This window comes from Metopolophium dirhodum, chromosome 1 (genome assembly GCF_019925205.1).
Source record: "Metopolophium dirhodum isolate CAU chromosome 1, ASM1992520v1, whole genome shotgun sequence".
Classification (NCBI taxonomy): Eukaryota; Metazoa; Arthropoda; class Insecta; order Hemiptera; family Aphididae; genus Metopolophium; species Metopolophium dirhodum.
In genome coordinates, this window is record NC_083560.1 from 34,219,977 (window position 1) to 34,364,155 (window position 144,179).

Below are 144,179 nucleotides of genomic sequence, written 5' to 3' on the forward strand. Positions count from 1 at the left end.
TTATGTACAATAAGGGTTACTATTTATTAGGTAGTATTTAATAAGTAAAAATTTTTAAATTAACATTTTAAGGAAAATCATAATTTTGTTTATTAAGGTATATATTATTATTTTGTATGAAACAGTCTTAAAAATATTTATGGATTATAGAGAACAAAATAATTATTTATAAATTGATTTAATTCCTACAGTTAATATTGTAGTTTTTCTTTAGTGAATTTCAAAAAAAAAAAAAAAACGTCCAAATAAAATGTATGTATATACATTTATAAATTAGACAAATACTAAAATGCAATGTACCTACTGAATTTCTTAATTTTATAATAATATATACTTATGTTAAATCCACGAGTGTTTGATAAAAACAATTATAACTCTGAAATTGAATTTGCATAAACATAAAATAATAAACGGCTTCAATTATTGGGCCTACCTATTCATAGCTTGAAATTTCATTATTTTTTATTAAATTTAATTTAGGTTTTCAGGTTAGATATTAACATAATATTTCATATACAATTGTTATTTTATATACATCTGCTATAAATGTATTGTTTACAATGCATAAAATTGGTATAATTTTTGTTTTTCGATGAATTAAAATGTCCTGATGTGTTGATATAGGTAGTTTCATAATACTTTTTTTTTATATTTTTAAAGTTGTTACTCGAAAATATTTGTTTGCATACTTAAAGTTATAAAATACTTGAAATGTAGACAAAACATTTTTTTGTCCATTGTTATTTTTAATTATATCTAAGCTTTTGTATTATGTAATAATATGTATCATTAAAATATGATAGGTGTTTTGAGCTATTAATATTACTATTTTTGTTCTAAAATTGTATCACATTTTCAATTACATAAATCCCTATCAACTTTTGTACAAACCGTAAACCATTGATTTAATTTTTAATTTGTATGTTTTGATTAGCATAATAGCATGAAATATATTTGAACATTTATTGTTATAAAATATAAAATAAACATTGTAATATTATATTATATAAATTGGCATAGTTATTTCATAAAATCATAGGTAGTATAAATTCATAAACCTTAATAATTAAAACAAATGTAGGTAATCACGTGTTAAAATCATTTAATATGGAAGATACGTTTTGTACTCTTTTTTTGTTTCCTATTTTAAATGTTTGACTAAATCTGATAATCCAGTTATTATTAATATTAATTTTTGTAGATTATAGCAGTTATACCAATACACAGTATTGTATCTTAACATAGATTAAACTTATAGCCTATAAGTTTGTTCACTTTTATAAAGTATTAGAGTGATAAGCAGGGCTTGCAAACGTTATAATAACGTTTTGATTATAACGTTATATTTGACAAATAACGATTGAAATTTGTAAACGTAATTATAACGGAAAACGATAATCAAAAATAATTAAATACCGCAAAACAAAACATAACGATTAACAATATATATAATATATCATTAAACAAAAAATATCGCAAAACGTAATTTATAGAATATCATTACGAAAAATAACGCAAAACAAAATTATTTGAAAATTTAAAATCCATTTATTTAAAGGTATTTAAGGTATATTGGTTTCGTAGAAATATATTTTATTTCATGATATTTATTTTTGTCTTAGAAAAAAATCTAAGAATTGATTATATTATATTCCGTATCTGGGACATTACCTACCCGCATTTTTTGGAGTTATTGATAACTTTTAAACTGAATTGTCAATAGCTAATACCTAGTATAATAATAATAATAATAATAATTATTATTATTATTATTAATAATGATTAATAATGCCCCGATAATTGCGCTGTAGAAGTGTAGAGTATAGACTTATTTTGTATTCACTATTCACTCTGTACTTTGTCTACTCTGTAGTCTGTACTACTGCGATCCTCTTAGTATACTGTTATTAAAACATCCGTTTTATTTATATTACCTAGCTAAATATTAAAACAAAAACGCTATCATGGGTAGTATCATATATATACTTAAATACATTACTATTTACTTACATATTGGTGTTAGTATTTATTCCATTATTTGTGTATATAGTAATAGGAATACTATAATATTATAGTCTATACTCAATATTTCTATAAGTTATTAGGCAATTGTAGCAAGGTATAAATACATTTCAGGTAATGTATTTCATGTACATTTCAGGTATATGTCAATCTAATCAGTGCAAATGTGTAAAACATAAATTACTGTCTAATTTTAAATGATATTTACATAATATGAAATGTTGTAAAAATGACTATATAATTCTAACACTTATAAAACTATAAATAAATAATAATGATTGATGATCAATTAGGTATAAATGTATAATACATTTAAAACAATAATTATTAATGGTTTTATTTTTGCTATTATAGGTAATATAATGTGTAGTGATTTTATATAATTCCTAGGTAATTTATTAAATTAAAATATTAAATAATAATTGGTATAGTATAGGTACCAACGTAATTATATAAAATACCTAGGTGTTTGGTATATAGAATACCATTTATACCAATATTGAATATTAATAAAATAATAAATTATAATTTTCTGGTAACGATGTTGAAAAAAATTAAGTAGTAAATTATTTACTGGATTGTTGGAAAATGTTGGGTAAAATAACGTTTTTATTCTTTTATTTAAATTCAAAACTTGGATAACGTTTTAATTCTGAATAACAATAAACGCAAAAATTGTGTAACGTTTTAATTCTGAAAAACGATAAACGCAAAAATTGTGTAACGTTTTAATTCTGAATAACGATAAACGAAAAAATTGTGTAACGTTTTAATTGTAAATAACGTAAAACGGAATTTTTTTTTCAAATGCAAGCCCTGGTGATAAGGTATTCAAATATTTTTTTTTTAAGTATTGTATATTTTAACTCTCAGTCAAGTGTCACTTATGCGTGAAAAGCATGAAAAGTATGAAAAATTAATACAATGAGTTCCTCATAAGTTATTATTTTAGTTACTAGTATTTAAAAAAATGTAATATACAATATAATATGTATGCAATATTCATACTTGTAAGCATTAAATGTTCAAATGTTTACATAATTTGTCTTTACCACAGAACAGCGCAAATTTAAATATCTAAGACTTGAACACGTAACAAAAGGTAATTTGTAAGTACATTATTAATACTGACACAAAAAAACTTTTACGAAAATGTGCAAATTATTTTGAGTTAGTGGGTAAAACCAATGAACAATAGTAAAACAGATGGGTACATGAAAGTATGAAACACTAATCTGATCGCGGAGTTTTAGGGTTCCATGCATTCTATTCGTTGAAAAGTAATAGGTATACTAATAATAATGTTAACTAATAAAATATATATATAAATATATTTATTCTTTTAATAGAAAGAAAAATATTACGTTTTAATTTTTATATTGTTATAATTTCCAATGTTAGTACCTAATAAACTTGAATTTGAAAATCATATCTAATGATAAATTATCCAAAAAATAGATTTAAAAGGGGAGCGAGTAAACGAAAACGTAAAGCAAAGCAAAAGAGAAAAACTAAATTGTTACCGTCTGTTGCAAAGTTTTTTACCAAAAAGCTGAAAATTTAAAATTAAAATTGTTATTACCTATATAATATATAAACAGCACAATGTTTAGAAAGTTGGATTACAGATATCGCAGGGTATCTCAATGATCGTAGCTCCACCACGATTGACGATGGTGGCCGAGACGAAAACTATTACAATATTCAAAGTGGATTAATTAACAATATTAATCCATTACAATAATAGCAATTTATGCAGTGCTCGAATTTTTTATGCCACCGCGGTGTTTTTATTAAACCGAAAAATTATAAAATTAAAATATCAATAAACGGTAGTGATAAGTGATAATAGACGTCATTTATACGTAATTAACGCATTTATCTCCGAAACTTTCTTGGAAATCGACTGCAATTGATGCATTACTGCCTAAATTGTCTGTCACTCGCGATATCCGAAAAAGTCTCGTTCTTTTGTTTTAAGCACTGAAGGACGGGCCGTCCTCGAGGAGCCGTCGAGAGCTAGCGTGTAGCCTAGAACGGTGGACTCGAGTACTCGACCACCAATGCTCTGAGTGAGGTATGTAATTAAAACGAAATATTGTAATATTATTAACTATATAAGTACTAGTAACAAAATCACTATCAGTTTGTAACGAACACTTTTGTTTGCTGTAGCCCCCGTTCTATATGAATGCTTCGCTGACATGGTCCAACATTAAACACGACAAGCCTGCTGATGAAATGCTGTCAGATTGGATCCAGTGCATTTGCGTCGTTGCCTTTGAATTTGAGTTTGGCCAGGCGGGACGTTTTATTGTGGCTTCCTGTGCACATTTGATGGCTGGCTATCTTATAATACCTATCCGCGTTTCTATATTTTTACAAAGTAAATCTGTATTCTTTTTCTTTCATAGTTGATCTGCCCTATTGATATCAAATCATCCAAGGAAGACAAATCAAACCTCTGTTACCGGGCGTTTCCCGACACCAATTCCGAATGCATGTGTTATGATAATATTATCATAATTTAGTACAACTTACTATAGTACATTTGCAGGCATCATTTGTGATTCTAGTGCTGATTCAATAAGCAACTGCCAAGTGTTAGTGGAGTTAGGAATAACAAAACCAAATCCAAAATACCATTCTTTGAGACAACGACCCTGTAATGCACGATAGATATATGTTAAATAGACTAAAATAATAATGTGTAATTAAACAAAAGATAATAATATAGTGTTGGGTTTTAAAATAATACTGTCTAATTTGTTACAAAAACATACCTAGTTTATGTTTTGTTTACCACTGCCTTACTAAGAAAATTAGCCAACATAATATCAGTAGATAAATTATGTTTTATAGAAATCCAAAATAGAGAATTATTTATTACAAATCGTTCTACCTAGATAATTTATAGTTAAATAGTTTTTTCATAGGTTCTACAGATGAAAAATTTATCTCCTTGGATACAGCTCTATACTTCAATATCTTTTTTGGTACTTAGGCTTTGTGTTCTTTGTCGGGTAATGATCTAATAAAAACATATTTTAGAAAATTCACCATAACTATATTGTGTGGATAGTACAAGATTATTTCATAATGTCCTTACAGATCCTCGGTGCCTTGCCATAATACACTCCCATATCAGCGTTTCTTAAATTCATCAAATTGCTATGAGACAAAAAAAATGTAATTTACATAAGTACAATGATATAATGAAAGTTCGACTTACACTTGGAATGCATTTAAAATGTCCTCAGGTTTTGGTCCCGTTATGATAGTATTATATTTTATTCACAAGAAAGCCGATATGATATAGTTTCCCTATTATTGGCGTTACTTATAAACAACGATCCAATCTATCGTTCAGACCGAGTGACAGGACATATTTTCACAAAACTCAATACTTTGTGGTTGTTGTTTCATTAGTAATGCTAGTCGCTAGACTCTTTTTCAATGCAAAAACTATGTGCTATATGTTCTCGTTTCCAAATCTAGTGTCACTAAACACTTTAGTAGGTGTACTATGTGGAATTACCACACATTACACTTGTACTAAAAAATAAAATAAATATAAATTTAAAATACAAACACTTAAAACTTATAATTATAGGTAATATTTACTTTGTTGTGGTCGAAGATTATGTAGGTTCTAATGGCAACAATGATGATGAAGAAATTGTGTTTTCATAATTTTCATTCGTATTTTATTACTTGTATATATTGTTAGTAATTAAATTTCTATCAGTTATAGTATTATAGTTATAAGATAATTTTTACGAGTTTTATAAATATTGTAACTTTAAACACTTATAAAAAAATTTAACTTATAATAATATGGGTTTTAAATATTTTAACATATCTATAAGATAAACTTTAGTGGGATCTTGTATTTAATTTTCAAGTATTTTGACTCGGCAAACAATTGTATAGTCAACATTCATAAAAAAACAAAAAAAACTCGAATATATAAAATGCCTATAAATAGCTGAAAAATAATAGAATATTTTTAAAATTAAATTATGCAAAACAAAATACAAATTTTGACATTTGGTAAAAGTTTCAAGTTTTTAAAACTAGTACCTACTTTTTTTAATTATAACAAAATTCAAAATTTCTTTGATAATAAATTGCTATTTTACGCATACGATTTTGATTACGGAAAATAAAACTTGAGCCACTCGTAAAATTTTTAAATGGAATTACCTTAGAATTTTTAATAATTATTGTAACCAGAATTTATGGTCAAACATGTACTACATTTTCCAGTTATAAAAATATCAAATTTTTCAAATGCAAATTAAACTATGTGAAAAAAATGCCAATTTAAATAGGTGATGATAATTCAAGTTTCCACGACTTATACTTTTTGAATAAATTATAACAAAAATCTAACATTGTTTGACGTAAATCGTAAATTTATGCAATTTCGTATAAATTTAAATTTCAGACACTCATAAAATTAGAGGTTTTTATCACGTTTGAAGTGTTTTTATTTAAATTATTTGTAAAAAGTTAAATTATTAATCTATTGCGATTGAGTATCATAAAAAGGTGGGTAAGTGGATGTCGCTCTGCTGTACAGTAGTTTACAAGTGAGTTACTGTAATGGACGGTGTTAAATTTGAATTCAATGATATAATATCATTGTATAAGAAAAATAATGTCAGTCAGCCTATGATATTACTAAGTAAATTTTATTTTATTATTGTGAGTAAAGTATTTTATAGATATACAACCTATTTACGTGGAACCTTGTTTAAAAATGTCAATCCTTGGCTATACAATTTGAACATTATATCAATTTTTAAATACAAAATAATTATTAAATTTGATAAATGTTGTCAAAATTCGAACTTTAAATGCTTATAAAAAAAATTGTCCCTATGTATTTTTAATATTTTTCAACTGCTATTGTAACAATATATCAGGAGCCTTGCATTAAATTTTCACGCTTTTTTACCCGACAAATAAAATTGTATTGAGATTTATAGAAAAAAAACTAAAAAATTGAAAACTGACAATGTCCGTAAACAGCTCAATAAGAATCAACATATTTTCAAAATTTGAAAACTGAATTTAATTGATGTGATTACGTCGAATCATCCAAAAGGAATGGTTATTTTTCAGAGTTTACTTTATGATAATTCGATTATTACAATAGTTATAGTAATAATTACCTATACTTGATTATTTATTTTTAATTTTTGTACACATTTCTGGAAATACAGCTATTAGTAGTCTGATATTATTACTTCCACTATCCTAATCTGTAATCACTAATAAGAAGTATGGTGTGTATACTTATAATTTATTCATTTGGTGTAGTCATAAGCCACAATAGTCATACTAATATTATAATAATAATTGTTTTAATTAATTTAAATATCGATTCAAGATTTTTTTTTATATTTACAGCAATTATACCATTATAATTTAAGTAAGTAAGTAATTAATTAAGTAATAATAATAATAATAATAATGCAGCTACATACATGAGAAATAGAAGAGCGCAAAGAACAGACAATTAAAGCCATTCCGATGTCGTAGTTGACACGCAGAGCAAATGACCGACAACGCCAACAAGTACATTGAGCTTTTACATTTAAGTGCATTCGAGTATGTGCCCAATATTGAACATTCCACTCTTTCGAAAGTAGTGATTGGTGCTATGGACAAGGAATGTCCGCATTGTTATGTGCCTAAATTCAAAAATGCGCCAGCCGGAATGTGTTGTGCGTCAGAAAAAGTGCAACTGAACGGTTTACTTATCGGTACGGATCCAGTTTTAACCTGTTCCTGAAGTCAATTCGAACATTCAATTCATGTTTCCAAATATGTCATTTGGAGCAACAGAAATAGTTAAAAAATAATGCTGCAAATGGTTAACAATTTAATTCAACATTAAAAATCAAAGGCCAAGTTGATCACAAAGTAGGCTCATTGCTACCAATGCCGAACGAATCACATACATATTTAGAAATTTACTTTATGTGTGGTGAGGATGGATGCACAATAACCTTAATTCACAATTTGCAGACGCATCGTCGTTGATCTGGACGCTTTATTCAATGATCACTTATTCAATGACAATCAATAAGTCTCAAGGCCAAACAATGTTTATTTGTGGCTAAGATTTGGGCACAGCTGGTTTTTCCACGGACGATTATACGTGGCATGTTCTTTTGTGGGTAAACCATCCAGTTTGTTAGTGTTAGATAAAGATGGGAATCACTAAAAATATCATACATTCCATTGCACAAAGAGACTGATACTGTTTTTTTTAATTTTCAAAATGTGTGATAGAGATGTAATTTGAAATGTATTAGTTAAGATAATAAAAGTACAGTTAATTCAAAAAAAAAAATGAATATTTTGTGTTTTGTTATTGTTGACAGTGCTCCATTCCTCTTTCAGTCATATATCAGTATAACACATCAACACACAATTACAATAATTTAGTTATTTTGTATTTGACTACCAAAATATTCATTAGAAATTATTTACATGGCAAAACAATATTTACCGGGTCAGCTAGGCTATAATATAAAATTAAAGTAAAGATTAAAACAGTTCAGTTGCTATGGTACGGTTTTGAACATACGGTTTATGAAAATTAATAAAATAATATCTTGAATTAACCATCATTTTAAGAATATAAGTAAAAAAAGTTACTATTCAACCTACATAATTATATTTAAAACTGGGTATTTCTATTACAATTTATTTATTTTCAAAATATTCATTTTTTAGAAGATGTATATATATTAGATATTACACCCCATGTAACATTTTTCATTGTACTTTTTAGAATCCCAGGATAACATATACAAACACAAGGGCGTCCCTAAGGGGTAGAGGGGAAAAGGGGCGACTGCCCCCTCCATAAGTTGTGAGATGTTCTGTTGCAAATAGATAAATACATTTTATAAATTTAGTTAATTGTTTGTACACTAAATATACAGACCGTTGACACAAACATCAAACATATAGATTACATAATCTTATAGATGTTAAGTTTTTATTTAGCAATGCGGTATTCAAGACTAAAATGTTATCGCCCTTCCCATGGAATCGGCCTGAAGACGTCCCTGTACAAACAATGTATAAGGCAATTCGTTTGTAGAAACACACATTGTTTATAAACATATGGATTACTCTAAATATTTTTATTTAAGTCTTATATACAACGGTAAGCCCTTATTATTTATTATGGATTATATTATTTGTTTTGTACTTTATGTATTATATTTACCTTTTTATTTAAAAATTATACATTGATAACTAAAATTAATCATTTCGGTTTCTCCAAATAAGATCCAATTTTACCCACTCAAATCTTACGAATTTTCAAACTAGTTCAAATGCAAATCGACGCTATACCGCAAAATTCTCTTATTTTATAGTATAGTTTATTAATTTAATCATACCAATCAAATAAAATACTATGAACGATGTAATCATGTAATTATCTTAAGTATATTTTCGTCAGTGCATCAATCATTGAAAGTATCAAGTTACTTACCTTATCTACTTGTTCGTTAGTTGTTGATAGAATCGCTATTTCTTTAAACCACAACTGGTAGGATTTTACGAAAGTCTCCTGACAACAGAATTGTACACCCATAGGTGAATTTTTGCTGTGCATTGTCCTATCCAGTGCTTCCACAGACGTCTTGTTTGACATGGTGGCTTCGTCCCAGACTATTAATAAGTAGTCACGCATCGATTTTCCTGTACTGCTCTGTTTAGAAACACTACAGACACTGTTATTATCATCGGTGGCGATTTTCAGCGAGAGCTTGAATGTAGAGTGTGTGGTTCAGTCTCCTTTTAAAAGTGAAGCGGCAATGCAGGATGATGCGACACCTAATGCAATTTTTCCAGTAGATCTCACTTTTATTAAAAATAAATTGATTAAAAATGTTTTTCCTGTACCTCCTGGGGCATCAAGGAAAAATATTTTCCCTTCATTGTTATTAATTGATGATAGTAATATAGTGAATACTTTTTTCTGATTTATGTTCAACCGTGGCTAATCAAAAGCAATATTTTGTAAATGTCTCGATTGGTCGTTTGATGTTTCTCTTGTGTATTTGGCACTATTCGTTAAATTTGAATTAGTAGTATTAGCAAAATCCTTGATCGATTGACCCGAAAGTAATTGCACTACTTTGTTCAATTCAAATAATGCTTCGTAAAATATGTTTTTTGACACTTTTTGCAATTTTTTTTGAGCCAATAATTAGTTCTCAGTTCCTACCAATTCCTGACCACGTTTTCATAATTCCTGCTCTAACAGTTCTCCCGGAAAATATAATTTTGTGATTATGTAATAATGGTATTATGCGCATGAACACAATTGTTCTATAGATCACAGCTTTTTATGCTATTGTCAAATATTATTATATGTAGATACATCGGACATGAATACATCTTATGGCTCGGTACCAACCGATTTACCATGACAGAAAGTTATTAGTATAAATATGAGTAGTTGTGATCTAAAATTACAAAATATACCAATAATTTCAGCCTGCCGACATCATCAGACTACTATTAACCAATATTGGTTTTATTTATATAATGTATAAGGTAGGTAGGTTAGGTTATACTATACTCTGTCCCACGAGAGAAAATGCTGGTTCTGCGCATCCTCCTACGTCACGCTGCTATCGAAACTGCTTCCCCTATGACAGGGTATCGGTGCGCGGCACGATCTCTCGTGGGACAGAGTATAGGTGTTTTTTTACCACGTACCTATAAAAAATAAAAATAATTTTGATTGCGATGTTGAACATGTTATAGTATCAGCCTAATAATATAATTTATAATATCGTTCTGATTTAATAGTTTAATAAATAAATCTTTTTCTTTTCTCAACGTTAATCCTTCATACCGGAATCATGTTCAAAACACAAGAACGCGTTATGCATTGGAGACGCAATCAAAGTAAAAGTAACAAAATGCACCCGATCAGGGTAACCTAAGTGCCAGGGTAAAATTGTTATATAAATATTATAATATTATTAAAAAGTTGTTCAAACCCTTAAATTTATGAGAATTTTAATATTATTTTCCATCACTGTTAATAATACATTTCTATCTAAATACTTGTTTTGAAAATTATGTAAAATACACGTATTCAAGAAATTAAAAAGTAATTGAATACTTATGCTTAAGTACTTTATAAGATTGTATAGGAAGTAGCTGATCTGAGTCCCAAAAATTAAATTTTGTATTTCGATTTATAGTTTTTGAAATACGACTAGAAACTAGTAACTTCTTCAATATTGGTCTTATGACTAATGTTATTGTTTCATTAATTTGAACTATTGTACTTTCATTGATATTAATATGATTATAATAACTTTTAATACTGTTAATGGCGTTTTTTTAGGTGGTGTGTTTCGTAATATGTTTTTAGATGATTGAAAAATTCATTACAAGTTTGATTAAGTAAATAAGTTTTGTTTTGTTTTAAATCAGTAGAACAAAAGTCAGCTGAAATTTTCATAGCAAATAAATCCAATCTGGTCCTTTAGTTTGTTTGAATAAATCCATGAATCCAATATCTTTATTCAATATTAGAAATGCAATATCAGAAATGTGTTTAGCATATAATTCCACAAGACGTCTAAAACCAACAATATACTTAGTTTTCTCTTGTTCCACCATATTATGGACTTTGATTTATTTATTTATCGCGTAACTCAGAAAACTCTAAGAGTGTTATAGGTAGCCGATATTGGTTGCTATTTTAATCAAAAGGTTAGTAGTGAATTAAAACATAAGTACTTTCTAATGTTTGAATACCTGATGAAAAGTTTACATTTCCTATATCAGGAAATAGAAATTTAAAATTAAAATTATATTGGAATAAACGATTTCCTTAGTTATGTTACACTAATATTCAATAATCATTTCATTCAATTTCTATTTCGTCACAAAAATCAGTTTTTTCATCCGTCATCAAGGTCATATCTACATTTTCAACTGAGATTAGAACATTTGGACTTGGTGAACTGTTCAACTTTTTAAAAAACAAAATAAAAGTATATTACAGTTTTAAAGTTTTTAATAACATTTAATTATTTTAGCAGCCTTTTTACCAGATTTTATTATTTTAACATCACTTAAAAATTTAATATTGTATTTTCGTGAAAGGAAAATGTATTTTTTATTGTAATTTTTTTATACCTCATCGTACATAATTGTATTTATTTATATTCTATTACATTCATAAGTTTCTAAGTGTAGGTAATAGATCAAATAATAAATCAGTTAATGATAAATCAAATAATAAATATTTTTTTATTGTTTTCAAATTGCAAGCTAATACTAGTTATAAATTATATAATTAATAATTGTGATTACATTGTTTCCGAAACAGATTAAATTGTAGATAAAAAAATGTAATTTCTAAAGACATAATAATTTTTTTTATGAAGAGGCATTAATGTTTTTAAATTTCTTCTACTTTAAATATAAATTAATATAACTGGTTTTATTTTCATCTTATTATTAAAATAGTAAATATGTCAAAATGAATGTTATAAAAAAAAATATTTATGCATCATAGAAATGAAACAATATCATTATTTAGTAGCGACGTCTATCTCTATCTCTTCTGTCATGTTTGTGGGTTCGACTGCGACTACGACTACGTGAACGATGTCTACTGTGGCGGCTACGTGACCTGTTGATACGTAAACACAATACATACATTATACATAATTTCATAATATAAACAAAAATTACCTAGACCGTTGGTGACGTTCATTTTGATCTCCACTTCTAGACCGGTGACTTCTTTTATCATATCGTTTATAACGCTCTTGTTCATGAAATTTACGCCGAGCTTTATGTCTTTCTTCATAATTTTTCTATATTAAAGAATTAAATAATTTTTTTTTGTTTGAATTTTTGAATTATTAATAACTAGTCTTACTTCAAGTTCTAATAGTTTTTCTCTTATTTTAATAAATCCTAAATGTAATTTTCCTCCAAAATGGTCAGCTAATCTTTGATCATTATCATGAATACCTAAATAAGCTGAACATACATCACACACCCTTAACTTTTGCTTATAATAACTGCTTTTAGGCATAGAATTTTTATAAGTATCTTCTGCTTCTGATTTTTTTCCATGCAGATCTTCAATCTTTTATCAAAGAAATATATTTACGTAAACATGTATAAATATTTTATAAAAAAAAAATATGTAAAATTCAACATACTTCTCCCATCAACTTGAGACTATCATCCACTAAACCTTGGGCACCCAATTCTTCAGCTTTGGCCAATGTTTTACCTATCTTCTCAGCTAACTCATGAACAGCATTGGCTTTTTCAGCTACTTCAGCAGTAAGTTCTTCCTGAGTTTCTAATAGTTGTTTTCGAGCTGCTTCAGTCCTCCGGTCACAATCGTTAATAAATGCTTGTAAATGTTCAGTAGCCTAGAGAAAAATAATTGATGATTAGTTATTCCTAATTAATTTAAATTTATTTAAAAAGGATAAATTATTTTATCAACTTACATCCACATCATAATAGTGATCATACTTCTGTTGAGCTTTTTCAAAATCTGCTCTTAATGCAATATCGTGTATTTTTGGACACTCGCCAATGTCCATGCGCTGAAATAATATAAAAGTTTAATAATATAATACATCAAACTAACTAAAACAGAAATTAAGGATTTACATGAAATAATATCAGGTTGACCTGGAAACATGAAAATATACACAATATAGGGAAAAAAGCATTATATCAATTAATGACTTACGTATCGAGTACTTAACAACCTCAAAACAAACACTTGCTCATTCTTAGAAGATACATGGCCTGAATGAATTATGTTAAATAAATGTAAATAATATAACATTAAGCAACAAAATATAATTAATGTATTGTAACAGAAAGCTTTGTCGTTGTCTCAAAATTGTTTGACTTACAGACAGACGACCATTTACAATTTGCTCACCAACATTGAAGCATTGATGGAGAGCATCTTCCCCATATTTGTATCATTTTCTTGAAACGAATCAAAACACAATTTGTTTTTGACTATTCCTAGAGAGAGAGGGTGACAATAATCAGGATTAAAAGTAAAACATTCGCATTCAAATAGACGTAATTAACTGAATTGATGTACATACTGTCTTCAATGAAACTTCATTTTCAGAATAGTTTTGGTAGATAATACCAATTTGTAACTTAGAGATAATTATTAACTACTCACAAAAGATTTGTTGATATCATGGTAGGCTTTGGAGATAAAAAAAAGTTCTTTTTAAGAATAGTAAACAATAAAGAAGTCAAAGAAAATTTACCCTACAACTAATTGTAAAAAAAATTACACTAAGGTTATGAATGGATTCCATAAGTTTAATTTTTTATTTTTTACAAATGAAAAATTACTGTTGAAATAAATCTATATTATATAATATTATAGAATGTCTAATTGAAATTTAAATATTTTACTGGTAAATATTTTATATTTATGAAGAAAAAATAGTTTGGTATTTTTATTTATTATTTATTTGGTACTAAGAAGCATATTTGTTGAACTATAAAATATACAATTAAAAGTATTTAAGTATGTAGGTACTTCTGTAATATATATAATAAAATATAATAAAATCTCCTGTTACCAAAATGTTTAATCTGATAAAGGATAATGAATAATAGTATTAATAATTACCTATCAAATTAAATCTGAGAAGCAAATAATGAAAATTGTTATAATTGTACCAAAACCAATTTATTAACAACAAGCCGATTAACATAAGCATTATATTTATTTTAATAATGTTTTATATTTAATTTAAGACATAAAATTATTATTTATTACTTCATTAGGAACTTAATAATTTTTTTTTTTAATTAATCCTGACAAGTATAAATTAAAACATAATGTATTAATCAATATGTTTAGTTAAAAAAGGATTGTTTGGATTGCATAATTAGTAATTTTATACTATAAATGTATTTTGTCATTCAACATTATTACTATATGCAAAAATATATAAATATGATATTTGTAACAAACTAAATATATAGATTGACACATTATGAATATTACTAAAAATTTAAACAAAGTTAATAAGGTTAAACTATAGAGGATGATTTAGATAAGATTTACTTAGTTCAAACTCATGCTTAGATATTTCAGCATAAATAAGTTTCAATGGTAATTAAAATAAAATATTATGTTTTATCCTAGAATCAAAGTATTTGAAGAAAAAAATATGTTACATAGAACATATGATGGCAAGAATTTATTTTTTTTTAGTCCTTAAAATGTTTAATAAATAAACTAAAAAAAAAAAAAAAATAAAAATGTTCAGTATTCAGACTAATTAATACTACTAGTTCCAATATTAGTAAAAATATTTATATAGACATACATATTTATGTATGTCCCTAAAAAAAATATGCATATTCAATAAAATTATCAGAGCTTATTATACAATTTTTTAAAAATTAAATAGTATTTAATTGTATTATTTATTATTATTAAGTTAATACTAGAAAAAGTAATAACTAGAATGATTAATTTAATAAAAATATATTGAAATTGGTTATAGTTTTGTGGATATAAGCAAATTTACCATCCCTAATTATTAACAACAATACATCATAATAATAATAATAATAAAATAACTGGATAGACATGCAATAATTAGTTTGTATTTTACTAACGTGTATTTATTATACTTTATTGTGTTTATTTATTTATAAGTTTTAACTAGAGTACTGTAGGTACATAAGATGATTTTAGGATATTTTATCTATGGATATAATGTTATTCATGAAACATTTAAATTTAAATACAATAACTTATTTAAAAAAATATTAATATGAAGTCATTGACGAAAAGTAATTATAATTTAAAGTTACAATACTACACATAGTATACACTATATAAAAAAGAAAAAAATGTCCTTTTACCAGAAATAACAATATAGTAATCATGTAATTGTAATAAAATATTGTTTGTGGATCAACAAATACTGTACTACAAAGGCTTAACTATCGTAAGTTACTATTAATAACAATTTTACTTGAGAGAAAACAAATATTGCTATGAAAACAAATTATTGTTTTCTGTGCAATTTTTAAACATATATGTAGGTACCTAAGATTATGTTTTTTAATTTAAACTGTTTTAGACTAATCTTTGAATAGGTATCCTTACAAATATCATATTAATATTATAATTTATTTTTGACCAAAATGGACATTTGTTACACTTCTTCTGTAATACAAAATGCATTTCATAATATAGCCTCTGATAAATCCTGATAGGTAATATTTATATTTTTATTTAAAATTGGAGGAAATTATATTAATAGCTCAAAATATCAATTGTATTATTCAAATTGGTAGAATGATAGCCGGTCTATACTTACGGTAGTTGCCAATATGGCATGAGGACAGCAATACAATAAGAAACTTTTACAGACTTTTGGATCATTGAACTGCACTTGGTATCTACTTGCTTCCCCTGTAATCATTAATATTAAGAATAGAAAGATTCAAATAATATAATAACAATGAATTTGAATGATTTAACGTTTAGAAGTTACCGTTTCTGCCAGTGCCCATGAGCTGGTCCAACATGGCTCTCATTTGGTCGCGCGCGGACATAGTTGACGGGACGCCGTACCAGAGCTCTAGATTAGTATTTCAAATAGACAAAAAATAATTAACAGATATGTACCAGATACAGACTTAGAAGTTGAATTAAATTAGTGGTGTTAATTAAGTGAGGATTTTGAATTTGTAGTTTGTACTGGCGAGTATAACAAGGTAAAAACAAGTAACAACGATACTATTGGGAATTTAACGTGTTTACAGGGGCTGGGAGAGATTTCCCGATTTTGATAACAGCGAGATATCATCAAAATCAAATTTCGGGAGATCGGTTATGCCAACCTTAGAAACATAAATTTCCCGCATAAAAATATTTTTAGTTTTACCTAACCAGCGTTTCCAACATAAAAATACAAAAACTTAATTTAAAATAACTAAAAACCTAACTACCACTTATCAATTATAACTACAGGTTATCAATATCCGAATTTTAATTAAACAAATATTGGAGCTACCTATTACCCACCAAAGTTACAAACATTTAAACCTTGAATGCTCAAAAACTTAAAATAGTTTGTTCATGACACATCTAGTGAATCTTTGTAACACAGAATTCATAATAATTTTGATTATTCTTGATTAACTTTTGATAAAATAATACACGATTGAATGATTTACATTTCCAATAACAATATGATGTGACCTATGATGAATAATATGGGGTGTATTGCTATTAATTTTATGTTCCACAACAGTTATTTGTTTTAAATGCAGTTTCAAAAACTTATATACGTACATACATACATTTCCTAAATTTTGTTTTAAGCTTATTCAATATTATCAAAGTAAGGCGTTAGCCACCCCAAATGCTATTTGCGTCTATGCATACATATTAGTATCAATTGTAAATTCATCATAATATATAAACAGTATAAGACTTAAAAATTGCATTTACTTGTCTAAATTCTATATATATTTTATGTATAAGGTACATAGTTACATAAGATACAAACATAAGTAATGTATAAATTATAAAACTAAGATTTTATATAATATGTATTAAAAAAAATTATATAGCTGAAATTTAAAATATAAATATAATATATATATTTTTCGTCTAAGTTTATTAATAAATAGAAACAAAAAAAAAAATACATTCAAATATACATTAAATAGACAAATATAACTTAAGAAGTATGAAATGAAGAATACACTGTTGAGTACTGTAGAGATGTGACAAGCTGTCTTTAATTAACTGATTCGTTTTTTCAAATAAATGAACTGGTTCAGACAGTACAGTGAATCATATTTTGATCATAAGAATCATAATTTATTTGTTCGAGACCACCACTGACGAGTTAATTTAATTGAATCATTAGTCTAATGCGAGTTGCTTCTTATCATAGTTATACAAAATTAATTAAATGAATACAAAATAATTTATTATAAGAATCTAAATAATAAATATCCAGTATACAAGAAGTCACTATTTCTATTTTTTGGTTTTTATACATCAAATTTGACTTTAAATAATATAAAATTAGTTTGTTGACACATTAAAAACACAGTAAATAAAAATCATCTACATCTTATATGGAGTTAAGTAAAAAGCAATAATAATTAATATTAGTCCCAATTATCTACACACCAAGTATCTATTTAGTTTAATTTTTTATTTATTTTAAACTAACAAACCATGTTTAGTAATCAAAGGTGAGGTATTTATCAATGTAATATGGTTGGAAACTGGCTGGACAGTGATGTACAGATGTGATATGATATTTAATCTTTTAGTCGGGTAAATATTTAAACATAAATTCAATCAACCAACCAGGGAAATTTTATTTTAGCACATAGAAAATGAAAATTTGTTTCTTAAATTACATTTTAACAGTTTCTTATTTTATTTTATTGTATCTATTAATAAGAACAATTTCAATCCCCTAAAGTAGAATACAATTACAGTAAAATTATTAACTTTAAAAAATACAAAATTGTTTGTTTGTTTTTTCAATATATTATTTGTAATATCTATTTATTAGTAATTTAGTTTTATAATATAGGATTTTTTTGTATATCAAGTGTCAGAAATAGCGTGGATTTTTGTAAACGAGGCATCTAGAATCTACATATATTCTATTATAATCTATTTTTCATTTTTTATATATATAATATATAATATTAGGGCCTTGTCCTTGAGTATAGGTAGGTGCAACGTTTTAATGTCATTAATTATTATTAAGGTGTTAATATTAATAAGGCAGAATTTAAATCCCTACTCATGGCACCTAATTATTTAGTTGTGCCTTAACCACAGTGGCACAGTATGGCACTTGACACGGATTACAGAATAACATCATATTACTATGTATAAATAAATATACCGGCATATATCCGGAAAGGGTATTTACAACTCTATGTGGTATAGCTTAATGACGTTCTTTCAAGGGTGAACATAGAAGTTGAAGCTAGATGCCTATTTTGGTAATTACTCGTAAACCGCCATGTGGAACTGTTAGTGGAAACAGTTTTTTAAGAAGAAGTTTTTCCAAACAGAATAATCTCCTAAATGGCTTGGATACATGCATAGACCAGTTACTGTATCTTGCTTCCTAAAATTAGAGAAAAAAAAACAACCATATTAATTAAATTATTTTGAAAATTGTATTCATTTAATGGCTCAATATCTTATAAAAAATCAATGAAAGTAAAATAGTAACCAATCAACATTATTCATAGTCCCAACACATAGTTTATCCCAATATATAATATAGCAAACATCCTTGTGTTATAGTTGTGAACCTATAGCATATACTTGTATTATTTATTATTATCTGGGCATTATGGAGAAAAATAAAAAATAACAATATAGGTAAACAAGTAAACTTTTTTATATTATGAATAATTAGTAACTCCATCATCATTAACCATTACTATACAATTTAACACTAAGGACCATAGTCGATTCTTAAGAATAAGTATTGCTTAAGTAAATTTCGGTAATTTAAAAACTAAAAAAATTGTGATAGTAACTAAAAGCAATACTTGATGTAGGTCTCGACGATCCTTAGATTAAGTAACACTATTTCTTTTCTTAGGCTAAAGTCTAGTGTATGAATCTCGTTTGAGTCATAAGTAGGTATAGCTTAAGCAATACTTATTCTTAAGCATCAGATATGATAATGGCCCTAAACATTTACAAAATCTCAGATATTAAATCCACATCTGACTGCAACTTTGTAAGATAAATAATTATCGTTGTAATGTATCTGTTAAGTTGTTTCAGATGTACCACAACCAATAAGTAATACATTATAGGAATTTTAATACTATACAGAACATACATGATTTGAGTTATGAAGGTTTGAATGTGATTGTTGTAACTTGTAAATGGCATATTAAGTTTAACTTGGATTTGCAATGATTTTAATTCTTTGTAGATACATTTGACCTAGGAATAATACACTGTTGTATAACATACAATTTAAAGAATAGGGAAGCAGATTAGTAGCCAAAATGTATTTACGACTTACGAAAATTTAAGGTGAACCGTTTAAATTTGTAATTTGTATACTGCACAGTGCACACGATAGTGAATAATAAACATATTGTACAAAAGGTAAAAAAATTAAATAAAAATTAACAAAATATTAACGAATAATTATTATTTACATTTGAATTGAACATAACCTCAATTATTGTTTGCTGACATTTGAAGTGGTAACCATCTACAACCTGAACAATGGTTACACATGTTAATAATTCATTATCACAATTTAAAATCTATGATTATTTGATAAAGCAAATTTTGTATGGTTTTTTGGTTTTTTTTTATGGTTTTTGTAAGCATCTATTTAACAACTGGAAAATTCGTTACACCGACCATTTACATGGAATCTCCATAAAATTCTCTATCGACAAACTTTAGATTTCACCATTTCTCGTTCTCCTATGTGGGATTAATCTCATCCACAAACAGACGACCACAATAGTTCTGAATAGAGTACATACCTAATGGCTAATATTATATTATATATCTGTCATTTACTAATTCACTATACGTTTATACCTATTGTCTAGCGTTAGTAAATTTCATGACATGTCATATTACAGTATTATAAAATATACAAAATACATTTAGTTATAATCATTTTCAAGACGTATAATACGTCATAAACTTTGATGATTGAGTTCATAAATTATATAAACAATTGTTCATGTTTAACACTATTAAATCGATTTATTATCGATGTGATTATATGAATAGGTAACTTCTAGGAAAACTACTACTGACATAGAAAGTTGTATGTTACTGGCGTAATTACCAAATGCGAACTAACGTATAAATGTGTAATAGTTTTTAAAGTTCAATAAATCTATAAGTTGTAGCTGATGACGTTTTCATTAGATAATATTATACTTTTAAGTTCCCAAACGTTTCGGTTTAGGCCCTTCTAAAACGTAATCCCGGAGTCGCCCCCCCCCCCCCCACAGTTGTATTTTGGAAAAGATTTAGTTTTTGTACGACGTTTCTGAAACTCGAGATTTGTATAGTTTGGAGGTCGGTGATCTAATTCAGCGTCAGGTGTCGAGACCATAGGAGCAGTTTTTCTCCGTCTTTTGGGGCTTCGGAAATTGAAAATTTGCGTTTTTCGGGGTTTCCGGTACGGACACTTAGATTTTGGGAGCGGCGAGCCGCTTTTTGTAGTCGGTCTAAGTAGAAGACTTTGCGCTGTATCGATGGATACCAAGATCGAGGTTATCCTACTTTTGGTTTCGGGAGTTATGATTTTTCAAGTGGTTTTTGTACTTAAAAAATTACGTAGTTACGTGTATTTTTGATTTTGGGTTTTCGTTTGATCAGTACGAGATTCCTGTCTTTTGGTTTACGATGATTTAAAAAGGCTCTATGGTTGAAGTACGTGCGACCATTATTTCGCCCGTAATCGGAGTAGCAAAAAGTTGAAAAACGCAATATGTGATTATTCGTATAACCAGACGTTTCCTTATGGTATACGTATGTAAGACGTTTTAAGTAATAATTGTTTTGAACTTTTTTTTCACACTTATTTTAGTAGGCGTGTTGCTTGCTCATTATTTATTAATGTAAATCGATAGGCATATCAAAATAAACTATTAAAACCTACAAAATAATAGGTCAATTAACTCTAATATAATATTTGAGCTAACAAGTAACAACACAAAATTGGATGTAAATTTTCAAAAATTAGCTCCTTTAATATGTGTTGTATCGTTTTGAAATCTTTGAGGTTCAATGCAGTGACACCTCTAGATCAAATTTCTGTTCTTGAAAAAGCCGTGTCTCGTATTTAAGTTTAAGAAATTGGTAAAACTAAATTTCCCGCTATTTTTTTTTTTTTTTTAAAATTCAAATTTTGATCACAACATTTACCCCTTTATAGTAGAGTTAATAAACTTTTAAAAACTTGTAACTTGTCTGGATGTTTCTGCTTCGATCCTCGAAAGTTTTAAAAAAAATAGTACTTTTTTTGAAGGACTTGGTTTTTTCAAAATCGTAATAATATATTGAGACAACCTAAAACCTACAATATTGATCGTATCGTCTTGAAATCTTTGAGGTTCAATGCAATGACCCCTCAAGATCCAATATCTGTTCCTAAAAATGTCACATATTGACCTTAAGGTTGGAAAATTAACAAAAGAAAATTTCCCGCCAATTTTTTTTTTGAATAATTCAAAATTTTGAACCTTAATTTACCCCCTTAATATTTGAGTTAAAAAAACTTTTACTAGATGACAAATGATCTACGTACGCTTCTGCTTCGATCCTCAAAGGTTTAATTAAGATAGGACTTTTATTGAAGGATTTAGGTTTTTAGATAGGTTTTTCAAATTTGTATTTTATTGAAAACCTAAATCATTCAATATATGTGCTATCGTTATGAAACCTTCAAGGATCGAAGCAGTCAATCTTTGAGATCAAATCTCTATTCTCAAAAAAGTCGAGTATCCACCTTAAGTATGAAAAATTAACAAAAGAAAATTTCCCGCCAATTTCATTTTTGAATAATTCAAATTTTGAACACGTAATTTACCCCCTTAATAATTGAGTTAATAACCTTTTAAAAACTGGAAACTGGTCCAAGGTCGTTTCTGCTTCGAACGTTGAAGGTTTCAGAAAGATAGGACTTTTATTGAAGGATTTGGTTTTTTCAAATTCGTAATATATCAAGAAAACCTAAAAACTTCAATATTCATCGTATCGTCTTGAAATCTTCGAGGTTCAATGCAGTGACACCTCTGGATCAAATTTCTGTTCTAAAAAAAGCTGCTTCTCGTATCTAAGTTTGAGAAATTGGCAAAACAAAATTTCCCGCCATTTTTTTTTTTGAAAATTCAAATTTCGATCACAACATTTACCCCATTAACAATTGAGTTAATACACTTTTAAAAACTGGGAACTGGTCTAGTGACGCTTCTGCTTCGAACCTTGAAGGTTTCATAAAAATAGGACTTTTATTGAAGGATTTAAATTTTTTAATATTTTTTTCAAATTCTTATTATATATATATTCAATATAAGTCTTTTCTTTAATAATAGCAGTATTTCCTATTTAACAAGTTTTTGAGACCAAAAGATTTACAACATCTAGGTATATTTTAAATGATACTTATATTTACATTTTTCTAAATCTAGTATTAACAATATTTTTATGTTTAGATACAAGTAATAATAAATATTATTTAAATAGCTTTTCAAAATTATACACATAATATCAGAATACTTGCACAGTTTAGTAACTTTAATAGAAATTAAATAAATTAATTTATAGTTACTTTTAGTTATGTTAAGTGGACATCATAAGCAAACCCCCAACTCTCAATACCATAAGTAATAATTCATTGAACCAGTGAAATATAAATTATTCTCAATTGTATTTTAACAAGTATAGTACTAAGATTACGAAAAATGTAGCAAATGTTTTTAGTTACCACCTAGGTAACAGTTAAAGTGTTTTTAAAAAATATTTATAAACAAAATATGATGTAATATAAAATAATAAAAAAAAACATAATAGGTACTTAATTTTTAAAACTACCCTGGATAACAGTACAAGAAAAATAAAATACACGTCACTAGATAACAATTAGAAAAGTAATTTCAATTTTCAAGTTTCAAAGTACCTACTAAGGCGCAGTGCATTTATAAATACTGAATCTTCGATTGAATAATTTGAGCTTATTTGAGGTTTCTAAAATTTGGGATAAACTGCCAAAAAATAGTAAATAGTTTGTTTAACTTGTTTTAATTATTTACTATTTAGTTGCAATTCCAAAAATAATTGTGCTACCTAGAGACTTAACTTACATTTTAACAATTATTAATTCATCATTGCTTTCAAATTTAAATTCATCTATACTTTAAACCATACATAAACTAACTTAGTTTATAGGTCTATGCATAGAACTGGTACATCAAGGATGATGCAAAAGGAGAATGCAGACATGCATTTAGCTACAGGTATAACATTGAAGGGTAACAAAAGTCAATAATATTTTTAATATAAAAAAGTAATATATTAAGTTCGATAAATAATATGTTACAGTACTATTGTAATTTGTCAAAATATCATAATTATATAAATATATATTTACTCATCATGGTGTTGAAATTAAGTTAACAGTAAAAAATGAATTAACAGGGGTCAGCCATTGTCCATATTTCTTACATACACAAATATTACTGAAAAAGTGGCAGTAAATTTATGTTTGCTCACATAATATAGGTACTTATATACATTGTCCCTTAATATGGACTATATTGTATATGTATTATACAGTATTATCTTTAAAAGGAGAAAAGAATACCCATTTTATTATGTACTAGAAAATCCCTATGTAGTACTTTCTATTAATTGTGTATTTATTTGAGTGAATAAAGTAGTCTGTTTGGTCTGTTGATAGTCACCAAACGTGGAAGTGTGTTTAAATAGTATAGTCTGGAGTACATGTTTAAATCCAATAAAGGTATCGAAATTATAGGGTTAAATATTTTATACACTTATCTTTCTTTATGTTATAACACCTAATTATTGCAAATTGCATCAGATTGATACAGTCGTCGCCCGTGAACTGGGTCGCATAATACAACAGGCCCGCCAAATCCGCAACCGTAGGCTCTTCTCGGGAGTTATCAAATATGCTAAGTTCTGTTTCCATTATCTCATACTCGATGTGGTTGATGATATTCTTAATGGCGTCATTTACGGTTTTCTCAATTTCTTGGGTTGTTGTTTCGGTATTTTGCGATTCAGCCATTTTCAAAGGTAAATTTTTCGAGTGTAGAAAGTCAGAATAAATTGCAAATGAGCCGATTCCGAATTTCGTCCTAGGCCGTCGCCGATAATTTTATCGACATCGTTTATTAGTAGCTAGCAAGTAAACCATCATAATATTATTAATCGACCTGCAGCATCGGCTGGATTTTGTGCCAGTTTATTTTTCTAAAACACCATTATTTTTATTATTATTGATATAACAATACTGTACTTACGTTATAACACAGTGGTATACTATTGTATTACAATATTTTAACGATGATATTATATTTATCGATCTGCATTATATAATTTTGAACTCGTTTTATACTTTTATAAGTGAAGTATTAATGCGTATTGAAATTTTAAAATTATGTGTGTTTTTATATACGTGAAAAACACGGCGTTTTATGGTAGAAGAAATGCTTTGTTCTTCAATATTGGGGATGATTTCTTATTGCAAATTGGATCTAGTTGTGGTACCTACCTTTGAAGAGTGACATTAAAAGTTATTTTCTTAATAGTTGGGAAAAACTTTTTATCAATATCTTTTATATATTATTATACCATATATATTTCAATTAATTTCGTATTATAAACATTTTAAATTTTCTATTTATTTTTCCTTAAAATTATGATAAATACATTTTCACTTGGTGAAAAATTAAAAAAAGAATTATTATTAGCATCAATAGTACCATCAGCACCGTTAGCATCAACAGCACCATTAGGACCGTCAGTATTAATAGCACCGTTCGAATCAACAAGTCAACAATTAAAATTAAAAATTATTTGATTTGAAAAATAAAAACTAAAAATATTATTTATAGCGAAATAGATATTTTTATTTTCCTCTCTCTATTGAAAATATTAAATTGTATGGGTTGAGGTTGAGATTTCAATGTAACTTTATGTTCCTTAATTATTGGTTTTTATTTATTCAAGAAAATGAAAGTGCTTAGTATTAGTACGAAGAGTTGGTGAGCAAAATTAATTTAGAAGTAATAAGTTATACAATTGAATAACTAATATAATTCTGTGGCGTAATTTTGCCATGTTTTTTGGGGGTGAGGGGTGAGGGTATAATGTAAGTAGAAACATGTATATATATGAATGTATACATTAAAATAAATATTTACATACTATTTAATAAAGTTTTAAAATTTACTTTTTCGAGTAGATTCATGAAATAATCTGCGAAGACGTAAAATACTCAAAATTACAAACTTCAAAAGGTCAAACCTTGGGACTAAGCCCGACCGACAAATTCTGATTGCACCATTGTACTTAACTCGTTCAAATATTTAGATTTCCGAAAAATTCTAAAAATCACTTTAGAGCTGAACTGTATTTTCTACGTAGATTCGTGGAATAATTTTGGGGGGGGGGGGGGGCAAGGTGGGACCCTGTCTGATTTTAAAAGCAGCCCGATGGGCCGGTGTCCAGTTGTTGCCGTTTTACCTTTATTATATTTTATTAGCGCAAAAAAATGCCTATTTTATAATATTTTCAGAAAATACTATGGTATGTACTAAGAAATTATTGTCACAATAATACAATTTTACTAATTGATAGTTGGAATATATTTATATATAGACGTATGCGGAGACGTACATATTGTATGTAGGGGTATGTATTTATGTATGTTTGTTTGTGTGAGTGTGTTTTGTGAAGGAAAATGAACAGTATCATAATTTTGTAAAGTTTAATTTCTAAAATCTAAAATTAATACAAATTCTAAAAACAACAACCGATTGACACTCTTATTATCATTGATCACGGACTTCAGTTAATAACTTGCGAAAGTTGTGTATGTTTCAAATATTCTGCGTATTGTGTTAATTTAGTTGAGTACCTTGTCCTACCTAAATTAAAATTAAAAACGTGTGCTTACATTAATCTTTTAATTTGGGCAAAATATGACTTTAAAAAAATAAATGGGTGATGCGGCTAAAAATATAAAATTACCGCAAACTGCTCGAAAAGAATCGAAAAGAATTTATGGTATGTTTAATAAACAAACAAAACTTGAGCCGGTAAGCAAGCAATAAAAAAAATATATTATAATTTAAGATAATATTGATTTGTAAATATATCGTATACCTATATTATAAGAGTAATAGAGTATAGGCTATAAGTAATGAATCAGGTAAAATTGATTTATAGATAATTCTGTTGATATATTTTCAAAAATAAAAAAAAGAAGATATACATGGTGAAATATACAAGGTTATTGCATATATATTATACCCCTTCTCAATCAAATATTTGATGGTAAAAATAAAAATGGCAGCGTAAAGAGCCAATAATAATCAAGTATATATGCGCGGGATTTTTAGATATTGTCAGCGTATTTTTGATGATCAGAAAAATTTATATCTGTGATATCCCTTTACGCAGCCATTTTGTTTCTGATCCAAGTCGATCTGCAATAACCTGTATATTTCAACCATGAAGATATCCTAATAAACTACTAATATTTTTGTTTATCGATATAAATATTGCCATTTAATAATTTGTAGACTTAACTGGTACCTGGTATACAATTGATTTTATAAAATATCTTCTACCTTATATTTAAAAATGATGTTACCTAGTTAATACAAAGGGTAGGTACCATAAAAAAATGTAAGTCGATAATATGTGGTTGCGAGCGAAACGAGCGGTTTTATTTTACCCATTCGGGCCGGTCAAAACCTTTGCCCCTCTCTATTGAAAACTGAAATGACGCCACTGTCTGCGTATGCATTATATACCCAAAATACCTAACTTCAAAATGTTATAACCTTGAAACTAAGGTAAATACATGGTATAAGTAAGTCTAAAAAATGTATTTTGTTTTATTATTTTTGCAGGTAAATTACTAATAATGTTGTAAGGTATACTGGTTTGCGGGTTAGAATTATACTTGTTTAACTAGTTTTTTGGGGAAATAGCAATTCCTTATTATATTTTATACTTATTTTATTTATAGATCAGATATTGTTCTTAGAAAATTAGTAATTCGTTGAATTTAGACAATTGAAAGTAAATATGAAGGCGAGTACCAAGTTTTCTGAAACTATGAATGGTTGCAATTAATACTTTTTAAATATTTAACAGATTCGAAATTGAGTGTCAACACGGACGAGTACAGCTAATACAAAAGTAGTTGAAGATTACCTAACAGATTTGACTAAAGATTTACATGCAGATCGACTGTTAACATTTTTGAGATGATCAGGACACAGAGTTGATAGATTTATTACACAAGAGTTTGGTCCTTTCCATGTGTGTTATAATTTATAATACAATTTCAGATGAAGAAGAGCTACTATTAGCTGAATGCATTCAAAAATAATTTTACACAGTTTTTTATAAACCTGACAATATTGACTTACAAATTAATTTTTAACTGTGTGTACCTATTTATTAAGACTTTTATGATTTTATCCACAATAGTTAACTGTTTATACTAGTATAAGGTCTATGGTGATTTATGAATGTTTCATATTACTATAATAATATAATATGTATTACAGTGTAGTTGTACTATTCACACAAAGTACATAACTTTTAACCTTAAGCTTAACTATGTACTTAATTATATCTATATTAACTTAACTTAACGAGTTAAAAATAAATTTTACTTACCAGCCTTGTGCCCTTGTTTTATAAACAGTAACATATGTATTCATATTCATTGTAGTATAATATTAAATATTAATAACCACACCTCAAGTATTCGAGTCTTTATTAGAAATTTAGAAATGTATTTTTATTTATAATTTACAAATAAATATTAGATATTATATTATGTCGTCATATTTTTGTATGAATAATGAGTAATGATTATTACAATGAAAAATAAATTAGTTATTTCACCAAGGAAGAAGTAAAGAAAGTAGTAAAGAAAAGTAAAATTATTTAAATATATATTAGGTATATACTGTATTTAATCAATAATAAAATATAAAATTATAAAATCAGTTAATGTCTTAATAACTCAGTAACACTAACAGACTGCACGACTATTGAGCACTTTCATTATGATTTATGATTATGAATTTTTCATATTATTACATATAATATTATAATAATATAATCTGTGTTTACAGCTTACATACATTATATATGATCTAAGGTTTACAGTGTAGTTGTTCTATTAACAGTTCAGATAAATTTACTATTAACAAATACTATTAGCTTATTGTACTAATGTATTATAGTATTTGCTATAAATAAGTGAACAACAATCTGATAAATATAACATAAATATTAAATATAGGTATTTTATCATTTATTTATAAATTTCAAACAAATAGATAAGGTAGTGTTTTTGCGGTAACTTAGGAAACGTAATTTCCTCATAATTAGGAAATATAGGTGGGAGGGTAGGAAGTTGTCCGACCTTATCTTCTAAGACCGTCGTAATAATATACTATAACTATATTTTAGTCTCGGAATATGCCTACTGTGTACAGTGAACACGTCATATAATTAATTTGTCTGAGTATATAGACGTATAATATTACCAAAAATCCAAAGTTAGCATGGAATAGCACCAAATTTAACGAGTTTATTAAATATTTCCAAACTCAAAAAGTTATCATCAATGATCTGCATGATAAGACTCAAATTTTTATCAAGACATTTTATTATCCCTTTTAAAAAGAAACTATGTAGTACAAAATGAACTCAGTAATGTGAGACCTGACCTGGGTGAATTTTTTACAAACGCTGGTTTAGAGCTTTAGAAACAGTATAACATGGACGAGCCTATATTGAGTAAGCTGCCATCATTAAGTGCAAAAAGTGCACAATCATTCGAGCACCCAACTCTTGTTCTAATAATATCATTAATGACAAGATTAGTGCCAGAAAACAATGTTGAATTAATTCAAAAGATAGATGATGAGTGGCATAGTCTTTCAATAAACATGATGCACGTGCCTGACTCAATTACTGATTATAATATGTCAATGGATCACCTGATATTTTTTGGTAACAAATGAATTATTTAAGTTTGAAAAGTAAAGTAGGAATATTTACTAATATTTTAAAATGTTTATTTCAGTTATGGAATCAAGGATTATGATTAAAAAATTGATGCAATAGGACAAGAACTTCCAGATTTTGCATTATCAGCTTATGTTTAATACATTCTAATGTCAACTGAGAATGAATTTTGAATGAAAGTGTTAGTGCTATAAAAACAAAGTATCAAAATAAGTTAATTACCAAAACTATAAATGGTACTATAAAGGGCGGAAAATCTCAAACAAAAAATTGTATAGTACTCAGAAGTAATGTTTTATTATTTCTTTACACTCTTTAAATTAAAATAACAAAAATGCATTACATTTCATAATAAAAATAAGTACCAGCATCTTCTGTATCTGAATTTTCACTGCCATCATAACTTGGATCATTACTTGAATCAAATAATGGAGTAGATGAACGAGAATTTTCACCAACACTCAAGTAGCTGCTATTGCTACTGCTAACACTTGAATTATTATCATTCATCTCTCCTGTTGCCATTCCTTCAGATCTCATTTCATCCATGTACAAAAGAAACCCTAATTAAACATACAAAAGCAACTTTAATTTTTACTTCTGTACACTTAAACACTAGTTATTCATTATATAAGATAAAATAATAAATTATTGTAATACTTACTGGACCTGTCTTCGTCTTCTGAACCTGAACTTTCAGAATCAATTTTTTCATCATGTTCTTTTTCAACCTAAAATTACAAATATGATTAATTCTAGTTTAACAAAATAATCACAAGGAAAAAACTTACAGCTTCATCTTCGCATCTAAATCTACCAACATCATATATTTGAACAATTGACTTATCAACATTTCCATTCATGCGTTCATTTTCAACAATAGCTATTTGAGTATCATAACTATTGCAAGCCAAATCATATATGAATTTTTTAACATCAACAGTGGCTATGAACATAAACAAATTGCAAAAACAATTAATTTTAGATTCTGAGTGGAGCGAGGAAGCTAGTGGTTTTACAATGTTATTTATTTTTTATTTTTATATTTATTTTTTTTATCCTGTATATAAAATTCCGACCAGAAGGAGTGCTTCAATTTCAACATTTAGTACCTTATCTTTTAACAAATTGGATCAAGATGGTACTTTAAAGAGGTAATTTTCAATTTTCTCAATAGTTATTTAATGCCAAGTAAAAACCCACCGACAAATTAGGTAAAACCTCTAAAAAAGGGATTTTAATTTCTAAATCTTTGTTTATCACCATAAAAACGGAAAAAAAATTATAATATTATATTATTAATTCAACTTATAGGATATAATAAATAATAACAATTTAAAATATCAAGACTGACAAACCGTCTCCGCTCAGAATCGTTTTTCTTATACAACTATATTATATCATTGAATTCAAGTTTAATACAATCCATTATACATTGACCCACTTGTAACCTACTGTACAGTAGAGCGACATCCACTTACCCGCTTTTTTTATATTTTAAAATGTTTTATAAAAACAAAATATTTAACACTATTTTCATTATATCTACCTATATTTGTGTAGTCATTAGGGTCTAAAGTTATAAATGAATTTTGGTGTATAGAACCATTTTCACGTTTCACATCCATGACATGCAAATACATTCCTTCTCCTGATTTGGAGAATTTCACCTCACATTTATCAAGACTTGGAACTGTATGCAACAACTTGAATGTGCGCATATCCCAGATTTCTTTATTTGATATAATCTATAAAGTTATAGGTAAAAAAAAAATTTCTGATTACAATCTACCTAATTTTATAAAAAATGTTTTACCTCGAGACCATTTGGATGGAAAATACCATTCACACATGGATTTAATTTATCAAACTTATGGATTTCTTTTCCAGTGATGGTATCCCATAATACACCATCTGAAAAAACTAATTTATTTGTGGCATCAAATGCTGCTTGATTTTTCATGTACCGATTTGAAAGTTTTGGAACTAATGTTAATATCCTTTCACTAGTTTCTAAATCATATATCTAGGGAAAAAATGTTACCATTAAAAGTTAATTAAAATAGTCATAATGGGCTAAAATGCAATAACTACTGTTGCTATTGAAGCTCTAGTTCCAAGAATTTTATTTTGATCATAATTGCTAAAAGTGCAGTATTCCTCATCATCCAATGAATATCTAGAAAAAAATAATATTTTAAACATAAGATATAAAAAAAAAACCAATTAAGTAAATTTACTTATGTTTAATCTCATCTTCAGATATAGACCAAATAGACGTTAAAGGTGGTATCCCAAAAGAAGATGATAACAACAACCTTTCATTATTACTGCATTGTAAGTTTGCAATATATATTTGGTGGGCTGAAAATGATAGTTCTTCTTGAGAAGTAAATAAATTGAATACTTTTATCGCACCAGTCTTTGTCCCAACAGCAACACGATTTTGACTCTAAAATTAATAACTTTATAAATATGTATGTATTATATTATTTTAATACTTACTAAAAACTCGCAACGAGTGTAATAATCTCCTTCGTAATCCATGTGGAAATGCCTGGTTGGACAAAAACGACTATGTATGAGTCTTTGGTTTAGTTTTCTAGAATGTATGTTTTTGGAAAATCTCATAGCAAAGTTTACCGCTGAGTTCCTTGGTTTAGGATCAGGACATTTGTGTGGACTAAATGAAAATATGATTAATTATATAATATCATTTGTTTGAAAATGAAATAATTAAATACTTACACAAAAAAGTTGAATTGAGGACACGTAACCATAGGATGTAAACATGAAGCATGTTGATTTGTGAAGTATTCTGTAATAATAGATTCTAAACTAACCTCTGAGTTAGTATTATTATCATTGATTGATGTTAAATCTTGGCAAATTTTTTTATGAACTGATTTAGACATGGGCGACTCAAGTTCTTGTTCCGGCTCCAGTTTCGGTAGATTTTCTGATCGTCTAGATAAATAAAATACAATTGATACATTTGCTTAAGATATTTAAACACAATTAATAAACCAATTATTAAATAAATACAAAATACCTAATGATATTCAAACGTTTTGGAGTTGATTTTATTCCTCTTTCACTAAATACAGCACCTAAAGGAGCATTTGATGAATTGGCTAATTCAGATTTTTTGTTCTGTATCATGTGTCTAGAACTTATAGGATACATTCCTCCTCTAATTGACTGATTCTTAAGTACAAATATATTTATTAATATTTATGTAATCAACCAACAAAACTAAGTATCATAATAACTATGATACTTAGTTTTGACAATACATTATTTATTTTAATTATTAAAATAATGTATTGTCTCTATCTTACAAACGTATAACATGAAAAATTTTTATTCAATAAACTCCTCTGTATTGTTGATTTTAATATTAGTCTAAATAAACCAATTACCATATTTAAAGGTAGAAAAATCAATTTTTTCTTGTCATTTTTAATTTAAATCAATTTAAGAGCTTTTTAAAATTTTTAATATTTTATACACTAATTACTCGCTTTACAATATTAATAAATAAGCCATAGATAACATTCTAACCTTTGAATAATTAGATAATAAGTCTATTTATTGTTATATTAAAGATATTAACACAAAATAGTTTCAACTGAATGGAAATTTTACATGGAAACAACACTTGCACATATATAAAAACCTCTTAAACATAATACTTACGCGGCAATGGGAAATATATGTAAATGGTGTAGGTTTGTAGGATATATTAAGATTTGCCTCTTGTACTAATGATTCTGCAGTTGTGGACAAACCTTTTGCCATTAAATGTTGATACATTAAAAGGAGAAATTGCTGTTCATTGTAATTAATTTCAGTTTGTGCAACAACATTTGCCTACAGATAAAACAATTTATACATAAAATCATTGAAGTTGGTAACTATATATTTAAATTCACTCCGTAGTAAACGAAGATAACCATACATCTCATTTAAAACGAGATTGTCCCTGTTTGAAAAACATGTCCCCTTGTCCTAACAAACTTCAAACAGGAGCTTTTTATCTTATTTTTCCATATTTGTATACTTATAGGTTAACATATACAGAGTTGATTCTATGATAATTATATGTAAGATAAATAATATTGAAATAAAGAACGAAGATAAAAAAAAGTTATAATTAGTTGAATAAATTATATAAAAATTCTTCTTAAATTGTACTAATCATTATTCAATATTATTTTTTTACAGTAGAATTAAGCTTGTGTTATTATTCATAATAATTGAAAATAAAACAAATTCTAGTCAAATGATTATCTTTTCTATAAGTTATAATATAGAAATTATAGAAATTTTTTCACTCACACAGGTGTTAAAAAAATGCACCAGGATGGACTATATCATTAACATGGTTAATTATCTAGGTGTGGAATAATTTTAATCCGCTTTAGCCTAGCGAATTTCTGTATAATTGTATAAAGTATATACTATTTATCTAATAAATTCAATGTAACTACTGTATACAAGTATTTTATATAAATGTGTTTTTAACCTGTTTGAACTTTAAACAGGAAAAGTTCAAATAGTTTGAGTTAGAATTTTTATAAATTAAAAACTTACTCGATTTATATTTGCCACTGATGCTTCTATTATAGCTCCATTACTTTTTTTTTCTCTCGAAACTAATTCCATTAACTCTAAAGCATATTTTTGAAATGTTGCATGTTCTTGACGTTTTTCTTGCAATACAGGATTTTCCATTAAACCTATATTATGTATAAAATGTATTGCATTTTCTTATTGATAAAATTTCAAAGATGCATTCACATCAACATTTTTAAAAATAATTATTTACATACGTTGTAATTGGCCACTGTTAAATAAAGGTAATTTCCTGATAATTTGTCGAACTGATTCACTGCGAGCCAATCCAGCCAATGCATGACTTGCTAATCCTCGTATATCGTCAACATCAGTAATTGGTGTTTTTATAGTCATTAAAGTAACTAAAACCTAAGGTTAAAATATTATAAGTTGTCTCTATGTTACACATTTGTAACCACTTTTTCAAAAACTATTTTCTAAACACAATATCAATAAAATTAAGATATTGAAATATATTTAAAAGCTATTACTGAAGCACAGTATTTGTGTTTACACAGAACTTTGGAAGATTTTTCTAGTATTTAGATTTTCAAGAAAATTTTTAATTATTTCATGGATAATGCTGTACCTACTAATTAATTTCTAAAATAGGTTAAAATAATTTAATTGTAATTATATAAAAGTATAATAATATATAACTGTCCATATAAGTATAAAGTTTGCAGAGAAGTTAAAAAATATAAGTGTTTCAGTGTTTGATACTACACCAAATAATTCAAGTCACATACTCGTAACATATTGAAACTACTAAACCAATCATAAATACTGAAAATAAACATACCATAATTCCATTATTATTTCTAAAACAATCCCATACTTTTTCAATCATATTATCATCATAAGGTGCCTTAGGTGTTCGTTTATTATTTAATCCATGTGATGAAAAATATGCTATACTTCCACCTTCCTACAGTTAAAATGTATTGGTTAGTTTATAATACCAAATAAATGGTAAATATATACTCTATTCTAAACAAGATCATGAGTCGGTGGCCAAATAGTACGCATGGTAGTGGGGATGGCATCTGGCTATATGTCTGACCACCGCTCAACGAAAACTGGTCGCCGCCGACTCATGATCTTATTTGGAATAGAGTCTACAACTATATGAAACATATACCCTATACATTGGTGCACCACAAACACAAGTTATAATAACAGAAAGAGCAGCTTTTTGAATATCAGCATCTAAAAGATCTCCTGCTGCTTTTATAATAATATTTAATCCGACATTGTTATTTTCAGCTTGTGGGTCATCTTCTTCCACTGTAAAGGTATCATTTTGATTAGCTGCTGGAACATTAGGGGATGCTATTTCACATAATGCCAATTGAGTTTTTGGTAATACAGCGCATATATTTAATACTTCAAGTGCATTTTTAATCACTTCACATCTGTAACAAAAATGTAATAGTTTAACATGCATAATTAAATAAATCAAATATTTCATCTACACTTGCCTTCCGAAAAAATTCCATTCATATGCAAAACTAATTATTTTCAATAATAAACTTAAGCCACCCAATTTGAGTAATTGATCTATTGGTGTCCAATTCAGGGACACTGCATTTGATAATAACTCTATTTCTTCTTGGACTTCAGCACGAGATTTTTTTGTAGACTAAAAATATATTCAATATAGATATTGTTTACTTAATTAAGTTTTGAAAATGTCATACTTTATAACCAGGTACTGAGAAAAAATTATGAACCATTGTTGATGAAATTAACAGACCAGAATCTGTTATTTTTGCTCGACGTATTTGCTGAGCTTTTATATGTAAATGTGCTTCAAAGTAATGCTTCAAACCAGCACAGGCATGACGAATAATTTGTTTAGAAGAACATTCAGCATCTTCAATTAATGAACTATATGATGGATCTTCAGATGAAAGAATAGGCAATGTACTCACCTGTAGAAATTATTATTTAGAGCACTAAGGTACTTAATTTAACTTTGAAAAGTAAATGAATCATACCATATTAAACAGTTTACGTAATCCGTCATGGTTATCAAATATTTCTTGAATAACTCTAAAATGAAAACTATGACTGAAGAACATAGTTGCGTGATATTTACTTGAATCATTAGAACACTCCAACATACAAAGTGCATACCTTATGAGTGATGATTAAAAACAAGTTAAATATAATACAAAAAAAAAATATTATTAAACAAAAAAAAACTTTGACGTACTTTACAAGATCAATAAGGACATGTTCAGGTAAAAGACAAATCCTTTCCATTGCTTCTTCGCAATATGACAAATAATAAAAGCAAATGGAAACACCGGTAGATGGAATACTAGGTTTTGGAATTAAAAGTAATTTCTAAACATAAATTAATTAATACATTTTTTAAATAACATACAATCAACTTTTAAAACCTTAACTATTTAATATCCTAAAGCATACATTGTCTTTAGTGTATGTCATACACAAATTAGCAAATAGGTATTAAGTATTCTGTATTTGCCTGTAAATGTGTGTAGGAAGGACCAATAAGTGGTTAGTCGATACTCAAATTAAAACAAGAGATTGTATACTGGCCCACTGGTTTAAAATATATTACAGCAAATTACAGATATAATCTTAGAACACAATAAATGAAAATAACACAATGCAATGTATAGAAAGCTGGTGCAGTACGTGGTGCACACCAACCACACACCCATGCTGCAAGAATACTGGTTAACCAAAGACTGACTGAGTACCAGCCAACACATTAATAGCCTAGCTACATATCCCACGATAGCAATAAAGATAAGATAACATACTATAACATATAAATATGTCCAAGCATTTGTGTTTACACATCAAATATAATTATATGCAATTAGTTTGGTAGGTATCAATAACAAACTATAATTCAGTTTGACCATACTAACCTAACATATCAGTAGGGCTTGGTAGATTAAATCATAATAATATATTTAATTTAAAATCAAGACTCAACATTTTTGGTTTTGAGAACGGTTTTTTTTCTAAATTTCTGGTTTTAATTAAGGTTTCAGGTACAGTTGTTGTATACAAAAAATTAAAAACTGGTTTCGAGCCCAATATTGTTTTTTTTTATATAATGTTTCCAGCTAATAACTATCCCAGAGTTTCTAGGAATCTATTGAAAAGGGTTAACTGGTATTTTAGTCTAGCGGACAATGAAAAAAGAAACATTAATTTATATATAACTAAATGATAAAATTTTTATTTAAAACTGTTCTAATAATAAATAGATTTCAATTTTATATTTTATTCTTATTTTGGTGCAAAATCAAAAAGTTTTATAGCTTAATTTTATTTATTTTTAGATTCTGATCAGAGAAATAAATATTTTGGTTTTATAATGCATTTTTTTTAAAAATTTGTTTCATCTTCAATATTAAGAGAATTTTTTTAAAGGAAATAGAATATTCAAAATTCAAAATTGATATGGAGTATTTAAACAATACCAGCCTATAACAAAATTGATTTTGTGTTATTTCTATTGAAATTCAAAAACAAATAACCATTAAGTACTTGAAATTTTCATTAAATCGTAAAATAAAAATTTCTAGTTATAGTAAAGTTATTAAAAAAATGTTAATACGTGTAATTTATAACACAATTACCTATTAACACCGTTCTACGGTACCTACGTCAGTACAACTTAATTAATAATAATATATGATACATTATATAATATATTAATATAATAATAATATGCTCTGTTTCAATTTATTGAGAGGGTAGGTTCTTTTTGGAACCATCGCAACTCTAATAAAATAGAGCTCGGCACCAAAGAATTTACATAAAATATAATAACCATACTTGTAATCCACGTGAATCAATGAATTCAGTGACAAAGTGTTTATGGCATAAAAGAGCAGCCAAGTATTTTAATGCTTCAAAAGTTATATAATCATTTTGTTTTTCTGAAGAATTAATTATTTTCATTACTAATTTTAGTGAATTTTTCTCGTAGGCATGGCTTAAGAACTAGAAACAAATTGTTTTTAATTTTATAATACATAATATATACATTATAGTATAAAATACATACCTCTTGATATTCTCCAGTTGGTACTAAATATTTGAGACAGTAAACTAATTTTGTAGTCAACGTAGGTGGATAGATTTGTATCCAGTTGCTTGCAATAGACTCAGGATAGAAAAAATTACCATCACCACAAATACCATTTTCTTCTCTTTCTAAAATATATTTTCAGATTTAATAATTCAATTACAACAGTATAAAAATGAACTGCCCTGTTTGGAAGGAACAAATTCATAGAATGAATTTCTTTAAAAATAATGTGTTAAACGTATTCATTTTAATAAAAAAATAATTAGATATAAAGCAAAATCTTTTTATCTACAAAAAATAAACATAATTTTCTGTTCTTTCAGAATATTGTGATAATTGTGATGGTTAAGTTCTATACAGTTCTAGTGTCAAACCTTAAGTTTATAAACATAATAGTTAAGAGCAGACTGGAGGTATAAAAAAGCTATGTTTTTAAATTAGATAGTAAGAATCACGAAAATAAAATAAATATATTTAAATAAGTTTCAAATAGTAAAGCCTGTTATTTTATCAGATAACTTACCCAAAATGATAAATTAAGAATATTAGGTTTTTCTACTTTTTATTTCACAATTTTTGAACTAACTTAATTAATTTCTCAAAAAATGGAAAAAGAACAAATTTCTATTATTTTTAAAAGAATAGGGAACAGAAAATTCCTTTTAAATGGAATGTGCAAACACTGGTAATAAATTTACTTGGTTTACTCGGCAAGTCCTCAAGACAAATATAAAGGTTCTGGTTAAAATCTTCAACAGTATTATCAACTTTATTTGAATTAATAGTACTCGTTGGTTTATGCCTTACTACAGTTATAAAGAAGTATGTTTTTTTATGTATTAAAAATGGTAAATCGATGAGATTTAAATTTATTTCAAGTTGAAATTATGTAAATAATTTTAGTATATCTATATATAATAAATTAATACCTACTAAACTATTAATAATTTTTTATAGTTTAAAATTCATCATATATTATAAATTAAAATATGTTTTATAAAAAATTTATTGAAAAATTACTTTTCGTTTTTGAAGACAGAGCACCTGTATCATAATTAGGCACCTCATAATTTGTATTTTTATATGACTGCATGCTTTGATTGATTTCTTTTTCTTCAAAAGATTGGGTATAATATGAATGTAGACGATCCAATATAATCGGGACAAGTTTATTATTATTGTCTCTACATAATTTAAAATTATATTTTAGTAATATATAAATCTATGTGTCTATATAATAAACACTATAAATGTAATTATACATACATGAAATTAGTAGCAGTGTCTGTCAACTCCATACAATATGCCAATAATCCTGTTGCATAAGTTTGCAATGGTTCATTAGTATTTTCTGCCCAAGTGAATAGCCTTTGAATAACTTGATCAATTGCAAACTAGAAAAAAAAATTGTTTTATGTTTCCAAACACTAATACAGTATAAATTAAAGATTTAATTACACTTTCAAATACAAAAGATGTTTCTAAACCTGGTATGAGATTCATTATAAGCCTACACGCAGCAACATTTAAATTGTGGTTATCTTTAGTTTGTCTTGGCCAATGATGTTCTTTTAAATAGTCCGTTAGTAACTGAAAGTATTTGATTAATGCAAATGTGAATTATATAATATGTTATAGTAATTTGATAAAATCAAAATATGTATTAATTTTAATATCTACCTTATTTATTAAAGAATCTTTGCGAAACAGAATCTCATACATCTTGCCCAATACACAATTAGGGTCTATTCGAGATGGATGGCGATCATAAAAATAATGTGGGTCTTTTATAAGATATTTTTTTGTTTCCGTTTCAAATAATTCACACAATCTAGAAAAAGTTAAAATCACAGTAATAATGACATTAAGAAATTTTATATCAGACAATTTTAATCAAAAATCATGTTTTATAAATCTGTTGAATAATGAAAAAATTCAGGTGTTTGAACGTAATTTAAATTTATTAATAAGAAACTGATACTCGGTATTGCAGTATACCAGAAATTTTCAAGGCTGGAAATTAACGAGTTAAAAATTAAAATTAAATTCAAACGTCAAGTTAAAATTAACTAAGTTAAGTAACTTGTTACTCTCTTTTGTAACAAACTTTTAACTTAATAAGTTCATTACAAGTTTTTGTATACAGATTTATGGAAATTAAATTAAATTAAAAACTGTAAACGACCCATTAATTTATAACTTTGTTGGCTTGAGAAATATGACATTTCATAGAAAATAAATGTCCTTAATGGGAAAATGTAAAGTTAATAAAAAATAATTATTACCGGTTGAGTTTGATTTATACACAATATACATATAGGTATTTTGTAGATAGCTGATAGGTATCCATTTAATATTTATTATGCATTATAAATATAATAGTGATTAGTTAGTACCCGCATGTAATAATAATTAATAGTTATAGGTTTATGATTATTGATGTATATAATAGACATAGATACTGTATATCATTATATATACTATAAACTAATAAGTAATAACTATATAGAATTATATATATTACAAAAAAGAGTTATATGATAATGGGTATAACCGTTATTTAGGTATACAATTAAAAGTATATTTATATCATACTCATACTATATTATGAAAAAGAATATTGAACATAATATTAATTAATAATTTATATTTAGTCATAACATTTCTAATTTTGAGTAGGTACAACGAGTTTGTAACGTTTGTATACTTAATTAGCTTTCGTATAAACCAATTTAATTGATAACTCATTGTAATTGATAATTGGAACTATAGTATGGTTATTTTTTTAAACTCATTGATTCATTGATGTGCACAGTGCATTGTGCAATACTTCAGTTTAAATTCAAGTTTGTTGTGATCTCACTGTGGAGTTTTTTTTTTAATATTTAATGATGACAGAGTCGAGAAACCTTGTGTCAAAATAGCCACATTTAAATAGATTTTTTGAACAGTTACCTGAGGATACTTTAGATCTCAATGGACATTTTGTATACAAATGTATCCTTTGCCTTACAAAAACTAAATTGTTGTGAACTTCAAAAACACCCAATTCAAATCTTAAAACTCAAATTAAAGTAAGTTTCTAGTTGTATCGTAATATTAATTAATAATTAGGAATATTTTTGTAATTATCCTAGTTTGAATAATTAATTTGAATTAATTAATAATATTTAAATTCATACTTACGTGTAAACAAAAACATGACATTGTAGATTCAATTAGTTTATTAAGATTATTAAGATAATACCTTGTAAGATATTTACTTTTAACTTAATTTAACTTACTTTTTCCAATCTTAACTTAACTTAACAAGTTAAAAAAAATTGTTAACTTGCCCGCCTTGTTAATTTGCATAAAATAGTAGGTATTATATAACTTTCAAAATTAAAAAAATCTTAACTATATCTAAAGGTATTAATTTATAAAAATTGAAAAAGATCCATCATTAATATTAAGACAATTTTAATTACCTGATCAACGTCGGAATGGGGTTGTAGTTAGTGGTCGGCATTTCATATTCCCATCTCCAGAGCAAGTTGGTTAGCTCGCTGACTGACTGCTCCATAGCTCTATGCAACGGTAACTAAACACCAAGTTACCACTATGGCAGGACGACGTTCAAATCTGTTGAAAATAATTAATAAATAACGATTAACCACAGATGTGGTGATGGAATTATAAAAAAAAACCGATTTTTGGATCTATTTTTTCTACAGGAAAATCTTACTAATCTTACTAAAATCTTACTAATCACTAATCGCAGCCCGGGAAGCAGCCAATGGTAACATAAAAAATGTACTCTCGCAAAACTTCTTTAATCTGTTCAGCAGAAACCACAAGCGATAACTAATGACCAGCAATTACGAGAAACAACAACAACAACAACTAACAATGCGCGACTCTTGTCTTGACCATGATAATGAACCAAGATAGTATGGACTGGTTGTGACATGATGGGTAGGTGGTAGTGGTGCGGTCAGGTTTTAAAACGTAGTTTCCGTAGAGAGGGAAATCTTGCAACCGAAGCGATCGTAGTGATAATATTTTCATGAACTACCAAGTATCAACTATTCAATTGTGTTCCGTTCGTTCGTTCGCTGGACGGCGGGCGCACGCCGCGCAGTGGGCGTGCAACACGGATATAGATACTATGGTTGCACAACGAGCAATAATATAACGGCGCCAAATGTTCTTATCAAGTTACATATATACATATATAGTATCCATACAAAAAAAGTCGCGTCATACTAGCGCTCCACAGTGGCTAGGTAACCAGGTTTGGTTAACGTAACCTAGTAGTAGTTGTAGAGAGCACTATTAAAACGCGACTTTTTGTCAGAATTGATAAAAACATTCGGCGCCGCTCAGCGCTGTGATCCAATGTGGGCTGTCGTGCAACCATAGTATCTATATCCGTGGTGTGCAGTGGGTTGTATTGTTCTTTGTTATCTATAATTTTTACTTATTTTCCCTCGTAAATTCGTAAATAATATAAATATTAAATTATGTTTATTATTTATTAAAATAAAAACAAAAATTGTACTCATACATTTTTTTATTTGCTACATTTAACTCAAATTCATCAATAAATTTAAGAGCGTCATTTAAAACCTAATATATAAGTAGCTTATATTTAATTTTACCAATGTGTAGGTAAAAATATATAAATATATAAAAATATATTTAAAAACTACTATTCATTACCATTAGATCTTTTGAATTTTTCCTTATGCCCTCCGCTAGAAATTGTCTGTTCAATAAACCAAAAATATCATTAAACATTTTTGAAAAATGTTCAGTTTTTTGGCAGTCTTTTAACTCTAGAACTTTTACATAATCTCTGTAATATTTCAATCCTATTGATACAGAATAACTAAATATCTGAAATATTAAAGTTTTTTTCAATAAAAGTAGTTAATAATTATTGTATACTTACATTAATGTTTATTTATACTTGGGTGGCTAACTAAACGTTCATTTTTGAAAAACTGTCCAAAACTAAATATCTGTTTGTAATTTTTGGACATTTGTTTTAAGTCTTCTTGGTGTAGTTGTACATAATGTTCCCACTTAATGTAATTTTTTTCATTAGACACCTAATTATTGTTAAATAAATATTACGTAATACTTAATACTGATTATTTTGTTCTATTTTATAGTTTCAATAGTAAAACCAAAAATTAATTAGCAATTACTATTTAGGTACCCTTAATGCTTACTATTGTACAATCTGTTTCTAATGTAAACTTTCTGTTTAAAGTATCAAAATAGCTATTAAATATTCTAGTAAATTCTTCTGATTCTTCACTCCCACCAAGTCCTGATCACTGACTTTCTCTATAAAACTATATTATAAACTATATTATAAACTAATTATAATTATAATTGCTTCAAAAATAATTCCATCGCAAAATTCTGACTTTGTTTTCAGTATGCTTAACTACAAATTATAGGTACGTTATAGCAAAAAAAAAAATGGAAAAATGGGTGATCGATAAAACTGAAATATACCTACCACTGATTTCAAGATCGTTCTTAACTCTTTGAAATACGTATATGTTTCGATAAATTTTTTTAAAAAAATACTATTTTAATACAGATATTTGATCTGTATTGCAAAATATAGAGTAACCGATAAAAATGTTATAATATTGAGATATATCTACACGTGCATACACGACTACGAATGACTACTCCACGAATGCAATTAAATACGTTTTCTAGAAATGGAAGCTTGAACTTATATCACCATACTAAATACGACTTCTAAAATAAAGATCCACATCATAATATTGCAGCAATAATTTCACAAGAAAACCATCGTGGTGGGTAAAAATAACGATAAACCAAAAATATCGTAAATTATACAAAATTATCGTGTTTTGCCGATTTAATATAATACAACAATGCAATACAAACTACTCCATCAAGCATATCATCATCCACTGCCCAAACTTCAACGAAGCTAGAAAAGATCTCAACATCCCAGACAACTTGTACGAAGCAATTGGTCCATTTTCAAACTTTCATAGCATAAATTTATTTATAAAAAAAATTGAATTGTACAATAACATATAATATTTAATGTAGAAATTAACACCTGTAAGCTAATAACCAGGGCTAGGATTTGTATGCAATAAAAAACGATAAAATATGCATTTGATTTACCAAAATATGCAAAAATACGCATTTAAATTTTCATAAGATAAACACAAAAATATAGTTACAAAAAAAATATTTTATTGTTGAAATACATCAGTGATAAGCTATTCGTCTTAAGGGTCACGTTGCCAGTTTTTCAAATTTTTCACAATTCTATAAAATTTGAAAATTAAATTTTATATTTTAGTTGCCACTTCAATTATAAGACTTTTACACTAATCTACTACCTGATACCTATTTAGGGGGGGGGGGGGGGTTGATAGGGTGTATTATATCGAAAAAAACGATTTTACGGGAATAACGCTCAAGCTTTGTAGAATTGTCGGATTCTGATGACTTTTTTTTTATCTGAAAGAAGAAGACTTCCTACAACCCATTCCGATCTCTGATTTTGTATTTTATTTCAAATAATTGTATTAAAAAATTTGTAAAAAAAATGCTTTTTATCTTGTATTTTTTTAGACATATTATAAAGTTTGAGAATGAAATATTGAAAAACAGAGATCGATGCGGGCTGTAGAATATTTCTCTCTAGCAATTAAATAAAAATTATGAAATTAGGTTGATTCTATAAGGTGGTATCATTATTCCCGCAGAATATATTTTTGAGGACAAAATGGCATCGGCATCGGGTGCCTTAATATAATATAATTGAGAAAAAAAAAAATCTAGAAATAAATTTTATAATTCACATTCACTACGAGTGTTACATGCTACGATTACATATTTTTTCAGATTTTCGAAAATGAATGTCAAATTATTTAATCTTTTATTGCATACCTATTATACCATAGGATTGTATTTATAAAAATAAAATTTATGTTTGAAAAAAAAACCAAGTATTATGAAATTTACTATAAAACATTTATTTTTCGCATTCTTATAATCGAAATGTTTAATAATATTAATTTTATTCAATATATGCAATAATATGTATTTCATCCAAAATATGCAAAAACATGCAAAATAAAAATACCGCCATTTATCTCATCATGAGGTGATTCGTGGACATTACTGACAAAATCAATAATCAGAAGTCGCAAAAAAAACATGCTTTTGCATATAAATCCTAGCCCTGCTAGTAACCTATGTAGTTGATGCTTAACCAATAAAAAAAAAAAAAAATATAATACAACAATGTACCTATTTAGGTTAGTAGGCAGGTAAAAATTATAATATAATAAACAGATTTCCCAGAATTCATGGAGATTACACATTAACGTAAAACTAAGAGATTCGACCCTTCAAAAATTCAATTTTTTGCATTTTATTCATGTTTTTTTTCTATTTTTCTTCTTTATCTATACATATTACATACGAATGTTTGGTTTTTTTTATTCATTGGATTTTTGTACGGTTTGGTTAGAATTTTGTATTAATTGATTGTAGTAATCCACCGTAGATTGAATTAAGTAAAAATACAAACTTGGTATAACTTTGATACTTCAGAGATAAATTATACACTTACGTAGGTACAAACCACACGGGGTCAGCGATCTACCACATGCGTAGATTGCCTACCTGATAATATACTGATGATGATTTTTCTGATATCTGATAAAAATATTAATAATTAACTCTATGATCTGTCCCATATGATTATATTGTATTAAACAAGGCGGCCATTCTTATTACTCAGCTGATCACGAACGATGGTTGACTTATTAGTGGTAATAATCTATCTTAATAATTATTATTTGTTGCATGCTAACGTTTAGTCGTATAGATAATTGATAAATGTCATACCTATGTGATACCTAATAAATAAATACAGATTGCTTAATTTTTGAATCATATGCCGTGTATGTCTTTTTAAATGTTAAGAGGACGTCGCATATACGGATGAGTGGATGACATAACAAATTTTTGTTAACTAGTTTCAATAGTGGGCTGTTAGTCTTGATATTAGAGCGAATTGACCAATTATCAAACTTCTATGTAACAACAATATATTTTGTGTTCTCTAGTTGGTTTTATACGATATTTTATTTTTTAAGTGAATTATCAATTATGATAATTTTCAAATTTTAATGTCTTGCATACTCATAAATCACTTAAAAATTAAAATATCGTAAAAACCCAACGTGCAAACACGTGACCTTAATGCTGTTACTTAACAGTTTGATATTTGTTTATTTATATTTGTTTTTGTCCTGGGTCCTGTCCAGTGACTAAATATCAAATGCCGGAAATCCATTACAATTTCAGAGGGGGGTTAACATTATTAACATCAATACTAGCCGGAGGAAACCCTCTCCTCCTTCCGATTTCCGCCAGCGGGTATACGGGCGTATGTGTGCGTATTGTATTATGTTTACAGTATAGGTACGTTAGTTCACTAAATCAGAGGTCTCAAACCTTTTTTTACGGTAATTAAAAATACGGTATTATAAAAATTTTTATAATAAAATACATAATGTGCTTCGGTATCACGAGCAATTATTTTTTAGATAGGGATGAGATGTAGGTAATGCAATTAAAAATGTATATCACTTATACATTAAGTACTATAAAGGTACTTTATTTATATATTAAATGTATTTTAAAAACATCAATAGCTTGACGGGCTGATTCGAAAAGCTTGGTGGGCCGTAGGTTTGAGACCTCTTCACTAAATGGTAAATGGGTATACGCCGTTTACCCCGTAAAGTCTCCAAAACACCATATAATATTATAAATGTATTAAAATAAAACCATTTGCCATATTTCCATTTTGCAGATTTAATATGCAAAAAGTAATTTTTGAGTTTGATTGTACAATTAGAATCGTTTATCAAGACAATTATTAAGTCACATTCTAATCCAAATGTTAATTACAAATTTACTATACAAACAATGACTAAATATTTATGATGACAAGACATCGACTTTCCCTTTTCCATGTTTATAATATCTTATAGGTATATAATTATATTGGTAAATATTTAAGATTTAAAATGTATAATATTATAGAGTATATAATAAATATATTTTTTTATACCAACTGTACCTATAATATTATAAAACACAATTCAGTATAATTTAATAAAAACCGACATCTCTCATAATAAACGTCGATATTATAATATTTTAATTTATGAATGTTTAAATTGTACTGTCATATTATAATACCATCAAATGTGCTCTAAAAATTGTATAATTAAGAAATATATTCGCCCTTAAAACTAACAAGACACTAAAAACGGGGCAAGATAAAAATGTTCGCCCCACCCTTTATCCTCATATATTTGTTTATTTTGTAATCATCCACTATATATTATAGGTTATTACTATTAATAAACATAGGAATATGATATGAAAATAAAGTGTATATATGGTAAACATGTTGGTAACATGATGGATCAAACCAACTCGTCTCCTGCGAAGGCCCAGAGTAGGTGAGTTTCGTCCCCCAAAAAAGGCCGCATTCATACAGATACTACGTAAGTATTGCAACACTGCTATATTTAAAAAAAACCTGCTAAGTAGTTCATTTTATAGGGTGGGGAAAAAAAGTATAAAAGTGATTGAAAAAGAAACATTTAGGTTATACCTATCGGTATACAGAGAGTGATAGTGGGTTGGTTTATATTTAATGGTAAAACGCAGTTGAATATTGTATGCACCAATATATTAATATATAAATACATTATACTTGGTTTTATATTTATACTTTATTTATGGTGTGATGTTAGTTTACACTAAACACACAATTCTTGTGTGACCTACTTTAATTATTATTTATATGTATAATATATTGTGATGCGTGTTCTATCATTATTACTATTATCGTTCACTATATTTTATATGTTCCATGGTCGCGCTAATATAGGTTGCCATTAGTGGACCGATGGGCTTATATAATAATATATGTTTATATCATGATATATATAAAATAAAGTCACAGCACGGTACATATATCTATATGTATTTGAATTGTAAATAGTATGTGACGATTTTGTATGGTGTGGGTTTGGTTGAACTACGGGTAATGCATAGGTAATATATTAAATTCTCTGTACAGTCCAGGTGGTAGGAGCAGTCCATTATTATGAAAAAAAATTGGCTCTATACTATTACCACATTTACTGTTGAAACTTAATTTTTACTTTTGGTTACTTAATATTTTAGGTTGAGTTAGGCTATCTTAAAAAGGTACCTATTATTATATATGTATATCTAAGCAGGTATATTGTGGCGCCAGCTCTAATAATATTACCCAATGAATTGACCCGGATGCATTTTAACATACTGTACTCCGATTATGGACCTATAGTATCGTTTTGATTGGTCTATTTAAATTTTCCGCCTAATTATTCGTAGATAACCTTTTATATTTGCGATAAACATAATATTAAGACGTATTCTTTTCCTAAATTAACAGATTTATTACAAATTTAATTTTACAAATGTACAAGTTAAGTACATTAATATTATTAATTGTATGGAAGGGGAGTCTTGGAGATAAATTAAACAAATATTGTTACATTATCTTATAAACATGATAATAAGTACTTCAATAATGATACGTATATTTATAAGACTGATCTGGCCAATTATTTTTGAACGTCTAATTATTTTATAATAGTAGATGCAAATTCTAAATTTGAAGAATCATCTAAACAAAGTAATTACGATAGTTACAAAATGTTTTGTATTACAAATCCCATAATTTATCGAAATTCATAAAACTTTTACAGTCTAATTATTTTATAATAGTAGATACAAATTCTAAATTTGAAGAATCATCTAAAAAAAGTAATTACGATAGTTACCAATTACAGGGCTTGCATTTGAAAAAAAAATATTGTTTTACGTTATTTACAATCAAAACGTTATACAAATTTTGAGTTTATCGTTATTCAAAATTTAAACGTTATTCAACTTTTGTGTTTATCGTTATTCAGAATTAAAACGTTATACAATTTTTGCGTTTAACGTTATTCATAATTAAAACGTTATACAATTTTTGCGTTTATCGTTATTTATTATTTAAAAGTATTTAGATACCTGTTTTAAAAGTACACAGGCTGCAATTTAAAAGTATATGACTATGACCTTTTTGGGGGACATAATTTCCCTATTCTGAGTTTTAAGTAGGTATTGTGTAATTTTATTTATTTAATTAAATGGGTTAGATAACCCAATTACATATTATTTACAAAATATAGAGTACAGTGATACAGATTAAATTACAATATACATAGTTCGTAAAGAAATGGAAACAAAATAAATGATAAAACAGTATGATGATAATTAATCTTAAGTTATAAGTGATAATGTATTATTGAATTTAATAAATTGCCTAGGCTCTAAGGACTTTATTATAAAATAATAAATATAAAAAAAAAAATCATGATCATTATTTTGAAATTTTGAACGTATTATTAGGTTTTTAAATGTTAAAATTATTTAGTAAGTTTTACAATATTGTGCTTGAGAATATCATTTAAGCAGGAATCTATGTTTCAAACATATTTTACTCTGATTGTTTTGACATACTTTGTCAACATTTATTTTATACCTTCCTACAATTGACAAAATAATCAGAATCTATAATTTATGTTGTTAAAAGTTAAATAATATGTATTGGCAATATAAAAGTGTGTACATAGCTAATATACTATAGAGTGTAGACAACATAGTATAATTCATACTATCTAAATTATACTTATTACCATATTACCATTATTAAATAGAACATTCACAAACAACAAAATAAATACCAATGATCACCGAACACAATAGTTGAATAACTTGAATGGTATAAATTCCGACCGTAGTACAGATAGTACAGTACAATATTATCAGAGTATCACTATTATTAGCTATTGGTAATTAAATTATTCTATTAATACCTTCTTATTAAATTTTAAAATAAATCTAATACGGGATCTCCCGGATAGGCCGGATACGGGATAAAATTAATTCTTGGCTCGAATAAATAATTGAATAATACTAAGTATTATTAAATAATTGGAAATTAATTATTTTGTTTAATGGAATACAATATATACCGTTTTGCGTTATGTTTTGTTTAATGATATATCATATATTTTGTTAAACGTTACGTTTTGTTTTGTATTATTTATTTATTTATGTTTATCGTTTTTCGTTATAATTACGTTTACAAATTTCAATCGTTTTTTATCAAACATAACGTTATAATCATAACGTTATTATAACGTTTGCAAGCCCTGTTACCAAATGTTTTGTATTACAAATCCCATAATTTATCGAAATTCATAAAACTTTTACACATTCAACATTAAATATTTCAAACACATTAGGTATTTTCTGTTAGTTTTTTGGTGCGGTTGTCAGAGAACGTATAATATGCATCTATTAAGCAGCTGCTGGGCAGTATATTATATTATTTTTTTACTAGAAATAAGGTTTTCGGATGAATACGACCGTCGGTTGGCCGTATACAATAAAATTGTTGTCTACACACAACTTCAGCTCGTACGAGTACAATACGTTTATTCAGCAAAGTACGTTTCCGATAATCTAAGAATGGTGATGTTTTACGCCGTATTGGAATGTATGGCCGACACGTGTATCGGCCTTTTTCTTATATTATCTGTCTAGTGGTAGTCTCCTTACAAATATCGTTTAATGTGTTAGGGTCGTTTCTGTACCCACACCCCGCCACCCTGGATTGTATCGTCCGCGTCTCACAAACGTATAGGTATTGTGTATTTTACAAGTATATTGTGGCGCCAGAAGTAATAATATTATACTTATAGTGAACTGAACCGATGTCGTTAAAATCTGTATTGCACTAAGTAATAGATGATTATCAGTTTTATATTCTATCTTATCGTTTAAATTCGAATATGTACCGCATTGTAGTGTAGGTATACTCGAGGTTAACAGATTAAAATTCTTTCTGTACCTACACTTGCCCTAATTTAAGATAAATATATTGAACTGAAATGTTCAAACCCGCTAAGATATACCTATTAGTATATCACATAAAAATATAATGAAATAGTATTGAATTAAAATGAAATGGACATTATAGATGTGCCTCAATAATGTATTACTACAAATTGTCTTCATATAACAGGCATTGTTTTGTGAAAATATTTTGATTCAAGGCGTGTATTATATTATTTTACGAACAATTCAACTTTTTGTCAAACATTCTCTTCAGTAGTTCAGAAACGCTTACGAGTATTTAATCGATTTTTTTATAAAACATGTTCATAATATTAGGTAGTTAGACCGGTGAAATACCTTCATCATAAATCATAATACACAACACACGTTTAAGTAAGATAATAATAATTGCTATTTACTATAAACGATACAATGATAAACAGCATATTGAAAATCGGAAGCAAAAAATGAAATACATAACGAATTATTAATTAGGGTTGGAAGATATTATAGTTGAGTGGCATTGTTAGTAGGTAGGTATACTAAGTACCTATTATATGTGATTGTTCGTGGTCACTGCCCGGTATTGTCCGAGTTGCGGTCGCAATAGACGAATTGCGGTCTTAATAATATTGAAGGTAAAATTAACGTCTTAATTGCGGTCAGTATCCGGTTATCGATTATCCGATGAGCTCTTATCCAATTTTGTGCATCGTTTGTGCAGAAATGTGCACCAGATCCCGACGTTTGTGCACAAAAACTCCCAGCGCTATCCAAAAAACAAAGTGAGGGGTATTAACACGAGGGTCCCCCTTTTTTGAAATTTTAAATATTTGTCATATTAATAAATCTTGTTTACGTACCTAATAGGTTTAATAGAATTTTACTATTGCCATGTAAACGTATGACAAATAAAATCTTCAAATATTTTTAATTTATCAAGAAAGCATTATCTTGTTCTAATGTTTTTGATTTCAAAATTGTATGAATAAATACAGTTTTTTCTTTATGCATTTCTTTACTTTATATTTTATATTCAAAATTTGTATTTTGACCGTTTCATTTTTGTATTTAGCATAATAATATGTAACTATGTCAATATTTAAAACATAGTATTTTGATATTTAACCTGTTTTGATCCCGACCGCAACTCGGATTTTTTTTTTTACCTGTTATAATTTCGACCGCAACTCGGTATCAACCCACTGCCCATATCATAGGTAAATAGGTAGCGACACGCCTGGAAATAAAACAAAAACGTTTTGAGATATCACGTATATCGTATAGCACGTATAACACATAATATCAAACAATAGAAAATGTATACCTAATTATGTTCATAATTTTTAAACTATCGATATTATTTTTTCATTAGTCAATTACTTATATTCAACAACACGTTAAAGTTGTATATTGCTCACAAATGATAAGTTGGAGTCGGTGATAGAGAAAGGGGGTTGTCATACACTGGATTTTTGATGTGAAACATCTGTACGGCGGGTAGTAAAACCGACGCTCGCAATGCACGTTTAGCCACACGCACGAAATATCTAATGCGCCTTTAAAATAAAGAACGATTTTTCTAAAAAAAATCTGAATATTTTGTTTTTTATTATGCCATGTTATTATTTCCTTTATAAAACTATCGTTTCAACTTGCATGCATATTTTCTATACAAAATAGTATGAATGTTTCATATCTGTCAGGGGTCCCGCGGTGGCTTATTATTAGATTCTGAGCGGAGCTATGAATGTATTAATTTTACAATGATGTGTGTTTTTTTATTTTTTTTTTTGTGTCTGTCATCATCTTTTAGGACAGTAAAAGTGCTTAGATTTTCTTCAACAGTATGTTTTCTGATAGGAAAGTGAATCTAGTTGGTACTTTGGGGGTCAAAAATTGTCAGTTATTCTCAAAAGCACCGTGAAAAACAAAATAAAAATTAAGGAAAAACGGGAATTTTTAAGCAAAATCGATTTTTGATTAAATTGATTGTTGTTTTTGGTGTAACTCTAAAACATATGACTGTAGGTACATGCAATTTCACAAAATCAGTTAAATTTTAAATGAATGAAAAAAACTTATATTTTCAAAAATACAGCAAAATATAAATAATATTGTACAATTGTATAGTATCCACGCTTTTATAATTAATACTAATCCAATAGATATAATAATTAATAACGACTCGTTGAAATTGTACGTAATATATTATTTTTGTTTTTATAATATTGCTCAATATATATCCACCAATAACCGCACAAGCAAATTTTATCGGACCATGAATTTTTTAACGAAATTAATGTGTAAAAAAATTTAAATATTGACAAAATACGTATTATTTACGAAAATTTGCAAATTTCTTTGTTATAAATTGATAAAAATTTTTCTTTTTCAATCTAAGATAACATAGTATAGGTACCGATTTTCTTATTTTGTTGTAAGTAATTCAAAAACGAATAACTGTAGATAGGTACATCAAAATGTTCTATAATAAATAATAATAACATCTTATTTATTTGGCAAAAAGCGTGAAAATTGAATTCAAGGCTGATGTATTGTTACAATAGCAGATGAAAAATATTAAAAATACACAGGCACGTTTTTTTTATAATCATTAAAATTTCAAATTAATTAATTGATTCACAATAATATCATCAAATATACAGAATATACTTAGTTATATCGTAGTCTTTGCTCAGAACCGTTTTTCTTATACAATGATATTATATCATTGAATTAAAATTTAATACCATCCATTATACAGTGACCCACTTGTACCCTACTGTAGAGCAGAGCGACACCCACTTTCCCGCCTTTATTATTTATTTTTGTGTCGGTCATCACTGTTTGGGACAGTACAACTGCTTCGGTTTTCTTCTACAGAATCTTGTTCGATGTGAAAGTGCATTTAGGAGGTCAAAATTTAAAATTCCCAGTAGTTTTCAAAAGCGCCTGGAGAAACAAACTAAAATGAAGAAAAACGGAATTTTTACGCAAAATTGGTTTTCGACAAAATCTATAATGTATATATAATATATATATAAGTAATGCTGGTTATATATATTTTTTTTTTGGATATGCACTATTTCATTAAAAACTCACGAGCCGTAACTGAATTTTCGTTAGGCTTTTAGCGTGGGACTACGACCAAAATATTTTATTTTCAATGAATACCCGGGATTCGGACACTCGGTCGCTATAACAATTCATGGAGTTATAATATATAGTAAAGTATAGCATAAGTATCTATATAGTATAATACATATATATATATTAATCCACAGTCCAAATAACGAAGTTTGTTTTAATATTATGAACCATGCAGGAACTAGGGTATTAAATGTCATGAAATTTATTTGATTCAAATATTTAATGAAACTTTTGTCATATATTTACCTAATTAATGTGAACATTTTTTTAAACAATTGTTTATTGTATTTAAATGTTCAAAGTCATAAATTGAAATTGAGAAAACATTTTAAAAGTTGGTTTATTGTATCGAATATTCATGAATAATTAACGAATAATAGCTAATAGGGCCCAATATTGATAAATGATAAATTAACCGATGATATTATAATATTATGTTATACCATTTATATACAATTAATGACCATTAATATAATAGTTCGTAAACCTTGGTAGTGGAATGATGAGTCATTAATTAATGATTAATTAATGATTCATTAATCGTTATCGATATTTTCTGTTTGTAATGAATAATCATTTATAATCCTCTATAACTAAATGTGTTTAAAAAAATACATATATATTATATAGTTTACAAAATATCACTGGAGTATTTTAAGAAGAGTGAAAATTTGAAATATATTATATAGGGATCAAATTTGAAACTCTACACTGAACTGTAGACGGCTATAACTGCATCATTTTGATTTGTATTAAATACTTATTTGAATAGTATACATCTCTAGTCCCATAACTATGTGGCTGTTTTATTTGGCACGTATTATTTTATTGCAGTCGTACCTATATTTTTTTCTGAGCCCAGAAGAATAACAGTTCTCTACCAGTCTACCTATACATCCGTTATACGTATATATAATGTTATATGTAGGTAGCCCGGTATGCGTGTCCAGACAACAATATTATTCCACTTTCACATCAGCGCCTATGCAGCTAACTTCATTGTAAACATTTCCAAGAAACAGAGATAGTGTTCAGTTTCCGTATCATATAGTTGCAGCTGTTTTTATATTAAATATTTTGGTACACGTTTCACGCTGTGAGACGTATTCAAAAAAAAAGGACAACACATGGGTAACGGAGTTGACCTCGCATATATTACTATATATATTGCCTATTATTTAGACATCGTTTTTGTCCGTATCCGGCTAGCATTGTAACACTGCACTGCTGTCCAGCAAATGTTCTATAGTACGTACGTGCTACACTAGACCCTATATTCGAGATAATATTTTTTTTCTTGTGAAATTTCTTGGGGATTGTACCTAACCACTCGGCAGCATAATATGGCAGGAGCGTCGAGTGTATAATATATCACATCATTGAGGATTAAATCATTTAATGTATGTGTTAATACAAAATAATTTACCAGTGTTCGGGGGTTTTACTAATTTTATCAACATTCAACTTCGAATATTTTTAAATTCCTATTATTTTAAACTGCATGATGAATAATGATATTCAGATTATTATGCCACAATATGTACTATTATAACTTTATATCGTAATAATAACATTTAATATGTCATCCTTATACCCTCTATAATAGTAAAGATCTAGGTTTATCAAATAAAATACTTATATGTAATTTCTTGTGGTTATAGTAAGTTAATATTTATTTTCAAACTTAGGGTACATTACATTTTCATTGCTAACTAACTTTTTTCAGAGAGCCCATAATATTATGAGTCGTTGCCTACGAGGCTCTACATACCTTACGCCACTGGAAGTATTAAGGTAAAGAAAATGCACATTCAAAGCCATGTCATTTATACCTACATTATTAAAAGTGCTTGACTGTAACATTCTAGTTAATATATTATTACAATATAATGTAACACGATTCCGTACGTTATTTTTGTGCAACGTTGCCGCGCTGTGCAATCACATATATATAAACAAAACTGGAAACGATATCAAATGATTATCTCGAAATAAAAGTCCAGACTACTTATCGGTATAGATTTAATTAGTTGACCGATTGTGTACCTAGTTTAGTTCGAATATAAATTAATGAATAATTAATTAGTATTAATATGGAAATAACCATAGCAATAATTACAATCACCAAATATATTTTATTTTTATTTTTGAACTAAGTAATTATTGTGTTACAATATGGTTTTTACTAATATTTTCAGCAAACGTAGAATGCCGGTTGGAGTGTTTGAACCGAGAAAATTAATTTATATTTGTAACTGCAGGTTACAGGCGCAAGTAATAGTAGGTATTTGGGATTTTGGATGGGTTTTATAACGAATTAGCTAAAAAAAATCGAGGGATGTTTTAGGGTGAGACAAATGACATTTTTGGTGGCCTATGTTGCAGGTAGAACGGTATTAAAGCGATTATTAATTAGATAAGACGTCGATCGAGTGACTCCATTGCAGTTGTACCTTAACACGACATTTCGGAAATGATAATATTTTGTGAATATTTTAAACTGCTTGAATAATGAATATTTGACTAATAATATTTTATATATACTTTCTTCTCATTATAACAAAATACTGTTGACTTAATATTTTTATAAAGTTTCCGTAAAATTATTTTTTTATTATTATTCAACGATAAAAATTGTAGTTTTTATTTAAACATCAATATACCTAATATTAAATGACATTCGTAGTGTTTTATTTTTATGCCCTTCGTTAGTGATCAATCCCTAATTATTAATTACCGATAAGATAATTTCAAGTTATCACAACACAATAAATAACATCGCATCATGTGATTTGTAACCATTGGTGTTGAGTGTAGGTATAGGTAGTATACTAAGTACTTCGTCTGTGTGCCGTGTGCGTCATCGTTATGTCTATATAAATTATGCATTTTATAGTCACAAATAAAAAAAAAACGTCTACGACAATGTTTTGTCCGCGAACCTTAAAATATATATGTCCCGATGGTAATTTGAGTTTCAGACCACTAACATAGTGTATAATATAATATATTATACTCTTAGACTAGTAGTGGCGTCATATAGCTTATAGACAGTATACATTCCGTTCGGCGCGTTTCACTGTTTGCTATTAGTTATATTTTTTTGGAAACTAATTCAACGTGTATGGTAAACTTTTGAAAACGGTATAAGTAATTATAAACTTGGCAACGTTCAGTAGGTACCCAATCGTTTCGTATTACGGGTTTCCATTGTTGTACAGCAAACAAACGTTGTCGTGTTCTCATAAAGGTACATAAATTGTACCTACACATTCGGATTCCACCACTAATGGACCTTATCTTGTAAACTGAGGCATTGGAATTTGGAGTGATATTATACTATACTACAAAGATAACTCACTTACAGGACGAACATGCTCTATTGTTGTGTGTGGGTTTGAAATTACTATTTATCTTAATTGGTTATACGAGGTATAATATCGTTACTGCGAAGGATGTTTTACTATAAATTTGTATATAAACATTTAAGTCATTAATACAGTGGAGCCACTTTGGTGTGAATGACAAACATTATATTGCACTTAACCGGAAACGCCAACAGCCGTCAATTCATAGAATTCGATTAAATTCAGTTTTTGGACAGTACAATGTACGTACCTAATATATTATAATATTATATATGCAATATATATATATATAACTTAAGTAATTTTATTGTTATCGTGACCGTGTTCGGTCCTATTCTTATTCATTGAAACTAAAATATTTGGTCCTATAGTCACAGTGAGTCATACGCTAAAAGAATGACGTAATTATTATCGGTCCCGGAGCGCTATGGCTCATTAAATCATAACAATCGATATTCAGCATCAGCATTTAACACATACTCGTGAGAGACTTTGCCACTAATTCCTATAATTTAAATATTACATTTCAGCTTAGTTATAGCATTTTAGCTTTATGATATTCCAAATATAATATTATATACAACTATGTAACATGTGAGCGAATGTGGAATTATATTCACACAATTTTTTGAAATTCCTATTTCATACATTCAATCACTTAAAAATTATATAATACATTTATTTATACTTATATAATTATGTACTATTTACTAGGGCTCGGATTTTAAAGCATAATACACTTCTTTTTTTTATACGAGATACAAATCAAACTTTTATACATAAATTCGTTTCATGTCATTCTGATTCCAAATAAACCAATTTATTTTTGCTATTTTTTTTAGATATATGTATTATTGGTTTTTTTTAGTGATTTTTTACAATTATTACAACTGTGGAATTATTATATTATGAATATAATAAAATATAATATAATACGATAATATTTTAATTTAATGAATAAGAAATGTAAAAACCCGGAATACGAACTAAAAGGTTATATTCGATTATTATTGTTTTCATTATCGGCTTGATTATTAAATGTATTACCTTCTAGATAGCTTATCGGCCTACATAATATAGCCTGTAGTACATACAGTTAGTACGCCTATTACATCGATATCGACCATTTCAAAATTTACGTAAAATGCCAAAAGTTTAAACTAACTCTCATGTATCGGTGAGAAAAAAAGATGTGAAAATAAAATTTTTGATTTCTTGGTTACAATATTAATTACTTATAAGAAACTTGTTTTAAATGTTCAATCCTCAACTAAAAAAAAATTATTATAAATATTTAACTACCTACAAAATAATTTAAAAATATTCGTGATTTTGATATATTTGAACCACCATTGTTATTTTAACAACATTTGAGGACCCTTGTATTAGATTTTTAAAATTATATTTATCAGTATTTATGAGAAAACTAAAAACATGTTGAAAATCGAAAATGTATATGGTATATCATATAAAACTCAAAAAGAGTAAAAATATTTTTTAAATTATAGCACGTAAAAAAAAGATAATAACTAGATTCATTTTTCCAATTAGAAAAGTTACTGAAGTTTAAAATAACGCTTCACTCTGAATCTACAACTCCAACAAAAAATACTATATCATAATAGAACGATAGTAGGTAGGTACCTATATGTACGTCAGATAGTACGTTTATATTTTTAAAAAATAGATTATGAAAGATCCACCAGTTATACCTTCAGGATATTTTACGTATTACAAGTAAACCTTAGTAACAGTGTTCGGACTTATCTAGATAAATTTATCTAGATGAATATCTAGATAATTATTTGTTCATATTTTATCTTATCTAGATAAATAGTTACAGGGTATCTAAATGTTCATCTTAGATCATTTTTTTACTCATCTAAATAAATTTATTCATCTAGATACATTTTTTATTGATAAGAATCGCGAAATTGTACGAACGCATTTAAATATTTATACAGATTCTCAAACCAAGTTTATGGTATATAAATAATGTAATTATTTTTATTTATATCATCGTATAAAATATACCTAAATTTAAAACCCATTTAAAAAAAATTGTTTATTTTTTTTATCTAGATAAAAAGTATTTATCTTTATCTTTATCTAGATAAATATGAGTTAAGTTATCTTTTATCTAGATACATTAGAGTTGCATTATCTTTATCTTTATCTAGATAAAAAACTACTTATCTAATCAGAACACTGCCTAGTAAACCCGAGTAAAAAAATCAATTTTGTGGTTGATACAAAATTAAGATCAATGGGTCGATAAAAACAAAATAAATGCCTAATAAAAGTTTCTGGTAATAAAAACTCTAATCACTGAGAAATATTTTGGTCAAAAGCTTGTCGATTACCATGGACCTCAGTTCTATAACTCAAAAATTCTGTAAAAAAATATATCTGTGTATTTCAAAAGTAATAATGCTAAAAATTATTGTTACATAGTAAATTTTCTGATTTATTTTTTTATATGTTTAAATATTAGGTACACAACAAAACTGCATTGTATCTTAGCCCCAGGTATATCTAATGTTATATTTTTAATTTACTCGATACAGTTATGAATTACCGCCAAATACATTTAGCAAAGACATTAGGTAGTTTACTGCGATAACAACGTTTTGCTGACTATCCGGTAGGTATCGTGGGTGGTCGTTATGCGGCGCTATTGCTGTCCATCAACCATTTTTTTTTTGCTACACAGTGCTATCTCGAATTATACTTGTTATCGTCATTTCAGTCTGGTCTCATCCTTCATTCGACCAACTCCGTTATCGTTCCTATTTTTAAACACGTACATTTTTACTTAAACAATTACATATTTTGTATTGTCACATAGTATCATTTCTGCGTTTAGAAAATATTTAGGAGTGTTAGTATTAATTTTTTTGTAACCGGACGTATTGCACGCATTAGGAATGGCCGAAAAAAACGAACAAAATACCTCGCAACATTTGAAAAAAGCCGACGACGCACAGCATCCTGAACAGCATCACATGAACAGCGCTTCCGAAAATGTCACAACAAACAACTTCAGTAAATTTGGATACGTCCCGGAAGATGATAGGTAAGACAAAATCGCCATTGGAATCAGCCCATTGAAAAAAAAATAAATATTTGGCATGTGCAGTCCGCTGTTAACCCGAGAATGTCTGGTTCTCTCTGTACGGTTTTATGGTCAGTCTGATAATTATTACTGCCTTCGTGCCATGGTTTCACCTTGGTTAATTGTTAAAATTTATGTTTTAGATTTGTTTCCGTTTTTTCGGAAAATTTTAATTGCTCCCATAGTATTATTATTAGCAAGTTTGGGCATTAACGAGTTATAAGTTAAAATTAAGTTATTAACTAGTTACTATTTTTTTTAAATTAACTTTTAACTTAAAAAGTGACTTTTTTAAAAAATGTATGTGTTAACTTCAAGTTAATTTTATTTCAAAAATATCTTAATTAAGTTAATTTCCTCAATAATTTTCTTGAGCGTAAAGAAACGCTATATTATGTATCCAACCATATTCTGTGTTCTGTCTGGAAATTTTTATGTTTGCAAATTATCTAATTTTAATTTTACACTAAGTTAGGTTACTTTATTTTCAAAGTTGACTTTCAACTTAATGATTTAACGAAAAAAAATACGAGTAACTCTTAACTTAACTCAACTAAATTATTTTTAAATAACTTAACTTAACGAGTTAAAAAAAAATCGTTAACTTGCCCAGCCTTCATTATTAGATTCGGTTTAAATGTGGGTTTCTGAGACTGGACGTTTCGCCGTGTCACCGTCGGTTTTTGTTATATTACTTGAAGCATTTGCGTCTTCGTTACCTCGACGACGTTTCGTTATTTCTCTTGTCGAATGTTTCAATAATTAATACTTTTATTGTTTGGCAGAAAAATATACATCGGAGGGTTGAAAGAAGAAATAACTGAAAGTAAGTTTGTGACAAACACCTGTTGGTAGATACCAAAATTCGTAATGGATTACTTTTTTTGTATGTTTTAGAAGATTTAAGTGAACACTTTGAAAAATTTGGTGAAATCAAATATATTGATTTAAAAGTAGATACTAACAGTGGTCGGAGCAGAGGGTTTGCTTTCATTGTGTTCAAGACAAAAGAAAGCATAGACAATGTTTGTATACCATTTTATTTTATTAGTTTAATTCTTAAATTTTAACAAACTTTTAGGGATTAAAGTTTGTAATAGACTGAGGTAATAAATTAGATGATGGGGATAATTTATTAAGGAGCTTTGTAAGAAAATAAATAAATAAATATCAAAATTTAATCACTTTTAACACTGCATACCTACATTTATATATAGATGTACAGTAATGGTGCAATGTGGTGAACATTCAGAGAACAACTGTATCTTCAACTATATTTCTATATTGTTAATGTATTTGTTTGATTGATAAATTAAATCAACTTCCTTAAACACAAAGTCTATATGCTGACTTCAAATACACTTATAAGTTACCTGACAATTGTTTATTAAAAAACTGGATGACTGGTCGAGTAATAAACACAATATTCTCCAAATCAGTTAGTTAAATATGAATGAATGATAAAATTATATAGTATAAATACTTAAAATGTATTTTATGTACCTTTTTATTGTGCCATATAAATTTCAATATTTTTATTACTATATACCATGTCTAAAGTTAAAATCCTTAATATAATTTAATAATTAGGTATGTAAGTTATTTACAAGTTTTAGGTTCTTGTAAAATAGTTATGACCAAGAATAATATTATCTCATTATTCCATAATATTTATGTGTATTTAAACTGTGTATGTAATTCAAAAATGTAGTTGATTTTTTTATTTTAATAAAGATCTTGGAGTGTAATAAACATGTAATCAATGACATGAAAATTCAACCTAAAAAAGCAATACCACGGCGTATTAAATATTTTGTTCGAGGACAGCATCTGAACAGCGCCGCCGAAAATTTTACAACAAACAACTCCTGTCAATTTGGAGACGTCCCGGAAGATGTTAGGTAAGACAAAATCACTAATCTAATCGGTTTCCTCGAAAAAAATATAAACATTTTGCATGTGCAGGCCGCTGCCAACCCGAGAATGTCGGGTTCTCTCTACGGTTTTCTGGCCAGTCTGATAATTATTACTGCCTACATCCCATAGTTTCACCTTGGTAGGTTGTTATAAAATATGTTTTAGATTTGTTTCCGTTTTTTTCGAAGAATTTTGGTGGCTACCATAATATCATTATTAAGTTAGGTTTCAATGTGGGTTTCTGAGTCTGGACGTTTCGCCGTGTCACTGTCGGTTTTTGTTAAATTACATGATGCATTTTTGTCTTCTTTATCTCGACGACGTTTCGTTATTTCACTTGTCGAACGTTTCAAATAATTAATACTATTATTGTTTTACAGTAAAATATACATCGGAGGGTTGAAAGAAGAAATAACTGAAAGTAAGTTTGTGACAAACACCTGTTGGTAGATACCAAAATTCGTAATGGATTACTTTTTTTGTATGTTTTAGAAGATTTAAGTGAACACTTTGGAAAATTTGGTGAAATCAAAAATATTGATTTAAAAGTAGATATTGCCACTGGTCGGAGCAGAGGGTATGCTTTCGTTATGTTCAAGTTAAAAGGAGGCATGGACAATGTTAGTATACCGTTTTATTTTATTAGTTTAATTCTTAAATTTTAACAAACTTTGAGGGATACAAGTTTGTAATATACTTGGGTAATAAATTAGACGATGTGGATAATTTATTAAGTAGCTTAGTAGGAAAAAAAATAAATTTCAAAATGTAATAACTTTTGATACTGCATACCCGCCTATATATAGATATAGTAATGGTGCAATGTGGTAAAGATTCAGAAAACAGCTGTATCTCCAACTATATTTCTATATTGTTAATTTATTTGTTTGATTGATAAATTAAATCAACTTCCTTAATCACAAAGCCTAACCATAAGTTACCTGACAATTGTTTATTATAAATCTGGATGACAGGTCAAGTAATAAACACAATATTCTTCAATATCAGTTAGTTAAATATGAATGAATGATATATATAGTATAAATAGTTAAAATGTATTTTATGTACCATTTTATTGTTTCATAATATGAATTTCAATACTTTTATTACCATATATCAGTAGTTTTCAAACTTTTAGTGAACGCCGCACACCGTGCTCTTCAAAAAATGTTCACGGCACACTGACCTTTTTTTTGCATTAAATAATTAGATGTATACAATTGCTTTAAATTATAATTATATAAGTACATTTAATTAGAAATGGGGGCTTGACAGGCTAACAAATTGTTATTAAATATATTTTTATATTTTTATTCTTGGACGAATAATTGAACTTTCTAAAAGACTACGGCATACTCGGTGAATGCTCGAGGGCACACAGCTTAAAAACCACTGCTATAAACTATGTCTAAAGTTAAAATTCTTAATATGCTTTATGTAATTTAATGATTAAGTATGCAAGTAATATACAAGTTTTAGTTTCTTGTAAAATAGTAATGACCAAGAATAATATTATCTCATTATTCCATAATATTTATGTGTAACTAAACTGTTTGTGTAATTCAAAAATGTAGTCAATTTTTTTTATTTTAATAAAGGCCTTGGCATGTAATAATCATGTAATCAATGACATGAAAATTGAACCTAAAAAAGCTATACCACAGCGTATTAAATTATTTGTTGGAGGATTGCGTTCGAGAATGACCTATGATGACATCAAAAATTATTTCAAACGTTACACACCTCATATAATAGTTGATATGCCATTTGATAGAGTTAAAAACAAACGAAGAGGTTTTTGCTTTGTTACAATTGAGGACCTGGAGGCAGTAACTGAAATATTAAGATTGCCAAGACATGTGATTAAGGAAAAACAAGTAATTCATTAATTAGGTATATAATTATGCAGACTATTTTATTCCTAATAAATATTTATTAGGTTGATATAAATGTAGCAGATGTTGCATTTAAGAATAAGAAAATGATGCCTGGTGCTTCGGGATCTATGAATCTTTTGCAAGGGAATGTTATGGGCCAAGGAGGTAATTATACAGCATTATTTATTACTTAATACTGTTAATATTGCATTTAATAATAATTTATTGTTACATTACATTTAATATTTTTAACAGGTTTTCTACCTCAAGCAGAATACGCCCTCCATGCTTCTGGTTACCACTATGGAGGTAAATGTATTTCCTGTCAACAGTATACAGTAGAAACCAGTTATAATGACATTATTTGATGAGTCTCAACTCATCATATTTTCATATACAGCTCTATAGCTATAGTGATCCTATAAATAGTCCTGAACTTTTTTGTGACATTAAAATGTACAGTGATTTGTGTGACCTCTTCTCAGAGGTCTATTATATTATACATAATTATGTACATAGGTATTTAACAAGGGTATTGTATACTACATGATTTTATAACTTACCTGTTATTAAAAACCTTTGTTCCAGTCCATTGAAAGTCATTACAGCCACTTTCTACTGTAAATGTAGATTATAAACACCTCAGACCAGCCATATATCTTTAAATCTATTTTGTCAAATAATATTTTGTATAATATTCATTATTTCAGGTTATGATTATTATCAACCATACACAGAATACAGTCCATACTATTATTATAGTTATGGTTATCCAATTTATGTTGCTGGGGCTGAAGCAGGTTAATATTATTATTATAATTATAGTTATTAAGTTTTTAATAAATATTTATTTTAGGTAACCAGTCTGAAGGCAATGGAGCAAGTGGTGTCAATGGAAATCAAATTGTGGAGTAAAAAGTAAACCCTAAATATTGATTGCTTCCACAATAATTGAAGACAGGGTAAAATAAAAGTATTCTGTTTCCTTTTTGAATTTCGAATTATATTTTGATATTTGTTTTAATATTTGTATTATTGGTAAATCTTTTTTTACAATTATTGTCCACTCAGTGTATTTTTTTACTTTATCAATTGTATATTTACAATTTATTTTATTATTTATTTAATAAGAGTTACTTATTGAAAAATTTGGCTATTAACTTACCTAGTTTATAAATATATCATAATTTACGTAAGACACTGCTTTTTAATGCATAAACTCTTAGAAGCCATTTTAATATACATGTATAGGTACAAATAAACAACAATTTAAAGTTCTGAGTTTTAAGTATATTTTAATATTGTATGATTCTTATTAATTATTACATATATTTTTATAGTATAAAAACAATATACCCAATTATAATTGGCTCTTGGTTTTATTTTATTTTTATTGTAATGTTAAAATGTTAAGAAAAAAAATAAATCTTAATATTTTTTAAATAGTACAAAGCAAAGTAAATAGGAGACAAAACATTATTAAGTTTTTGTTAAACTTACAACTTTATTATTGTGTTTAAATTAACTTGCAGATGTTTTATAAATTCCAATGAATTATATTCCAATGATACATTTATTCTGTGAAATTTTTAAATTATGTAAAAGTTAATTTCATCTGAATATGATTATAATATTATTGTCTATATTAACATTTTTTTTTGGAAACATCTAACTATGCAATTTTTGACTCCATTTTTGTTTTTTATTTTTTCTTGGTATACTCTATAGTTATTCTAAGGGAGTAGTCCCAAATTCACATAATTTGTACCAGACACCCAATAACTATTAATTGCCAAATACTTAATATTATATACATTTTTTTTTTACTAAATCTACTATTATTTTTACATATAAACTTAAATTATTCAAGATCTAAATAACATTATAAGATGTGTTAATTATTTCTGACGAATTTATAACAGTAATAACTAATTAATAATTAGTAAAACATAGAATTTATATTTCATAAAATAAGTTTATATTTTGTAGACCAATGGTTATTATGTATGGTTTTGTGAATTAAAATTTGTTTAAAACATATTTTTCAAAGATTTATTTTTTTTACTAGTATTGATATAATTAAATGGAATATTTTTTATAAGACACCAATTAAAATAAATGATCAATATTAAATTGATCTTTATTTTTTTTTTCTTCATAAAATAGTTAAACTTTTTTGCTAGTATACATTTATAGATGAAAAGAATGGTTTACCTAACCCAAAATATGTGAAAAATAATAATTAAAAAGTATGTAATTAAATATATAAAAATTATTATTTAGTTACATTAAAAAAGTGAAATTTAGAATCATGGATTGGATAAAAGTATTTACATCGCACACTTCACAAAGGTATTAAAACAATAATAGAATAAAATATATGGTTTTACGGTGTTTTTCTGGTTGACATTGGGTTAAGGATAAGCGGAAAAAAGCCCAGAAATATAAATATAAATATGAACACATATATACTCTACTCCGAATTAGTAATTACCGTGTACCTATAACAAAATATAATAATATATTAAAATGAAAATAATAATTAATTGTTAATGGTATAAAAATATAAACATGAACGCAATATTATGTATACATCATGATATATTGTGCTATAAGTTATAAGTCAAAAAACATTAGTCATGTGTACATACTACTATATGTTATAAGTTAAAAAACATAAGTCTTAGGTACCCATATATATACTAAAATACTATCTGTTATCTAAATATATTATACTACCACCTGTTTTGTATTAACTTATTAAAATATTATTTATATAGTTGTGTAATTTTTGTATACATTTTAGAATTTATTGACTTATAACTTATAAACAATATATCATGACGTATACATAAAAATATTGTATTCATATTTATATTTCTGGGCTTTTTTCCGTGGTTTTTTTTTCCGATAAAAGTTAAATAAAATAAAAACAATATACATTTAAGTCATTGGCGCTTACAAAACTAAATTCAACAACGTAACAATGTTACATCAATGTTTGTGAATGGAATTATTATCGTCTATGTATAAGCTCCAAGTACCTACTGTGAGAATGTGAGAGTGTGTTGATAGGTAAATATTATTTAGATATTATGCAAGTCGATTAGCCAGCACAACTGATAAGTAGGTACCTACTTTACATTGTCAACCACGAAGTAGATAGGCAGTTGTAGGTACCTATATCACTTTTCTCTTTTTCGTATAGTTTAATATATGCTGTGCAATTGTGCCTAGCTTACCCGGGACGACACAAGCTCGTGAAACTCGTCTTATATAACCTAGGCTATATCTAAGCATTATAGCTTCTTTATCGCTCAGAAGCTTCTGTGCTAGTGTGCAAATATAAGTTCCTATAATACTAATCTTTTATCTGTTAATTGTTAATTGTAATTATAAATTATATAGGGGAACATGGGGCAAGATGAGTATACAAGGTAAGACGGGACAGCGTTATTCCTACATTTTTACACCTTTATCCCACTAAACATAATTTTAAATAACTTATTAAGAATAATTTTTGAAGTAAAATCAATTTTTATAAAACATATTCTAATTAACTTGTATTTTATTAAATTTAATGACATAATATCTAATCATAAATATATTACTAAGAGTAATGAAAAATTGAATATTAATTCTGCTTTTTATTCTACTATCTACTTTTGGCAACTGTAGCCTAATTATTGTAGATATAAAAATGTGTAAGTCATTAGAACCAAGTATTGAAAATTGAAAATTATATGATGTTATAAGAAGCATGCCAACACCTTAGGTTTATAAAATAATCCAGTATAATCATATATTTACATACTATTGTTATTAACTATATTTATATTTTATATTATCTTAAATAAAAAATATTACGTGTTATAATGAACTCTCTGATTTCAGCACAAGCTTTTTTTTTTGAAATGAAAACTATTGTTGAATGTAATTATACATATTTTATTTGTAATCTTATTATAATTTTGGTGTCAAATAAACAAATAAATAAAATATACATTGTAGTGATATAATTAATTAAATATATTTAATTAACATTAAAAATATATTATCAGGCCAAAATAAGTAATTAAAAACAAATAATAGTTAAACCAGGCACATATAGCCTTGGGGGTGTATTGGGTGTTAAAACACTCTTCTTTTATTAATCCTGGTTACAATATTTTAACAACCCCAGTCGTAAATTACATTAAATAACTAGTACAATATTATAAAAATCTACAATAAGCAAAATCCCAGGAATTCAGAACAATATGAAATTGGATTTGTAATTAAATAGCACATGAAATTGATTTAAGCAAGATACTAATTCAATAAATTACATTTAAAAATCATCAAAATATGTATTAAAATAATTTATATTCATTCAGGTGGTCTAAATATGGTTATTGCAAGTACTCTGGTTTCCATAGTTGATTGTAAAAGAAGTTATTTACTAAATTGATATCATTGTTGATAGCAGTCAACAACTGATCAGATACTATTTTTCTGTCTTCGGTGTTAAAAAGTCCTATCAACGGCAAACAACTCTCTGCCAGACCCTTAGCTAAAGATACTTCTATTTGGTTTTCTTCTTTTTCCATCATACGTTTCATGTATTTTCGACGAGCTTTAGCTATCAATAACTCTCTAACAGTTTTTAAACGTTTATCTGATAAACCAAACAGATTGATAAATGCTTTTTGACAAACATCCACACAGTTGAAATGATTTAATAACTTTCTTGATACTTCCATTGAATCACCTTCTAAAGACTTGTCATTCTCGTCTTTGGAATCCAAAGATGCCCCTGAAGATGTTTCATCAAAGTCTGATTCTTCAACTTCGTCAGAGTCGCTATTTATATCTGTAAAATGTATTTAGATACATTGCATTAGTTTTCAAATTTTATTAGAACAAGTCAATAAGTTATTGTGTTACATTTTAGCATTTGATAAAAAGAAAAATATGTCTATTATTTTTTTGAAATAATTTATTAGTTTTAGACAAGAGCAACCGATTAAATAATCTCACTGGAGTTATAAATAGTTTTATAATCAATCAAGCAAATTTAAAATAGGTATCAAAATGTAAAGATTTTATAGAACTGTTTCATTATATTCTATCAACTTTTAAATTACCCATTCAATTTATACTTGAAAAATAAATAATAATATTTTTAAATTAATTTATTACAAAATCATATTCTTAATTAGTATTTATTTCATAGAAATTGGTTGAGTAAATTAAATTTGTTTGATCCAAATATCCAGGATAAGCAATTAAATTACTTAATATCTTTAAGTTACCTGTTTATTAAAAAATACCAAACTTATTTAAAAAATATTAATTTTTTTTTATGAGAATATTGGTGTACTACTCACTTGATATCAAATCATCTGATACAATATAAGGTATTCTGTACTTGCAATGAATCCTTCTTAATAGTTTACCATTAGATATCTCATTACTAAACAATCGATTGGCAACAGGTTGAGCCTTAATAATCTTCAGTAAAAATGTATTTTGCACTTCTTCGCTGTTCATTTCTACAAACATTTTTAACAGCTCATCCTTAGATTGCTGCGGTATACGTACTGAACATTTTTGGGGACACTGGCACAGTTTGTCTAAAAATATAAATCTTGAATTAATTCAGTAAACAGTAAACAATTAAAACAGTAAACGTTATCATTGGTATATATTCATTAATCACTTACTCGGTAGCTTTTTGCTCTCTTTAGGCTTTTTTATGACGTTAATCTGTTCTGATGACATTTTCCTCTTACCACCAGGTGCCTCTATAACGTCATCAGCAATGTTTTTTGATACTATCGGATTTGCCATAGTGAATGCTTTTGTATATTCTTTATAGGTATATTAAACACCTACAAATAATTATTTATTGTATTAATATCATTGTTACCACTACTACTACTAAAGTGTGTGTTTATACGTACGTAGTGGTTTATCAATGCGGGCAAATGGTTATCAATACATAATTAATTTAAAAAATGTTGTTATTTGTTTTAGCGAACTATATTACAAAGTATTATACCTGAAACCTAAGTTTCTTCTATATTACATTATTTAATAACTGTCATAATGGGCTATAAATGTTGTATTTGCAAATTTGGTTACACTGTAGATTCAGATGTTTCTTTACACAAGTAATTATTATAAAATTAAGAATTTTAAATGTGTAATAACAATTAATCTACTCACCATGTTTATAAAACATTTCTCATTGTTGAAATATTGAAAAAACTCTGGTTAGATGCATGTTATATTAAAAACATTTTGTCATCTCATAGAATTTGCGATTAACATTCTACTAAAGACAGTTTCAATAAAAGAGGTCATTTATCAAAGAAAGCTGTCCAATTTTTATCCCAGATTAAATCAATTAATAAACCTTTTGCTGGGTAAGTAATTTGTGTTGCTGTTTTATTGTATATTTAATTTGGATACATATTTGTTATAGCCCAAGTGGGTGTAAGAGGCAATTATCTCATGATAATACTATACAATCGGAGAATGATAAAATAAATACTGATGTATTCGTAAATATATTGAACTATATGTTACCAGAGAAAAGAATTCAAAATATAACTATGATGTAAGTAAATAAATGTTATTTTATTTACTCAACACATATATTGTAAGAGTTTATTAATGTTTTCAGTACATCACTAACACCAATTTCTAAAAAAATCTAATTGTTGTATTATTGCATTAACCTTGGTATAATTTATTTAGGGCCAAAAACAAAATATGAAACAAATAAAAAACCATTTTGCAAATAAGATGAAACTATGAAAGAATATGATTAATTTTTTAAAAAAAATATAATGATCCTAAAACAAGACACATCAATAATAACATTTTAGAACAAAAAGCAATGACAAGATTTATGATGCAGACACATCTTAATATGAAAAAATTGCATCTTAGCTAGTACAAATGTAGTGAATACAAAAAGTTCATTTGAAATTAATTTAATTTGATTTTTTGTATAGCAACATTAATTTAAATTGAAATTTAAATAATTAATAAAAATATCTAAAGCTTATAAAAATAATACTGATGTCAGGGTTGTGAAGTATTTGAGTAAATGTATATAATAAGTATTACCTATTATATAATTATTATATAATTATTATTACTTTTGTATTACCTATATTCACAATATGCTGTGGCTAAATATTATATAATTTCAGATGAATGAATGAATTAATTAATTAACATACAATCGACTTATAGAGCTATCCATATAAAATATATACATTATTTGATTGATATTTTTTTATATTTTCATGTTATTTTATTTTCTCACTTAAAAAGATAAAAAAAATATATTTTTTTTTGTATAGTTATTATATTGTTCTAATTATAATAATGAAATATTATTATTTTATTTAAATTGATTTATTTTTTTTTGTATTTGCTATATAATGCTGTCAACATTTTAAGTGTATTAATGGTTTTTGAACTTATTAAGAATGATACTTAAAAAAATTGATAAATATTAAAAAATATAAACATTTTTTGCATTCAGTTTCAACAGCAATTTACAAAAATGGTTAATAATATAAAATATATGGTTTTTACAATAGTAATTTATAGGTATTAATTTAAAAAAACGGTTTTTGTAAACTATGATGAAACTGAATGCAAAATATGTTTATTTTTTAATATATCTATCAATTTTTTTTTTATCATTTTTCTTAACTTCAAGAACCTAAGAACCTAGAATACACCTAATATTTTCACAACATAATATAGCATATACAAAAAAAAAAATTATTTAAGATAAAATAATAATATTTTTTATCGTTTTAAAAATAGTACTTTAGGCCACCTAAAATTGTCTTATAGACTACAGTAGCGGCTTTTGTAGTGCACGCATTGCCTCAGATAGCTATAACTGATCCAATTCTAGTTCAAATCTCAAACATTGTTTTTTTTCTTAATTATACAATTATGAGTGCATACAATAAATATAGATGGACAGAGTCGGACTGGCCCGGACCGCTAGTCCGCAATTGCGGACGGGGCCCCGGCTTAATAATGGTAATTGGGGGCCTCTGATTTTGTACCTATTTTTATTATTATTGTTAATTTAGAGTAAAAAGAAATACGAAATAAATATTTTTTCTTTCAAATTGATTACAACCTTGAAAAATTCTCAATAATTATTAAAATAATGACATTGTTATTATCATTCTACGAATTTAATAGGGAGCTGTTTATATACAAATAATATGTATTCATGGATTATAAATAGTGTAAAATTGTTCAATTCTTGTGACTATTAAATAATATTATATTATATTATACTGGCATATGCGTACAACTTGGTATTCGCATTACCGCTGAATACTGATTGTAACTGAATTATTATATTTTGGGTAATTATTGTACTCGTGCACATGAGGCGGCAGCCCGCAAGGTTATAAATAGCTTGTAAAGTCAATAATATGTTCTTATAATCAAGCCGTTCTAGATTTAGAATTCTTATCTATGGTAAATAATTATTAATATTATAATCATAAATCAAATGATACAAATTACAAGAATAATAATTTATAGTTCAACTATGTTGTATTGTTCAATTATTTTGTTTAGAATATGGTTATTTGTTATCATGGCCTTAAAGCTAAATTTAAAGATTTTAATACAACATTGTCGGTTGAATGGTTCATTTCGAATTGACATCTTGTAAGTTGTTAGTTATTACTGTTGTAGTGTTATCTGTAAACCGTTAACCGTAATTATTTTAACCGTGAGTCCGTGATTCGTGAATCGTGATGTATAAAAGGAAACACAAAGCTGGTTCCGAAAAGAGAAAAGAGATAGAAAAGCGAAAATTGCTTAAATGCGCAAATGACAAAAGTCAAAAAAAACTTAGTTTTTCTACAAGTGTGAAACCACTGTAACCTGTGAAAGGTAAGAATATTTTATTTTAATTTTGTTATATAGGTTGTTAAAATATAAGACAACGCATATTATATTATTAATTATTCTAATTTCTAGCCACTACTCACTATACATAAATAGTATGTAATTAATATTATAAATAGTCATTATCCAGTATCCATAATATTACTTACAAGAAATTTGAATTTTAAAATTTATTTTTTGAACTTATAAAGTGTTATATAAATATTAAATCTAACTATCTATGTGTGTTTTCAATTATAAGATGCAAATGAAAGTATGGTTTTTACTGAATCGCTGTCGTTTGATATGAACCCAGACTCAAAATTAGCTATGTCTACTATTACCTCAAGTAATTAATATTTTTAATTTAAATGTTTGAATCTATAAAGTGTTCTGAGAATATAAAATTTAAACTTGTGTGATTTTAATAATTAGGTGAAACTGAATGCATTCCTACTAAATTAACATTTTCTGTAGATCCAAATTCTAAGTTGGCTGATTCTACAATTTCTACAAGTAATTCATATCTTAAACATTATTTTTTGTACCTATAAAATTTGAATATTAAATCTAACTATCTGTATTTTCAATTATTAGGTGAAACTGAAAGTATTTCTGTTGTGGATCCAAATTCAATATTAGCTGAATCTACATTTACTTCAAGTAGCTTAGCATTTTTTATTAGACCCGCCAGTAATGAATCAGTAGAAATCAAATTAGCTTTTTTAAAAAGTCATCCCATTCAACCTTTTGTTTTAACTAATGATAAACTTCCATTTGATCCTCAAAAAATGTATTATCAGACTTTAAGTGATTCTCTAAAAGTTCAGCGTAAATGGTTATCTTATTGTTCTTACAGTAAAAAAATATTTTGTACTACTTGTATGACATTTTGCCCACTACGTGAAAACATTAGCAATTTAGTAACTGGATTAGAAGTTTTAAATTCAAAAAATGTATATGGTACTGTTAAAAAACATGAAAAATCAAAAACACATGGTGAAGCAGTTTCTGCATTACTGCAAGCCAACTTAAACAAAAATATAGAGAGTTGTATTAATATTAATTTAAGTGAAATTCATTCTAAAGAAGTAGAATTTAATCGTTTAGTCATTAAAAGGCTTATTGATATAATAATGTTTATTGGTAGGCAAGGGTTAGCTTTTAGAGGTAAAGACGAAGCAGCTTATAGTTTAGAGGACAGGACTATTAATCATGGTAATTTTTTGGAACTAGTATTGCTAATTAAAGATTATGATGGTGTATTGAATATGCATGTTAAAAATTGTATTGAGTTAAGTAAAAAACGTAAAGCTAAAGGTAAAAAAAATAATAATTATCTTCCTCAGGCCCGTGGTAGAGGAGCTTTAGTAACATTTCTATCAAAAACATTTATAAATAAACTTGTTTTAATTATTGGTAAATTATTACAAGAGAAAATAGTAAATGAATTAAAAGAAGCCCAGTTTTAGTATTTTAGTAGACTCGACACAAGATGTTGCAGTATTAGATCAGCTTGCTATTTGTGTTAGGTATGTTTTAAAAAAAAATGTTTATGAAAAACTTTTAAAATTAGTTGTGGCTTATGATTCTAGTGGAATTGGTTTGTACAATTTAATTACAAAAGAATTTATTGAAATAAATTTAGATATGAATAATATTGTAGGTTGCTCTTTTGATGGGGCAGCTAATATGAAAGGTGTTTATAATGGCTTACAATCACATTTAAAGAAAAATGCAAATCCTATCGTGTATATATACCCACTGTCTAGGTCATGTATTAAATTTAGTGATGGTAGATTCATCTGAATGTTGCAAAAATGCTGAATTTCTCTTTGGGTTAGTTCAACAATCTGCTACTTTTCTTTTAGATTCACATAAAAGAATGAAAGTATGGTCAGATTTAACAAAACAAACTCAAACTTGATTGGAACAACCAGGTGGTGGAGTAAGGACAAGGCATTATCTTCTATAATTCAGTTCAACGAGCCTAATGTAAAAGATTCTCGATTCTTGTTATTCATATCTTTTTTATTGGAAATAACTTCTAGTGACTCAAAATTTGATGCAAAAACTAAATACACGGCTCTTTTACAAAATTGGTTAAAATTTGAAATAGTTTTAACTGCTGCTATTTATCTTGACATTTTTACTATAAGTTCTCCTGTCTCAAAATTCTTACAATCACGCTCATTAAATTATCTGATAGCTTTTAATATGACAACAAGTTTAGTAAAACAAATTAAAGAAAAAAGAAACAATGGTGATGATTCATTTAATAAACTTATTTCTAATGTTCAAAATTTTATAACAAAAATTAATGAGGAATTGGAATTAAATAGTATAGATTTTAGAATAAAAGATAAGTTTAGTAAAAATAAATGTGTAAATAGAGTGCCAAAAATAAAAAAAATGCCTGGTGAATTAACATCAGATGAAAGGCCTGACCTTTCCGCAGAAAAAAGGTTTGAAATAGAAACATACAACTTTATACTTGATATTATGATAAATAGTATGGAAAAAAGATTTGTTAATAATTCAGAATTACTTAAAGATTGTATTTGCTTAGACCCTAAAAATTTTAAAAATATTAAAAGTGGTTTACCTGAAAACTCACTATTAAAACTTGCTGAATTAACAAAAATAAGTGTACACATTTTAATTTCTGAACTACAACAATTTGCAATACAATTTGATTCAATAACTAAAAATTTTAATGACACATTTTCAAAAAATGTTTTATCTTTTGACAATGAATCCGACTCTGAACCAGAACTAAATATTGACCACAGTTTGGAATGCAATACATGTAACAATTGTTTAAGATGTGCTTTTAATATTTTGTACGAAATCGTTCAACAATCGGGTTCTTTTAATAATATATACTTGGCATATAAATTTGTTTTGACGTTACCATGTACACAAGTTACATGTGAACGGATATTTACCAAACTTAAAAACATTAAAACTAAATTAAGATCATTAATTTCTCAAGATATAATGGAAGCTCCGTTAATGATTAATATTGAAAGAGACTATGTTGTTGATAAGGAAATTGTTGTAAATACTATTGCTAAAAGTTCGTCAGAACTATCAAGGTTATTGATTTGAGATGTTATTAATTTATATTGTTTAATTTGTTTTACCTTTTATATCTTTAATATTAATATTAATTAAAATAAATATGAATCTATGACAGAATTTGAAACAGTGTTTTTCTTTATAATGTTTGATGTCACGGCGGTAGTATATTGGGGATTGAATTCCTGAAAGGAGGGATTTGCCCTGTCTGATAATAAAAACAGTCCAATGGTTCTGGGAAATATAAGGAATCTGCAGAAAATGTCTTAGCATTTGAGAATAACTATTGAAAATAGTGTAAAACCAGGAAATATATTGAATGTTTCAATTTTAGTTAGGTACGTATTTATTGTGCCTATATGACTATATGATAAATATATGATATATAAATATAATATATGTATATGATATATATGGAAGATGGCAATCGTATTGAAAAAAAAAACTAATTATCTACATAAAATTGTATTACGAGCGATTTTTTTTTTGGGCTACTGTTGGGGGCCCTTTTTTCCAAATCGCGGACTGGGCCTTTTCGAGCCAGTCCGACACTGTAGATGGATATAGGTTTTTTAGGTTAACTTATCCATTGTGCAACCTTACATTATAGGAAATAATAATAAATTAAATAAATTGAATTCCTAATAAGTTAATATAAATTAAGGTTAATTAATGATTAGAAATATTTTAGTAATTATACTCTTTCAAAAATTTCAGAATAAAAATTTAAAAAAAATAATTTAGATAAAATATTATGTTTTACTGGCAATAACTTAAGTACGTAAATATTAAAAAATATTTTATAAAATATAGTATCACAGCAATAATAATAATAAACAATAATAATAAAAAAAATAATCAATAACCAAAAAATAAAATAATTTGGATAAAATATCATTGTGTTTTACTGTGAACAATTTTAGTTAGTACTTAGGTTGCATATTTGTATCTTACGGTTTCCGAGGTTTAAATTTATTTGCCAATACTATTAAATATTGGAATTTTGGTTGGGCAAACGAAACAAATTGTTTAACTGTGATATTGAATACGATAACCAAATAATCTTTAGCTGAAGAGAGATCAACAAGAATATTGCATTCCACAAATTAAAAAATACTGGGAAATACTGTCATATAAATAATTATTTTGAATAATACAGAAATAGATAAAATAATTGGTATTACACGTACAAGTATTGATAATATTAATTAATAATCTAGGTATACTATGGAAATTCAAGTGAAAAAAAGGTCACCTACCTACCTATATTTGAGAGACATTTGACATACAATTTTGTGATAAAAATAATAATAAATATTAATACTAATTCAGAATAATAATACACACAAATCTTTTTAAGTATCTAAAATAATATATAGCGATTTCTGCTCAATGAGATCACATTGGTGCAGGTCATTTTGATTCTATTAACCAGTTGATTCCATAAAACATTTTTTTTTCATGGTTCTATATTTGTACAATAACTTTAAATAAAATGTAAACAACACAACAAAATACATTCAAAATAAGGAAAAGAACCTATCAATTTCCTAGCATAATCAGTTTGAAAATACATAAAATCGAGAAAAATGTTTATAAAAGTGATTCAATTATCCGGTAATTAGTTATTTTAATAAAAGGTCAATTTAATATTTTTAACATATAATTTGGTTTGGGTTTATCTTTTTTGATTCAAATAAACAGTTGATTCAATAAACCAATGAGCACATTAACCAGAACTCACTGTAGTAAAGTAAGTTACCTGCCTAATGTTTGTAATATTATAAACAACAGGCTCTAATAGGGGAGTTCAACCAATTATCATACCAATATCCAGTCAACAATGCAGATGGTTATTCATATAAGTTCTCATAAAAAAGTAAATTATTATTACTGATTTGAAATTAGAAAATATTAAAATATACTACATAATTAAAATGTAATATCTGGCCAACAAGATAATAAAAAAAACCATTTAAACATGTAAAGATACTGTAGTAAAAATTTTAGAATTTGTAAGGAATTATAATAATAATAATAATAATAATGGTTTTTAAAAGGTTCTGACCATCATTTAAGTATCAAAATATAGTATACCTAGTTATATACAAATACACAATTAATGTTATATTTGTTTATAAAAAACTATTCATTCAACAATGCATATATTAAGATAGGTACTAATTGAATAATCTATATTATTATAACACAATTATTCATTATACACATACATAGTTATTTGTCAGTCATGAACTCATGATGATTCATGTATCATATGAGTCATCAGCTAACAAACAGACAAACATCTATTTTCAATTGTAATAGTAAACCATTGTTATTTTATAGATAAATCTTTCCGTTTGCTCGACATAATCCAAGAACATTTTTTTAAACCGGAACTACAACAAATATACTAAGCGACGGGATGTATATCGATACACTGATAAGTTTAAAAATACAATTTTATTGTGTACCTAGGTACCTATTCCAGCTCTTGATCTCCTAACATAATCAGTTGGAAAAGCCATACAAGCCAATACAAAGGATTATAAAAGTGATTCAATTATCCGGTACATAGTGATTCTAATAAAAGGTCAATTTGATATTCGTAACATAAGATTTGGTTTGGGGTTATGTTTTTCGATTCCGATGAACGGTTGATTCTGTAAACCGGTGATCGCATTAAGTGAAACTCGTATTATTTTACATTAATAAATAGTAGGTACCTAATTTATATGGTAGCATTATTATTATGAAAAATAAAAAACAGGTACTTACGTAGTTACGTGGTGATCGTTCGACCGTGGCCAACCGGCAACTATAGTTATATATTTTGACTAAAGATAACTGTTGCGGTTCTTCCCATCAACAAGTAATAACAAAATAACGACATTACTCAAAATTAAAAATACATCGTAACATGAAATAAAATAATGATAGGTAATATCAATACGTCGTATCGTACCGCGTCCGTCCGTACAATTTCGAAGAAGCTTATATCACGGACTAAGATATAATTATATATATTATATCTTAGTCCGCGACTGATATTATAATATTATAATAGGCCGAAAAATAGGCTGATAAGTGACGGCGGCGTCTCAGAATCAAAGATAAAAGATTATAATCTATAGATTATAGATTCGACGGCGTGAGCGCGCGACTCGATTACGTGACAAATAAACGACAACACATTTTAACGTTCGGAACTTCGGTTGATTGTTTATGACGGTTATTAGGTTATCGTCGTGGTGGGAATGCGCTACGCGCAGCGACGGACGAGTCTTGGGCGCCGCCGACTTGCGCTCGCTCGGTGTTTTGAGCATAGAGCGACACATTTTCCGTCATCCGAAATAATGACAATATTACATAACAGTAATAGCTGATAAGTAATAATTATAGCCAAATTATTTGACGTGAGCCACGACGGTATCGGCCGTTTGTCGCTGTCGGGGCCACGGCTGTCTATATTCTCGAAAACTGCGCCAGGAAAACGAAAGGCAAAAATGTTGGTTCATTTTTACGTAATGTTTCAAAATTTCGTATATTATTGTCGAACGTAACGTAATATTAATAAGGGCGGGTGCGTAAATATTCGTAATCGATGTTCGCCAAGCTATATAGTCAGTAGTTGTACGTAACGAATTTCGTTCGCTTAATAACGCTCGTTTGATATTTTCGTATGATTTGTTATCAATTATCATATTATTTAGATAAATATTTTATGTTATCACTTTCGATTATAATTTGCATATTATTATGCCGTACTATGCGTTAGGTAATGAAAGTTTTTGTTTCAATATTAAATGGAAAAATAAACCTCAAGTATTTAAGTGTACTATATCAGTACCTAAAATTGTGTGCAGTCACAAATATGAAATGTGAAATAGAAAATTAAAAATTTTGCAGTAGCCAGTAGGTAGGTACTTTTAATTCATACGCACACGGCAAACTTTAGTTCTATTATTTTAAATTATTTTATGGAGTGGAATTAGGTGTGTAGTTGCGTATTTGATTCGTCTTCTAGGCGGGGGGAGGGTGATACCTTTTTTGTCCAAAAATTTAAAGACCAACAAGTAATTATTATTCAGTGTTTGGAAAGAACGTCGTTAATGAACGCTTGTTCACGTTCATATTTAGTGAACGATATGTGAACGAGTGAAGGTCACTCGTTTTTTTCAAATAGAACGTGAACGTGAACAACTTTTATATATTTAATGAATTTCAACGATTTTTAAGACGTTCAAATTTATTTATTATTTAATGAATATTGATTGATAATACAATTATGATATTATATAATATTATATTATGAATAAACAGGCATAAAACAACAATAATTTTATGATCTCCACGATTTTGTATTCGTATTTAAATGATACATAAAAATAAAATAAAATCAATTAAATGAACGACGAAATGAATGGTTCTGATTCTAAAATCTGAATGGAAGGAGCGGACCTGTGAAAAAAGAGTTACCTATTTTTAATTCTTAAATTTTTGTTCCAATTTTGTGCAATAAGCAAGGTAACATAAGTTAATTTATTAAATTGTATCCAAACAGTTTTAAATATCACTACATCCATTTGGGCAAACAATGTTGTCTTGTTTTTCTAAATATTCCATATGATATTGTCTTTTAAAAATGTGAATAATTAAGAGAGCTATTATAGATAATCAAACAAATAAAAACAAAACCTTTACCGATTGTGAATCATGTGACTTTTTATTAAATTACCAGCAGTCAAGGCAGACATCAGCGACAGTTCGCTGGCTACAACTGTTGCACACAGTATACGTGCAAATCAATCAGCGTTAGCTCCAGGAGTTTGAGAGTTTGCACCTCGCACGCCAAGCATTTCCAAACACCCAGATTGACCAGGTAATGAAGTTCTTCCGCCTACTGTACCAATCTCAACTAAAGGCATTGTACATGATACATACAGGTCTTCACCATATGCATCCATCAGTGTCATACAATTGCTGCTCGTCATATTTTGTGCTGGATCCTAAAAGATTGAGGGTAAATAATTAAATATATGGCTAAAATATTATAATCTTATCTTAACATAATATAAAACAAAGTCCCGCTGTCTGTCTGCATGTTAGGTCTTTAAAACTTCCCGCGGACAACGGGCGTTCTAGTCATACCATCATCCATAACTAGTTATAACGCCACCGCATATTGTCAGTGCTCTTCATCCTCTGTTTGTACTGGCCACTAAACAACCTTCAGTGGTCGCCATGGGTACATGATAAAACACATCATCCACAAGTAATGGTCCAGCTACTCCAACAGGCACACCTACATATCCTATAACTTTCTCGCAATTAGTTCCTAATATCTAGAAGAAATTTCAATAATACAGTCATACAGAATATTATTCCCTAGTCTCTACTATATAATTTATCAGTTGTTCCTTACTTTAGAATAATCATAACCAATGTAAGGTAATTGTATTAAGGCTTCCGTCAGATTGCTTTCTGCTGCAATTATTTTTCTTCTAAGACCAACACCCCTCTCTGGGTTATTGACACATTCTTCCAACATGTACCGTCTTATATGGTTCGATTTAACCAACATTAATACTTCATCATCATTTAATTGTTCAGCTGATTTCTAAATAATAAATAATATGTTTATTTATCATAACCCATTATAAAGTATGTACGGCAAAGATAACAGTTTATGGGTGGTACATGTTTAATTCATTACTATGATCCACTATGTATTTTTTTATGTAATAAAAGTTTGGAAGTACAGAAAAAAGTTATGTACTTGTAACATAAATATTTTTAATGGAACTAATAAATTAATACAAGTTGGCTAAAATAGTAAAAACAGCACACTAAGGATAACACAATCAATATTAATAATTATTTTTAATAGTTTATACTGTAAAAATAAATAGTACAATTAGCAATTACTAATTACACTATACATGCTTAAATTAATTAAAAATATCAAAATAAGCTTTTTTACTTAAAATTCGATGAACTAATATATATAATAATATTGCTATTATATGCCTAAATAATACAACTCAACCTCATTCACATACAAACACTAACTAAATATAAAAATCCCCAATACTATTTGACTGTAGTTAATAGAAATTAATAACTTTTAAAATGTTAAAATACATACATAAATAAGCACAATAAATATATATAATAATTATAGATTTAACAAAATCTTATATAAATAAAAATAAATCTAAATATTTATTAATAATTTAAATATTAATAGTAATTATAAAATTAATGATTGGATTAAAGAGACATTATTTGTAATGTTAAACCGAACGCTTGTGATGTATATAATTGGTATTTAATTTAAAAGGATTCACAAAATACCTTCCTTAAAACAATTTTTTTTCTTAAAAATTGTATACATTATACACTCGCATGTGTTGCATCTTAACAACGCATAACATATCAAAACTTATGTTTAGTAGTTTCAATTTTGGGTTGAATTAAATATTAGATAAGTTAACTTATTATAAAACGTTCAGGTAAGAACATTATTTGTATCCTCTTGTTGGTTTTAAAAATATTTAAATTTTTAATTATGTAATGAGTGTAAGAAATATTAATATTTAAAAATACTCATAACTTACTTAAAAATTAAACAAAAAACCAACAAGAAAATACAGAATTTACTCTAATATTAAATTTAACAGCAAAAAATTGGAACTGCTGAATGCAAATATGGTTATGTCCATATGTAAGACAGAGACAACATATTATATGGGATGATATATGGCATGACTTCATTTTAAATACATTATATTAAATAATATATTATATTGTACTGCATAAAAAGATAAACCTACAGAGGGAATAATTGTGTTTATTTACTTTTTTGTGTAAAAAAATTATCTTTACTAAAGCATATGCATATATTTATAAGTTGAGAATAATTATAAATACTAACTGACAAAAATTATGTTTTACCAAGATTATTGTAAAAGTATTAAATATTTACCTAAGTTTTATAAATATCTAAACATTCATCAAATGGCCTGGTTTCCACATGGTTGTCACCATCAACATTTTTTGTTTGAACCATTTTGTTGGAAGTATAAACTGATGCTTTTCGATACTTAGTTTGGCTATGCGTATGTTTAAAATCTTGACTAGTTAAAAAAAATTATAATACTTCTAAATGCAATGTCTATTCATATTTACTATACAGTATACGTATAATATGGCGGTAAAACATTCGCAGCATCCTTGCTCACATCAGTAACATGCTCTGACATGTTGTGATTTAGAGGGAAGTGGGAGGGGGCGAACTAAACGGTGCGTGTGGGCGTGTGTCCGATCATGGTCGACCACGGTGCGCGATGTTGTCCTGTGGGCATATTACCATTCTGTACACAAAATAAAACCCATGATTAAATCCTGCCTTCTGCTTGGTTTACAAATTTGGAGGGTAAATTTAAATAATAATATAGATAATATAACATAACATTTTTTAAAAATATTAACATATTATATCATATATTAAGTTTGGTACCTATAGCTACATTCTGGAAATAGACAATAGTGTCTTTGTTATTGCACATATTTTGAAACTAAATGACAAAAGACAAAAGATATTTAAATCTTCAACTTTTTTTTAATTACTTATTTCATAATCATGTAGTAGAAATATTTATTTTATACCCCCAATTGATAAACCTAAGCAAAATAAAATATCATGATACATAATTAATTTTAGGGTGTCATCATGTCCAGTTCACAAGACTTTATAGATAATGTATAAGTACAATAACACCATTACAATTCAAAATTATATGCATTAATGTTATGAATTAATAGGTTATTAATAGTAAAATTAAAATAAAATTAATTTAATTGAAAAATATAATAATAAAACATGCATTATAAGTTATATAATAATTAAAATATATATACTTACTTATTTAGATATTAGTAAAATAATGTATAAATAAATGTTTATTCATATTAGGTAGGAACTATTATACTACTGTTATTAAAATAAATATGTATGCTGTTTTGTTTTTGTTGAATAAATTATTATTGTTATCATAAGAGTTTAGTGTAATACCTATTATTTAGAATGGGTAGTTATTTTTTAATGATAATAAAAATATGCATATAGGTTATTAATTATTATTTCTATTATTATAAAATATAATGTTTTTCTCTTTTGTAAGGGCCAAGGTACCTAACCTTATTTTAAGCAGGAAACTCAAATAATTAGGTATTTATTTTTATTATACTTTATCAACTGTCATTATATTGATTTAATAAATTTTATAAATTTTATAATATAACGTTCATTATTTAATGTATTTATGTATTCATTTGGTGTACACATATTTAATACAAGTTCTAACATAACATATTTTTAAAATATTAAAATATTATATCATATATGAAGTTTGGTACCTATAGTTACATTCTGGAAATAGACAATGGTGTCTTTGTTATTGCACATATTTTGAAACTAAAAGACAAAAGACAAAAGATATTTTAATATTTAATAAATACATTTTTTACCTATTCAAAAATATGAAATATATACATTTAATTAATTTAGGTAGACAATACAAATTTCTACTTATATTTATTATACTTTATTATCTTAATAATATAATCAATGTGATTTTCCGTTAGGCAAACAATGTTTTATGTTTTGTAATAGTTTCAGATGTACCATCATTACTTAAAGCTGGTCTACATACAACATAATCAAATTTGTTAAGGCACAATATTATTGTTATAAATGTCTATTATTATAAATTACCTGATGGTAAACGCTTGCTACCTCTTGTTATCCCTGGTTTACGCCTAGATATTGTAGTCGGCTGTACTCTAATAGCTGCACCCTCTCTATGCCGTAATGGTATTGTCACAAAACCAGCAGTTGCCAAAAATGTATTAAATTGCCCTTCTATTTTTACTTTATCCAATCTATTTTTTAATTTAAGTAAATTTTCAAGATTTTGGATACATGCTACCTGCATCAAGTGTATTGTTAAATGCTTTCTGAGTTTCTTCAGTAGTATCAGAATATAACATCTTTCTGAATACTTGCATCTTTAATGTCTGATGTTCTTTCTTTATGTAGTTATTTTTAGAACAAATTATGCTTTTTATATAATAATTTGATTATTATATTATATGATAATTAAAAAATGTATTTTATCAGACAATAGAGTATTTAAGTGTTTTTAGTCTATTAGTCCTGGTTCATTTTTTCTTTTAATAATCTTCTTCCATTATTTAAAAACATCATAACTGTAATTAATGATGATATTACAACAAAACGGTCAAATGTAAATGATTTATTGAGTATGACCAATTGTATAGAAGAATTTTCTTTTAAAACTTGTACCAAGTGGAATGTTAAGACATCTGTCCCTAACGGTAAATACATTCAATGCAGGTTAGTCACCTTATTACCTTTTTTAAATTGAAATCAGTTACAAGTGTAAAAATGATTTCCTAACTGTATGATTTATGTTATTATTATAACCTATCTTAGAAAACAATATATATATATATTTATATATTAAAATATTTATAATTATGTTTTGTTATTCATTTATTACTCCTTATAATAAAATTTATTTATATATTATAATTATTGGCACTTATAATCAATTTATGGTACCATTTAAGTGCATTGTTAAATATATTTCAGGATGGATTTCTAGCTGTAATCACTGTTACAAATGAGCATAATCATAATTTAAACACTGCTGAAGCACTGAGATGCTTAAGTACAAACAAGAACCTTAGAATGAAGCTTATGAATATTTCACAGATGGTATGACCATAACAGAAGCAATTCGGTGAGTTATTTTTTAATTATTACTTATGAAAAAATACTAGAATTAAAGTTGTTAGGTATGTTTTGTTGATTCATCTTGTAATAATATTGCTTTAAATAATAATAATATATTGTTGATAATAAAAGCTTTGTATTTTTAATTTTTTAATTACCTACACTTACAATTTACCATTTACCTATAAAACTAATTTAATATTTAAAATAATCAAAATGGGTTTATATTTTTGACAATTCGGTTTCGGCTTAATTACTTTATAGGTATCATGAAAGTGTTTTAACTATATCTGATTGTCCTGTTGAAGATTTTTTAAATGCTGGAATTAATCCAATGTACAGAACGATACAAAATTGGCATGACCAATGGAGGGTGTTAAATCTAGGACCACAGACTGGAGAAGGAGTTATTAAGGTATCAATATTATAATTAATAAAATAAAATAGTTAGGTATCCACTGTTTAGGTACATTAACAATACTTTCCTTTGCTCTAATATTTAAAATGTTTTTAAAAAATTCTAATTCAATAATAATAATTATTAGCAATATTTTCATTATTTAAAATGGACATAACATTAGTTTAAATTTTACTTTAAATGGTATATATTTTATAGTTAATTTAATCCTTATTTACAATTTAAATGTATACATAACAAGTAATCAGAAAATGTATATATTTTTCTTCTTACATACGTATTTATATTTAACAAAAAGTAATACAAAATTATAAAAAGTTAGTATAAAATCTAAATAATTACATTTGTCTATAAATTTGTTGCAATATCAAGTTCACCCCCAGTCATGAATTTTTTTTTAATTTATAGTTTTTTTTTATCGTAATTCCAAATAAATATAATGTAAAATTCATGAAACAAGTGGTTCAAAAGTTATAGCGTTAAAAATTTCAAATTTGTGACTGGGTTTTAAACATAACTTAGGCCTATCATTATAACTCAACTTATAGTCGCTCAAAATATTTATCTAGAAATTAGAAGAAAAAAAGAAACCTATGCTGAACGTGGAGTTTCAATATTCTTCCAGTCTGAACCATTTGCTGTGCTAATATTAACACCAATCATGAAACGAGCCCATGACTTACCTCTATCAAAAAAATAGTATTTGTTGACTCAACAAGTTCATGTGATCCACATAACCATTGTGTAACTTTTTTATTGACACCATGTGCAGCTGGCGCTGCTCCTTTAGGTGTGACACATGGGTAGAGTGAAAAAGCATATAAAAGTGGATTCAGTCTAATTAAGAATAATGTAAAAAATGCATTTGGAGGACAAGGCTATCCTTCTATATTTTTAACTGATAACTCTGATGCCGAAATAAACGCTTTAATGACAGTATGGCCAAATTCAACTTCACTTTTATGTATTTTTCACGTTATGCAAGCAGTTTGGAGATGGTTATGGGGTAGCAAAAATAGCATAAAGAAAGAACATCGGACATAAATGATGCAAGATTTAAAAAGATATTTTATTCTGATACTACTGAAGAAGCTCAGAAAGCATTTAACTTTACTCTTGATCCAGGTAGCATGTATACAAAATGGCAGAAATATGTAACTGTACATCATTGGGAGCATAAAGAGTGTTGGTGCTTAGCTTGGAACGACCGATACAACTAGAGGCCATCATACAAATAATTATAGTGAGGTGTCTGTTAGGATGTTTAAAGAAAATGTGTTATGCTGAATAAAAGCATATAATGTAATTTCACTAATAGATTTTTGTTGCACAAAATTGGAAGAAAATTATAAAAAAAAATTTCTTGAGTTTTCTAATGACAGAAAAGCTACAGCTCGCTTATATTTTGAAAGCATAATCAAGAAAAGTAATTATGTTACAAAAGATAAAATTACTGTAGAAAATGAGCATTACTATGTACCTAGTCAAAATGATCAACAACTAATGTACTGTGTTGAGCCAAGTATAGGAATTTGCTCTTGTAAGGATGGCATGTATGGTAGATTTTGTAAACACCAAGGAATAATTTATGTATATTATAAATGTGTGGGGGTTAATTTTCTACCTATAACTGTAGTGAATAAATTTGCAATATCAAATTTAGTATTGGGCAACAAAGCGCCTAGTAAGACATTTTATAAAGGGTTTATACCTAAAAAGGCATTACACCAGCAACTCGAAAACTCATCCAATACACTTGCCTATATCAGAAACACACAGACTAGAGGTAAATAATATACAAGAAAATAACTATAATATTACAAAAAAAAAAAAATTATTCAAAAGTACAACAGTGCCCAATGAAGACAGTCTGATATGAAATACACAGGATAGTTATACAGTATTGGAAGATATAAAAACTCTATTGACTAACAATGTAAAACAGTTCAGCCAATCTACTCTTGAAAATTTACTTAAATTTAAAAATAGATTGGATAAAGTAAAAACAGAAGGGCAATTTAATACATTTTTGGCAACTGCTGGTTCTGTGACAATACCATTACGGCATAGAGAGGGTGCCGCTATTAGAGTACAGCCGACTACAATATCTAGGCGTAAACCAGGGATAACAAGAGGTAGCAAGCGTTTACCATCAGGTAATTTATAATAATAGACATTTATAACAATAATATTGTGCCTTAACAAATTTGATTATGTTGTAGGTAGACCAGCTTTAAGTAATGATGGTACATCTGAAACTATTACAAAACATAAAACATTGTTTGCCTAACGGAAAATCACATTGATTATATTATTAAGATAATAAAGTATAATAAATATAAGTAGAAATTTGTATTGACTACCTAAATTCATTAAATGTATATATTTCATATTTTTGAATAGGTAAAAAATGTATTTATTAAATATTAAAATATCTTTTGTCTTTTGTCTTTTAGTTTCAAAATATGTGCAATAACAAAGACACCATTGTCTATTTCCAGAATGTAACTATAGGTACCAAACTTCATATATGATATAATATTTTAATATTTTAAAAATATGTTATGTTAGAACTTGTATTAAATATGTGTACACCAAATGAATGCATAAATACATTAAATAATGAACGTTATATTATAAAATTTATAAAATTTATTAAATCAATATAATGACAGTTGATAAAGTATAATAAAAATAAATACCTAATTATTTGAGTTGCCTGCTTAAAATAAGGTTAGGTACCTTGGCCCTTACAAAAGTGAAAAACATTATATTTTATAATAAGTAATAGAAATAATAATTCATAATCTATATGCATATTATTATCTATGTATCTATATTGTTATTTAAGTTTTCCCTCCAAATGTGTAAACCAATCAGAAGGCAGGATTTAATCATGGGTTTTATTTCGTGTACAGAATGGTAATATGCGTCCCGTGGGCCGTGATGGACGTGTTCCGTTCTCGTGTTTGGTGGCGCGAAACACGCATGCATTAACAATGAACCAACTCTTTGAGATAACATGGTATTTTTTCATGCTATGGGGTTGGAATGGTTTAGTTATTATTATTATTGCGATCTGGTAGTGGCATGACTGCATGAGCACCGATGCCGAACAATGGCGGAACACGTCAAGCAGTAAATACTATCATAACTCCACCGTAATAACCAAAGAAAAATATTATAGTAGAATACAATTTATTATCTAACATAATATAATTTTTCCAGGGGGCAAATATTTTTTTAACATGAACTGAGGTTTTTTCAACAAATACTGAGGTCATTCAAATTAAATGTATATATTTTCGTATCATATAACTTAATATAGCTATAAGCTAATAAAATATAGAAGTTTTTATATTCTATGCTCTAAAAGTCTAAACAGATAATATGTACAAACTTTTGAATAGTTAAAAAGGTTTTAAGAATAATGTGAAATATTTTTATGTATGTACCTTATGTAAGAAAATGTTTAATGACAAGACCTTCAACAACTATATTCATAATGAATAATGATGTACAAAAATGATAATTATTTTATGACTTTAATATAACACACCATTGTGAATGAATAATTATGTTTTTTTTACTTACCTATATTTCATAAATATAAACTTAAGTAATTGTGTTTAGTAATGAACAGATGGATTTGTTTGAATCATCTTTAATGCAATGATTTGGGATACCTTCGTTTGTTTATTTTCATCCAGTAATTAGTACTCAATAAAGGTAATAATAAATAAATAAAAGATTTTTTTCTAATTTTACAAATTTCAAAATAAATTTTATTGAAATTGTAGTAAATTTTTTTCTTATTAGACAAATAATAAATTCAATTTTTTAAGTAGTGACAAATATATTAAATAAGCTAATATTGATATTTTACACAATATCTGTTTATGCACCATACGCAGTAAATTATTGAAAATCTTATAACATTAAAAAAGTAAATAAAAATGTATACAATTGCACCAATATCAGTAGAAATAATAATTGTTTTAAATAAAAACTTGTGAGTACATACCTACCTAATATTTAACAAGTAAATTTAAAATTTTTAATTCAATACATTTTTAAATTTGTGTTTGCATAGTAGTGTATGTATTGAAGTACCTTCTTTGTATTTTTTGTTGAATTTTGGAGTTTAAAATTCATAAGTATTTTTATAAATTAAACATTTTTAAAAAGTATATTTCATAAATTCTTTGTTGTAGCTCTTTTCAAAATAATGTTTCATGACTTAATATATCGTACATATTTTTCAGGGGGGTGGGGGCTAGCAAGGCGGCTGAACTGTTTTCTGGGGAGCTAGAGCCCCACCTATCCCCCTTTGCGCTGTGCCTGGCAATGTGTAGTGGCCTTAAACACAATTTTGCATAAGTGCTTAACTCAATTTAAATATTTCTTTATGGCTGTTGCCTGGTAAAACTAAAAGTACTTATATCTTAGTGTTTAAGAGAAATTAATAGATACACCTATAATACTTTCTGTCAACAATTTATGCAAATAACTACACCGGTTAATTTTAGTGATAAAGGTTATTTAATAGGTATAATTATATTATTATATAACAAAAACATATTATGTTTATATTTATATATTTTAAAAATATTTGCGTAAATTTCATATTGATTTTGCTCAATAATACTTTATACAATTTTCCTATAGCTTTTAAATGTACCACGGGATTTTATAATAATTTCTTCAAATTGGTGACATTTTAAAGGGGGAAAAATGAAAATAATAGATTTCTTTAATAATTTTATTGTTAAAACAAAGGCTACAATTTGTTAGTAAAATGCACTAATTTAAAGAGTGTAAGCATTTGAAAGTCTAATTGTTGGTGAATATTTTAGTAGGTATTTAAAAAGTATTGTAATCTAGATATCCAGTTTTGTAGCTGTAGTTTTGATCTTGGAAATGTATTTGTTGACCACATGCTGTACTTCTTCTTTTAGAAAATGTTTTACCTTTAAACAATCAACCATGTTATTAAAGTTTAAATAAACATATAATGCATTGTTTCGATATTTACCTGATCGGGTGCACACCCAACGAAAGTAGATGGATCTAAAAGATGAGATAACTGATCCAAAATTGGTGCAAAATAAGGATCTTTCACAATTCTGTCCAAAAGATCATTGTCTTTACCTTCTAGACGAACTGTACTAGCTGCCTCTAGTGATAATACTCTTATTTTTTCATGGCACACCTAAAATTTGTTTTTATTTAATCATACAATTTGATACAATAGAACAATTTTGCTTAAATTAAAATATCAACATCTTTGAAAATATTTTTGTTCTATTATTAAAAAAACCTAGGTTTTTCGAGTTGTTGAGATTAACTAGAGTCTGTTCACTAGGATACCAGGACCACACACACACAAATGACAAAAATGTGTAAGACTCCGCAAACAATGTTCTCTCCCCAGTCCACGACTTAATTATTACACGTAGTGAGTTAAAATAAACGGCAGACCCCGTCACATGGATTGCAATCATTACAATAAAATATGATATTGTATAAATTGACACCAATTAAGAGCAACAGGCGATAAAGTAGGCAGGCTGATAGGTGCTTTTGTGATGAGAAATGATGAGTTTTCATTTACCGCACAGTCCTGGTCTCTTTGTGAACAGACTATGCATTCTCTAATAATTTAGAATAATTTGATAGATATTATTAAAACACGTGTCAATATAGATATTATATTATATAACTGTTTCAAAAATATATTCGAATACAGTGGTGGGTTTATGAGAGTACAACTATTTTGTCAAACAAATATATAATATAGATTACATATTTCGAGGGGTGGAATGGGCTGGTGGGATACCGGACTTTCCCGGTGGGTCACTGCTTAAAAATAATTTTTTATTATTATATAATTATAATAAAATCGGTATAAATATAAACTATAAATATTTTGTATTTTCGTACCATAACGCGTGAGCGTGAAAATTTTTTTATATTAGGTGTTTAAGATTTTAAATTTCGGTTCGACTGATAATCCAATTTTTTTCGTAAAAAATGAAATATAATAGTTTACTAATATTACTATTTTTATTACGTATGATGTTCGCTCCTATGAATTCAGTTATACAAAACACTGGCCGATAACTGTCAGAGTTTTTTTTTTATTTTAAAATATTAAATAGCATCTGATTATCCAGTTCTATAATGAAACACAAAATATTTTGATTCCTAGATTCATACTCTGTCACAGGTCAGACATATCCTCGAATTGTTGATGCAGAAGTTGTTTCATCCTTGAGCATTCTTGGGGCTGCTGTCCATAAGGTATATTAAAATAATATTATAAGGGGATCTTATAGTATTATACAAGTTATAGGTAATAATATCATTATGTAGTTATTACTATAAATATAGGTCGATTTATTTAATTTTAACTGTATTGAGTCTTTTTATAATTATATTAATAATTATTACATGTGAATCATTTATCAATATTATAAGCCATATATTTTATGTTAATTACTTTTATTATTAATCTTAATTAATAATTCGCTATTTTGTATATTTAATATCTATTAATCTCACTCTGTTCACTTTTTCTTACTATCTGTTAAATTATTTTGTTATAATGTTTGACTTACAACTGTTACTGGGCTTTGCCCGTTTAAATTAATAAAATAAATAAATAAAACATAGGTAGTTTGGTATCTGTGTCTCCAATAAACATAAATTTAATATCATCATATGTATTATATAATATTGAGACCTACTTAAACAGTTACACACTATGTCACAGTTATTTTTTGTTTCAATTAAATAATACCTTTAGTAGATCTGCGTTTTTCATTCAAATTCCATAAATATATTTCTACTTATAGACATATTATTATATTTTATAAGTCCAAAAACATGATTTTTAATAATCTGCTTTGGCAATTTTTTCAAACTTTAAATGTATGCCAAATGTAACCAAATGTTGTTTTGCTTGTTTTAATTGATTTTCTTTTAAGCGAAGTAGTTATTTCTGAATAGTTGTAAATAATATAACACTATGTAAGAATTACTTACTATAGTTTAAAATTAAAATACAAATTATTAAGTTGGACTTAGTGTGTTTTGCGTGTATGTAACTGGCATAGTTTTATCTATTCATATAATTGTTGTGCATTCAACAAAAATATCATACCAATTTTACAAAATTGTATTTATGGGCAATAGTATTCAATATTTAAAATTAAAATGATAGGTACCTATGGTATAACTATTATTTAAACATGTAGTACAATAAATGAAATTATCAATTCAGTGGTTTCCGTACTAAGCCATGGATGGTAAATGATTGGGTCACATTTTGTACCAAAACCAAAAATATTTATGTTTGTGTAGTGTCTAGTACTAATTACTTGTCTATCTCCTCCAACTTTGACCATTGCGATGATGATGTTTTCTGTTGCCATAAAAGGTAAAACTTTTTCAATATTTCTTGAAATCACTTTGGGAAATACAGATAACCCTTCGAGGATATTTTGCAATGTCAGAATTATACTGTCTGCAGCCAAAAATGCTTCTGATAAACACAATCGCCTAAAATGCCAAAAACATAGTTTAAAAGTTTTTTTCAAAAATAATTCTGGTACAAAAACTATTAAACACAGACCTATTTGCACTGTCGTCCAATGTTCGCTCTAACCACTGTACAGAGGCAGTAGATAAAGGATTGTTAACTAGATTCATGAGATACCGAGCAATAGAGCAAACTCTTTCACTTCTCATTGGATTTTGTTTGTAAGCCATTGCACTTGAGCCTATTTGAGTGGGTTCAAAAGGTTCTCCAATTTCATTCATACCGGCCAATAGCCTCAAGTCTGTACACATCTGTACAATACATAATACATTTATATTATTATATATTTTAATCAGAATAAAATACCTATAACTTGTATAATACTATAAGATCCCCTTATAATATTATTTTAATATACCTTATGGACAGCAGCCCCAAGAATGCTCAAGGATGAAACAACTTCTGCATCAACAATTCGAGGATATGTCTGACCTGTGACAGAGTATGAATCTAGGAATCCAGCGAGCCTTGTTACCCTGTTATCCAATTCTCTAACTTTTTCATAGTCACCTGTAAAACATTGAAATATTATATATATATATAATATTTAACTTCAATACAATTGATTCGTAGTTATATTATACAGTGCAAGATAAATCAGGGAAGATTTTTCTATTTAAATTGTTTACTATTACTGTATTATGTGTTCATAAAATATTGTGTGTACAAAATAATACAAATTTTAGTATATTATCCATACAATTTATGTATGGATAATTCCCATTTCCCAGCATTAACAAGTGTATGCTTGTATAAATAGAAGGTAGGAGAGGAGAGTGATAAATTACCGTTGAAAAGTTGCAAGAATGACGCTTGGGTGCCCGTGGTTCCTTTGATACCGCGAAACTTGAGGTCAGCACGAATACGACTTATGTTTTTTTCGCACAAAATCAAATCCTGTAACCAGAGACACGCGCGTTTGCCGACCGTAGTGAGTTGAGCTGGTCTGAAAATAGAAACGTACAATTATTATGAATTATTTTAACTTTATAATTAAACTTTAAACGCACAAGATTGTCTATATATTATAAGTATTTATTATTTATATAGGTAATATAATTACTGAAAGTGAGTAAAACCCAGTGTTGCCAAATTCTTGTGTTCATCCGCAAATTCACCCAATGTTTTTACGCAGCCGGCCAGTTTCGGTAACAGTATGTCCAAAGCGTCCCTTAAAACGATAAGGTCCTAAGAGAAAAAAAAAATTTCCGTGTTGAACAAATTAAAATTTTTAATAACACTGTTAACATAAGTGTCATCGGTGGGTGGCTTCTTAGCTCATAATTTCATGTTTTTTATTGTGTCTCAGCTCATACTCTTATTGTGCCGATTCTGTACAGATTGTGTATTAGGTACTAATAAAGAAGAAGAAAAAAATAATAACACTGTTGTAACTGCTGGATGTCGCACACAGAAAATTAGTTCAGTGGGTGTAAAATTAATTTAAATTGTACTCAATATTCATATAATTATAGTATATTATGATATGAACATCAAAATCATGATTTTACAAGTCTCAGTAGGTGCCACTCTTTAGATTTGCCTGAGACACCTTAAGTTTGAAGTTACTAATAGGTACCACTATAGGTACCTACAGCGATAGTCCTAAACTCCTAACTTGTGCTGTTATAGTAACTGGGTCATGCTGGCCACCGGGAATAATTCGCATACGGAATACATAGGTACATCGGAATTATTAGGATTTTCTGACAAATATTTTTTGTTTACTTCAGAAATATTGTATTAAATTATTATAGTCTATAAGCTATAGGTATACATAAATTAAAACTGATGTTTAATTCGATTTCTATGCATCGAAGTAAAGTAACTACTTAAAAAAAATTCTGTTTTGGAATAAGACATTAAAATACATTCATCGCTCCTCTTAGGATCTAAACTACCTATGTAGTAATTGAAAAAAAGCAACTCTAATTTCGTTCAGGCCTAAATATTTTTATAAGTAAGCTACTGCCTATAGGTTAGGTTAGGTATAAGCACAACCTAAAATCTCTAAGGCCAATTTTTGGTCTATTTATATATATATATATTCGAATAATCGAATTCATCCACATAGACCAAGCAGGTATACACAATAATAATATAATATGACGCCAACTTGAGCTATAGATAGTGCGGTCACCCGCGTTTGTACTTACGGCATTGTCTCCGATGTCGCAGGAAGTGGCGCCCAGGTGAATGATAGGCCCGGCTGTCGGACAACATGCGGCGTACGTGTGCACGTGAGCCATGATGTCGTGTCGGGTGAGTTTCTCTTCTTCGGCGGCCGTCGCAAAGTCCACATTATCCACGTTGTCACGCAGCTCCTTTAGCTGTTGGTCGGTTATGTTCAGTCCCAATTCCTAAAATCGTAAGAGTTGATTGTTATAAATGTTGACATTTTGAGTAGAAACCTACACAGTACACCTGTATACAGAAACGTATAATTAGATATAGAGGTATATTCAAATAAATACCTAATATATACATTATGTTTACAAATATTTGATGTGTTAAAAAAATCTGTATAATGTACTCAATGATTGTTAAAAATTATATAATTTTATATTTTTGCACTGTATTTCAATTTTCTAAAATTAATCTATGGTACACAAAATGAAATTATTTTTCAAAATGTCATTAATATGTGTCTCAAGATATCACAGACAAATGATATTTTACCCACTGTACCATAGATTAACCAAAACATCATATTGATGTCCTTAAATAGGACATCTTTATAAAACAACTATTTGATATGATAAGGATGTTAAAGAAATATTGAATTTAACTTTTAAAAAATAACATCTGAATAATATACAATTAACGTTCTCTAAAAACATTTTAAAGTGATCTTAAAATTAACAGCTATTAGATGTTTATTAATGACTGTACTTGGGATGTTGTACGTAGATATCATATCGAAGTTAATATTTTTACTGTCGGTTATAATTTAATTTAATAACATCTGTCAAACATATTTTTAAGATGTCCTATAGTGGTTTCAATAACAAACAAATTTAACATTGCATAGATGTGTAATGCGATGTTCATATAGATATATTATAATATATTATATATATATATTATCGCGCAGTTACTATTGCATTGTGATTATTTAATGATATAATATTTATTTATATACATATGTATATGTTTATTAATATATATTAACGGGAAAAACCACGGCTACGAAATTATACATATATGGTCGACTCGAGAGTCGAAATCGGAATAATTGACGTCATTGTCATTGACTCATTTACAGTTCGTCGTACCATAGAAAACTATAATGCGTCGTTCGAATAGTTGTTTTAATCACGCCGTGCTACAAACTATATTATATTTTATATTTTTTTTCCGAATTGCCGTTTAAGTACACGTACACAGTTGTACAGGCTATATACACAATTATCCGGCAGTACCTATAGTTTGTCTTTTTGCCGTTGCAAAATTTTGTATTACACTTGTATTAACCTAACCGTCCTAACCTATACATTGTACAATAGTACATACACGTCATACACCCACGTGTTCTACTGCAATTCTGTGCATTACCTATATATTTTATATTTTTTTGTCTTTTTGCCGTTACAAAATTTTTTATTACACTGCTGTACCTATACATAGTACATACACCCACGTGTTCTACTGCAGTTCTGTGCATTACCTACATAATATTTTATTATTGTTTCGGACTGTGGTGAAGACTGAAGAACGAGTGAAGAGTACACAGCCCCGTTGTTCGACCATATATTTGACGACCACAATAATGGATCAAATTAACAATCAAACAAAGGTAGTACTTATACTTTATAATATATTATTATTATATTAATAAATAGTGTTTGATATCAAGAATTAATTAGGTATATTTCTATCAGTATGCATACTTACTACCTATTTACTTATATGTAATAATTTATATTCGGTACCTACCTACTATTATTTACCTAAAATTGTTATCATTATTTATTGGATGAATTTATTAGTATATAATAGGGTTGTTTGAAGAAGAAAAAAAATATTCTGTAATACCTGTCAGTTGGTTGAAAAATTCCAAAGAAGGATATTTGAACTGTTCATGGCCTAATGCTCGGCGTGTTACGGCCATGTCAATAATGAAAGGTGGTAAACCTACCTCTAAATGGACCACCCATCCTGTTAAACTAATAGAAGAATTTGGTAATTTATAAAATTAGCACAATATCACAATACTAATAGGGAATATTATAAATTATAAATAAATTTTTATATTTTTTTACCTATACTATATTTAGGTTCATACGAAGCAGCTGCCGCAAAGGAAATAAAAATATTTATATCATCAGGCGGTGAGTCACAAAGTGATTCCGAACCAGAAGAACCCAACAATTCTCAAGAAGAAGATTATAATGCTAGTTAGTATTATGTTATAAGATTGCTATGTTAAATTTGAAACTATTTAAAATTAATTTTAGAAATGCTATGCCTTAGTACCTACTACCTATAGATAACTTTAAATAATTTTGTTCGTTATGATATTATAATATCAGGTAGAGATACTGCTTATACAGTATTATTATACCTACTTTAATATATTTTTAATATTATTTTAATTCTTTAGGTTCCAGTAGTGATGATGAAGAAGTTTTAACTATTAAAAGAAAACAATCAACTTATGTACCAAGTAAAAAATTAAAACAAAATATTCCAGATTCTGTTCCAGATAATAATACTGCTTGTATTGTATCCTGTAAGTAAAATTCAGTTTTTTTTCTATTTCAATATTTTTGAATTATTCTTTAAGCATAGCAATATTAATAATAAAAATTAATTTATATTTTACATCCATATAGCTGCTATGAATACATTAATTGATTTGAACACTGCAGATTTTGTTGGGACTAGTTATAATAATGGTTTACGTTGTAAGAACCCTAGCTATTATTCAATTATTTAGTAATACAAATATAAATTTATGTATAGTAGTAGAACTTAGAACTTGCCACTTTTAATATTTAATATGAATTGTTAAAATTTAATTGCCCATAATTTTTTTAGCTGTTTTAAATTCAAATCCCACAATGCAGTTTGCTGACATTTCTTCTATATTAATTGATGATGATTTTAATCATATGACACCTGCAGGTAATCTAAAAAAACATACATTAACTTGAATCTCTTCAAATTAATTATTACAAATTATTTATAATTTTTTTTAAGATAAACAAGTAACTGAAGAAGCAAACTTAATGAAATTAAAAAACATTTCCGGTAAAACATTTAATTTTATTACTGCTGTAATTTTTATTTATTTTTCTATATTTATTTTTTGCAATTGAAGGTACAAGTACTACAAACAATAATGATGTTTGTGAATTAAATCTTACATCGGGTAATGTATAAATATATATAGATTTCTCAAAGAATACCCCAAATACAATAAATATAAATATTTGTTTAGAGTTGGGCAGTTTTGAGTTGGAATTTCTTAAAAATAAAATGGATCAAATACTTCATACAACAGACATTTACTTTACAAGACTTGATAAAAAATTAGATGCTATTATGGACTATATCAAAATAAATCCAAATTCAAGTGTGCAACCTACATTAGATACACATTTTTTGGGATTATTTCCTTTGAATGATGTAGAGTCTCTTATAAATTTTGATGAATTTTTAAAAACTGACGAAAACTCTACTAAATTGGTAACAAAATGTCAATAATTATTTTATACAATACCCATATTACAACTATTGTTTATTTATTTTTTAGATTAATTTAATTAAATCTATTGGTGGCTCTGGTACAAAACATTTTGTTAAAAGAGTACTCAATAAATTATTTTCCAATAAATTGGCCACACTCTGTTCTTGGACAGGACAAAAAAATAACCATCGCCTTGTTGACCACCAAATTATAAAAATCATGAAAAGTAAGTATTTAATATCCAATACTTAGTTAATTATCTATACTAGTTAATATTTATTTTATTATATTACTACATTAGCTATGTATTTATTTTTAGAAATTTCACATGAACTTTACCAAAATGATGAAAACATATTTGAAATTTATGTAAAGGATTGGTTCAGGCATGGGGCTCAGCGTTTAAAAAAAGAAACTACTACAGGTAATATGTATTATGACTTATGATATATAGTAATAACCAGCTTTTTGCTATACTACGAGCAATTTTCAACTTTGTGGTCGCAACACCTTTTAAAATTTTTAACTATAATTATTTATTGTCCCTAAGACATCTTGTAACCTATGCTAAGATAATGTATATAATGTAAGAAAAGTATTTTTGGGTGTTTCGAAAAAATTAAATGTATATAATTTAGGGTTGTCATTTTAAGACAGTCAAGAATTACTTACATTCCCTGTTAAATCTATTACAAAATAAAAAATAATGATTTTTAGTAAAACTATGCTGCTACTGATAGAAATATAATTATGCAATTAATATTTTCTATTAAATATTACATTATTCAAATAACAATTCTCATGCTCTAAATAATGATATGAAATGTTTATGAACAAAATTATTATATTGTTATATTGTTTTATAATTTATAATTTATATTTTTTGTTATTATAGATTCCACGTCGAAAACGCAAAGCAATTGAAAATATGTCCCTTCGACATTTCAAACGTCAATTTTCTATTTTAAAAACACCAGAAGTAACCCCCCAAGTTGAGGAGGTATGTAGTGTATCATCAAATAATTGTTCAAATTCTGCTAACACTATTAACACCATTGAAATAGCCTCTATTAAAGTAAATGAAAACTCAAATAAAAAACAACAGCCTATACCTAAAATATATAATAATGATGAAATTAATTCAATACATGATTTAAGATTAGAATTCAATACAGCTAATACATTAAATCCACATGTTTATTCATATAATGATAATCCTAAAATTAATGATAATCCTAAGATTAAAGATAAACTTCAACAGTGGGTTCTAGATTACAATGTTTCGAAAAATAGTGTGAACAGTTTATTGAAAATTTTAAGATCTGAGGGATTAGATTTACCATTAGATGTTCGGACATTGATGCATACTCCAAGGTCTCATGATATAATTAGTATAAACCCAGGGTCATATATTCATTTAGGCTTAAAAAAAATGTTATTAATTATATTAAATTTTAATAAAAGCTCATTAAAAAATGTAAAAGAAATATTTTTAAGTTTTAATATTGATGGTTTGCCTTTAGCAAACAGTTCAAAACAGCAATTTTGGCCAATTCTTTGTTCGATAATAAACGTGCCTCATCTATCTAAACTAGTCTTTACAGTAGGTTTATACTACAGTACTCATAAAAAGCCAGATTCTATAGAGGAATTTTTAAATTTATTTATAAATGAATTGTTAGAACTTATTAATAATGGGATTACGATTGATGATAGGATAATGAGTATATGTATGAAACAAGTAATATGTGATTCTCCTGCTAAGGCATTTTTACTTAACGTAAAAGGACATAATTCCCGTGTAGGGTGTAATACGTGCACAATAGAGGGTGAATATAGAGACCATAGAATGTCATTTTTGGGAGTCAATGCTTTATTGCGTACTGATAATAGTTTTAGAATTAGAAGTGATGATGAATATCATAAAGGAAATACCCCTTTAGAACGTTTGCCAATTGATATGATAAAAGCAGTACCTATTGACTATATGCATGCAGTTTGTCTTGGGACTATGAAACGTTTATTAAAATTTTGGATACGAGGTAAACAATCAGTGAGAATCCCCAAAGAAAAATGTGATTTTGCAGACATAGAGTTAGACAATTTAAAACAATATGTCCCATCTGAATTTGTTAGACTTCCCAGATCCTTAAATGATATAGAACATTGGAAGGCTACCGAATTTAGAACTTTTTTATTATATACCGGTCTAATTGTACTAAAAGGAAGACTGAGAAAAATATTTTATTTACATTTCATTAAACTGCATTGTGCTATAAAAATTTTAGTAACACCAGTTCTATGTATAGATAAAAATGAAGTTGCATATAATTTACTAATTGATTTTGTGACAGAATTTATTACTCATTATGGGTCGCATTTTATCACTCACAATATTCATAGTCTGATTCACCTGCCATTTTATGTTAAGACACACGGATGTTTAGATAATTTTAGCGCTTTTAAATTTGAAAATTACTTGGGAATTATAAAAAAAAGTATTTCACATTCACGTTTTCCTTTGCAAGAAGCTGCTAATAGAATTCAAGAAAAATTTAATATCTTGTTTAAAGACCATCATGATAATAACATACATTTTGCTGAAACTCATATATTAAGTAATCAATGTGATGATGTAGATAGCTTAATTTCAAATACAAACAATGAGTTTACTTTTTTTCAAAATATAAAACTTAGTAATACAAACTATATTATTTCTACTAGTGTTTCTAAAAATAATTATATAATGTTAATTACTAATGAAATTGCAATGGTTAAAAATATTTTTGAATGTCAAAATGGAAGTATTTTTTTAAATGTTTTAACTTTTAAATCTTTTAATTTTTTTGATGTCCCGTTAGAATCACATTTGATCGGCTCTGTTATAGTTGATATTAAGTCCCAGTCATCCAATTTGATACGTATCAGTGTTAATGATATAAAATATAAATGTTTTTTTGTACCTCTGACAAGTGAAAAAGCTGTTGTAATGACTCTAAGTCATAATGAAATAATATAATTTAAATACGATTTATCTGTATCTTAATAAATATTTTCTTATTTGTTACTTGTTAGGTGCGTCTATATATTATATTATATATAATGACATATGCTGGATATTATTAAATAGAATACTACCATATATACTTCAATCATAACATTACTATTATTATATTGTTATATTGTTATATATCAAAAATTAATTTGATGTATTTTTTTTTTATATTAAATTTCATAAAGTTGAATGATTTTATTTTACTTGTTTGATGTATACAATGTTGTGTAATATACATAAACTGCCCAAGTAAAATTTTTTATAATTTTTTTTATATACTTTTTTATTATACACACACAATATATATATTGTATGAATATGATTATATATTATACTGTTTTTTGATTTGTTACTTTAGATACCTAAATCTATGTTGTAACATATTATTATTATTATTATTATTATATTCTTGAGATGTACCTATAGATTGTCATCATTAAAGTTATTTGGTGTATTTTTTTTTTTTATATATATTTTATTAAGTTAACAATTTTTTTTTTACTTGTTTGATGTTTACATTATATTTATGTTGTGTAATATACATAATAATTACACAAGTTCAGTTTTTTATTATTTTTTTTTTTTTAATTATATTATGTATTATATTGTACTGTATTTTTACAATTATTTGATTGAAATATTTATTATTTTAATAAAAATGATTTGGTTATTTATTAATTTTGTATTATATTTATTTGTAATTATTATATATATATTATAAATCCGCTATATATTCCTCTAATATTCATAACATCCTTACTATGTTTTTGAATAAACTTTTTACAGTTGAGTAGTATTTTACTGGCAAAAATTGTCACTAAATAATGTTAAATAGTTGTTAAGACTGAACATGATATAGATGTTTAAAAAAACATATTATAGAAGTTATATTAAACATCTCACATACGTCGCATAAGGCAGTTGTATAAACGTTAAAATATAACTTCTTCTAGAAGTTATATTAAACATCTCACATACGTCGTATAAGGCAGTCGTATAAACGTTAAAATATAACTTCTTATAAATTACTTTTTAAAAAGTCGCTCAACCTGGCATTAGCAATCCCACGAACATCTTTACAACATCAATTTGCATTAGTTAATAACATCGCATATCCTCAATACATATCCCTAGGATGTTCATAGTACTGCATTTTGCACAGTGGGTATTGTCTAAATACTAATGGAATATTAATGTTACACATCTAAGCATATAAAATCATTATTGTTTCCAATCATCTCTTATAATGAAGGGTTATAATATGTATTATGGTATTGACATTATTTAAAACTTATTTCTGAAAAGGATAACGATTTGTCAACAAGAATGTAGGATATTATTTATGTAATTTAAGTACCTAGATATCTATCAAATTCTCGGTGGTTGACACTGATAATCTTTCCATAGTATAGTATCCATGCTAAAAGGTTGGTTAATACAACCTGAGTACTGTTCTAATATTGTATTGATGTTTTGACCAATGACAAGAGATGACTTTTCATTATCCATAGTAAAAAATGATGTGTTCATGTTTTTGGCTATGGGATGTAACTAAAGATGCGGATAAGAGATATGACGATTCAAAGTACCTTGAACTGTTAATCTTGCTCATTGGGTTTGATATTACTTGAGATTGTTTTGAAATTTAGAATTTAGCATATAGTTTGTACCTACTCTATTTAGTAGTGGATAAATAATTTAAATTTGACGAAAATGTTTTTTTAAATGTGTGTATTTTTGTTGGTAAAGTACATCCAAAATCTTTTGAACTATTGTCATTAGTTCTAACAGTGTCATTATTTGTATGTTGCGCAAAGTTAACATTTTCTTTGCTGGGACAATCATTTATATGTTTTTATGTTTAAAAGGTTTAAACAACATACTTTTGGATGAAGTTGGTGGCAATACATTAATACGTTGATTACTGTTGTTAGGAATAATGGGAACAAATCGCACTCGGTTACCATGTGGGCTTATTGAAATATTCTTCTTTAATTCATTTGAAAATTTAAAAACGACAATTGTTTTATCACCAAGTAGATATATCTAGACAACAATAATATATGATTATTGATTACATAGTCTTTCATTACTAACATGCTATAGCTACACCAGTAAAATTTGCATCTACACTTCTAAAAATATTAATTATGTGTTAGTGAAATTCTAATAAAATTTTCAATAAGTACCTAATTACATAAACAACTACCTAGTTGAACAATTCAATATTTTGTTTATACAGGTCAGATTATCATAACTTTACTTAACAGTCAAAGTAGCGGTTAAAGGTAAATCAACATCAAATTAGGTATACAAACAGGAAATTAAGACAGTCAAAATCGATGTCTATTAAGGGTGGATCAGTGGGTAACGCTCTGTTGTACAGTTGGTGTCAAATGTCAAGTGGGCGTTGTTGGTGTGTTAAATTTGAATTCAATGATATAACATTGTACAACGGTGTTCGACAACCAGTGGCCTGTGCGACTATACCATACATTATTTTTTAAAAGATTTTAATTTTTATCCGCAAAAATTTTTAATTTTTAAATATAGCCCCAGAGTCTAAAAAGGTTGCTAACTACTGGTATACGAAAAAAAATTATGATTGAGGACTGTGTGTCAGCCTGATATTTTATATTATATTAATATTCCTATTAGTAATAATAGGTAGGTTGAATTAGTTTTTGTAAAAAGCCAATTACATTTGCATACCTACTGTCCTAAAATTATGACATTTAAGCTTCATTTTTTTTAAATTCTTGTATTACTATTAATAACTTATAAGGAACCTGCATTATATTTTAAAGCTTTTAAAGTAATTTTTTATCGCCATTTATAGATAAAAATAAATACCGAGTACCTACAGTTTAAATTTTTGATTATAAAGTTTACCAAACAATTTATTATATTAACATTTTAATAAATATAACCATGAGGAAACCTCCATCAAATTTGATGATCATAGCATTTTCCCTACTAGAAAAAGTGTCTCCAGAATCCAGACACATTGCAAAATTAATAGATACATTCATTGCTACACCTAGAATTTAAAATAAAAATGATAGAATATAGCTTAGTTCTCTAAATATAGGTATTATGCTATATTCAAAATTGCCAATATATTGTCTAGCTTATGGTAATTATTCACCTACTTACGGGGTAAGATTTACATTTTAGTATAACAACACCTAAAAGACCTACACAATAAACTATATATCTGTACCTACAGTAAATCGTATAGATACCATAAAGGTAACAAAATTTTTCAAGTGGCAATTGATGATAAATTTAACTGTGTAATTTATATATATAAAAAAAAGAATAGGTAAATGCAAATAGGTATAATTACTGACCTATTTATGATATTACATTTTACGATTTTAAACAATATGTCAATATGTTTGTAATCAGAATGTTCTGCCACGGTAAATAAAATATAAAATTTACCTGTTCAGCTTGGGCTAGAAAAGTCCAAAGGCTTCTCCATGTAGTAAATTTTTTCCTGTCGCTAAAATTGAATTTCATTTCTGTTGACGCATATCTTGTCGATAGAGGGGACACATAGGTATCATATACAGATTTAGACATGGTTCAAGAAAGAATAATCTAAATTAAACTATAGGCTTGAATCGGAAAAAATAATAAAAATATGAAGATTAATGATTATTAAATATTTTTAGGTTGAAACAAGATTGAAATATGATATAACTATGTAGGTAAAAACCTGAAAAGTAGAAAATGCAAATTGTCGAATTCATAGACGTATAAACTAATTGACAGCGCATTCCACTCCGCCCCTCAAAATCAATTATGTTAACAATAAAATATAACAATTGGCAGATTTTGCTGTAACACAATTTTTTATTTAGCAGAAGCCACACTGTAAATTACTACTTTATTTCTTTTCTCGCTCACTCTATATCGTACCCCTGACTTCTCTCTCTAAGCGCTGTCTATTAGTTTATAGGTGTATAGTCGAATTTTATTAAAAATGCCCTTAAATAGTGTATGATGATTAGAGTTATCTAGTATCCATAATTTTAATTATTTAATTATTTCTCATCATGATTTTATTAGCCTTGCGAATTAAACTGATATGCTTAATTTGTGATAAGCCTTTAACAATTAAAAATGATTTTTAAAATATCATTATATATCATTATATAATATTTAATATAATATCAAAGACATGAAGTTCAAGTACCTAGTACCTATATTTCTGTGTACCTACTGGCTACTGCAGTACTATCTACTAACTGATTTGTATAAAGTACTATTGACTAGGTATTGAGTTGGTTTCCACTTTTCAAGTTTCTATTAGAAAATAGAAACTCTAAAAGAAAACCACGTACAATAATAAATTGAACTTGAAAACGTCTGTATTATGAATTATGATTCTGAAAGCAGTAAATTATAGTGATAGCATAATTGTATGTAATATGTATTATTAAGAAGCAATTACCTTTATAATGATAACGTCAAGCAATGCAATTAAATAATAAATATTTAAATATTAATTCAATTTTTGTAATGAGGACAGTCGGGGTAAGTGCGAATCACGATTTAAGATATTATACAGGTTGCGTATCGAACTCCCATAATTTGACCGGTAAACTAACTATCTGAAACAGCTGTTCCCATTACTACTAGCGCACCCTGAGAACAAATTTATAGATTCAATAATACTATATACTATAGGTATTATTGGTATCAAAAGCAGATAACCATGGTAAGTATTTTTGTGGTTATGATATTTTATATATATTTAACATATTTAAACCACAACGAGTACTAGTGATTCTGGGGCCTAAGCTGTTTCAGATAGTTGGTTCACCATAGAGCACTATTCGTTATAGGCCGATGTTTAACCTGTATATCCTAAATCGTGGTGCGAATCCAGATATTACGGATTATAAATTCAGTTTATGAAAGTCTGTCGATAATAGAATTGTTTTAGAAGATCCATGAAATATACGTATGTGGTTGGTAACAGTGTATTATGATTAGTTATCATGTTATCAGACTTTACATTCAGCATTTTATTATCACTTATTTTACAATAAGTACTAAAGTAGACGTCCGTTTGCCATTCTTTTGAGCCAGCTACCGTAATAATTTGCAGTCTTTAAACTAAGGTAAGTTGTGCCATTTTATGTCTAGATTATGATTAAAGTGTTAAAATTCACATTATTGCCAATGAATTTTACTTAAGTGTGGTTACGCACTTTTCCCTTGTAAAATGTATGGCGGGCAAAGTGCGACATTATATTTTATAATGATATATAGTTATATAGTATAACTAATGATATAATCAACACACACATTTATAAAGAACTTAAATGTTCTGTCATTTTTTAACCGTTCAGAATTTGTTCACTCTAAAAATACTGAACTATAGGTAATTACATGAAGTTTCATGCACTTCCCACAAGAAGTTCCACAAGTGTGTAATGATATCATTGTTATCATTGTTATATTACCTTATTTTAATATAATAATATGTTTAAAGAAAAGACCAGAGTCCATAATTAAAAAAAAAATATCTCTTATTCCATAAGTCATATATTATGACTATGGGATTGGTCTCTTCAATAATATAAATTAAACATTTTATGTTTATCGTTAATTTATTGTACTTCATAATTTTATACTTTTACGCATCAAAAATATCATTCATTTCTTCTGTAAACCCATGATAATTTTATTTTTATTAAATTGATTTATGTTAGCCTTTTTTACTAAATATCTGATAATATACAAGTTATCAATTAATAATATTGTTATGTATATACCTAATATATTATTATGCATGTTATTTAACGTCTAGTCCGTATGATAAATAATAATAAATATATTCTGTTTATTTTTCAATACATACTAGTGATAAATATTCTTTTTCTGATTTTCTTAATTAGATTACACTGGGCCTATAGGACATATAGTTATTCACTATGTAAGTGTAAGCTGTTAGGTGGTATTATGGTTTAATATTTTAGTGAGCAAGTAGCAACTTGCACTCAGCAAGTATAACAGTAAATAACGATCGAATATAGTATGGTTGCCCATTGACTTGTGGTACGAAGGAACATAAACTATAAAGTGAACCACACTTGTAGCAATGATCCGTGTGAACAAAATAGTGTCGTAACTCGCCAATGTTAGTTTATTATATTCATGTGTCAGTTTAGTCCATGTTTTCAACTTTAGTGGGGTAAAATGTATTTGTAATCAATGTTAGTATTATCATATATTATGCAATGAGTAGGATTGGATTCTACTCTCGGGTGTATGCAATTTATTATGATAACATTGTAGTTATTGCTTACTAACTGCTAACTGCTGTATTCAATCAATCACAACGTTGAATTTTTTTCCAGAAATCACACGGTACACTATATGGAGCAGTATACACTAACACTACCTATATAAGAACAGTAGTAATGTTGTATAGTAAGTAGTCTATATAGCAGTCTGAAGTGACATGTTGATAAAACACAGCAAATTCCAGATTGTTGTTGCATACAAGTGTGTTTTACTTAACATCTCCACTAAAGTTCTTTGCTAAGTCATAAAATAATAATGACTCTAACTTCAGACTTGGATGATTTTGAGGACAGTAAGTACTCTATTGTTATCGCATTTCAACAAATTACAAACAGATTGACATTTTAGGTTTGGACAACCTTTCTGATATGTTAAATCGAAACTTAACTCTGATGCAAGAACTCGACTCGAGATGTCAACGATTGATGAACGAAATTGACAAGACAGCCGACAATTACATGTCAAATGTAAAAGAATATTCGGTAGACAAGAATAATGAAACTTTGGAAAGCATACAACATCAGTTTGACACAGCAAAACAATTTACTGATGATAAAGTTCAATTATCTGTAAATACTTATAAAGTGGTATGAAGATTTTGATTTGTTGATTTAACCCTAGAATTGTTCTACTCTATTGTACCTATCTTTCAGGTTGATAATCATATTAGGAAATTAGATATAGTATTAGCACGATTGAATGCTGAGATTGAATTCAAGGCTGAATTTAGAGACGCTGCCATCAATTCTACCAGAAATTTACCAATGAAAAAAGGTTTATGGACAACATAATTTTAGTCTTGTTTAAGTTTATTTTATTGTATTACAACATTTTTCAGGAGGTTCAAAAATGACAAGTGCAGCACCTTCAGTCAGTACTATCACTGATAGAAAAAGCCTTACCAATGTTGCAGTAAATACTAGTTCCCTAAATACTGGTGCATTAGTTGATGTCGGAGTTCCATATTTGGCTGTAGTAGACATGCCTATTGATCCAAACGAACCAACATTTTGTTTATGCAACCAAGTTTCCTTTGGTCAAATGATAGGCTGTGATAACCCAGACGTAAGCATTTAAATTTAAACGTAATAGTTGTTTTTACATTGTTTCATTTTATTTAATTTTGTATCCCTTAAAAGTTTAATGACGTTCAATTTTTATTGTAAACGTTGTTTCATTGTTTTGTTTTTGTATGAAATAATTTTTCATTGTGTGCTTTTATTATATTAGTGTCCTATTGAATGGTTCCATTTTGAATGTGTCAATTTAATTGCCAAACCCAAAGGAGAATGGTTTTGTCCAAAATGTATAAGTCGAAAAGAAAAAAATTAACACATTTTTAAAATGAAATTTATTCAAATTTTATACATACCTAGGTACGTCATATACTATGTTTGTTTATGTTAATTTAATTGATTGTAATATTATTATTGTCATTAGATTGCATACAAATTGCAGATAAACATTTTTGGGCTTCTATTCTAGTAATTATGGCATCCAGGTACAATTTAGGAGGCGTAGAAAACATCCAGGCCAAAGGAATGTCATATACTGTTTCTTTGTACTTAATATTTAAAAATTAAAACAACATATTGTATTAGTTGATTGATTTATATTATCTAATGGCTATGATAGTATGGAAGTCTTAAATAGCTCACATTAAAGATATTAATGAAATAGTTTTATATTGGGAAAATATTCCTAAATAAAAGAAAATTGTATGAACAAGTATCAACCATAGTTAAGATTTTTAGTTAATTCATTTATATTTTTTATAACATATCAAATGAATTATGTTGGATTTCAAAGACAAATTAAAAAAAAAAAGTCATGCTATTAAAAAAAAATGTTTGCTTATTATACATTCAAATGATGATTAAACTAAAAGTATAATTTTTGATATAAGATACCAAATTTAATATAACTTGTTTTTGTGCTTACAGTGCTGTGATATTTTGTACTTTCACTTAACACGTTGACTGCGTATATTATTTTGCAGTATAAAAAGAATAATAGTACCTATACTAATGTTTACTGAACTTCAACAGGAAAATCAAAATTTCTGTGCATATTCAAATGTACAGTCACCAAAAAAGTTAGTACAAGTCGTCATAAATTCCATATTTTGTATTGTATTTAAACATATAAACAGATGATTGTCGTCAGGTAAATTGTTGAGTTTTACACATTAAACTGTTTTCTTTTTTATTTTCCCGTTGAAGTTGAGTAAGCAATAGTATAGGTACTATTATTCTTTTTTATATTTCACTCTACCTAACATTGTGTAAATAAAATATAATGATATTTTACTTTGAAAAAAAAATCATTTTTTGACTTTTGACAGCATCATATTAACTGCAGTTTATACAGTTAATTTATTTTAAAAGATTTATAAATATTTGAAATGATTTGGATACAATGCAATCTTTCCTAATGGACACCTCTCAACAGAATCCTCTGAGTAGTGGAATCATCAAATATTATACTATAGTAGAACTATAATGAAGAGTAGATATTATAGTTTTTTTGTTTCTGTCATGCATAATAGAAGATGTTGATGGAATATTGTTGTGTCTAACATTTTAGACATAATTTAGTGTGTCACGCCTGAGGAAGTAAAGACATGTTTTAGCAGTGTTGGTTTGGCTCATAATTGAGCATCAGAACCAGTAATTTTTAATGGGCTTCAACGCCATACAAACTTTAAAAATAAATGAACTGCTTTTTGACACATTGCAATAAAATAATTGTAATTAATTACATTAAAATTATTTATTATTTTAATTATATAACAAAAATTAAAGGTAAATTAACAATGTTTTACATACTTTTTTTTACAATTTGTACACATAAAATCACTACACAAATAATAAATTATTATTATAGTTACCTACATTATAGAAGTTTTTTAATTTAACGCTGAAAAATCCTTATTAACTAATAATACCATCTTTCTTTATAAGTTAAATGATGTTTTCTTCAACAACCAGACAAAATACATTTATTTTATTTCCTTAAGGGGATTCGATACCTTGATATTCTGTTTTTGTCTAACACACCCGGGACATAGGATTTTAGACTGGTTCTTTGCCAAACATACCAACTGATTTAATGAAGCGATAAGAATTCAAAAAACCGATTTGAAATGTTCGTTAAGTCTATTTTAAATCAACTTTCCCAAATTTTGATTTTTAGATTTTAACTTCTCCAAAAATTAAATTGCGACAATTTTTAAATACTTTTTTTTATATGACATTTTTAGGAATTTGGGGGATAATATCAAACATGTGGGAAAGTCGATTTCAAGTAAACTTGACGACAAATTTGAATTTGTCAAAACAAATCTGTTCAGAATTCTTATTGCTTCACTAGTTTGATTGGAATATTTGGCAAAAAACACGTCTAAAATACAGTGGAAACTCGATAAGTCGAAAAAAATTCCGTCCCCTTGCGAAAACCTCGATTACTCGAAAAAAAAACTATAGTTAACTCGAACATTCTGTGCTCCGAATATGACGGATAATGACAGATAATTTTATAAACATTTGTCTAATCGGCTTGTCCGTTCCGATAATTGACAGCGTCACGCACCTCTGAAAATTTCAAGTATATACGGTAATTTGTTTTAAAGTTACGTCAAAAAAGTCCAAGGCTGGGAAAGTCAATGATTTTTTTAACTCAGTTAAGTTAAGTTAATATGCACCAATAACAAAAAGTTAAAAGTTAATACACACTTTTTGTTAACTTTTTATTAAGTTAAAAAAAAGTTAATTTGTTTATACAACGCTAGCGTACTTAATTTTTTTCCAACCCTTAAACTAAATTAGGATAAGATATAGTGTTTATACTTCATACAGTATTTCCATATAAGTTAGATTTGAATGATATACATTTTTAACTTCAAACAATTTACGATACATATTTTTTGACAAGAAAACGAAATAGACTGAAATAGTGAAATATTATAAAATTAAAAACAAAATAAATTAACTTAACTTACTTCTTAAAATGAAAAATTGAGTCGTTAATTTCACGTTAACTAAGAAAGAAATTTAGTAAGTTAACAGGTAACTTAATGAAAAACCAAAAGTAACTAGTTAAGTTAAAAAGCTAAAATAAAATTAACTTTTGATCTTAACTTTAACTTTTTAACTCTTTAATTCTTTGTTTATAAGTATAAATTTCAAATTTGTCAGCAAATTGCATTTTATATTTGAAAATACTTTTAAGATATACCAAGCTGCTATACGATGCCTAATTAATATTTGTCTTTATATTATGGTTGGTTCCAACTTATGTAATTTTGATAAAAGACTTACGATACTTGACATCTTACAACTATGATGAACTAGTAATGATAGTAATTAGTAATTAGGGATAGGTATAGGAGATGGAAAGTTACTCTTTTCATGCAATTCGTTTTAGACTTAGAGAAGCCACTGGATTTTGAATACATGTTTAATTTATCTTTATACTATAATATTATATTGAAGTAATGAAATATGTATCCATATAATATATAGTATAGTTGTTTTTTAAAATAAAAAAATTAGATTATAATGTTTAACAATTAAACGTTAATGTAATTAAAATACCTTTGTATGACTCTCAATCTAAAATTCTAAAGCATATTATAGGTAGGTAATAGTTTATTTTGTAAAAGACGATTTTAAAAACATTTATTGTTTAATGCTTATTATTAGTTGTAGACAGTGGAAAATTAGGTCTGTCTGAATTCACGGTCCATCCGTACGTGTATGGTTCACTAATACTAAACATTAAACAGTAATATCCATGGTATCCACCTTTGAAATATAATAGGCCAGACAAAGACAAAAATTAAAACCATCACCAAAACATTTCTGTACCTATACGCCATAGACTAGATTCCGTGCTTATAAGCTAGCCGTTAGATAATTATATTATACACCTAATACCATTGATACTAGTATTAGAGTACTTTAGATTACAATGCTAATATTTATGTGTTTATTTCGGTGCACACGAATTGCCTACCATGTCAGGTAAACAAACCTTTTTAAACGAAGTTCCTTATGTGATACTGTCATAATATAGGTAGATCAGGCAACTCATGAATCATAATCAAATATCTATAAAAAAAAATTGTAATCGTAGAAACATAATAATATCATATTAATATCAATCATAAATCATATTATTGTAAAAAGTACACTATACTAAGTTTCAATTTATTCTGTATTTATATATTTTATTAGCTAATTTGTTTTCTTCAACATTAGTTTAATTATTGTGATTTAATTACAATTTAGCTGATTTATTTATTTTCTATAAATAGTGTTCTTTCTTATATTAGTTTTCGGAGTTTTTCTAGACTTATCAATATTATAGTATCAACTTACATAATTTTAAAACCTTCTAAACATTTTGTATGTTTGGGTGAGGAGAATCAAAAAACATTAAATATTGATACATTTTAGATTCTGAGAGATACAAATTTTTTTTGTGCTGTCATCACTTTTTAGGACAGTAAAAGTGCTTGGATTTTCTTCAAAAGTAACTTTTCTGATAGGAAAGTGAATCTAGTTGGTACTTTGAGGGGTAAAAATTCCAGTGGCAAAATCTGTTTTCGAGAAAATCGATTTTGGTTTTTAGTGCAACTCTAAAACAAATAACTGTAGGTACATGAAATTTTGACTGAATGTTTATATTAGCATTTTCTATACACTATAACATTTTCCAAATATTTTGATTTGTTATAAATTGTTTAGGAACATATTCACTTTCCAATTTTATTAGTATTTTTCTATGGATGTCAATAAAACTTAATTTGTTGGGAAAAAAGCTTGACAATTTAATACAAGGCTCCTACTATATTATTACAATGATATTTAAAAAATATTAAAAACTCTTAGTCAAAGTTTTTATTTATAAGTAAAGACCGGATTTATATTCTCTTTAAATACCTTAAATATCATGCTAATATTCTCGAAAAAACCTTAAAATATTCTCATTATATTCTCTTAAAAATTTAAAAAATATGCTAAAATATGCAAAATATACAAAAAAAAGCAAAAATATGCAAAAATAATCAATAAACATCATTATATTTACTTTAATATGCATTTAAAATTTTTTTTTTCAATTTTATATTAATAGTGAGTTAATTATTAGGTATATAAAGTTTCGTATTCTAATGGAATTTAGTAAGAGTTGTAAATGATAAAATAAAAAATTGTAAATGTTCAAAAAAATTTTTTCCGGGTAAAATTAAAATTAAAAATAAATACAAATTTTTTCTCACAATTTACGAAATATTCCAAAATATGCTAAATGAGTTAAATATTCTCTAACCCATAAAATATTCTCAGATATGCAAAAAAACTTTTTTCTTTGCATTCAGAATTGAACAAATCATCCACATTTTTTACTCTCATAAGACTACATAGACCCAGTAACGATATGTAAAAACATATAAATCCGGTCTTTATTTATAAGCATTTAAAGTTCAAATCTTGACAAAATACAAAAAAAATCACGAAAATTTGCTAATTATTTTGAGTTAGTAGTTCATAAAATATTTGCTTTTTAAATCTAAGATTTGAAAATGCAATCCAAGATTCCTCATAAGTTTGTCTAACTTTATCAAAAAAAAAATTTTTTAGTTTTTTTTTTTATAAATATGAATAAAATTTTATTTTTGGGTAAAAAAGCGTGAAAATTTAATAAAAGGCTACTGATATATTGTTATAATAGCAGTTGAAAAATATTAAAAATACATAGTCACAATTTTTTTTTATAAGCATTTAAAGTTCAAATTTTGACAATATTTTTTTCAAATTTCAAATTTAATAATTATTTTGTAGTTAAGAATTTATAAAAAGTTCAAATTTATAGCTCAGGATTGAAAATTTAAAACAAGGTTAATAGGTTATATATAAATTATTTTATTCACAATAATATCATTACAAAATACTTGGTAATATCCAGGGCTTGCATTTGAAAAAAAAATTCTGTTTTACGTTATTTACAATTTAAACGTTACACAATTTTTTCGTTTATCGTTATTCAGAATTAAAACGTTACACAATTTTTGCGTTTATCGTTATTCAGAATTAAAACGTTACACAATTTTTGCGTTTATTGTTATTCAGAATTAAAACGTTACCAAGTTTTGAATTTATCATTATTAAGAATAAAAACGTTATTTTACCCAACATTTTCCAACAATCCAGTAAATAATTTACTACTTAATTTTTTTCAACATCGTTACCAGAAAATTATAATTTATTATTTTATTAATATTCAATATTGGTATAAATGGTATTCTATATACCAAACACCTAGGTATTTTATATAATTACGTTGGTACCTATACTATACCAATTATTATTTAATATTTTAATTTAATAAATTACCTAGGAATTATATAAAATCCCTACACATTATATTACCTATAATAGCAAAAATAAAACCATTAATTATTATTGTTTTAAATGTATTATACATTTATACCTAATTAATCATCAATCATTATTATTTATTTATAGTTTTATAAGTGTTAGAATTATATAGTAATTTTTACAACATTTCATATTATGTAAATATCATTTAAAATTAGACAGTAATTTATGTTTTGCACATTTGCACTGATTAGTTTGACATATACCTGAAATGTACATGAAATACATTACCTGAAATGTATTTATACCTTGCTACAATTGCCTAATAAATTATAGAAATATTGAGTATAGACTATAATATTATAGTATTCCTATTACTATATACACAAATAATGGAATAAATACTAACACCAATATGTAAGTAAATAGTAATGTATTCAAGTATATATATGATACTACACATGATAGCGTTTTTGTTTTAATATTTAGCTAGGTAATATAAATAAAACGGATGTTTTAATAACAGTATACTAAGAGGATCGCAATAGACTACAGACTACAGAGTAGACAAAGTACAGAGTGAATAGTGAATACAAAATAAGTCTATACTCTATACTTCTACAGCGCAATTATCGGGGCATTATTAATCATTATTAATAATAATAATAATTATCTTACATAATTATTATTATTATTATTATTATACTAGGTATTAGCTATTGACAATTCAGTTTAAAAGTTATCAATAACTCCAAAAAAATGCGGGTAGGTAATGTCCCAGATACGGAATATAATATAATCAATTCTTAGATTTTTTTCTAAGACAAAAATAAATAGCATGAAATAAAATATATTTCTACGAAACCAATATACCCTAAATACCTTTAAATAAATGGATTTTAAATTTTCAAATAATTTTTTTTTGCGTTATTTTTCGTAATGATATTCTATAAATTACGTTTTGCGATATTTTTTGTTTAATGATATATTATATATATTGTTAATCGTTATGTTTTGTTTTGCGGTATTTAATTATTTTTGATTATCGTTTTCCGTTATAATTACGTTTACAAATTTCAATCGTTATTTGTAAAATATAACGTTATAACCATAACGTTATTATAACGTTTGTTAGCCCTGGTAATATCATAGGCTGACTGACTGTTTTCGCTCAGAATCGTTTTTCTATACAATGATATTATATCATTGAATAAAATTTAACACCATCCACTACAGTGATCCACCTGTAACCAACTGTACAGCAGAGTGACATCAACTTACCCACCTTTTTAATTTATTATTACTATTTTTGATAAAAAATAAATTTAAACTATATGTTGAAACCATTGGGAACCACAAAAAAAACAAGTGAAAATATGACAAGAATTGCGTCCGGGACGTGGCACGTTCAAAAAGGTTCGCTTACCTATTTCGGTACACAATTCGTGTGCCCACGTTTATGTGGTGAAAAGGTACCCGAAAATGAAATACAATCTTACATAAAACCCATTTAGTAATAATTTTACAACAACCCTGAGAACAATACAATCACTGGACCCATATCCCGTAGTCTTATAATACATATTATGTAAAACCGGAGTATCCAGGTGAAACCCGCAGAGGTAATGGCCTTAGTGGTAGAATAACAGTAATTTTAATCAAATGCAATGACTCAATAAAAATGTGGGATTAGTACGGGATAGCGGCATAGCAGGCAAATAGATGGTCATTTCAACATTAACATGTTTTGGGACTGGGTATACGTATTTTGTTTCTGAACTATTTTCTGTCACTGTCCTATGTGGATACTTATTACCTGACGAAAACATATTTATACTTTATAGATTTAACTTATAGAGGAAAAATATCGAGTAACGTGCTATGTGTTTTTAAATATATAATAAAAATGTTGAAATAGGAAATAGCTTTTTTTTTCTCATTCCATTTATTTTCAAATTTATTGCTTTATTTCAAGTTTGAAAAACAAAAACAATAATGGTTTTTTAAAGTGATATCAAAAAAAAAAATAAAAACAACGTTGCACAGCCAAAGTTGTCCTTTTTATGTGGTGCAAATCTCGTTTCTTAGTTATAAAACAGTATTTGCTATGTTGTACATTTGTTAAACGAAGAAAACACATGCAGGTGTAGCGTCTTCTTCTCACTGCAGAGTATGGTCTATGTCAAGAATCTTCAACCCTTATAGACAGAGGGATATTGATTGTTAAAAAAAAATTTAGTACAATTTTCAATTTTGGGCACCAAATTGTCCATCTCTACTTTCTTCAATGCTAAAATAGAATGTATGCATATTGTACTTTTAAATCAGTTGCATATACGGATATACGTCATGATAGAAGTTAGATCATAGAATAAAATTGTATTGTTAAAAATTTGTTTATTTAATAATTAATATACAAGAACTTAGAACACTTTACACTTTCAATGCATCTAATTAATGTTTAATATTTATTCAAATAAGTATACAAATTAAAAAGCAAACTTACTTTTTTTTTTAATTAGTATATTTGGTTATTACACTTATATATATATATATATATATCAAAGTTAATGTTTTAAGTCAAATTTGATTTCAGCTAATCAGCTTTCACAAACATTTCGATTGTTCGCTAGTAGATAAACTAGTTCTAAACGTAAATTTATCTAAACTACCGTGTAGTATTTTTGTTGCTTCATCTCGTCTGTCCTTTAATTTTCTCTTCATTGAACCATAAAGTATTTTTTTGACATTTTAAATTATTAAAAATAATAAACAAATGACAAATAGATTATACAATAAATACGAAGTAACTACGCAAGACAATAACGTCAATAGTTTAATAGTACAACGATAATAACGGCAATTTATAAGATTTTGCTGTCGGCAAAGTTAATTAAGGCTTTTGCTTTCAGGGAAAATGGATTATACTTTATAACCCACAAAAATATCCAAGTAAAATCCAAATCTATTTTATTTTTCCAAAGTATTATAAAAAGGTACGAAATTAATATTTTGTATACCTGAAGTTGCTGGGCACCTCTTTTGAGTGGGCTCAGTGCAAATGTCCCATCTGTCCTTGCATAAATATGGCACTCCTCACGCTTCTGCTTTACTCCCGGGTGGACGTCGTCACATATACATCGATTGTACCGCCTCTGAACGACGCTCAAACCATTTTTTTTCTCGCGTCTCTTTTTACGTAAAAGGCCGACGCGTTATTACGCGCCATTGTCAGGGGCGGATCCAGAGTTAGGAAATTGTGTGTCGGGATATTTCAAGAGGCCACTTATTAAAACCAGATTAGAAATCTATACTTGTGTAACAGGTGTATAAAATAAAAAAAATTAATTTATACTGTATGTGTGTTTATTCGAGGGTCCCTAGGGTTCATACCCAAGATATGAGAAGAGGCCAATTTGATAGGAGATGGTAAACTGCGGCAAAATTAACCTTTTTCTAAAAGTTGATATATAAACTGCGGCAAAAAAAATTTACATTATACAATCTGCGACAAAACCGTTAAGATTCATTATACAAACTGTGGCAACTTATTTTATATACCTTTTATATATACCACCTATATAATACATATCGATACGATAAACTATATATTATACGTTTATCGTTTAATTAGGTATAATACGTATTTTATCGGTTGCCTAACTTCATGATCGATAACGTTTGTAGTTTGTACGCTATCTTGTAATATAGACATTACCTATAATAGTATACTCCATAGATGTCTCTAGAAACTCATAGAGTATTAGGCGTAAAAATAAAAAAAAACCAATTTTAAAATTGAAAAATATTATTATTACTAAAAATGATTTTAAAAGATCATAAAATGATCGTAAAATCGAAAAAAAAAATTTTAAAAAATAAAATAATAATACAATATGTTTCTAATTAACATTTTGTCGTTTATTCTTAAAACATACTTTTTTTTTCAAAAATTCATATCTTGAAATTCGTCCATCTTCTTTCATTTGCCGCTGTTCGTTAATAAATTTGTATTTTTGCATTGTCGCTTTATTTCTTTTTTGTATTACACCTTCTTCTGTACTTTTAATTTTTATATATGTGTCAACTTGAATATCCTGTAGAGCATCTATACATTTATATAGTGATGGATGATGATAATAAAAATGTTCGTTAAATTTTGAATGGAAAGATTCACATACATTATTTGTTATAACTTCTGATATCGATGCCCACAAAGAAGGAGGAAATATGTCTTGCATATAAGTTTCTGTTAAATAATCACAAAATTGTACTATTTGATTATTAGATGGCATATCTGCAATTAAATCAAAAACAAACGAATCTTCGACTTCATCAGGTTCAGGGAACGGAAGACCAAAAATATAATTTAAAAATTGTCCTTCATATACCGCGGACCGCTTCGTGCATTTCAATTTCAAAATCAATTACGAACATATTTGGGTTAAGTACAAGTCCTTCGGTCAAACATGCATCATGTAACTTTTTAAATACATGTTCCTAAGTCGATGTACGTTTATTGGGAAGCAATGCATATACCAGAGACGTATATATACCATTTTGAAAACCATGCAGTACAAAAAACTGGTAAAAAAATTTAGTATAGAACTGGAATGTTTCCTTCTCATTTATTAGCAAAAAGTTTTCATTTTTGTTAGTCGTAATATTCATATTTATTAGAGCTTTATGTACTTCATTAATATTCTTGGGAAGTGGTGGGTGATATTTGGTTTTTTTATTATATGCATTTTTACGAATATATGAAATATCATTAGTCAGTAATTGTGTATCGTTTCCTAAACTACGAAATTCTTTTCTTATTATTTTAGATGGCATTTCGTTTATATTGCTTTCAGATATATTTCGTTCGATATTATTACTTACTGCTTGACGCTCAATTGTAGAATATGCTTCATGATAATGATCCAAAACTGATTTATCTTGTATTAGAATTTTTTCCTTGTTGAAGACCAATTTTTCCTTGCATGTTTTATTAGCGCATTACCACGTTTTATTACCACTTATTTTTGATTCATATTTAAATTTGAATTTAAAATTGATTAACACTGTTAATTGTTTGCCATTCTGGCTAAACATTGTTGTAAATTCCATCACATTGAATAAACTTTTAACCCTACTAACATTTAGCACTTGTAAGTAGATACTAACTAGTATTATCAAAAGTAAAGGAACCAATATTACCGATATGCTTCGTTAAAATTTAAAAATACATTTGGATTTACCTTACCAATTTCTACGCAAGACGCAAAATCACATAATTAATTAAATGATAAACGTACATAGGTAGTAGGTACACATTGGTAGGTATATATGATTTAGGTACTATAATATAGTATAGGTATATAGAAGGTACCTATATAAAATAAGTTGCCGCCGTTTGTATAATGTATCTTATCGGTTTTGTCGCAGATTGTATAATGTAAAATTTTGTTTTGCCGCAGTTTACATACAGCCAATTTGATCAGAAAATATTAATTGTGGGTCTGCTGACCTCCTGAACCCTCCCCTAGATCCACCCCTGGGCTCATTGTTATTATAACGATGTTCTGTATTTTGTTTTTTTGTTAGGACCGTATACAAGCCCGGATTAAGATATTTTAAGGCCCAGAGGCCAAAGTTTTAAATGAGGCCCCTGTACGAAATTTGGGACCCATGATAACGGTGACTACCATTCATATAAACCAAAGTACCTACATTATAATATAAAGTGTGGCAATTTATTTAACATAGGTACCTACTGTATATCCTGTATATATAATGTTTAGGAAAATAATTTTTTGGAAAATAAAAAAAATAATTATATGGAAAACTGATTTGTTAGAAAATAATTTATGGGAAAATAAATAATTGGGAACCTAAATTCATTGAAAATATTGTACACACAATATAATAACTATGAAAATAAATAGTCAGAAATCTAAACCATGGAAATCCAAAAAATATAAAAACAATTATATGGAAATCAGATTTGTTAAAAAATAATTAATAGGAAAATAAATAATTGGAAACCTAAAGTGGAAAATATTGTTCACAAAATATAATAACAATGAAAATAAATAATCAGACCATGGAAATCTAAAAAAATATGTTCCAAAAGTTTAACGTGAACTGTAGAAATGTACCAATTTCCCTCAAAGCAATATCGCACTTGGTACAATGTGGTGAATTTTACCGTCATGGGTAGCGAACATTTGTTATTTTTTGGTAAATTACAATATAATATGTCGCTTATAATTATTATCATTGAAATAATTGTATTAATTAGTTAATTTTATGCATTTTTTTTATTTTCATTATATTATAATAGTATAATACAAATACTATAGCCAAGTGCGCGTCGTCGTGCTATTACATATTTACCTCCCCTATTAGCTATTTTACGCCAGGTGTGGTAGGTACTGTGGTATGTATATAATAATTTGTTGAGGGCATTTTGTTGTATAGGTAGTTTGGAGCCTTGGAAGATTGCTAAATGTACGTACACTGAACACAGTGAATTAGTAGAAAATTTACATTTGAATGTAGTTGAAATTGTTTAATACCTACTACCTAATATAAAACAAGGTTCCACGTAAGTAGGTAAATGAATTACTTTATTCACAATAATATCTTAAAATTTACTTAATAATATCATAGGCTGACTGACCGTCTCCGCTCAGAATCGTTTTTTGTACACAATTATATTACATCATTGAAATTTTAATTCAAATTTAACACCATCCATTACAGTAACCAACTTGTAATCTACTGTACAGCAGAGTGACAACAACTTACCTGCTTTTAAAATTATTATTATCTATGTACAAAATAATGTTCGTGATTTTTACAAATTGTGCAACACCCAAAACCCCCCAGACTACGCCATTGGTTACCTCCTATTTCCTAAATAGTATTATGTTTGCCTTATGTCTATAATGGTCTATCTGCTAACACGATATTCGTGTTATCGTGTCATCGTACGACTGCGAGTGAAAATTATTGGGAATTGGACTACCTATAAGTAAATAAAATTTAATAATCAGAACTCTTATGCGTGTTCACATATTTAGCTGATACATGTAAACAATTTACGCGAATATCACTTAATTGGAACTTTAGGTAGGCACCTGGTACACACAGACACAGTTAGTAGTTACAATCCAGTGTAATACATTTTACATAGGTAATATGTACTTTTATATATAACAGTAGGTTTGCACATTCGTCCCGGTTTTAACGGATGTCCCTGTTAAAGTTCACTTTAAAGTTCCCATTTTATTTACAACTTTTAAATGGAAAGCTAACTGATCAAATGTTTATTATAATTTCTATTTTCTTTCCTTTCCGATTTTATTTCGTACGGAACATAATATCGCACCACTGATCAAAACTTAGTTTTATTAGATCATCTGATACAATATTACATTTCGGACCAACTTTTAATTTTGATTTTGCAGATTTTCATTTCGTTCCATCGATCATGATCCAATCACCCCGATCATATGACACAATATTATACACTGTCCCGATTTCTATTCGATTGTTTTTTTACTTTCTGTAATATAACTTATTCAAATTACTATATAAAATTTCAAATATGTTTTAGATATAAGTATTTTTATTATTTTTAATTTACTTTGTAATATAAGCTTGTTCATTAGTATGCGAGGAGAAAATAAAAACTTAATATCTTTTAATTTAGTTAATTCTCATAGTAGTACTGTTTCCAATTTTAATTATTTTAATAACTTGTTAGATTAGTTGTCTTATAATTTTTATTTTTTTTTTCTTAATATTTTTATTTACTAAATAAAATGTTTTACTTAATTTGCGTATCCCTGTTCCTTCAAAACAATATTGAATATACATTTTGTTAGCCTCACGTCCATTTTTGGGTCGTGAGCGTACGTCATTCTGTGTTTTTTCGGACAAACGATACTTTGTGTTTCTACCAAATTAAACATTCTACGATTTTTCTTAATTGAAACTATATTCCATTCAAATATGATTTCTCTAGTTTTTAATTTTTCGAACATAATTGCGTAATGTCCCGTAAAATGCTTATCATAACATAATGTTATATTCAAAAGTTCAAATTTATCAATTTCCAATCTTTTTAAAATCATCCTATCAGAACTTTCGTTCCACAATACTACTATGCTTAGCTTATTCCCATTCGTTATATAGTTTTCTATAAACTTTGGTTTTAAATAATTTAATTTACAATTCAAACTTTTCTCTGTAGCTGCTTTAAACATACTTCCTTGAGTACCTCCTTACAGCTGAATATCTGCTTGATCACCTTTTTAGCCAACAGTAATTTATGAATTTTGATTTCTCTTACTTGTTCATGAAGTGGCAAAAGTAGTGGCCTACCTTCGAGCTTCCGAATCTTGCACTTGTTTAAGCTGTTCAAAATGGCTCCCGATATTACTACCATACTTCTGTTCATCGTGGAAAATTCAAAATCCATGATGACGAATTTGATTTCTTTTCTATTTCAAAATTTACTATTACATTTCAACATACAATAATTGGCTTATACATATATTTTTATCATAAATTGTATTATTCATATGTACTCATATACTTACTTTAAATTTATTTTAATTATACAAATTGTTTATTTTATTATTATTATATTCTTATTATACTAATATTTTTTTCTTTAAACTTGTTTATTTTATAGTTTTTTTTAAATTTTTATTTTAAACTTGGTGACTTGTCTATCCCCTCAATAAGTTCTCTGTTTTCTATATTATGTATTCTAGCTACACTTTCAACAGGTGATGCATGATTTTTCCTAGTTTTCATTGGTACCATTTCATATTATTGTGGTTGTCTTAACGACGTTAATTTGCATTTATATGTTACATAATATATAATAATTATTAACATTACCGAAAATACTTATAGTCCCAGCGTTACATAAAATAAATAGCTATGCTTATCTTTATCGCTTCCTGTCCCGATTGTTTTTTTATTTCATTATCAATTTCGTTTTGTACTTCGTCTTGCGAATGTGCTATTTCATGAATCTTATCAAGTTTATGCGAGTATTCCCTTATTATTAATCTAGGTAGATTTATATAATTTATTTTGCTAGGTAGCGTAAATCTTAATTTACCCGACCCCATTTGTGGTATAAAATTAACGTAGTATTTAGATTTTATATCCTGTCTTGGACTTAATATTATGTCATTTCGATATTATGCCCTACATTCTGGATATATAGTAATCAACCCTTGATTTTTTATTTTCTGTATATTATACGGTTCTTTATTATCCCTACATGTAATAGTTAAAGTTTCGCCCTTTGTTGTGTACCTATATCCACTTATTCACATATCTTAATTTATAAAAAATGTCTTTTGATAAAATTAATACTCCTGCTTCATATGTTTTTGGTAATATATCCGGGTTTTTAAATAGTGAAATTTCACATGGATTCTTATTATTCGAATGAACAACAGGTGAAAATTTTGGACATATTGAGAATTATTCCGTTTCTGTGCAATGCAATAGTTGCGTTTTAGTGAAAGCTGTGTATTGCTCTCGATTTTTCGTAATCGCTACATATTGAAATTCTGGTTTAAGAATAATAGGGTGATTTTAATTTAACACCCCGTTTATTATTGTTTCTACGGTTTTTGGTATCGGAATATAATGTTAGTTCTAATTCTGTTACCAATCGTATTTTTTTCACAATAACTATTTGGTTTTCCTTATAGAATACTGTCAGTTTGGTAATTTTACTTAGTTCATAAATTTCATTTGGGTTAGCGCCAATTGGTAGATTTAAGTTAATCGGTAAATTCAATTTAATCAGTGTCAAGTGATTTTGCTTGTTCGTGCGGTGTCATCAACTCGAGTGTAACTCCCCAGTCCTTGTCGTTGTAATTATGGCGCTAACCTTAGTTGTTTCAAAAGAATATTGCGCCAATAATGCGTGTATATACCGTGTATCTCGTTAGCTAAAATTAACGAATCCCCTTGTCTAACTACCAATTCTGTATATAATTTATTTAATTCCCCAGATGTTGAACTTATACCTTTTATTGCAGATTTAACTACTGTTGTTTGGTCTTTAAGTATATACATCATAAGTTCGTTAGTTTTTTCTATTTTACCTATTTCTTCTACTGATTCTCTCGCACATTCATCATCGCATACGTGTTTTCATTGCTGAGCCCACGAAATTAACTAGTCCCCGTCTTCGTCTACTAGAACCTGTGGTTACTTCCCCTGCATTTTCTGTGTACCTACCTATTGATTCGTACATTTTTTCAAAGTTAAATTAAAAAGTTAATTTTATTTTAACTTTTTAACGTAACTAGTTACTTTTGGCTTTTCATTAACTTAACTGTTAACTTACTAAATTTCTTTCTTAATTAACGTGAAATTAACGAGTTAATTTTTCATTTTAAGAAGTAAGTTAAGTTAATTTACTTTGTTTTTAATTTAATAATACTTCACTATTTCGTTTTCATGTCAAAAAATATGTATCGTAAATTGTTTAAAGTTAAAAATGTATATCATTCGAATCTAACTTATATGGAAATACTGTATGAAGTATTAACACTATATCCTATAATTTAGTTTTGGGTTGGAAAAAACGCTAGCGTTGTATAAACAAATTAACTTTTTTTTTAACTTAATAAAAAATTAACAAAATGTGTGAATTACTTTTAAATTAACTGAGTTAACCTATAATTAAATTAACTTTTAACTTTTAACTTTTTGTTATTGGTGTATATTAACTTAACTTAACTGAGTTAAAAAAATCATTGACTTTCCCAGCCTCTGACTTTTTTGACGTAACTTTAAGACAAATGACCGTATATACTTGAAATTTTCAGAGGTGCGTGTCCTGGCACCCGAAAGTTTGAAATTTAACTCAAAAACCACACGCAGTAATTGTTATACAATTTGTACAAATTTGTAACCACAATTCCAAAATTTGTACACCCCCCCGTTCAAAGTAAATATTCTATTATTATAGAACCTTTTCATACTAAACATTTTATAATTTGTATTTTCTTAATTTGTATATCAACCAATACACCAAATTATTATTATAATGTTGTGAATTAAACTACCTATACAAGTTTATGCATGCTTTAGAACTTTAATTTTTAAAAATTTTGTTCAAGGAGTAAAACATTTGATCTCAAACCTTAAAATTGCTCTCCTGGACAATTTCATAAAAACAATTCAGAACCTTTTCATTCTAGACCCATGAACTATTTTCAATTTATTTAAATTATTATTTTAATAGTTAGTATAACCTACTAAAGACATTTATTATTCTAGAAATTAAAAAAAAATCAGAAACTTACCTGTTTGGGCTGTATAGCAATCAGTACAAATTGTTAAAATTGTAGAAAACAACTAAACCCGTCGAAGAAATTCAAATTAATGAAATAAAATACATATAATACTAGGTTAAAAATATTATTATTGATACCTAACTAATAATTCATGCAATTTATAAAAACTTATTATAAACAGAGACATTTGGAGCCTAACCTATAACTTAACCGTGTATCCGCATACCTCTTTTTCTTGTCTAGTGTTCACTAGAATTCTAAATAAAAATTATTTGTTTTTCAACGAATATACGAATTGTATAATATGATAAAACCTAGTACACCAAAAGTTGCATTACCAGTAACTAAAACTAATCAATGAAATTTCTTATTTGTCCTGTATGGAATTTTATCGTTTCAATTATTCAATTAAAATAATTTTAAACAATTATTATTTATTGTTAAAAATAATACGTTAATTTGTGATAAACAATTGTATACGAAAAAACAATTCTGGGTGGTTAGCGTAGTCCTTATAATATTGTTATTTTTTATTCGTTACTATGTTGATAAGCAAACGTGTATATAGATATACAGTTGTACAATTTACACCAGTGGCTGTCTAACTGGGGGGGGGGTTATAGGGATAGATCCCCCCATGAATTTTTTTTCAATATTTATAACAATTTATAACTAAATATATTCTATAATGCATTAAATTTTGTTCTATTTTTTTTCTAAAAACAAATTATTAACTATTGTAAATGTCGACATGCCTTTCGATTCGTCCTTGAATTCCAATGCCAAACAATGTTCACACACTACTGACATAGTACCTATATATGGATATTATACGTATATTTCATAATATTATTATAATATTTATACCCGTGAATATACTATTTGTGTTTGTCATTTCTTATTTATCTCGCTGACTTTTACTCTAAATTGTACCTATCATAACATATAGTATTGTTGTATAATTATATTATCTACCTAGGTACCTATACGATAGTACGTCATGGATATCATAATTTAAATTCATATACAAGACAGCGTATTATCAATAATTACGATAATACAGTTTATAGTTGAATTTTTAAAAATATTATTATAGTAATATACTTAAATATAAATATTTATATTGAACTTCGTGTTTCAATATATAGTATTTGAAATTTCTAAAATTGGTAAGATAATGTGGTAAATATTATAGTAAAAAAAATTTTTTTTGACTTTTTTTTCTTGGTTATATGGTTTTAGAATTAATTAATTTAGTATATGAACGTGAGTTTCCTTTTCCTATCGGGGATAGTTTGTAATAGTACTTTTTTAAATTGTTGTATTTGCATAAAAAAGTTATGTAATGTTATAGTTAATAACTATGAAATAACAAAGAGATTCTCTTGTGTAGTATAATGTAATTGTACATTTTTGCGAATTGCAGCGAAAGCCGAGTAGTGAGTAGGTAATATAATAGTAAAAGATAAAGCACGCAATTGAACATATTATATTGTCATTTTTATTGCATTTTAATTATACGTAGTTCTGGAAATTCGTAATACTGTCGACCGATAATCCATGGCCTGCGATAATGGATTACACACACTTATGTTCATTTACTACTCACACATAGACATATCCCAAATTTTCTTGTTATGTGAATTGCCTAAATATTACTCCTTAATACATGATACGCTGGAGCCCCTTTAAGATATAGATATACCCAAGGCTGGGCAAGTTAACGATTTTGTTTGACTCGTTAAGTTAAGTTATTTTAAAATAATAATGTTAAATTAAGTTAAAAGTTACTCGTATTTTTTTCGTTAACTCGTCAAGTTAAAAGCTAACTTTGAAAAAAAAGTAACTTAACTTAGTGTAAAGTTAAAATTTGCTAATTTGTAAAAATAAAATATTCCAGAAACATAATATGGTTTATTAGAGTTTTTCTTTACGCTCGAGAAACTTACTGGGGAAATTTAAAATGATACCATCAAAGTAACACCCATTCAAACATTTGCATTACTCTTCGGACGAAAATTAACTTAATTCAGGTACTTTTGAAAAAAAATCAACTTGAAGTTAACACGTTAATCTTGAAAAAAAGTAACTTATTAAGTTAAAAGTTAATTTGAAAAAAAAAGTAACGAGTTAATTAACTTAATTAAAATTAACTTGACGTTTTAACTTAAGGCAGTTGAAAGTGGGTCGTTTTTTCGTGCATTTAGACCAATAAGCAAAAGAAAAAAAAACACACTTCTAGAAGTCCAATTTTCATTTTGAAAAAATGTTTGGATTTGTTTACTCCTTGTCTGTGTTATGTAGGAAATTAATTTTTAATTATATGTTTTTTAGTAACAATAAAGTAAAAGTGAATTTAGGAAAAAATCGAAAATCCATTTCCTACATAACCTAGAAAACAGAATAATGAATTTAAATGTGTTTTCAAAATTAAAATCGGGCTTTTGGTACCGGGTGAATTTTTCTTCCGCTTTTTGGTACTTTCATAGCCGCATAGGAGTTGAAACATTTTCAATTGCAAAATTCTAGTGACGTGCGACTGCGCGTAGGTACGCTATACGGATTTCCGAGAATCTTAGTTGCGACTATTATACGGGCGATAAGAAATCAATTACATTATATTATAATGATACACAGCTGCTAAATAAAATATTATTTAGTATATTATGCCATCGTGATTCAGTCCGTGCACTATTTGTACTCACTACCAATTTTATTTTCTTGTGGTAAAAATGAGTAATTGGCGTTTTGGTAATAAAAAACGAGCTAAATTATTCATAAGACGAAAAAAGTTGAAACACAATTTGGCAAATTTACAAAAAAAAAAAAAAAAGAAATTCAAGAACTCGGCAATGACGACAGCAATAACGTTTCAGAAATAAGCAATAATCAGGTAAAAAGTTGTTCAATAATGCGATTTTATAATTATTTTAAATCTCAGTGGTATTTTTACGTATATATATATATTTTTTTTTATAGAGTATAAACACATCAAATCATAGTAATGAGACATATTATGATGAACACGACGATAACAGGTAATATTTTTCAAATGGAAACATAATTATATTATAATAACTGAACAATTATTCAACATTTGAATTAGAATTTCTAAGATACAAATAGAACATTTTTTATGAATTCCTAACACAAAATAATTTTCAAATTTTCGTGATTTTGAAGACTTGTCAAAATTCTTGAATTAGACTGTAATACAAAAATACTGTAGATTTACACTCAACATTCTTTTTATTTCCACTAAATAACTTATGAGGCATTTTCAAGTCTTTGGCCGAGCAAAAAATATTAGGTTCTGAACGAAGTGATGAATGTATTGATTTTACAATGATGTGTATTTTTTTTTGTGTGTGTCTGTCATTTTTTGGGACAGTAAAAGTGCTTCAATTTTTTAAAAACCCAGGGTGGTTTTTGGTAGCAAAGTGAATCTAGTTGGAGCTTTGGGTGGTCAAAAGTAAAAATCGGGAACTCGCTCTGCTGTACAGACGTACGGTAAAGGTGGAGTGGGCCTCGGTCATAGAATGTAATGCGGATGTGAATTTAGACTCGTAAAAAATTTTTAATTGACTTACGCTCGATTTTTTTATAATCATTGTAAGCAAAACTTATGGACAACCTGCATTACATTTTGGACTGCTAAATATTTTGCAAATAGTCTCGGTTTTTGACGAATTTTGTTTACAGATATTTAAAAAAAAATGTATGGACAACCTTGTACCATATTTTCAAACCTTAGGTATAAATACCTACAGTTTTAGTATATCATATAATATACTTTTCTAATTTTTTTTCACTAGGTTCATTTGTGGCGGTAGACGTATTGTTAATATAAATCATTTATTTGATTCGATTCAGAAAATCAACCACCCACTTTTTGGCTGCTCATTTAAAGATCTTTTTTTGATAAATGAAAAAAAAAATGGTTTTTATTCTGAATTTTTTTTAAGTGTACGATGTGCAACAAATTAGAAGTCATAACAACTGAATGAAATAATTCTTCGTCGGTGTGCATAAATACAGCAGTGGTTACAGCAGTTGTAAATACTGGACAAGGATTTTACCAATTGGACACTTTTACAGCAGTTTTAAATATGCCGAATATGTCCAATCCAAGTTACCAAAAATATCACAATGACGTAAAAAAGCACACCGAAGATTTGGCTTTTGATGCGATGATTGATGCTGGGAAAGAAGAAACTGCGTTAGCTGTAATGGAAAATAATGTCAATGAAAACGGAATTCCATTGATTACAGTGATAGCTGATGGCGCATGGTCAAAGAGATCTTATAAAAGTGGCTATAATGCTTTGTCTGGTGTAGTGAGTATTCTGTCAGATTTTCTAAAAAAATTATTTAGGTCATCTATAATTATTTATTTTGTTTTTACTAGACACTTGTTACGTTGATGTTTAATTTATTATTTAGGCGTCTATCATTGGGTATAGGACCAAAAAAGTTCTTTTTATGGGCGTACGTAATAAACACTGTTCAGTTTGCCAAAATAATGAAAATAGTGAAAAAGAATCACCATCTCATCAGTGTTTTAAAAATTGGAATGGGACTTCTACTGCCATGGAATCCGATATAATTGTCAAGGGATTCTGTCAAAGTGTGACTATTCATAATTTAATATATGATAAATTAATTGGAGATGGAGATTCAAGTGTAATGAAGAAGTTAACACTTTCTAAACCTTACGCAGATTACGACATAGATGTAAAAAAAATAGAATGTATGAACCATATTTTAAGAAACTATTGTAATAGAATTGTAGACATGTCAGCTCGTCGTAAAAGTTCTTCTGGAACTGTAGTCCCAGGGATTTTAAGGAAAACATTAAAAGATAGAAGGCTTAAATTAAGGTATTTAAGAATATAATATATAATTATACATAAGTAATAATAAAACAAATTAATTGTATATTATTTTATTATTATATTTCATTTTGAGAAAATTAATATGTTAGGTATTTAATATTTTAGATGCGCGGTTAGGTTAGAATTGCATAGAAAAGAAATGCCATTGTTGCATAATGAAAAAGTGATTCTTCTAAAAAAAGATATTTTAAATAGTCCGTTTCATGTATTTGGTAGCCATTCTGAATCAAGGTAAGTTATTTTATAACCAACATTATCACTTATTATTCTATGATTATTACAGTTGTTATTTTTATTTAGTTATTTTTGCACTGGTCCAAAAGACAACGAAATTGATTTAGTTCCTCAAATGGAATCTTGTGGCCTATGGACAGATATTATATCAGGAGCCAAAAATATTGTTGCCCATCATGCTAAAGCTTAATTTACAATGTTAACAATAATGCTGTAGAAGGGTTTAATAGCGCAGTAGCGAGATTTGTTGGTTGAAAAAGGGTGAATTTTTCTTTACGAGGTCAAAGTTTAGATTTTGAGTAAAAGATATTTATACATATCTAAATAATATCACATGGAATTAATTTGTATTTTAGGATCATACAGTGCAAGATGTAATGCTGCAGTTTCATCATTTAATTTTGGTCCAAAATATTTAAATAATTTTCATAAAAAAGTTACAAATGTAAGTCCTGGAATATACACTAAAAAATTTATAAGCAATATTGATAAAAACCAGCATAGGAGAGTTGGTCGACGTTTAAATTTTGATAAATCCAGGTATAAATTATTTAATTTAACCAACTATATAGGTACCTAATAATATAGAGTGTAATAATAAATATAATATCCTATAATACATAACATAACATACTATAATTAACAGTAGGTACGCCTGCAGTACGTCTAAAATACAATTTTAAAAATCTACTGTTATGTTATTTAATAATAGAAAATTTGAGAAAAAACAAAAATGTATTGCTGGACCAGATGAAGATTATGGAGCTGTAGACATTGGAATAGGTATAATTGATATGTCACCTGAAGAATATGACGCCAAAAAAATTGATTTATCCGTTGATGAAATAATAAAAATAGAAAGAAATACCGTTGGACAACAAGAGAATATTCAAATTAACTTATGTATTATTATTTATTATTTACAAGGTTTTGATGCATAATTCTATAAGCCCGTATTCATATTTTGTATTACAGACTACGGTTATGTATTGTAAGTTAAGATATAGATATACCCAATGCTGGGCAAGTTAACGATTTTGTTTAACTCGTTAAGTTAATTTAAAATAATAATGTTAAATTAAGTTAAAAGTTACTCGTATTTTTTTCGTTAACTCGTCAAGTTAAAAATTAACATTGAAGAAAGGTAACTTAACTTAGTGTAAAGTTAAAATTTGGTAATTTGTAAAAATAAAAATTCCAGAAACATAATATGGTTTATTAGAGAATTTTTCCTTTACGCTCGAGAAACTTACTGAGGAAATTTAAAAAGATACATCAAAGTAAAAACCCATTCAAACATTTGCATTATTCTTCGGACGAAAATCAACTTAATTCAGATACTTTTAAAAAAAAATAAACTTGAAGTTAACACGTTAATACTTAATCTTGAAAAAAGTAACTTATTAAGTTAAATGTTAATTTGAAAAAAAAGTAACGAGTTAATTAACATAATTAAAATTAACTTGACGTTTTAACTTAATTTTAACTTTTAACTCGTTAATGCCCAGCCTTGGATATACCTACCTAGTTAGTATGACGAATCATATTATAAAATTATTTATTATTTTAGTTGTTGGTATGCAGTAAGCATTTTTCTTTTATATTTTATAAATTGACTAGTATATTATATTATTTCCTATTTTATGCTTTTTAGATTTAAAGAAACGTGGACATTTTTTGGACGAAACATGGCTGATATTTACCTAATTGGCCACTCTCTTTTTTCTATGCTCTCTAAGTACTATTATCAATGGTATTACGTATATAACATTATTATACCTAGCGTATAGGTACGGTGTCTAGTCTATGGCGTAAGGAGATGTTTTGGAGATGATTTTGATATTTTGTCAAATTTGGTTAGGTCAAATTGTGTCCTATTTGGTTAGTTGTTTTTTTTTATAAACTGTTATTTTCATCTAATTTATTTTTATAGTTAAAGATGTCAAATAGACAACCGGATTCTTATTATTTTGGAAATTTATAACATGTACATTGTAGAATGTAGTTATTTTGTATATACCTACATTTAATCTATAAGTTATAATCCATGATAAAGTAAATTTCTTTATCATTTTATAATCATTATATTACAATTTTCAGTACATAATTACAGTTTTGTTTAATTGTATTTTTTCAGTACCTAGGTACATATTAAGTTTTGATTGTAACAAATATTAAAAATTTATAATATATTAATATTGTTCTTTTACATAATGCTTTTTTATATTAAAACTAAGCAATGGATACCTAATTTAGATTTGTTAATAAATAATAATGCATTCATGTTATTATTATCAATATTATTTATTCTAAACCTGGAACTTAGAAATATTGACCACTGATTTTAACTTTAAATACCCCACTAAGAAGTGCTTCTAAAACTATTACTTGATTAGTTTAAAATTGAAAATGTTTCATTTTTAAGTTAAAATCGTTTAAATTATTTGTGGTAAGTAATTTATTGGTCAATTATATTGCGAAAGGTTTTGTAAATGGTTGGTTCTCACAATACTGTGTGAGTGTGCTTGATTTTTCGTATTAAAAATACAAATTTTGGCTATCTCCCTGAAATGGGCGTATTATTTTCATTTTCCCCGGGTGTTAAAAAGCTTTAGATCCGGCCCTGTCAATAGGTTTAATACATTTTGTTATTGTTTATTATGTATTATGTTATAATAATACGTAATAAATCGATAATAATAATAATGATGATGTTATTACGCACATTCATGAAAATGAGACCAATTTTGAATACGTAAACGGCGTATAAATTAAACGTAATTTACGATCGTATACCCTTTAATTTTAATGTGGTTTGGGGGCAAGGGTATACCCTTGAATTATATTATCTGAAGGGTCAATTGCCCCCTCTGCACCCTTCTCTGGCACGACTGTAGTAAGACGAAGCCAACATGAGCAGATTATAATAACCGTACTTACAGAAATAAATTGATTAACTTCGTGGTGTTGCATACAATTCTCAATTGCTATGTAAAACTATAGAAAACCTTCTCAAGTTTAGACATATTATTGATATCCTATAATCCATCAAACGTCGAAAAATACTTAACTACATTTTATTTTATATTTTTATGTTTTATTATATTTATCAATTATGTGAAAACTTATTATAAAAAAACGAACTTTGGTATTCATTTTTATGTTTATAATAAGCGTAATCAGATTTTTTACGCAAAAAAATAGTATATAACATTGTGATTTTGATGACTGTGGAACGAGAGACTACTGCCGCCGCCGATGCACGCCGCGACCTGCCGATGTCAAAACTGAAGAACGAGGAGCGAATACCACATGCGACCCTGGTACCACCGACACCGTTTCGTGGAGCCGCAGCGTCATTATCGAAATGTACACGAGCGTAAACAAAATCGTTATTATAAATGATATTGTAAACCACTGTGTGACGGTGAGTATAAGACCATTCCTCCGGGGGTTGTTACACCTTTAGCCATATATCTCGAGGGCGGCTACTTCACGCCTTAATGAAGCGTTCGCGTCCCTCCGACGGGTTTACGTCAGGGCGCCCTGGTGCCAGACTGGCGGTCCCCCGCTGGCTACTCTCGTGCGAGGTAGATCGATGGGTCTCGCTGATCCGCGTTGGCGAGCGCTGGATTCGACCCAGTCAAATTCCTCCCCTTCTACTAAGGCGCTACTCCCGACAGCACCCGCGAGACACCCATCCACATAAGTCCGTTTCGTGGAGCCGCAGCGTCATTATCGAAATGTACACGAGCGTAAACAAAATCGGTATTATAAATGATATATAATGATGTCAATAAAAACACATCAATAAATATCAAAAAGGTTTTGATATTTTCAAATAAATAATCGTAGGTCTAGAATGAAAAGGTTGTAAATCGCATTTTTTTAAAAAGTCACATTTTAACTACAATGGTTTTAAAAATTGGAACGCATCTTTTAAGCTAACATTTATGATTATAATTATTGGCAATTTTTTTAAAAGTAAAAGGTTCTAAATCGCCAAAAATTAAATTATAATCACAATTTAATAAAATTGAAAACGCTCTGTTAATGTGAGATGGGACCAAATTATTAACATTACGTTTAGTATGAAAAGGTTCTAATTAAATTGATCACTACGAATAGTACATAATAATTATTACATTTATCCATATTGAACAGAATTGTACGTTCGATATTTCGATGTTTTATGATTATTACACTGTATAATGGATGGTATTACATTTGAATTCAAAGATACAATATCAACACGAAAAACGATTCTGAGTGGTGACGGTTAATGTGGTTATTTTATACTATATTTATATTGTTATTACGTATTATAGTTATTAATACCATAGTCGGTAAGTCGAATTAATATTATAAAATTACAAATAATAACATGTAATTTCCTCCAAATTTGAACATAAGTTAACTTTAAAAAAATATTGAGATTCATATTATTGAGATATTTTGGTTACAGAATAACCTACAAATTCCATATTCATATATTATATAGGTATTATACGTGTCATCGTTATATACCTACACTCTACAATGTGTTCGACGACGCTGAATTCCGTTTTGGCGTTTTACTACATAAAGGACTTAATATTACAGATATTTTTGAAAAATTTAAATTTTTAACAATCAAGAAGGAAAATAAATTAAATATCAAATTTTCAAAGAAAATTGAAAATGTTCAAGCGTACAGCTCTATATGCAAACGCATAGGATTTATTAAAATTGTTGAGATTTCTTTTGTAATACTAATTAAAACATTAATAAATTCAAATTCCCTTTCTTTACTGTTAATTGTTATAGTTTTTAATGCGTTACTATATTATAATATGTATATTATTATGACGTGTTCTGAATTCTGATATGTTATTGTATCCGAGCGAACGGTGTCATTTTTATTTTCGAACTGCTCAGGTATATTTTATATTATAGCTTGCAAACGTTATATTATTAATAACGTTATGATTATATAACGTTATATTTGACAAAAAATGATTGAAAATTGTAAACGTAATTATAACGGAAATCGATAATTAAAAATAATTAAATAGGTACCACAAAATAAAACAACGATTTGCAAAAGATATTATAATATATCATTAAACAAAACACAACGCAAAACGTAATTTATAGAATATTATTAAACGAAAAATAACGCAAAATGAAATATTAAGTACATACTATTTAATATAGTAATTGAATGCATGTATTTTTTTGAGTAGATTCGTGGAATAATTTTCGTAGACATAAAATATTCAAAATTGCAAATCCTCAAAAGGTTATAACTTTGGAACTAAGTCCGGCCAACAAATTCTGATTGCACCATTGTACTTAACTCGTTGAAATAAACCTATTACCTATTATATAGTTTTCCGAAAAAAAATCCCAAAAATCGAGCTAAACTGCATTATTTCAATATATTTGTGCAATAATCAATTTGCAATAGTGATTAGTGTTTATTTCGAAATAATATTTACTTACTTACAGCTACCATAGGGGATTTGGTGTCGCTCTGGTGTACAGAAGGTTACAAGTGGGTCACTGTAATGCTTGGTGGTAAATTTGAATTCAATGATATAATATATGATATATAAAAAAAACGATTTTGAGCGAAAAAAAGTCTATTAGGCTATGATATTACTAAATAAATTTTGATGATATTATTGAAAATTAAAGATTGATAGATTTTGATGATATTAAAGTAAATTATATAGATATAACCTATTTATGTAGACAGTGGCGGAACTACATAATATGATTGAAGGCGGGATTTTCCGCGGGCCTCATCGTGAAAGGGGCCTCGGCGCCTCGCAGCAAAATGTACTTTTTAAAAAAAATTTTGGTTCAAGTAAATAAAATCATTGAATACTGAAATAATATAATACTAAGTATACTGATAGCGGATAACCATACACCATAGTACCATACTCAGTATTTAGTAGGTAGGTACTATTAATAATTAATGTGAATAATAATATTAAACGAGTATAATAATATTGTCATGTCTTATCGCGATATGCGGGCATGCGGTGGCGATACGCGGTAACTCAGAGTGGGGCCTATAATAGCTGGTATACTAAATTATAGAAATAGATTATTATATACTACGGTCTACGGCCCAAGAAATAAATTATTTTTTTAATTTTATTCTGATTTTAATATGAGAGTGGTGTTATTGGGTGTTTGACGGTGTTTGGTGTCAGAAACAACATCCAAGTTAATTAGGTAGGTAAGTAGTTTTACAATTATTTTGCATTGAAAGACAACATTAAATTGTGAATCGTATACAATCATTGAATCATTGTGGTCATTGGTGTTACGTAAATACTAGAAATTTAATATTAATAATTATTAAAACTAATGGTTTTGAACATATTTATATATTTCATCTACATAATATATTAAATTTTAAAGAAAATTAAATAACCTTATAATTTAAAATTTGATGATAAGTAGTTAGTACAATCACGTGAGTTGCCATATTACTTTTCTTAAATATATCGTGAACGCGAAATCCCATATCGAGTATAGACAATCTTATTATTATACCGTGTTCGCAAATCGTCACGTTATATTATATATTAATATTGTCCTGGACGCGATTGTCACTTATTATTATAATATATTATACATTTTGTTCATATTTTTAATGGCGCCATGGAGGCTTTATTTAAGTGTCTGTTTGCTTCTGAACTTAAGTCTTGTAACAGCGTTGTTGATATGACTAAATTACTAATAATTGAAAATAATAATTTGATTACTAGTTTCCTTGACTTATTAACGGCATTTTACTTGTTCCTTACATTACCGGTTACTGTGGCGAGTGCAGAAAGGACATTCTCAAAACTTAAACTAATTAAAAATTATTTAAGAAGCACAATGTCCCAAACACGGCTTAGTGGTCTTGCGATGATTTCAATAGAAAATGAGCGTGCTAAAAAATTGGACTTATCGTTATTGGTGAAGACGTTTGCTCAAGACCGTAGCAGAAAAAAATCATTATCAATGTAAATAAAATATTATTATTACTGTTTCCGAAATTATAATTAAATAAATTATTAATTTACTATAAATATATTTTTTTTATTGCATACAAATAAACAGCCAAATGTTTAGAAATTTAAATTACAGATATAGGGCCTCCAAAAATATTGTATCCACGGGCCTCAATGATCGTAGTTCCGCCACTGTATGTAGAACCTTGTTTTAAATTTTCAATCCTAAGATATAAAATTTGATAAATTGTGTAAAAATTTGAAATTTAAATACCTATGAAAAAAATTGTACCTGTGTATTTTTAATATTTTTCAACTGCTATTGTTACAATATATCAGGAGCCTTGTATACAATTTTAATGATATTTATAGAAAAAAATCTAAAAAAAGTTGAGTAGCCCACCATTACACTCTGGGGAAGTAAAACTTATTTCATAAGTAATTTGGCCATTAAAATTATAATTGCATTAGGGGGAGAATGAGACTATTTACTTAGCACTTGTTGAGTTCAATTTAATACTTATTTTGTTAACAACTATTAACTACGACGACCTTGTGTTGACTTAACTAAATTTGATTATTTTCGTTAACTTCGACCACTATGTTAACCTAACCTGAGTTGTACAGTACAAGTTTATTGTCCCGGGCTGAACGATGTGACGTGGGGTCTAGCTGCAGACAGTTTAATCAGCCAAACAGGTACATACCGATGGTCAATGGTCATACAGTAATGTAATTGTGTATATTATATTATAGTGTTCGTGTAAAATCCATTAAAACAGAATTACGTGTCCATCCATCGTTATCGTGAGACAGTCTAGCAAACACATTTCAGGCGTCGCCGTCGTTCTCGAATTCCGAAAACGCCGTTAACATTGTGTTGCTGATTGTGTACATAAAAAACACACACGCTCATATTTAAATGATATTAAATTCAGCTGACGTCATATTGTTTCACCGAAAATACTAACATTCCTCGGCACCCCACCCACCGATGCATTGGACGTTTGCCGCCCAAACAAGACAATTTCCCCCGGACATAAAATTAAAACTATGTAAAAATATAAAACAATCAATAATGGTTAAAATAATTGATATTATTCGAATTCAAACGTCATAATAATATAAATAAAAAAATCTCTACCTAATATAAATATTTGTTTCTTCGCCCTAAAATCTAAACTCTAAGTTTGTTTCCTTTAAAACAAAAACTATATTGTACAAAGTAATGATACGCCCAATTGTCCTATACGCGAGTGAAACATGGACTACTACAAAAACAGATGAGCAAAAAGTAGCTATTTTCGAGAGAAAGTTGCTAAGAAAGATATTTGGCAAAAAAAAAAACATCGCTCAACCGGCTCAATCTGTGGGAACGACGGACCAATCTAGAACTTAGGGAATGACTCAGTGAGGCAGACATAGTAGCACCGCTGAAAAGCAAGCGTATTCGCTGGGCAGGACACTTATGGAGAGCACAAGACCAGATAACTCGAGAGGTAACAAAATTTATCCCCAATGGAAAGAGGCCATTAGGAAGGCCAAGGCAAAGATGGATAGACAGAGTTAAGAGTGACCTACAAATTATAGGAGTAATAAACGGTGAAGAGCTAGCTTACGATAGAGAAGCATGGAGAGATGTAGTGGTTGCGGCGGAGGGCCTAAATGGCCTATTCTAAGCCAAAAAAAAAATATATAATATTTATACTAAAAAACTTTTACAAAACGTTTTTAATATAATATTATCATCATTAGGAAGATACCTAAATTATTACGGACATGTTCTGTGTTCCTGTTCTATAATTATTCAACATTTTAATAGCTGCACTTTATTTGCTCATCTGTAGCGCTTCAATTAAGAGTCATATTATATTTACAGCAATACATTTCATGTTTCCAATAACGTTTGAAATGTTCTCTTTTTTTTTTTTGGAGTTTGTACATTTCTTTGGAATTTGAACTATTTTGTAGTTTGGATTAATTAATGAATTTTGAACTATTTATTTTATTCAAGTTAATTTGAATGGTATACCTACACAGACGGTTCGCTTGATATTGCGAAATGAAAATTATCAATTGGCTCTTAAATATTAAAAGTTCATAGGTAGGGCATAGAAACTTTACAAACAAAATTAAAACAAATCTAGGACACTACGCGTAATACGTGGAAGCCGTGGAGGTTAAAAACATAATCATGATCATCTTTACTTTAAAAAAAGGCTGAAGCCCCCAAGTGTTTGTGTGCTATACTAAAATGTGTGTGAAAAAATTAATCCTCAGTTCTCACACACATGCATAGGTATATACATTGGCGTGGTGAACGGGGTTTTATGACGCCCAGGCGTCGTGGTGGAATTTTTTTTTTGGGGGGGGGAGGTTGGATACATTATGGTAACCAATAACATAAAACAAAAATCAAAATATTTACAGTCACATAATAATTATAATATTATGTACTATATATTATATTAAGAGCCAAGGGGGATAAAGAGTGGGTAGGTACTAAAATATATACTGGGGCATCATAGTTTATAAATGTTTACCACGCCACTAAGTATATAATATGCGTAGGTACCTCTTACATAGTTACATTAGTGAGAATACCGCACAAATAATGCACGACGTGAAGTTTTCAATTACAATTTAAGTTGTTTTATATTATACACTTGACAAATGGCTATATAATTATTATATTCAACTAACCGTTTACACTCATCACTCGGATGACCTATAGGACGTATATATAGCTAAGTACGCCTTATAATAATCGCTATGACTCTATATACACAGCACACAAACGAAAAACAAACATCCCCGGCGTGAAAAATAGTATCATATCACACTGTTTATTTATACGTGCATAATATTATCTTATAATATATGTATAATAATCAATAATCTCAATTTAGAGTAAGCTGAAAGTACTTTTTATAGATTAATATATTGATTGAGCAACATTCTTTCCTACTATTTATAATACTCAAAAATATACATATAAAATGTATAAAAGTATATTTATATATATATATATGATACAGATAACCTATTGGCTTCTAAATTTGTTGTTCTTTTAATTGTTAAGAAAAACTGACATTTTCCTATTATACCTATTTATAATTACCAAATGTATACCCTTTACATTATAACCTTATAACACACATTCTATATTTATAACCTTTCCATACAACTGTTGAATAAGGTATCATTTTAATAAGTCTGTGATATTATCTAGTAATTGATTATCACCAGGTTCAATTGTGTACCTAATATAATATTATTATTTATTAGAATAATAATTTTGCTTATTAATTATTATTATGACATATATTTTTAGAA

The 144,179-nt window shown here is 27.4% G+C and overlaps 7 protein-coding genes, 1 long non-coding RNA gene and 3 pseudogenes across 8 annotated transcripts; 4 read left to right on the top strand and 7 right to left on the bottom strand.

The window, feature by feature from the left end:
* Positions 1-4,562: 4,562 nt before the first annotated feature.
* Positions 4,563-7,559, bottom strand: LOC132936989 (retinal rod rhodopsin-sensitive cGMP 3',5'-cyclic phosphodiesterase subunit delta-like; annotated as a pseudogene).
* A 4,856-nt stretch (positions 7,560-12,415) lies between these two features.
* Positions 12,416-16,690, bottom strand: LOC132936999 (putative RNA-binding protein Luc7-like 1). Its single transcript, XM_061003825.1, has 7 exons — positions 16,617-16,690; positions 16,440-16,534; positions 13,563-13,661; positions 13,263-13,481; positions 12,974-13,186; positions 12,784-12,908; positions 12,416-12,721 (listed from the first exon to the last, which is right to left on the bottom strand). Exons 1-7 carry the CDS (start codon positions 16,675-16,677, stop codon positions 12,625-12,627), a joined length of 909 nt encoding a protein of 302 aa, XP_060859808.1. The 5' UTR covers positions 16,678-16,690; the 3' UTR covers positions 12,416-12,624.
* A 13,545-nt stretch (positions 16,691-30,235) lies between these two features.
* Positions 30,236-42,501, bottom strand: LOC132935593 (protein mahjong-like). The gene is made up of 27 exons (XM_061002188.1): positions 42,372-42,501; positions 42,095-42,248; positions 40,305-40,455; positions 40,083-40,214; positions 39,891-40,018; positions 39,645-39,808; positions 38,601-38,749; positions 38,369-38,536; positions 36,759-36,892; positions 36,541-36,679; positions 36,241-36,474; positions 36,016-36,182; positions 35,682-35,955; positions 35,343-35,468; positions 34,756-34,909; positions 34,517-34,662; positions 33,620-33,793; positions 32,973-33,127; positions 32,669-32,887; positions 32,426-32,603; positions 32,161-32,372; positions 32,015-32,099; positions 31,737-31,946; positions 31,470-31,668; positions 30,712-30,866; positions 30,585-30,651; positions 30,236-30,483 (listed from the first exon to the last, which is right to left on the bottom strand). The coding sequence occupies exons 2-27, from the start codon at positions 42,187-42,189 to the stop codon at positions 30,260-30,262; spliced, it is 4,239 nt and encodes a 1,412-aa protein (XP_060858171.1). The 5' UTR covers positions 42,190-42,248; positions 42,372-42,501; the 3' UTR covers positions 30,236-30,259.
* An 18,597-nt stretch (positions 42,502-61,098) lies between these two features.
* Positions 61,099-66,011, top strand: LOC132937408 (RNA-binding protein squid-like). The gene is made up of 8 exons (XM_061004226.1): positions 61,099-61,247; positions 62,072-62,112; positions 63,696-63,823; positions 64,802-65,080; positions 65,143-65,249; positions 65,331-65,389; positions 65,791-65,880; positions 65,937-66,011. Exons 1-8 carry the CDS (start codon positions 61,099-61,101, stop codon positions 65,993-65,995), a joined length of 912 nt encoding a protein of 303 aa, XP_060860209.1. The 3' UTR covers positions 65,996-66,011.
* Positions 66,012-69,012: 3,001 nt separating this feature from the next.
* Positions 69,013-80,319, bottom strand: LOC132935102 (uncharacterized). The gene is made up of 4 exons (XM_061001560.1): positions 79,868-80,319; positions 70,786-70,953; positions 70,450-70,695; positions 69,013-69,932 (listed from the first exon to the last, which is right to left on the bottom strand). The coding sequence occupies exons 2-4, from the start codon at positions 70,910-70,912 to the stop codon at positions 69,472-69,474; spliced, it is 834 nt and encodes a 277-aa protein (XP_060857543.1). The 5' UTR covers positions 70,913-70,953; positions 79,868-80,319; the 3' UTR covers positions 69,013-69,471.
* A 547-nt stretch (positions 80,320-80,866) lies between these two features.
* On the top strand, positions 80,867-111,735 carry LOC132935875 (inhibitor of growth protein 5-like). Its single transcript, XM_061002512.1, has 9 exons — positions 80,867-81,008; positions 81,831-81,971; positions 82,036-82,112; positions 110,058-110,296; positions 110,353-110,591; positions 110,658-110,778; positions 110,843-111,069; positions 111,235-111,380; positions 111,445-111,735. The coding sequence occupies exons 4-8, from the start codon at positions 110,260-110,262 to the stop codon at positions 111,334-111,336; spliced, it is 726 nt and encodes a 241-aa protein (XP_060858495.1). The 5' UTR covers positions 80,867-81,008; positions 81,831-81,971; positions 82,036-82,112; positions 110,058-110,259; the 3' UTR covers positions 111,337-111,380; positions 111,445-111,735.
* On the bottom strand, positions 92,211-107,268 carry LOC132935351 (adenylosuccinate lyase-like). The gene is made up of 9 exons (XM_061001876.1): positions 107,128-107,268; positions 97,090-97,293; positions 95,997-96,121; positions 95,722-95,879; positions 95,292-95,443; positions 94,967-95,184; positions 94,713-94,893; positions 92,366-92,542; positions 92,211-92,300 (listed from the first exon to the last, which is right to left on the bottom strand). Exons 1-9 carry the CDS (start codon positions 107,266-107,268, stop codon positions 92,211-92,213), a joined length of 1,446 nt encoding a protein of 481 aa, XP_060857859.1.
* LOC132935907 (uncharacterized) lies at positions 98,680-103,762 on the top strand. The gene is made up of 13 exons (XM_061002544.1): positions 98,680-98,729; positions 98,923-99,115; positions 99,211-99,330; positions 99,537-99,665; positions 99,769-99,840; positions 99,974-100,060; positions 100,136-100,186; positions 100,257-100,307; positions 100,377-100,624; positions 100,692-100,851; positions 100,945-101,049; positions 101,521-101,625; positions 103,701-103,762. The coding sequence occupies exons 1-12, from the start codon at positions 98,703-98,705 to the stop codon at positions 101,547-101,549; spliced, it is 1,272 nt and encodes a 423-aa protein (XP_060858527.1). The 5' UTR covers positions 98,680-98,702; the 3' UTR covers positions 101,550-101,625; positions 103,701-103,762.
* Positions 111,736-121,769: 10,034 nt separating the features above from the next.
* On the bottom strand, positions 121,770-122,498 carry LOC132936998 (uncharacterized; annotated as a pseudogene).
* Positions 122,499-125,191: 2,693 nt separating this feature from the next.
* LOC132937006 (uncharacterized) lies at positions 125,192-125,859 on the bottom strand (annotated as a pseudogene).
* Positions 125,860-133,999: 8,140 nt separating this feature from the next.
* On the top strand, positions 134,000-134,673 carry LOC132934246 (uncharacterized). Its single transcript, XR_009663002.1, has 3 exons — positions 134,000-134,125; positions 134,202-134,385; positions 134,558-134,673. It is a non-coding gene; the product is annotated as an uncharacterized LOC132934246 (long non-coding RNA).
* The last annotated feature ends 9,506 nt before the right edge of the window (positions 134,674-144,179 follow it).

Coding starts and splice junctions, on each gene's coding strand:
- LOC132936999 (XM_061003825.1), bottom strand. CDS start 16,677: ATGTCCGCGCGCGACCAAATGAGAGCCATGTTGGACCAGCTCATGGGC. Junction 13,482..13,562: donor ATCACTATTATGATGTGGAT/GTAAGTTGATAA, acceptor ATTTTTCTCTAG/GCTACTGAACATTTACAAGC. Junction 12,722..12,783: donor GAACGTCACCAACGGTCTAG/GTAATTTTTGTT, acceptor ACGTATCAACAG/GTCACGTAGCCGCCACAGTA.
- LOC132935593 (XM_061002188.1), bottom strand. CDS start 42,189: ATGGAGCAGTCAGTCAGCGAGCTAACCAACTTGCTCTGGAGATGGGAA. Junction 35,956..36,015: donor AATTTTTTCGGAAGGCAAGT/GTAGATGAAATA, acceptor TTTTTGTTACAG/ATGTGAAGTGATTAAAAATG. Junction 33,794..34,516: donor CAGTGGCAAATATAAATCGA/GTAAGTTTTTAA, acceptor TTTTATCTGTAG/GCAAATGTTGTTGCACAAAC.
- LOC132937408 (XM_061004226.1), top strand. CDS start 61,099: ATGGCCGAAAAAAACGAACAAAATACCTCGCAACATTTGAAAAAAGCC. Junction 61,248..62,071: donor TACGTCCCGGAAGATGATAG/GTAAGACAAAAT, acceptor ATTGTTTGGCAG/AAAAATATACATCGGAGGGT. Junction 65,390..65,790: donor TTCTGGTTACCACTATGGAG/GTAAATGTATTT, acceptor TCATTATTTCAG/GTTATGATTATTATCAACCA.
- LOC132935102 (XM_061001560.1), bottom strand. CDS start 70,912: ATGGCAAATCCGATAGTATCAAAAAACATTGCTGATGACGTTATAGAG. Junction 70,696..70,785: donor AGAGAGCAAAAAGCTACCGA/GTAAGTGATTAA, acceptor TTATATTTTTAG/ACAAACTGTGCCAGTGTCCC. Junction 69,933..70,449: donor ATCAGATGATTTGATATCAA/GTGAGTAGTACA, acceptor TACATTTTACAG/ATATAAATAGCGACTCTGAC.
- LOC132935907 (XM_061002544.1), top strand. CDS start 98,703: ATGGATCAAATTAACAATCAAACAAAG. Junction 99,666..99,768: donor TACTGCTTGTATTGTATCCT/GTAAGTAAAATT, acceptor ACATCCATATAG/CTGCTATGAATACATTAATT. Junction 101,050..101,520: donor AAAAAAAGAAACTACTACAG/GTAATATGTATT, acceptor TTGTTATTATAG/ATTCCACGTCGAAAACGCAA.
- LOC132935351 (XM_061001876.1), bottom strand. CDS start 107,268: ATGTCTAAATCTGTATATGATACCTATGTGTCCCCTCTATCGACAAGA. Junction 97,294..107,127: donor TTCTAGCCCAAGCTGAACAG/GTAAATTTTATA, acceptor TTACGATTTTAG/GAATTGGGACTGAACATAAC. Junction 92,543..94,712: donor AAGTTGGAGGAGATAGACAA/GTAATTAGTACT, acceptor AACAAATTTTAG/GTGTGCCATGAAAAAATAAG.
- LOC132935875 (XM_061002512.1), top strand. CDS start 110,260: ATGACTCTAACTTCAGACTTGGATGATTTTGAGGACA. Junction 110,779..110,842: donor AAATTTACCAATGAAAAAAG/GTTTATGGACAA, acceptor AACATTTTTCAG/GAGGTTCAAAAATGACAAGT. Junction 111,070..111,234: donor TAGGCTGTGATAACCCAGAC/GTAAGCATTTAA, acceptor TTATTATATTAG/TGTCCTATTGAATGGTTCCA.